This window comes from Poecile atricapillus, chromosome W (assembly GCF_030490865.1).
Source record: "Poecile atricapillus isolate bPoeAtr1 chromosome W, bPoeAtr1.hap1, whole genome shotgun sequence".
Lineage (NCBI taxonomy): Eukaryota > Metazoa > Chordata > Aves > Passeriformes > Paridae > Poecile > Poecile atricapillus.
Genome location: NC_081288.1, coordinates 22,075,354 through 22,219,532, shown reverse-complemented (window position 1 = coordinate 22,219,532; position 144,179 = coordinate 22,075,354). Strand labels below are relative to the sequence as shown.

The following is a 144,179-nucleotide window of genomic DNA, read 5'->3' as shown; positions in this document are numbered from 1 at the left end:
TGGGCTGTTTTTACCTAAAGTGATTTATAAACATATATAGGACACCACTCCTAAGCCAATTCAATAACCAGCAGTTGCATTTTCCAGTCTGAGCACAGCTCCATCACAGTCAAATCTGTGTGTTGAAAGGATATGCCCTCAGACCATCTTGTTCCAGAAGTGCAGTCTCTAATCCACATAAACTTGTGTCATTTTGGACTCTTTCTTAAGTGAAGAAAAATTAATTTGTGCTCCTCTGTGGCTGCCCCCTGACTCTTTCCCCTTGTAATCACTGTTCACTATCATCCCGTAGCAATATGCTCAGTGAAATATTTATAATAAATCAAGGACTAGGTTTGCTTAGAAATAGTGATGAGGCTGTGAATCTCTGGGTGGCCTCTCTCTTTTGAAGTTGTTCCACTTGTCCAGTTACCTTACTGATGTTGAGTCAAATTCCTTTGTCACGACGCACAAATCATGGTAGGTTTCCTAAATAACCACTTACTCATCCCAATTGGATATTAGTTCTCACTCAATTTAAGGCTTCTTTTTTTTGCTTGGCATGCATTGCATAGATTTTTATAACACATAATAATTTCTGTCCCAAATAAGCACATCATCAATCATTATTTCCAGTCAAAGAGATTTTGGTACATCTTATGTGTCAGTGGAATCCTGCAGTGAAAGCACTTCAACTTATCTGCCCAAGGAGAAGATTCTAACTCAACATGCCAAAACCATAGGCTGGAGCAAAAAAAAAAAGTTAAAAAATAAAATAATTTAAAGAAATAATATAGGTTTGGCCTTTCCAGCTTTTCTCACAGACTAAGAGATTACTTGATAGCTTTGCCTCCCTTCTAAACATATACAGTGGCCATACCATTACTCAAGTTCACTGACTTCTGACTTCATTTAGCACATTCTAAGTCTGCTAAGCCCTTTAACTTTATTCCACAAGGCTCTGAAAGGATTATTAGCACTGTTGTATGTATGTTTTGGAAGGATCTAAAATTTTTGTGTTACAACTTTGGTACATTTCTCACCATTAAACGATAATTATAACTTATACAATTATAAGACTATCTATGCCCTATCCAATAGACATGCTAAACACCTTGGTGGTTATCAGAATGGCATTCAACTGTTTTAAAAGCTGAGTTCTGATCATTTACCTTTACTATATTAGTGTGATTCTTGTCACTCAGGTGCCTATTATCTTAGCTGCATAAAAATAATTTTACTGTTCTAATACTAAGTAACCACTAACCTTTCTATTAACTATTAGATATTTCAGTTATATTGTTTTGAAATTGACTCTACAAACACTGCTGGTATCACAAAACTATTTTGAAGGAAATAGATATATCACAAGATCACATCCCACAGCTGTTCCACACCCAAGTTCTCACACTTCCAGGAACAGAATGCACAGAAATAGCCTGCAACTCACCTCTCTCTTGCTCTCTGGGACCTTCTCATACTGGTTCTTGAAAACTTCATCTGGGAAAGCAGTTGTCTCTTTTTCCCTGCTTGCCCCAAGAAAGCACATAAACCAGCTCCTGCTGCCCTACAGAAGTATTCCTTAGTAGGACAGTTGAGTATTGGAGACCTAGGAAGGTTGGAGGTTTTCAAGACCAGACTAAATAAAGCTCTAAGCAACCTGGTCTGATCTCAGAGCTGGCTCTGCTGAAGAAGAAGCAGCAGCAGAAGGAGCAGCAGCAGCAGAACAAACAGCAGCAGCAGAAGTCCCCTCCACCCTAAGTTATCCCATTATTTTACACTTCAAAATGTGATAGTTTTATCTCCCTCATTACTGACTTCAGAGAAAAAAATATAAATCTATTTTTTATTAATTATTTTTTTATTAAATTAATTAAATCTAAAATCTAAAATTAATCATACACTCCTCCTAAAAACACTCCTAGAAGCCTCATATTCCTTAAGGTATTCAGCCTTAATTTTCCTCCAGCCCTAGCACTGCAGTCAGCTGTGGATATCAGCAATCCGGGGTCTGTTAAAGATGTGCCAACTAAGATGTTATTCACAGATGTATCCCCTTTCTACAAGAACCATGGTCCTCTTCCTCTGATTACTGACCCATTATTATGATCATTCAGACAGCAAATGAGATGGCCATTGCTCCACTTAAACTTTTTTGCATCTTGGTTTAGAGTAGAAGTTTGTCAGAAGGCAAGGTCTGAAACGGAACACGAGATTACAGGAAAGTGGTCTGAAAGTCCCTAAAGGACACTTGAAAACATATATGTATTCCTTATGGTTTATATCAAGGATATAAACTCATATATCATGGATACCAATGCAAATCCTGACTCTGCTGATCCCAATTGGAAGTCAATGAGAAAGTCAGGTTTCCCCTACCCAGAGAACCTTAGCCTGATAATATTAACATGCCTTAAAACTTTTTCAGGTATGGTAAAAGTAAACCTGCATTACATATTTTCAAGATTAATCCCTAAGATCTAAAACATGCATTTATTTCTGGCCAGACAAAGTAATAAACTGAACCAGAATCTAAAATAAAATTTAGATCTAATAACTCCCTCCTGCAAACTTATAAATATCTGTCCATATCTAAGCAGTTACACTGAACCTATATGCCAGTAACTTTAATTTTTCTACCCCTTTTGGGGAATTTGACTCCAAATATGCTATTCATTTAGGCTGATGGCTGTCCTAAACAAAATTGACCCAGTTGCATACTGAAGAGTTGCAGAACAGAGGTCTTACACATCAGAATACAGATACTTACATGAGGAAAAACCACTCACAGATATTACGGTGTGAAATCAAGACTGTATTTTTCCTATGTACTGTTCAATATATAAAATTGTAAGCTTTCAACATGAAAAATCCTACAATTATATATCCATAATTTTTTTTTCATTTAAATATGTTTTTTATTACATTTCTGCTTACAGAAAGGCAGAATTTTCCATGTATATTCACTAGTTCAATGTCATCTAAATATGTTTGCTTTTTTTTTTTTTGTTTTGTTTTGTATACGGAATTTAAATACCACAATGACAGGCAGATCATTCAAAAGGAAACTAAGATTAGAAGTGTAGTAGAATATTGTCTCATAAAAATCTCTTTAGTGAAGAACAACTTCCAGACCTTAGCTTCCCAAAAAAAAAAAAAAACCAAGAATAATTCCCTCAAACACAGAATCTTGAGGTTAGAAAAGATAAGTCTAAAAAGTGATTTTCTAATAAGACTCAAGTCTAGCCTACCTTATCAGGCTTAGTATTTCCATGTTCTTGAAGTGTGAAATATTTCCTGAGCATAATTTTTGTAATAGGTCTTCTATAACCTGTATGTTTAAATTCTGATCATTCAGCTCTATCTTCCCTTCTAATTCTTATTTCCACAATCTTAAGATCTTGGTCTGGTGCAGCTCACCATTTTAAAGTACTGTTACAGCCTCATTTTGAGCCACTCTTTTAGTTCTTAGATGAATTTTGTAACCCCTAATATCATTATACGCACTGGTAAAATCAGCAATTTACTGTGACACTCTGCAAAGCAATGGTCTGTGATTCTTAAAAGAATCATGTCTTGATTGCCTGTATCTTCTTTTTCTGAGACGTCTTCCAGAATTAATTTCCCTCCACTCCATGCAAGCCCCTCTCTTCTGAGTAATTACTCCACGTATTTATTTGGCCTTTACCTGACTTCCTCAGATATGAGAAATAATAGCTGGCGCTACAAGCTCTAACCTGTTGTATCAAAGAACCAGTTCCATTGATTCAATTTTACTTTTTCTACTTTTAGAGTAAATGAGAAATTCCACAAGGTGAACCGGTACAAACCATGCTGTAAGACGGGTCTTATAAAAAGGATTTCTTCAGTGCAAATGGAAATTATAATTCCTCACTATTGATTTAGGGCATACTTTTTAGAAGAGCCCACCATACAAACCGACTTTCAGAAGACTTCAATATTTGGATGACTTTTGAATGTCTAAGTCTAGTTTCTAAAAAGAAAAAGTAATCAAGAGTTCCACATTTCCAGGAGAAAGTTTTCCTCTTCAAAAATAAATGCATTGTACCACCTTACCAGATATTATTTACATATAGAAGTGCTTGTCTTTTTATGGATATTTTTTCATATCTTTACACAATTAAAAAAGGCTATGGTTCTTATTTTGGATATACAGTCACTTCACCAGCAGCATTAGTGTCTTTCCCTTAGACGAGCAGGGGGCCAGGACAAGTGAGTGCAGAGAACAGAGACAGTTGGTACTGAAGTAGCAGTAGGAAGGCAGAAGGTTGCTAAAGCCTTACTGGGACAAAATATAAAATTGCAATCATATTCAGGCAACTGTGGCAGCAGGAGGAGGAGAGGTAACCATAACCTCAAGCTTTCTCTTTTCCAGTCCCCAGTGAGAGAGATTCAAGAGTGATTTTTTGGTCCTGTTGCTGCCCAGGACCAAGACCAAAACCATGATAACCTATTTGTCTATTTGTCTATTTGTCTGCAAACATGGTGGATATGTGCATGGTCCAGCTCTCACTTATCTCCAGGGCTTGGTGACATTCAGTCAGCCTTCAGTGTTTCTCTTGAATTCACAGCCATGGATCTTAAATTTTTTCCAGTATACTATCCATCATTAACAGTTCATTGAACATAACAGGCTACCAGTGTCACCCTCCTTCCACTGTGCAGTTCCATAATCAGATAAAGTTACATCTCAATTTTATTTCCCATACTCATTACAATCTTTTTTTTGTCATATGTTGGACACTTTACATTATTTCTTACTTCTCCTATTTTTGTCTCTTATACACGAGCTAAGACAATTGGATAAGGCAGCACAAGTATTTTGTCACAGTAATATGATGTTCCACTCTCGAAATCACTCCTTTGGAAAGCCCTGGGGTTCTGGCAGACACCATGAATTACTGTTTGGTCACATCCACACCTCTAAAACAGCGTTCACAGGCACTGCTCATTATGGTATTTGGCTGAAATGTCCCATCCGTCTTCACAGTCCAGGCTTTTAACACACCTTAAATTGAGCCAAATCTAGTCTGTTTGTTGACAGGTAGTCTTACTTTCAAAATTTTGCCACTCAATAGACAGTGCTTTTTTCAATTTTTTCCTTGTATATTTGCACCTCACAATTCTAAAACGTCCCACTCTGCCCTATATCAAAAGTTTGACTCAACCCAGAAGTACCAGGATTCTTTAATCAAAGAGCTGTCTCTGGTGCATAAGGCAGGTTGGCAGTCATTCCACACTCTCTGAGAAAGAGATGTACATCTGTGAACTCTGAGGGCAACACACAAAACTTTGACAGGCTCCAAATGAAGGCATTTCTTGACCCATCCCTTTGTAATTTCTGACAACAAGCACCCTCCCAACAGAACAGGACGTGGATCAGTGACGCTCTTAGTCTGGTCTTCTACCAGACTGTGAATACATACTGCTGGTGTCACCTAGTCCTACAGAGGTGACACTAAAATTAGTGTTTCCTTGCTTATCCCTGTTCATGGCAGGAAAGCTTCCCCCTGCACCCCTTTATTCTGCCTTCCTTCTTCCCTGTGGCTTGACTACAGCTGATTAACAGCATAGTTATGAACAGTTTCTCCATAACTATGTGTGGTAAGTACCCCAGCTACATGAGACCTTTGAGACATTGGAGCCCTGCTGTCTGCCAACCCCCTACCATGTGTCTGGGTCTCAACCAGCCTTTCCAGACAGGCAACCAAGACATTTGAAGCAACAGAGTTTACCAGCATGAGGAGTAAAGAGCTCAGGATGGAAAAGGGGAAAATGGCACCATGCACTTAATATAAGAAGACTACTTGTCCTCATGTGTCTGAGAATTCTCTGGAACTAGTAAGGAGCATAAAAATCAGGCTTGCTGTGTCCTCAGATAATTGTTCCTGAAAAAAAACCCACAGAAAATAAAGAGAAGCGTCTTCAGCTCTAATCCTTACTTCTGCTGTAACATGAAAAGCAATTAAAAAAACAATCAATAGTTATGTCCAAAGTGGTCTTTCTGTCCTTTGGGCAGGCCCCTTTTGTCTTCTCAGCAGGTACTTCTATCCTGATCCCTTACTCTCAGGGATTCTTCTGGACACTGCCAGAGATAGCACTTGAAGGTGGTTCACAAAGGTCTGGGGACTGTAAAGAATTATCTACAGATTGCCTAAGAGCAAGGAAATTTGATATCTGCCAGCAATTTTTGCCCTGACTCTTCCAGAAACCTGGCAGAAATCACATGGCATCAGTTTCTGCTCTGATCAATGGCATCTCATACAACTTTATGTATTCACCTTCTTCAAGTATTCATTTAATATTTAATCAACCACCCTTTATGTTTCTCCCATGGCTAAACAGGATTTTGGCTCTTCAGTCAACAAATCTCATTCCTCTTATTCTCTTTTTCCCCTCTCTGTGGTTAACTTATCCTCCTGCAAAAGATGCTGCTCCCTGTGCCACACACTTCTCTAAATTTTTGTGATCTTTGCTTTTCCACAATTCTCTGACCTCCAAATCTGTTATTGCTGCATAGTCCTGTGCCAACATCTCCCTAATTTCTCCTTATTTGCACACAAACATACTTACACCTCCTGCAATGCTTCCCCACTACCACTTTGCCCCAAACAGGACTTGTGGTCCATAAAGAGCTGGAAATTTTTGAATTGACCAGAACACAGAGTCTTAGCTTTCATCAAAGTAGTCACTTATGAAAGCATTGCAAGGGTTCTCAAAAGACCATTAATGTCCATTTTCCCCCAAATTACAAGATTTTTATTTAGAAGTGTTCAATCCAGAAACTTCTTCCACAGATGAATCATAAGAGATCAATAGAAACATACTCCAGGAATAGAATAACTGAACTCCTTTGCATTTCAAAAGAATACAGAAAGCCATCTTTTCCTTCCAACTGAAAAACAATATGAAATAATTTTTTAATCCCACAGAATTACTGCCATAATCTTTTTCATTTCATCTTCATTATGATCTTGATGACATGTAAAAGAAAGTTTTTGTGGTCCAAATTTCAAAGTACGCTTTATAATGAGGGACTTGATCAACCTATGAGACAGACTTTGAAACCACAGAATTAAAGTGAAGAAAATGGATTAAACGCAGATCATTAACGCAACTGCAGTCAATCAAATTGATGAATCATGGGCTATAAATTCCTTTTGGTTTTTTTCTAAATCATGCAGGTGCCTGGGAATTGACCTTATTACACTTTATTTTCAGAGATGCAGCAACATAAACATGAACTTAAGTGACTTGTGACTTATGAAATGGTAAACTTTTCTGGACTGTAGCCTTAGACTTTGTTTGCTTGTGAGTTCCTCATCCATGTTCTTCCAAGCAAATAAAAAACCCAAACGAATCAGTTAAACCACACAGCTTCAGGTACAAAGGCTTTAAAGGAAAAACAGGAGTTGCATGGTATCACAAGTAGAACGTACTTTTAAAGAATCAATGTCTTGTGTCATTCACACTGACTTACAGTTGCCTTGGGTAATAAAGACTTCATTTTCCCTCTCTTGGAATGGACACATTTCATTAAATGTTCCTGGCCTTTCATTACCCCTTGAACATTGAAAACTACGAGGCGGAAAACATCATGCATCATTCCTTTGTCTCGGAACAAGAAGAATGGAGGTGTGTGCCCGAGTAAGACTTTCTAGGGATCAGCTAGAACAACTAATCAGGGTGCACAGCAACATCAAGTGGGACTATCCCAGGTACAGAGCAGGGAAGGTGGTATTGCTGCTTCCTTTCTCTCTATGAAAGGAAAACATGACTTTGTCCTTTTATGGGAAAAAAAACCCCTTACTTTCATCTGTGTACACAGGTGCTGATCCAAAACTACTGAAATCAACACAAATATTTACATGGACTTCAGAGGACCATGAATCAGACCTAGAGCCATTTGCTCCAGCTGGCATGTGGAAGGGGAGGCAGAGTCACGTTCCTTGCATTCCTCATGGCTCTTCACGCTCCTGTTCACCCTCCTCAACCAGGTGATGAGTCCCTGAACCACCAGTATCCAGGCTGGGGCCACTACTCCAATAGTAAAAGTGGTCAGGGAACAACAAGGGTGTCAACAGAGAAAGGAGGGGGAGGGGTGATGGGAAGCCTGTTCTCCAGTTATGCTGAGTAAGGATTGTGCTTACTTTTCCCATCTGATCACTACAAAATTATTTATAACTGTCCTTGTGGGAAAATACACAAGATAATAATGAATGCTATACAGCAAACAGCTGAATCACAGTGTCCCAATCTCACATTCTCCAGCCCTTGAGCTCAGCCATCTAGGAAGTGCCAGAAACTAGAATGTATTTTTTTTAAATAAAGTGCTCATATCTTTTAGGCAGCCAATGTTTGCCTGCCATTGGCTGCTGGAGTCATAGCTTTCATCTAAATTAAGAGTGGTCACAAATATTCTCATAAACTCAGTAGTCATCCAACTGTGTGGTGTGAGCTGACAGCTGTGTGACACACAAGAGTCAGAATAGAACTGGCAGGTGAGCCAAGGAAGTTTTGGCTGTCCTTTGGAAAGGAAGACTTCTGCAATGTTATTTAAGCCTTCTCTGAAATCAACTGCACTGCAGTGACAAAAGAAAAAAAAAAAAAAAAAGCCTATTTCATAAGTCTTATGAGCCAGGAGGAAAACATCCTGTGAGATGGACTTTGCAACATCAAATGCTAGGTCTGTTTGTTAGCTAAGAGTTAAATTCAATTGTGCAATCAAAAAATATGGCTTAAAACCTGATTCCCAAATCAAAGAGCCCCCGTTCTCCTGTCTGTAAATTTTCACAGCCTTTCCTAGCTGACTGCTGCATTTGTTACCACCTCAGCTTTAATGCTCTGTGTTGCCACTTGGGTTCCTCCCATTTTGTTACATGCCCACCTCAAAACCTCTTTCCAAACAGAGCTGTTAACCAATAACACGGTTCCCATTTATCATTTAAATAAGCAACATTTGGTTTAATATTAATAGATTGCCACATGTTTGTCCAGGGAGAAGGGACACAGAGGCTTTGGAAGTGAAGCTTCTCATTAAAAATGTTTGCCAGCTGAGGATTACTGAACTATTAACAATTAGCCCCATAGGACAATTGTAAGGTACTGATGGAGAACGATCATCCTGTGGATTAAGATGTCTCTTATCCTTGCCCACTGAACACTTCCTGTGAACCCCATGATGCTTTTTAACCCTATCCTTCTTAGAAGGTAATTTTAGATTGCAGCCTCAAATATCCAGGGGCAAACAGTTCCAGCAAGATTAGCATCCAGATGGTTGGTGGTGATGCATCCAGATACATCCAGAGCTATGTTGGACTGAGGAAAAGAAGAGGGATAGGAGGATTGTCTGAGATGAGTGTGACAAACTGTGGCATCCAGAGGCATGCGGGGAAGAGAGGACATGAATGTTCTTCAGTAACTGTGAAGAAAAGGGAATGTTCAGACCCTGACGGAACAGAAAAAGTTCCCGGAAAATGCTACTTAGTGTCAGTTTATCATGACAATGTTTGGGATGTGTTTTTTTTACTATTACTGCATTTATTTGACATTTAGTTACAATTACAAGCCAAAAGTAAGGGCCCTACTTCTCAGCCATGTAGAGTCAGACCAAACAAACCATTCCGCAGTTCAGGAAAAGATTGCCTAGGGGAACTCAGAAAGATGGAAATCACAAAAGAGAATAGTGATGTTAAATCAGACTTAGTGTGAGTTAGTCCTTCAGGCCTCTGCCAAGTCTGTAAGCCTCAAAGCAGAAGCTGTAGGTATCATAAAATGTGCATATAGAATAAAAAGGCAATTGTAGGGCGAAAGGACAAAAATAAAAATTTCCTCTCTTTTGTCTCTCAGGAACATCATATTCTGAACATCATAGATATCAAAATGCTGATCAGGAAAAAAAAAAAAAAAAAAGTTATTTATTATGGTTCAGAAAGATGTAGTACAGAGATCTCAGTCCAAGAGCACAAACCTGTTACCGTGGAAGAGGAACTGAAATTTATGGAACTACACCTCATCCACAGCCTATAAATTGTGGGACTGGGGTTCAAGGTGCCTGTATATCTTTAGGTGTATCTGGGGTTCAAGGTGCCTATATATCTTTAGGTGTATCTGACACAGGGAGGGAGGCAGATGCACTGATTGTCAAATTTAATGGCAGCCCCCATGGAGGACTCAGTGCACTTTAGGGACTGGAGTTCAAAACTACAAGTTAAGCCAATACTTCCTTTAAATTTTGCTATGAATAGTCTTCCCCTTCTATCTTCTCAGATAAAATAGGACAAGATTTGCTATTTTATTTCAAAGTTCTCTGATTGAGTATAACTGTTTATGAATACACAGAATTAAGTCACTGACAGCAGTCTATCATGAATAATAATGTTTTCTCAAATTTCTTACCTTGTTGGTTTCCCAGGTTATTAAATAATAGATTGTAGAAGAAATAGGATTTTACCCTTGCTAAATCTTTCTTGAAGTGTTCAGATTCAATCATTCAGGATCTATGTTTTCATTTTTGCAACCGAGAGCTGTCACTTCTTTGTCCTGATGTTCATTGGCTGGATGCACTTGGAAAGCCACCTTCTAATGATTTCTTTTGCCTAAGCTCTGTTAGCAATACCTCTAACAGGAAATTTTGGGGTGGTCACATCTGGAAGCAGGGAAATGCAATTTGTCCTCCAAAGGACTCCAAAAGTGAAACGTACAGGAGGATGTTATAAAAAAAAAAATTGACTATGTATAAAAACAAAACTAAAATGACAAAGGGACTCAAGTTAGATTAGGATGGGGTTTTGAGCAAGCAGGTCCAGGTTGCTCTGTGGCAGAGGGGGCTGGAGCTAGATGTCTTTCAGCTCTCTTCCAATGCAAAATATTCTATGATTCTGTGAATAAAGTCATCACAACTGTCAACTCACCCAAATCCCGATAACTGCCAATCACTACAGGCTAGATTGTTATTTTTTCTAAATTATAACAAAAATTTGTAGTAAATCCCTAAGAAGCTTTGCAGGGGCTGGGCAGCTTTTGATTGCTGCTGTTTGTGGCCATTTACTTCTGCAAATGTCCACTGCAGGAGTTGTGGTTCTTCACATTTTTCTGTCCAGCACAGATCAAGAGTGTTTTAAAATCAACTCTTCCTTGGACCATGAAGTAAGGAAGATATTCAGTGTGGGAGCAAATCTTTACCAGAGACATCTGTGATACCATCCTGTGGAAATGTACAGTTTAAGCCCTCTTTAACACTCCTTATTCTTTTGAAGAAGGATAATCAGAAAGGCAACTACAATACCATCCTCACACAGAATATTATCAGGTAGAGATTAGTTTAGGTGACACTGATTTTTTCCACATTTTAAAAATAATAATTCCATATGTTTTACTTTTTAGGTCTGCAAAAAGGCAAAAAAGCAACTAAAATAACCAACCAACCCCCCAGTTTTTCATTTTGACACAATTAATGAAATGCTTAGTTATATAAAAAGGAGAGCAAATATGAGTTACGTTTTCATTTTCATTATTTAATCCAAATGAACAAAATCAAACTAAAGCAAGCCCTGGCTGCTGCTACGGGACTTATGATAACAGGTTACAGCTGAATCAGAGGCTTGAAGGAGCCCAGCTGAAACAGCCTCGATATTCCCACTGTCACCTGTGAGTTTTTGGACAAATCCTGTTGCAGCTGCCTGTACAATGGCAACCATAAATGTCATTCAGACTCAGAAAACTTTATGGGCAGCAATAATAGTTAAACACTGGAATAGGCTGGCAATCCAATGAAATTTCTGCCAATGAAGAATCATAACAAGAAGGCAACATAGTATCTGTTATGAATGACACCTGACTTGCTTGGGTCAGAAGAAATTACCTGGATGGCCAACATGTCTCTGTTTTTGCAGCCTATTTTCAATTATTTCTTTTGTTTGAAAAGAGATTATTGGGGTTTTTTTCTGCAAACTTCGGGTTCGTGCTGGACGATGACAATGTCATCTGCAACACCGACCACACAGAAAGGTCAGGAAACAGGACTGGATTTCCCATAGCATGAGAATCCAGTTTCCTGAGATCACATGCTTTCTGTCATATGATCTTTCTTTCATAAGCCTGCTGAAAATCATTGCTAAACCACTCAATATTCTTCTTCTACCCTTCCACTACCCTTTTAGATGCTAACATTACAGAGGTGGCTCAGCCAGCTTTCTAATACTTCAGTGCAGAACGCAAGAGGAAGGAGTAACCTACCAGCAGTAGTATTGAAAGGCCAGTTTTCTGAGTTTCCACAGAAGGAGGATGCATGGCAGTCTGCCCCCAAATTTGAATGGAAATAGAATCATTTATCTGAAATGTATTATTTGGATTCTAGGTGAATTCATACCCATTGGTCAGTTTTACAGGTATTCTTACTTTGAGAGCAGTGCATCAAAACCACAGCTGTTCTTACAGGCTTAGCTCACAGGTAGGAGTAGTTTAATGGATGGGGAATGCAGCCAAAGCATATATGCCCACACATATATATATATGTATATATGTGTGTGTGTGTGTGTGTGTGTATTTGGTTTTGTATTCATTTATTGCAAAGACACACTGAAATACAATGCCCTAGAACAATCCTATGAGCAAACCTTGAGAAGGGAAGGGTTCACTAGGTTACAATTGTAGTTTAAAAATATAACCTGGGAAGGAGTGTTACTTCATAATTTTAGCTCAGCTGAGTTCTGGAGAAATTACTCTGCAAGTCTATAAATGAACAAGGAGTATTAACATTTCTGGAGGAATCTAGGGCAGACTGGTAATGCAACAGAAAATAATATTCCTGTTAGAGAATCCTTTATATTCCTAGGTGAGGTTATCATTGCCCATTAAATTCTGAAGAACTTTTCCATAAGAAGACAATATAAAATGAGTTAATGGGTACATACAGTGTTGGCCATATTAAAACAAGAATAAAAATGGGCAGGTTTTTTTGAAGACCTATCTAAACTAAATTCTCTCCTGATGTAAATCATCCCAAATCAACTTAACCTGATTAATAGTAAGTTAGAAACTTACTATTGTCATTGACTCAGAAAAAAATAGCAATATTTATTTTTGTCCCTATAGACTGAATTCACGTAAGTTTAAATTTTAAGGGCAACAGAGTTGAAGCTGATATACTACCTATTTAAAGGACAAGATGTGAGCAAATAAAGATTTTGTAATTCTTTTTTTTTAAACGTAAAAGATGACATTCAGTGGGTTAAGTCTAGCTACAGGGTTATAAAACATAGCATACATTTCCCAACCTCTTTGTGTCATGCCTCTCTTACATCTCTAAATTAAGTGGCACTTGGAAAAGGTGCTCCTTTGACATCATGAGAACGTTTGATTCTTGAAAATGTTCCTGGTCCTATAGGAGAAATAAAATGAAAAAGCAGCAGCAACAATAACCAGGTGAATTCACTGGGACAACTGAGAAACTAAGCAATGAATATAAATTCAAAATTAAAAGACCAAAAAGGGAACAGGTTCTGTACTCAAACTCATGGGACTAATCCATCCTAACAGTCCAAGAGTTGCCAAGGGAAGGAAAAAATGAAGATGAGGTGCTGGCAATGGGTAGAGAATGATTCTGGAAGCATGAATACCAGAGTGTTAGATGAAAGAAAATTTAAAGGCAGTGGGAGTAAAGTATTGGATCACAAAGGGAAAAAAATGGGCTGAGGAAGAAAGGCACAGAAAAAACCATCTGCAAGCAGCACTAGTGATGGGGAGAAAAGAAGCAGGAGACACACACCCAGGTGCACTATTGCCAAGCAGCCCAAAACAAAACCCAGCATCATTTGTGTGGGGATTTTTTCTTGCGCTCGCTCTTTAGATCAAAAGGAGAGCAGCAATGCAATCTGCTCTTTGCAAGGAGCACTTTCAGCCAAGAGAAGGAGAGTGCATACACTGGAACATCTGTTCCAAGAAGCCACTTGAAAAATAATCTTATAATAGCATGGGGAAAACATCTGTGCAGCATGCACCAGACCACCAGTAGTGCAGCAGTAGAGAAGTGGAAGGGGGAAGGAAGACAGGAGGGAGTGAGGGAGACAAAGTAGAACAGGATTAGGTCAGGGGCAAGTACCCCAGTGAGGGGCATGACCCACATGTGAAGAAACTGCTCGTTTGGTGTCTTTTCTCTTCTAATCCTCAGCAAGAGGCAGACAGATTTCTCACCCACTGAGCTGTGTTTATTGGCAGATATTACTCAACATGTGCAGCTTTGAAAAATCCCAAACTACAATCAAAGTGTTTGAGAGGCTGCACAAAAAGCTCCCTGCCCTTGGCCTCTCGTGTAACCCCCACCTCTTCTTCAACTTCCTTTATCTCTGCTGATAGTAAAATAAACATGCTTGATAAACAGCCACTGCTAGCTCAGGTGAGGAGAACCAGGAAGCCAAACCACTTTTACACCACTGATGTGTTTGACCTATTGTGACCTCAGTAAAAGAGAGATCCCCTTGTTTTCACCTTCAGTCTCAAAGCAAACAAATTCAGCAAAAAAACACCACAGCCATCACAAAAACATGCACACACATATGCAGTGTGCACTACGTTCTTGGCTTCTTCATTCTTCTGCTTTATTGTCAAGAGAAGTGAACCCTTAGGACTGCCCTGTGCAAAGCTCTGTAGCATGGCAACAGTCAGGATATTTCCCATGAGTACTGACACATTTTGAAGGAGTTTTATAAGGAAAACAGTGTTAAATTGACTGAGCCAGTGTTTAACTCTGGGCTCTCAAAACAAGAAGAGCCCTCCCAAACATGTATCTTCTTGATATGGGGAAAAGAAAGAATCGACAAGTCTTAAGCAGGAAACCTCCATACAAACATTTAGGTGACTGACTAGGTACATAAAATGGAACAGGGAGCTACCAGAAGTTGAAGAACTCCTTGTGTACATGTAGGTAGCTGTAGCCTTTCCTTTTAGCACTGACAGGAGAAAAAGGCCAGTCTCCCTATCCCTCACATAATCAGACTTCACTGTGGGAAAGTGATAGGGAAATGAGGAAGTTTGAGTTATTTTAGAAGCTAGTTGTTAAACTGAATTAACTAGATGCAATTACTAACTAACTAGGAAACGTTTGCCCAGATCAGAAGTCAGCAGGAGAAGGCATAGCAAAGGACATATTAGGACATAACCAAGGATCAGATGTTCGTATCCACACAGGTATGTACAGATGGGATACTGGGTAATTAGATTGCTACATAAGAACATCCATGGTCAAAACTGTACACAGTTACAGCTGGTAAAGTGTAGCATGCAAAGCTCCTCTTTATATCAGTCTTAGTGTTGGTCTAGATGCTCATCACCTCTATGCCATGGCTACAAAAGGCAATAAGCAAAGATACCAAAAAAAGTAGAAAAGACATGCTGGGAAATTAGGAGAGGAGGTGGTAGCATGATGGAAAGGAAGGCACAGCTTCCCTACAGATTATAGACCAATAAAAGCCTTAGTAATTAGGCAAAGTGTGAGAAACCAGGAAACACCAAAGATCAACTTTTTTCTGTTTCATTCAGTTTCATGCCCCACTGTTATGTCAATGGTGCAGGTCCTCCTTATTTCTAACGATGCTCTGAGAGCTTTGTTTCAGTTGGAGGATAAGATATTTATCTATTACTTTCAAATCTTAGAAGTGTAGAATGGAAGAAGATTGTTTTCTTGTCAACACTCATATTGGCTCTCAAAACAGTTTTATCAGTTTAGCTTCTGTATGCCCATGCAAACTAATGCATGTATCATAAGCTTATACAATAATAAGAGGAATACCCCCAAATAAAGCAGTCCTGGTTTGATTGTATTGACCTAAAAATACATTAGGTCAATATAATTCTATTGGGAGTGTATGGCTTGCTACAGAAACCAGCTGATTAAAATCAAGATGATTTTAATCAATCAATTAATATTGATTAAAACCAGTTTCACTTCAGTTTTTTTGTTTGTGGACCACAAATCCTGTGAACTGAGGTAATTTCCAGATCAGAGATTTGAGAGGGGGAGTCAGAGGAAATGAAACTGAATATATAGGCAGGAGCACACAATAGGGGTGTTGTAGGTAAAGATGAGCAGCTTGAATTTGACATGGCAAGTGACAGGAAATCAATGGAGTGCTAATGTGTGGGAGGAAACGAGTATGACTTTAGCAGAAACATTTAGGACAGATGTGAGGGAGAGAGCAGAGGAACCATGGGGCCAGACAGGAGAAGATTACAGTAACCAAAGCAAAAAACATCTGAGACACTGACAGCAACGTATTTTGGAAGTTTCCTCTTTTCTCACTCAGAGACAAGTCAAAAGTTAGGTGAACTGTTAGGTGTTGTGTGAGCTCTAAACCTCTAACAGCTCCAGAACTTTTTTCTTACAATGTATTGTTCCATGAGTTTCAAAGAGAACATCATGCAAGGCTGTATCTCCCCCGTTCCCTAATCTCATTCATCTGCATGGTTATCAACTGAATATCATCCAAGACATCAACATTTTGAACACCTTACCCCTCATTTAATTAGTAGAAGTATCAGAAATCGCATTCTTCAATCCCTTGGCTTGGAAGCATTTGCTCAGGGCGAGTCACACAATAGATTTCACCAGCATTAGCGTTATGAGTGTTTTTCTCTTACCCTGAAAAAGCCTTCCTTTAACCTAACGACCAGTATTCCATGAAGTCTGCATTTAGCAAGCTCCTTGCACAATACCTCTAATGCAGTCTGGGCTCTGGCATGCTTGGCATGATTACCTGCAGGAGGAAACAGACATTTCTCCACCTTCTTTGTATGCTAAAAGTACTCTTAGAAAAATGGGGATCCAGAACTTGATCCTTCAAATCTTGACAGAGATGTCTTATTTTCAGAGTAGTCGCAGGTGAGATGGTTCATTCACTGAAAATCTGCAGAATTTTCACAGAAAATTGCATCTCTTATGTTAAAGGTGAACCTGTTCCTCTTCTGAGGCAGCATCTTTTTCCATAGCCCCCTCAGACTGATGTCCCACAATACCACATGCAAGGGTGCTACCAGTTACTTGTGTAACACATTTAACACATAACAGAGCAAAGAAACATGGAAAGGCAAAGCCATTAGCAGCTTTTTTCCACAGACAGCAGCATGTCTCCCCAATAGCATGGCAAATTTTGATTCTTCAGGGCTGCCTTCCTCAAAATTCATCAGTACCTTGTCCCCACAATCGTGGTGATTTGCCTGCTGGCATATAGTTAGAATTGCCTCACCTAAACATTAAAATTATTGTAATGTACAACAACTAATGCATTTTTTTGCATAACTTAAGAACTCCTTTACTGCTTTTTTTCTCCAACCAGGAAAAATATGAGTTTTATCCCTATAAATAGCATATCAAATAAAATAATGTATTACTGGGTTTTTGTCTCTTGAAATAAAGGACAGAATTTACGTAATATACGTAAGGTTGCCACTGAAAAAATAAAACTTGGTTGATTAACAGAAAGAAAAATTATGCTTTAACTCCAGTAAATCTATCAAACTTTCATTCCATACATACCTTTTACTTTTTGAGATGTTAAGGCAGAGGGGACTGAAAAGTATTCAGTTCTGAAGTATGCAGTAACATACTAAAGAAAATTTTGAATCAATTGACTCAGTTAATTTTTTGAGCCAATCATTCAATTTTTTGAACATCTTCAGCCCACTAAGGTTTTATTCAAGGATTAAAGAGGTGTAAATCTTCACAGACATATAACATTTGATTGTAAAAACCAGACTGAGTCTAAAATGGAATACAACCTTTCACTCCTCCACTATGATCACAAAATCCTGGACCACCTTATGACTTCTTGGAACAACTTTAAATAATTTCCTAAGTATCAGGAGAGACTACAGACTCATCTAGAGGAGATGCAGATAGTAGATTCAGGGCACTGTAGTTCATTAGGTGGCACTTTTATCTTTAAATAAACTCCAGGTTCATTTGAACCATTTGAAGAAAATGGGTAACAGGTTGCAAGGTTGTGTTCACAACCCAGACCCCCGACAGGTACCACTGAGTTTGCCTGATTGTGGAAAAGATTAGGCTAATAAAATCTGTAGGTGTCTGTAAGAGAAGACTCTGACTCCAGGGGACTGATGATGAGTTTCTTTCTTCGGAGACTCTCAAATGAGAAAAGCACCTTTTATCTGTTCTGAGGGGCTGAGGATTCAGATTTAATTATGTGGCTGTGAATCCCATAAGACTTGTTTCTCACTTAAGGAGTGTGTTCAAGGAGAAGTCATAAACCAGGAAGCTAAACGGTAGTAAGGGAGGTCCCAGTGCTAATGAACACAGACAGTGTGTAGGGACAACAGCCTAAAAGTGTCTTTGGTTATGGTGAGAACAGTGAAGAGAGAAATAAAATTTCTTTCTATCAAAAGAAAGAGTTTTTCTGATCCTGTAAAAGGAGCGTGTGTTACTAGAAGTATAATTTCCAGTGGGCAAAACTGTGTAGAAATCTTTCTCTGAATGGCAATAGGTGTCTGTGCTGTCATGGAGTGAGCAAAAGGGTCTATACAGTCAGATCAACAGCTCTCAGAAGATACAATTTTTACTTCTGTAGAGGAACACCAAAAACTTCCTACTTCTTGATGATTTTGTGTCATCACAGAAGCTCAACACTGAGTTATTCTTAGAAACATACATCTGAACCTCTTCAGGACCAAGCAAATAAAACATCCTAGGGTCTATTTTCTGTTCTTTAGAAGGAATGGCATGCTCTTGAGAGCAAACTTGGGCCCTCATAGCCATGCACTACAGCTACCCCAAACCAAGTTGTTTTATCCACATTGTTTTCTACAAACACCCCCTGGCCTTTACTGTAACCTCAGCCATGAGCGAGTGCTACTTTGGAGGATACAGGTTGTCATGCAAACTGTGCCAAGGTGTGTGCTACCAGCTAGACACTCTGCACTGTAAGAGATTGGTAGCCAAATTCTAAATCACGGCCCTTTACAGTATACTTCTACAGTTAGAGCCTGTGGGATCACTAAAGAATGGAAGTTAAAAAGCAAGGAAGAAACAAGAGACATTTATTTGAAGACTTTCGATTAAATTTGCTTCCTTGAACTCCCTATGCACTCTATTGCACCAAAGGAAAACTACTCAGACATTAACGAGAAAAAAAGACCTTCCAAACATGGAGTCCTTGTCCTCTGAATTGCCCTGCTTGTGTCTGAAGAAATCCTCAGAGATTCCCAATTAAGTTCAAGAGATGATATTGAAGATCTTTTCTTTTATCTGAGTAAGTGACAGACCTGGAGTTAGCGGAATCTCCAGAATAAAGAATTCTTTCTGGAAGCAATTATTTTACTGACAATAAAAATTCTTCCTGACACATGCCCTCAACACATGTAATGGGAAGTGCAAGCAAGAAGACCTTGTCACAAAAAAGCCATGTGGGATAGAGGACAAAACTGTTCTGAGGCAGGGAACTAAAAGGCTATCGGAAGCCACATGGCTTAACTCAAACTGAAAATCTCCTCTTTTCCCTGTTTGCCAAGAGGAAAGTTCTTGGCAACAAAAAAAGTCTAGGAAAACAAAGAAAATTGCTAAGTAACCAATGAACAAACTAACAAGCAAAATGACAGAAAAATGATCACAAGGCCAAAAACATTGCAGCCTGTGATGAGAGCAGAGCTACATCTGAAGCCAAAGGCAGTTGAAGCAAACCAAGAAAGAGGAAGCTTGCACCACTCTTCACAATCTCAGTGCAGAGCACAAATAGAAATAGGACATGCATATGCTGTTTAGGGAATCCAAAGGCAGATAGTAACCTGGTTTGAGAGCAGAAGGCTCTTTATCATCCCCCAGTAGATATACACATGGGCCAATGCTGAATGGAGCAAGAGGATGTTTTATATAATATAAAAAGACTGAGTTCTCCCTGTCAACGTAAAACAGAATGCAACCTTAAATATGGCCTCACAGTGGCTCCACCATAATTGCTTGTTCCCTGCTGTGTTCCCCATACAGCAGACCTAGTACTGACATCTGGTACTAATTTAGGGTTCATCTGTTCTACAAAAACAAACATATTGTGGGGCCTCCTTGCAGCATGCTTGCCCCTCAACTTGGTTAAACCACGTTCCATCTTGTAAAGTAGATGTGACATAACTGTTTGCATTTTGGCCCTGAACCATGCTACAGATGTTGCAATGTTCAAGAGCCTGAAGTGGCTTAAACTGCAGCGCTTGGGATCTTCTAGGAAGCAGCAATTCCAGCTCCTTAAAAAGAGTGGCATTAACCCTTTCCCTCCACTCCATACGAATATTTCCATGTTGTTAAATATACCGATCTGCACAAATCTAACACGAGGCAGTTTAATTTTGACCATGTTTTAAGATGTCCTTATTTGATATCACGTCAAAAAATATTGTGGGAAGTTTGTTTGACCTTGCACAAAAACACAATTGCCCTTTATGTGTGAAAGGCTGTACACTGAACTCTCGAGGAGACAAACTAATTCATTTGCACAAATTGCAATTCATTAAACATGAAAGAAATTAGTTTTGGGGCCAAATGAGGGGCTGTGTGAGCTACACAAAACTTCATGGAAAGTACCTGAGGGGCACCCACTTGCCTTAGCAAAAGATTTATCCCAAATGCCTTTCTGAGTACCTGAATATTAATTAAGATTTCATTCTTGAACATTCCAGTGTGTACATCCCCTCTTACTGCTCCAGGGACTGCATGCTGACAAGGCTGCTCCAGTTCCAGTTATTGCAGAAACTTCTCACTCTCTGCATGCTGTTCATTCTCATGTGGCATTCTCTTTCACTTTTTTTGCTCCAGCTACTGTTTCTCTTGCCAACAAAGATTAGCATAACCTTCAAGAAAATCTGGCCGAAGGTCACGGTCATTTCAGGGAGAAGCAGAGTGAGAAAAGCATAGAATGGAATTACTAGAAGAGTGTAAGAACTCTTTGCCCACTATGTAGAGGCTATGCTGTCACGCAAAAATATACTGGCATTCAAATCAGTTAAAACTTATGTAAACTCTGCTAGATAGCTGAGAAGTTGCATGGGTCTGGAATACAGGACTGCATTAGACCTTAAAAACATTCAAAACCTGCAGTCTCTGACTCAATACAGATTGTTTTTCCATTAGTTGGGGTGTAAGCAGCAGAAGAAATAATTTGCAAATATTTGGAATGTTTCTATTTGTCATTTTTAAATCAATACATATATCTTGCTATTCTCCATAGGGTTTTTCTCTGCCTCTTATATAACTGGTAAAGCAGATTTTTATTTTTTCTCTAAGAGAAAGAGAAGTTGATCATATCAGTCCAGGACTTTTTCCAAAAAACCTGGAGGCAGTGAGGTTTCCATACACCAGGGCCAAAATACAGATGTTTGGCCTAAAATTGGTTTTATTATTTTTATTTTGGATTTTGGAAAAACAAGCACACAAGTCTCCGCAAAAGAACACAATTCTCCACAAAATAACACAAGTACATGTGTTCTCTCTATTACTCTGGAAGAAAATGTAGCAACCAAAAAGAACAAAATGAGCAGGCTTGCTTTCTCTAAGCAGTGCTTTCAGACATGGAAAAACCAAGCAGGGAGAAAACAAGTGTAATGAAGGGACTCTGACCCCACAAGAATGCCTGTTTTTTCCAAATGAACCAAACAGTCTAATAAAGGATATTACCTTCCCTATAAATCTTGTTTCTCTGAAAACAAAGGCGTAATGATTTCAAAATGCCTCCACAACAAGGAGTAGAACCAAGCCATAGAGCAGCCAGGGTGACAAACAGGGAGAGACCAAAGGGGGAGTTCAAGCAGTAGATCATTGTGAGAGGAAAGAGCTGGATATATGGCCCAGTAAAACCCTCCTGTTTGGAAGTTTCATTAACAATTACAGGAACGCAATGTTGATTTTCACGCATACTGCCTGAGGTGTGTGCTCTTCCTCTGGTGTTTGAATTTTGCTGACAATTCTTGACACAGGATGGGATTGACTTGAACAATAACAGCTAGCTAATACAGACACTGTGAAATATAAATAGAGGAGTTAGCAGCAGAGGTTCCATCAGAATTTGCAGAGCAATGTTTATAAGTTTTGCTGTATACATGTGGTTTTACTATAGCAACAAAGATGAATAGTCATCATTTTCTGTGACCAACCCCAAATCTAGTATTATCTGTATCCTTCCTTGAGAATAGAAATTATTTCACCTCTATATGAGGTTCACTCTGGTAGCCAAAACGGGGAAGAAATCTGCAATACTGAAGTTCATATACTGTGCATATGTGGGATTCCCCGGTGGATCAGCTCAGTCGGTATGACAGCAGATCTCCCAGTTTCCCAGGTACAAATAACTACCTGATTGTGTGTGAGGCATCAGAAAAGAACAGCCTGTAAGAACAAATCTACTCATTTAGCAGAGGGAAATGAAGAGAGCTGACGTTTGGCTCAAATCAGAGTACGCAAAAGTGCCCCAGAAAGATCTTGGGCATGTGCCTAAGATGTATTCCACAATACACAACAAACAACAGTACAATTTCTCCCATCCGACAGGAAGCACTAAAGGCAATTCAAAAGCTTTGAAGACAGGATTATTTATTTATTTCAGGTGATTTTCAGCCACTAAAAACATTAATCAGCCAGGCAGCTGAGAAAAGGAGAAAAAAAGCTACCCCAGCTGATGCTTTAAAAACCTTAAACTCATTTGTTTCAAGTAAAATTAAAAAGCAGGCAGAAGATAATGGAGTTCAATAGTAGGAGTGGTAGGTGAAGTAAGAGAAGATTTTGGTTCAATAAAACAGCAGGGTAACCTCTATATAAATAAAATATTGCATGGTATTATGGCTTTAATTTCAACAAAATATGTACCAGTGCTCTGGTTGACAGATGAAGTAGTCAGGAAGACTTAATCTACTCAAACTACATGAAAGGAGAGAATCATGATGACAGAACGAGACATACATATCCAAGCACATAGGCCAAATAAAAACATCATTTTTTATGACAAAACTAAAAGCAAGTAAGTATGCTGAGAGGTAATATGAGTACTATCATGTGGAGCCTGGAGAGTCAATAAGGGTAGTTGGAAATGGTCATGTAAGAGAAAAGAAATTATGTGATTAATAATAGAGAAACCTGATGGGGTAAGTCCAATGGGTTTTGGAGGATTGTATTTCAAGTCTAATGTGTTCCATAAAAGCTACAGTGGAAAATCAGATAAGGTGGTAGTGATATTTTGCATCTAATATCCTGCTATATGATTAGAAAGTCATAGATGATTGAGCAGGCTCCACAGCATTTGTGGTTAAAATACTAATTAGCTAAACAAACAAAATCAAACTAGAAGGTCTCTTAAATCGACCAACATATTTCACAAAAGTAGAGGAGCTTCCCCTCAAAAAATCTGGTTGTTAAAAGCAGAAAAGAAAATTCTGTTACCTAAAGTGACTTTCATCCTGGAGATCATTTTCTCAGTCTACATAGCCAGTGTAGACTTCAGAAATTTCTAGAAGTAATGGATTTTTTTTTTTCTTAACACAGAAATCCTGCATGGGATATCAAGTAACTCAGTAATGTCCATTATCAATTACTCACCATAATGGACCTCATTATGATAAATAAGGAACAGTTAATGGCTTTTACAAAAATTGTAAAATTGAAAAATTGCCCAATGAAATGAGGTTTGATTTATTTAATGCAAACAGGATATGTCACCAACCTGAAATATCTCCTGCTGGATCTTTTCAAACCTGCAGGTTTTTGAAACTGAGAGGAAGAGCTGAATTTAGAGTTGGGAAAATCCATTTAAATAAAGAAGTGTTAAAACAACTGGGAATTTTTCAGGAGCACCTTGCTGGATGCCCAAGAAGCCAAGATCCCTCAGAATCAAAAAAATATACTTGAGTGAAGAAGTTCTTCTTGGTGAAAGCAATCACATAAATTTGGTATTTACACCTATATACATAAATAAGCATATAGTACATGTATGTATGTGCATGTATACATGGAGAGGGAATTAAAAAACCAATGAAATTACTATAAAAAAACAAATAGAAGTAAATGGGTAATGACGTTAGTAACTCGAATGAATGAGTTTTACTGAATCAACAAATTTTAAATAATAAGGCAATTAAAATTATTCCAGAAAGAATAAACTCAGTGAATTAATTTTAAGTGAATAGCTAGGTTCAGACAGTGGGATAGTGAAGTAGGATCAAGGAAAAGCAGAAATGTCCAGTAGATATTTCAGTGGAAGTTGGAAGGAAACGAGCTCTGTAGCTACTTCTGAATGCATTACTGATAGATCAAATAATTAGCCATGCATAACACAAAGGAGGACGTGACAGTCTTTGTGACAACTAAACATTTGCAAACTCAGATATCTTAGGTTCAAGAGTCTTACATCAACTAGCTGAAGAAACCTCTAAACCATTAGTATAATTTTCTGGCAAACATTAAAGGGTAGTTAAATAGAAAAATTAAAGAAGATTGGAAAACTGACAGCATTGTCATTGAGAGAATCTGGTAGTTAACCTTCATTATTCTGAACAAAAAAAAAGAAATTCACTAAGGCAAAATACTGACTATTTTAAAGGTTATCTCAGATGAAAATGTGAACTGCAGACATCTGAATAGTGAAAATAAAAGAATTACTGACTTGTCCTTAGAAGACAAAATCAAATGAAAAATAAAATGACCAGAAACAATCTCATTGATTGTTACAGAGATAAGCAAAATAGACATATAGTCCTAACAAAGGTGCTGCTGAAAAATAGCTTCATTAAAATAAATATCTGAAATTCACACCTTAGTATTATATAGTAGTCAAAGACAGCTAGTTTGAATTTTGAAACAATAAACTGAGACTAAGAATGAAGTACCAACTCCAATAATGACATAGTATAAGCATAGATATTTTTCATTAACTAATCCGATAAGATGTTCTGTTCTTTCCACCCTTGCCTCTTAAAAAATGTAAGAGGAAGTTTCAATAATCTAAGCAACATCCACCTGGAAAAGCAGACAAAAACCGGTAGTAAAATAGGTCAACCAACAGGCCTTGTAGACAGAAAGAGGAGTAACATGTATGAATCTATAACAGAGTTCTGTTCTGGCATTTAAAGCAAATACCCCACTTAACTTTGCTTAGCAGGTATCAGTTCAGATTGTGAAGCCAACCTACCACTGCAGCACAACTGTTGATGAGGTGACTGCATTATTGTGAAGTCTTCCAGGCTGTACCAAAGAAACAAACAATAACACAATGTCCTGGTACTGTTGATATCTAAAACCCTGGATCAATTCTCATACAATATAAAATGACAAAATTTGTCCATGCCTTTATGTGGCTATTGTACGCTAGCTCTCAAGACTGTGCAACTGGACTTCATCTATCCAACCTTTCTGCTGCCTCAATATCCTATCTTTTTTCACCTGACCTTGATGTTTTTGTCCCTGTATTCACTCTTTTAATTATTCTCTCTTTTCCTCCATCACGTTTTAAAATACTGTTTTCCCTAGTGTCAAGAGGAAGTTTCTCAGATGAACCTTCAGGAGGTCCCCTAAGCCTCCAAAGACATGACATCTGTCAGCCTGCACTGGGAGAGGTCCAAACATTCCTCCCACAGGAGGATTCCCCAGTAGAATCATTGTGGCTGGTTGTACAACAGCTACTGGGCCTGAGAGAATTGGTGATTCCTTGAGAGCAGGAAGGGCTGGAGTAATTGTGTAAACAGTAGCCTCTATGACACTTTTGGTCTTCCTCCAAAATCCTGCTCCCCTGGCCACTACGTGTTGGCCAGCTGCAGGAGACACCAGAGAAGAAACATCAGCTGAATCCTGAAATGGGATCAGATCATAGAACGTTAAGGGGTTGGAATGGCCCCTAAAGATCCTCTAGTCCCAAACCTCACTGCCATGGGCAGGGATATCTCCCACTAGACCAGGCTGTAAATGCATCATCCAACCTGGCTTGGAACATTGCCAAGGTTGGGGCAGCCATCTCCTTCCCAGGCAACCTGTTCCAGAGGCTAACCATCCTCATAGTAAAGAATTTCTTCCAAATATCTAAGTTAAATTTTCCCTCTTTCAGTTTGTACTCATTACTCTTTGTCTTACCAATACAAAGAGTCTCTCTCTCTGACTTCTCAGTAGTCCCACTTAAGATACCAGAATGTTGCTGTGAGGCCTCCAGGCAATCTTCTCCAATCTGAGCAGGCCCAATTTTCTTAGCTTGTTTTAGGATGAAAAATGCTCCAGTCCCCTTATCAACTTCATGGCCCTCCTCTGGAATTGCCCCAACAGTTCCATGTCCGTCTTTTGTTGGGAAGACCTGAACAGTTCACAGTAGTCCAGGTGGGGGCTCACTTTATCCTCGGTACTCAGAAACAGCCCTTATGCTTCCAACTAGGCCCAGGGAAGTAAGGCATGTCAGCAGAATTTGCACAGCAGGGCATCTGCTGGGGTCTTTCTAGCCTCTCAACAATCCTGGTGTGTAAGAATTGCTACACTGGCATTTTGAGGGTTTTAGTCCTTAGTGGACCAAGCTATCTTACTAAGGAATATCTGAGAGGTGGGCATATTTGCTACCCTGATCCCTTTTCTATCTATTTCCTGTTCACTTACACCCCCCAAATCTCTCTCCCTCTTCATCTTCTGACAACTTACGGGTTATCTTTGCCCTCTCAGGGAATAAAAATTTGTTGTTTGAACACTTTTGCTGACACATTTCTGTTCAGCTGCAGGTGTTCCTCCCACTCAGATATTTGGCTGTCGCTTAAAGCTACATGCCTGGTCCATGGGTTGTTGAATAGTGGTCCCTTTCTGACTTTGCAGGGGAATAGGCATGTGGAGAGCTTGGCTCCTGAATGCACTGAGTGGGAGGATGGAGGCAGTTGCTGGGACTGAGGAGGTCCAGCTGTGAGGACCTTTAAGGCAGGGTATGCAAGCCATGGGGTGTTAATGGCCCATCATTAGGCTGGAAGGGCGTAGCTGCTCTAGGAATAGGTGCTTCAGCCAAAAGAATAAACAGAGAATGTATTAATCATTTCACTATAGTAGAAAAAAAAAAAAATTAAAAAAAATGGGAACAGAAGGAGAGAAGCTCTTGTTCCAGTAGGGGTAAAAGGCTTCCTGTTTGAGGTTTGTTACCTTTCTGACCCACACGGAATAATCAGATGGGTCAGCGCAGTTGTCTTAGACAAAGTCACGGAAAAGCAATACTAGCTTTATCCAGCTTCCCTTCCCTCACACCTCTTTAACCCTTGCTGTCTGCCAGTGAAATGAAGAGAAAGAGATACCCCTCCCCTCTTCTCTTGTTTTCTCACTCGTTGCTTTCTGACATTTTTAATCCATCTTGTCCACAGCCAAAATATCTAGCATTTAATCTACCATTCATTAACAACTTTGCCTCATCAGTGGAGTAAAGAAAAGTGTTTAGCATTCAAAAACACAGTTAAAAGTACCATTGTAATATAGTCATATAGCTCTACTTGAAAAAGAACAAATATCTCCAATTTTGGCACAGTTTTTAAGTATTTGAATTTTCAATTATAACACCCTTGGTGTAACTTCTGTATAATTGCCTGAAATTTATCTTGTATCATAGAAGTCTGACCTGAAGTAGTTTATTGGCCCTCATCTGAATCACAACTTTTAGAACCACAACACAGTAATTTACAGTTTGAGTTAATGCAATAAATGGCAGGAGAAAAAACTGAGAAAGTGAGAGTTGGAAATGACCTTTAAAAATCATCTAGTTCATTCCCCCTGAGGACATCTTTCACTATCAATTTGCTCAAAGCCTCATTCAACCTGACCTTCAACACTTCCATTGATGGGCCACCCACAAACTCCTCTGGGCAACCTGTTCCAGTGTCTCATTGCAATTGTAATGGTAAAAAATTCCTTACGTCCAGGTTAAATCTATCACTTTAAAACCACTGCCCCTTGTACCACCTCTAAGACCTTGGTAAAAAGTCCGATTTGCTAAAGCAAATTGCTTAAAACTACACTAGCTAGGGGGGATCAGCTTTAGCCTCCCCTCTCTTTCTCGAATACCCTTCCTCCACTCTACCTTCTCCATGACATTTTGGGAGCAAGATTATGGTGAGTACAGATAGACAGTGGATGTAATTACAGCAGGTGAGGGAGGAAAATGCAGATACCTAAACTATCTAGCTACACCAGGATCAGAAGCCGTGCAGGTCAGCATTACGTAGAGGCAAGAATAACAGTGCTTGCTCTGTGCAACACAGACACAGCCAGTGTGAGAAACAACTGCTTACTTTAAAATTTTCAAAGGTTTATTAAACCTTAACAAAATACAACAAAAGACTGAATAAGGCAAAATTACAGAGCTGGGAACATGGAATTAGACCCACATGTGCTCACCCACAAAATGGCAGCTCCACCTTTTATAGCTCTGGGGGGGTTGCCTCAGGCAACCTTTGCCCCTCCCGAAGTCTGTCAATCAACTCTTATTCATCGTCCATTGGTGGAAGCTGCTTTCCTGCAACTTGATTGGAGGTCAGGTGTTGCCATGCCACACCCCCTAGCAACAAGCCTTCCCCATTCCCAACTGCCCCATGTAAGGAAGGGCACAGGTTCGCGCCATCCAGCCGCATGTCCCCACCACCAAGGCCATCCCTTGGCAACCATACGGGGGAAAGGGGACTACGGAGAGAACAGGGGACGCCTAAACAACAAATCACAATAACAGAACTATACATCAATGGAACTTCTCTTAACATACACGTAATATTCATCCCTTAATTGCGAGAGCCAGCCATTGTGTCACCCATCTGTGACACCAGTCATTGCAAGCCAGCCTGGAAAACAGTAAACTTTTGCATGGTGTGGATGTTCTTCATGCAGTGTCCTGAAAACAATGAAAACAGGTATTTCCTCAGTGAGACTGAAGATGTTTCAAGCAGTATAAATTGCCCATCTGCTGTCTGAGAAAACTAAATGTGCCTTAGATGTAGGGAATAGTCATAAAATGTGTGTGAAAATTTGTTAACAAAAGTCTACTGGGGATGTATAAGTTAAGACTATTCAAATAATTATGAGTTAGCCAAAACTGAACAAATTTTCAAAGTCAAGTAAATGGTCTGTTCCTGAAACTCAAAACATCCTTCTCTCACATAGCAAGTCCCTGCTCCAAAGACTATACTCATGATCATTATTGTCATGGCAACAAGTGTAAGATGATGTGTAAAACTTATCTTCCGCCAAACTGAAACTTAAAATGAATAAAACCAGCTCTGGTCAGACAAGGAAATTTCAACTCCAGCAGGTTAATTCTAGCAAAGCTAAAAGCACTTTTAAAAAAATCACTTTATAATGGAAAATATCAGAATTTTCTTGCATACAGAACTGCTAACATGTGAAAAGAGCTTCAGCTATCTGTATAAATTTCTGCAGCATGTGACTAAGTGACAATTTCTTTCATGCTGTACAAAACACTAATAATTTTCTTTCACTTTTCAAATCACAGTGTGGAAATGAATATTGTATTATTTGATATTTATTGCATCTTACTGTTTGTAACACCTTGGGTAAAAATTTGGGTCAAAGAGAATCACTGGCTCCAAAACAAGAGATTGTGTTTGCAGATTCTGTGATGGAAAAGAGTAATAGAGGTGAAAGTCAAGGTGAAATTAGAATGAAAAGAAAGAAAGAAAAAAAAAATTAATCAGAATGAATTTGTATGCCTCAAAGACAGCACAGCAGATGAAAATATCAGACATAAGAAGGGAAGATAACAGTCTGGAGTATTTACAATTTCTTTTGCATTTATCAAATGACTTAATTAAAAAAAAAAAAAAAGGTAGATTAGTTTATATCAACACATTTACATCCAGGACTATTTTCATCCATTTGAATCTGTTCAAAGACGTATTTAAAATAGCTGAGAATCTCATCATACACTCTTCAGACCTATATGTGTTCGCATTCTCCTACTGCAAACCTGTGTACTTATCTGAACCAAAAGTGTCTTTCAGCATATAATTCTTGTTCTAAAGCATCTCTTTAAAAAAAAAAAAAAAAAAAAAAGAAACAAAATTTGAACAAATTACACAGAGGTACTTACATCTCAGTCACCTCATTTGAACAAATCTAAATTCACAGTAATTAAAAGGAACTCATAAAATTGTGAAAATAAGGTTAATACTCAGCTGATAAAAAAGTAGATGTGTCCTCTTATTTTTCCATGAAGTACTCTTCATGATCTATGGAGTAAATCTGTGGCCATTATTTTCTATCTGACTGAAGAGCAGTTTTGAGAGTAAGAAGTTACACAGTAATTTTCCCTTGGGGTATGTTAGCTTGAAAATTGATATAATTTCTTTTTTAAATAGAGGAGGAAGGGATGAGAGTTCTTTTTCCATTAATTTCCTTGACAGTTTTGTCTTTGTGAGCTTACAGATCAATTTAATTATGAAGTAGCATTCTATTATTACCAAATTAAACAATTAATAAATAAAAAGGACTCCTTTTTATGGTATCCATCAAGCCTGTCAGCTCAAAAAAATTAAAGAATTAGAATTAGCATCCTAAAGAGTTACAAATAAATCACATAAATCAAAAATACTTCTAATGTTGTTTCAAGAAATGAAGTCCCATCACACTTATAAATACCAGCATGAGATCATTCACAGCCAAAGTCCACCATAGCAAAAATATCTGAGCAAAGAAACCTTGAGTCATTAATTCTGATTACAGAGAGTGTATGACAATTATTTTGAAACCAGAAACAATACAATAATAGATTGCTAACCTGAAATCAGATTTCATACTTTCCCTCTTGCTAGATAAAGATAGGTATTACCTTATATTAAGTGAAGCTCATTTGATCTGCATTATGTATATGTGTGTGTTTAGAGCGCTAGAATGATCAATCATCACAAAAAAGAAAAAAAACCAAAAACCCCAGATATACATTGCAAGGGAAAAAAACCCTAAATTCTATGTCAATGATCAATTAGGATTTTTTGTTTCATTTTAATTTTCAGTATCAGTCACTGCATAATCAATTCAAAGACAGGAATCAATTTATTAATTTTAAAAAATATCTAAACTAAAAATACTCTCATTGAAGTGCAGAACAGGCTCTAATTTGAAGGCATAAAACAGATGTAGAAAGTAGTCAAGACTGGCTTGAACCTCATGTGGTAACAATATTGTCAGGTAAATGGCATTTCAGTTCAGAATTTTCAGTTAATATTCTAGCATTTATTTGAAGGTTTTCAAGTCAAAAAACTTAATAATATCCAGTCTTGGCTGTGTATACAGAAACAGGTAAAAATGGGCACTTTGAAAATAAGCTTGATTAAAACTAAATTTTAGAAATTTAATATGCATGATCTAACATTAGATGTTAGGAAATGGGAAACCAAGGTATGCACCTGTCTCCTAAGCAGTACTTTTCCAGCTATATGATGGTTCTGTAGCAACAGAAAATACTGGCAGAATATTTTTTGAAGAGTCTCTGTAAATTTCACCAGTGTCAAGTGAAATGTATAGATATGAGCACTGGCAGTGAAACTAATCTTTCACACACTTTCTCCTATCAGTGATATGACCAGAACTAATACTACAGCTAAAATAAAATATATTCTCAAGAGGTCTAGGAAATAAAAAATAGCTTCACGTCTGTTGCTTGAGAGAAAGAGTGAAACCCTTTCATTTAGCTTCCCTACTATCAACTGTGTAAGTAATTTTGCAAAAGATGCTACAGAGTTGGGACTGAAAAATCAGTGTAGTGGATTGGTGTGCTGGTTTTGACTGGGGTACAGTTATTTTTCTTCACAGTGGTTGGTATTTTGGATTTGTGCTGAACACAGGGTTGATGGTGTAGAGATGTTTTTGCTATTGCTGAGCAGGGCTAACACAGAGCCAAGGCTTTTGCTGTTTTTCATGAGGCCGGTGAGGAACCTGGGGGTGCACAGGAGGCTGGGAGGAGACACAGCCAGGACAGGTGATCCAAACTGGCCAAAGGAACATTCCAGACCATATGACATCATGCTCAGTGTACAGAGTGCAGGGAGGAAGGGCAGGGGATGTTTGGAGTGATGGCATTTGTCTTCACAAGTCATCCTTGGATGTGATAGGCCCCTGTTCTCCTGGAGAAGGCTCAATTCCTGCCTGCTCATGGGAAGAGATGACTTGATTCTTTACTTTGCTTGTGTGCACAGCTTTTGCTTTCCCTGTTAAACTGTCTATAACTCCACCCATGAGTTTTCCAGCTTTCACCCTTCCAATTCTCTCCCTGATCCCACTGGTGGGGGAGTGAGCACGGGGCTGCATGGGGCTTGGCTGCTGGCTGGGGCTAAACCATGACAATGGGGAATGATTCCAGGTTGATTTTTATGGAAACTAAGGGCAAAATGCTAGTATCCCTGACATCAGCAGTAAAATGTGTATTTAATTCCAAAGAACCTTCACCTTTAGCTGAAGACTTCATCCTCCGCAGCATGACTACAATAATGAGCATGAAAAATGTACATCTCAGCTCTGTCTGTATCAAACAGAAGACACCAAAACAGTGCAGATGAAACTGTACTTCAGGTGAAGGGATAAATTTCTCCTTGATTTCTAGTGAACTTCTCAATTAAGGTTGATTCTAATGGCTCTTGGTATTGCATTCAAGTTCTGGGCAAAGTTCTCACACACTAAATTAAATTCCTGAGTTCTTTAAGTTGCTCTCCAGATAATAAAGCATTTTTGTTGCTAGAGAAAACTCAGGAGCAAGTCAAAGCTGAGAGACTTATTATAGAGTAATAAAACTCATGAGGTGATTATTTAAAACTCCTAATATCCAGACTCTTAGAAATCTAGGAAAGAGTAAACCAAGCGCAAGTCTGACACTTGCTCAAGTATGGCTTTTAGGTCACAGGTTAGATCCAAGCACTCTATAAAGGAATTATGAAATTTCAAATCTAAAATCTATAAGATTTACCTTAAAGTGTAATTTGAAATGTTCAGCTGAAATGAACTACAGTACTATGAGCCTACTGAATAGGAATACATTATGGAACTAATGTACTCAACACGTTTACAGTATTTTCTTTTTCTAAAACAAAAATAAAAACCAAGAAGCCCTAAAAACTAACCAAAAAATCATACTTTCAGGTTTTTGAGGTAGAAGTAATTTCTGAAGAATTTGCCAAGATGTTCTGCAGGTTTTTTTTGCTTGTGCTGCACTTTAGTAACAGAAGCAAAAATGATTCTTCAACAGTTTAGTGGAAAATCAATTATAAATTATGTGAGGTACCTCCAAAATTTTCCACAGGAATGGGAACATAGCCATTCATTTTCTTAAAACAAAATGGAAAAGTTTCTTGCAAATTTCTTCCAATTTTTCACATCAATTTTAAACTAGACTCCATGATATTCTTATTTCGTTTGGGCTTAAGACATCTTTTAACAAGACAGGTATTTTTGGGTTTCATGTGATGTTTTCCCATTTCACTTAGGTGGTAATTTTACTTAAATAATGCCCATGAAATCTTTTACCTTCAGTCTTCCTGAAACCGGGTTATCCTTAGCAGTGAATACCATACAGAGATTTTGGATAACTGGACAACAAAGCTTGTTTGAATAGTCATTCAAAAAAGTAGATTTCATATAGTGTTTGTTAGGCTTTTGATGTGCAATGAAGTCTAGAAAGATGCGGGTGAGAATTATGTGCTTTAAATTGCCAGAAATGTAGAAAAGTCTGGAAATATGAAATAAATTTATGTGCCTTGTCTGCCTGAAAAAATGGTACTCATTCAGGTAATTTAAATATGCATTTTATGAACATTCATAGCCCTCTTCAAATAAATAAAAATCTGTTTCAGTTGCAATTGGAGTCCATATAAGCAAACAAACAAAAAAAAATTACTTCCTGCTTAAAAATAAACTTCCATTTTTATAATTTATCAAAAACCCCAAAAAACAAAAAAAACACCCAACCTAAAAACCAAACCCAACCAAAAAAACCAAAAACCAAAATACAAAAACCCAACAAACTAAAAAAAAAAAATAACAACCAACCCAAAGAAACAAATGAAAAAAAGAAAAACTTATTATTAAAAGCTCTGTTTTTTTCACACAGGAATGTAAGAGAACATTTTAAATACAAAACAGGAGAAAATTAGAGGCCTTCCTCCTTCTCCATTGATCAAACACAGATTTAGACTTGTCATAGACATGAAACAAGAAAAAATCCATACAGTTTGTATACCAAATGACTTCACATTTTAGAAAAAAATTTAGAAAATAATTTTAGAAAATTAAGTATTTTCCTTGACAGGCCATTCACTTCAAGTGTCAAGAAAAGGAAGGGATTGCCCAGGTGCTTAGCAGAGTTGATTCAAAAGCAATTCCCCAAATCATAGGAAAATCAGCCTGCATTCTGGGCCATGAAGACAGCATAATCTTCCCAGGTGGTAGCCTACTCTTACAGCTTCAAGTCTTCGGGGGCTGAAGAGAATATCAGCTGTCACAATCAGCCCACTGCCTCCACCAGCAAAAGTTAACAGAATCCTTTGGCTCAGGTTTAATTTATTGCACCTATTCTTTGTCTGGTGTAAAAACTGTGCTTTTCAATGCTATCTTCAAAGTCCATTGGTTTTTGAATACTTACACTTTGGGTGACTTCATTAAATTCTTCCAACACATGTATCTTAATTCTTGTTTTAAAGAGAACAAAAGTCAGGGATCCACCTTTCTTCAGAAATCAAAAATAAAATAAAATAAAATAGAAAGAAGCAGATTTTATTAACTCTAGAGAGAATAAAAACAACACTTTTGCCTAGATGTCTCAAAATGATGCTATGCCTTAAAGTTCCTTCTCCAGATCATCTTTCATATTCCACCTTTTCTGTTCTTACATGTTTCTAAATCCTTGATCCAGGCCCACATCATTTCATCTAGGGATTCACTTTATCCAACTGTGGCCTGCTAAAAGTTTATCTGATCTAAACTACTTGCTTTTGCTATCTATATATAGTTAGGGTATATTCACTAAAGGAGGCAGATTTATTCCAGCCCAGAACAGAGGTCTCAGATGGCAAAGACACACACAGAGCCTGGATGTGAAGGTCTGGACTCAAGCCCAACCCAAAGGTTGTGCCTGGGTTCTGGGGCTGAGTAAACAGATTAGCATTATTCACAGTGATTAAAAAGAAGGCAAAAGGGATTAGCAGGGAAAAGATTAAGTTTTCATTTATCCATATCAGATTTGAGGTAACATCTGAAAATAGGTAGAGAGGGACAGTAATTAAAGTCAGTAAAGTGAAGCACATTTTAAAATATCCACTTGGAGTGTGACCTTAATGCTATTTAAGTCTGGGACTATTTTGCAAATTCAATGTTTATTTTCATATAAAATTTATATGGAGATATTGTAATAAGTATGATCACTGTCCAAAGGACAACTACTAAAATCCAGCTCTCTCATCCAGTTCTTTTCTATTGATGCCCAATGCCCTTTTTTAACACCTGGAAAACAAATTCATGTGGCTTTCAGGAAAACAATGTTTTTGTTCTCTGCTAGGCAAAAATATACATGGTTTCTCTTAATGGTTTTCTTTTTATTTAGTCACTGTCACTGGCATGTCTCCTGTGTCCTACCACTGCAACTGTGTCATTAAACTGGAAAAGGTCAAACATAAAGTAAAATTTTAAATTGAGTGAAGCACAGTTCAGTTATATTCTATAAAAAAAAGTGAGAGACATTCAGCACACTGAAGACCTATCTAACCTTTCTTTTATCTTTGCTCTTCACAAAATTCTCACAGATTAGCGTGTCCCAGAGGGTCTCTGAGTTTCTGTGTTTATTCCTCCTCTAATCCAATGTGTCTTTTTCAATGGTCCTAGTTAAGTCTTAAAACCTTGAAATGACAAAATATTTTGATAATAAGACATTTATTTTCCCTCTGCCTAGGAGGAGATTGAGCCAGTGGGTCTTTGAGAAGATCTATTCAAGCCTAAACTTCATGGAGGAACGTTTATTCGTGCTGTCCCTGGGAGAACATCAGGACTAGTAAGTGCAGAGTCATCTGTAAGTGCATTAATCATCTACACAGAACAATAAAAGCTTTAGAGACAACAATTCATGAAGCAATGAAGATTATCTGTCCAGATCTAGTTTACCTGGCAGCCAATGATTTTCTGCATGAGGAGTCCAGAAAGAAGTATTGAAGAGCCTTTTTAAATTCAGGCCGTTCCACCCATCCCTTTGTTTAATTCAGAGGCTTGTTCTATATTGGAATATACAATATTGCATCCACAAGTGTTGGTACAGACAGTTGTAAGAACATGATCTGCTGTACCTCTTTTATCAGATCAGAATGAGTTATTTCTCAGAGAAAAAAATACTATGGATCAGCCTTGGCACCTGAGGTTAATCACCCCGAAAACCTCCCCGAGTCCATGAACTTTCCCCAGTAACCTTAGTACCAGTAGAAAATGTTCCTTTACCACCTTTTTTACGCAGGAAGATAGTTCCTGGAAATCTCAGAAATATTTGCTAAGCTTTACAGAATTAGTATGATGCTCTTCAAAAGTCCTGCTTTCAAATAAACACAAAGCAGTATTTTTTGATTCATTCTTCAGTATATAAAGCTCCATGAACTACAACACAAAGCCTAATTTTCGAATAGCTTCACTACTAGAAGAATCTTAGTAAAATTTATCAATATAGTAAATGACAGTAGCATTGCTAATTTATTATAGTATACACTTAAGATTTTTTTTCCCAGAAAATATGAACTTGGAATGCTGTGTAGGGTGTTGGTTCGTGATTGTTCATAGATTCTGTGTCATACTTACCTCAGTCTGAATTTATCTCCATAAAAACAAATGGGAAGGCTGAAGGCTTAAGGTTCATTATCTCTGTTATTCAGAGCATCTCACCTGAAATCAAAAGAGTTCTCTGTAAGCACTAAGTTACTTAGTTATTTCTTAAACTCAAGAATATATTTCTTTTGTTTTCAAGTGGAAGGCATAGTACAGATGACTTTTGACCACTCTCCATCTGGCTAACACTCTTTCAGCTTTTCAGCTTCTTGAAGTGAGGGAAATCTAGCCTTCCATTTATGTGACAGTGATGATTATTTCTTCATTATCCCATTTATCAAACAATAACTGCAGACAACCTTAAAAGAGGCAAATTCTAACCTATCCCCGAATTATATACTCAGCATAATGCCCATCATTGCAAATTATATCCTATCAATTCTCGCATGAAATGGAAACCAAAACCAATGGTATTCTCCTGGCAAAATAGGTAGGCAGAGATGCTTCCAAGTAATTTTGCCCCGCCCAACACTTACATTTTCTTTTAATTCTTTCATCAGTTTGTTACAAGGACCAAACTGAAAATTATTTTGTTCTGAATCAGGTACCAAAATCAGTTCCCAGGCTACATCTACCTCCTGTTCCTACTGCCCCCTGACCCATGTACTGGACTATTGATATTTGGTTTACCAAGCAGCTCCTTTCTCTCTCTCTGATCCTGTCACCTCAGGCTTGTTACCTGAAGACCACTTTTTCCTCCAGTTAAGGAAAGGCCCAGTCTTCTCCCCTACATCCCCGTCTCTTCTGACACAACTCAAAATTGTTTTCATGGCAACTTCGATAAAAATTATTTCATCAATTTCATATCACAAATAATTCAGCTGTTTATATCTGCCATAGTCAAAAAAAAAAAAAAAAAAAAAAAAAGAAAAAAGAATGGTGGGGAAAGAGGGATACTAGATGAATCCTCTAAAAAGACTTGAAATCATCACTGCTCCAAAGCAAGCACTAATTGTCTTTAATTAGCTTCCAAGAAGCAATATAGAACACTTCTAGCCATTAAGCACACATCTATTCCTAGATACAAGAACCACCATCCTAACAGAGCCTGATACCATGTGAAATGGGACTTCTCCATAAAATATTTAATAAACCCTACAAAAGTAGAATAGCTGATAATGGAGTGACTCTGAAAATCTATGAAAGAAGGATTTAGTCATTAGATTTCATTGCTTCCTAACTTCCAAAACAGATTACCCAAACAACATAGCCTATTTTTTTCATTCATTTGTAAAACTAATTATTTCCATGACCATTGTGATGAGCAGGTTTCAATTCTCATTGAAACTGTTGAAAGGTCTATGTGGACAAAGAATTATTGTAATTTTAAGTACCTATTTAGCATTTAAATATTGCCTATGTTACTTATACCTTCACCTTCATGAATGATTACATGTAAAAATCTCTCCCATATAAGATGGATATTGAAAAACATCTTATTCTAGATAGACATACTCCCTAAGGGAACTTAGGCTTACTTTATTCATCCCAAAGAAAGAAATGTAATAAAAATTCCGGCATTCTACATAATGACACTTGCATAAATCAGGTTGGATTTTACCCTAAAGTTAAAATTAAGTAAGTCCCAGTGGAAAAAAAAAATAATATAGAACATGTCCATCAATCAATAGTGAAAAATCTCAGTTTCAAAGGTCTACCTTAGAAGCTGGATATTAATTGTTTTCTCCTTATAAAACAAGATATTTCTTTTTAACTCAACTAGAACTGTGAATTTCCTAAAAATACTTATATAATGTACCAGAAAAGGTTGAGGAAAAAGTAAAATCCCTGTGAGCTGAAATTTAATAGATTGCAGTTGGTTGCTCCAAACTGTTTGTAGCCAAAATCATTTTAAAAGCACATTCTTATTACACAATCATTAAGTCAGGTTTTCTTTCCTTTGTTTGATTTTTGGTTTGTTTTTGTTTGTTTGTTTTAGGGTTTTCTTGGTGGGGGGAAGGGTGGGAGGGGGTTTAAAATCTCTAGTTTAATTTTTTACCAAGAATTGTCACCTTTAATAAGTCTTACATTATCCTGAATGCCAGATGTTAATTTCTCTAAACTGTTTTTGTGTGACTGCCTTTCCAGAAGCACCACGGCAGATATAAGCCCAGTTTCAGGGGCACTGAGCACCCAAAGCTCCAGTTAAATCAGAGGTGGCTGTGGATACTGGGTGGTCTTTAAAAACAAGTTCTAAGGCAATGCTGCTGACATGGAGAGAGAAGCCCTGGAAGCTCCTAGCTCAGAGAACACCCATTGACTCATCTGGTATTTCCATACATGAAAGATTGGAAAACTGCTTTCTAGTCTCAAATCTTACAAGGTTCCTGGACTACATTCAGTCTTATTATGAATTTTCTTAGTTTCCATCTCCCAAATACACTTACACATTTTGAAGTAAATTAAAACTAACCTCTGTGGTTTTGTGCACTTGTGTGCGTCCATACATAGACACACACACTCCTCTGTACTGTACTGTGTTTTGCAGGAGCAAACAAACTCTTTTTGCTACTTAGAGACCAGCCCAAAAGAATAGAAACAAGATGAAAAAAGAGATGACCTGCCCCCTGGGTGCAGCAAGACAATGTCCTTACTACTATTTACCTGCCACAATATCACCACTGTCATTTTGATGAGATTTTTTAATTTTGAAAATCTGGGAAGATGTCCCCTTTACCAGAACATTGCCCTGTTTTTGACAAATTCGCAGTCTTGTGAACTTTTGTTGCTTCTGTAAAACCATACTGATGAAAAACTTAAGTTAATGGCTCTTACACCAATTACTGGAAAAATACTGCTTCAGCCTGGTTTTTCAAGAGCCTTTATGCCCTCAGTTCTGCCAGTCACCAAAATGGAAGGTGAAATAAATAGGCCATGTGGTTCACCATGACAATCTCCAGATGTATTTAAAATGCCCCCATACAAAAAAACCAGAACAGCTCAACTTCTTTGCATTGTGAGAAAAGTACAAGTGATATAAGGGGTAAGTCTGTGGATCTTGTAACAGGTGAGAAAAACTGGGGTCAAATAAGATTACAAAAAATTAACAATAATCTGCCAAATGCCAAAATTTCCCAACTGACTTTCAAGAGTAAAAAGGTGGTTTTTCTCCTCCTTATTAAAATGTTCTTCAAAGTGAAAGCGATGTCAGACAACAGAGGAAGAAAGGGTTTCATTTAATGAAGGAAATGCTTAAGCCAGCTGTAAAAATGAAGGGTTTTTTAAGTGCTCTTTAATGAAATTAGACAGCATTGAACCGATACACAAATCTATGTAAAAGGGATTTCTCCTGCAAGTATAGACCTTACACAATGTTCTGAGCAATCCCTTTTAGGCAGTGGCTGGCAGAGGTAATGTCTTATAGAACTAAATTTTGACCATTTTGCATAAGGCTAACACTGTTTCAGCTTCTCAGCTTCTTGAAATGGGAGACAATCTGGCCTTCCATTTATGTGACAGTGATGATTATTGCTTGATTATTCAATTTATAAAATTAAAAAACAATGGAAGATGGCCTTAAAAGAGAGACATTCTGACACATCCCCTAATTATATACTCATCACAATGCCCACCATCACAAATTATATCCTACCAATTTTTGCACAAACCAGAAAATAAGCGTAATGGTATTGTCCTGGCAAAACAAAGGTACAAAGGCTGGAAAATCACAGGTTCTAAAATTGCTCCTCTCAAACTGAAGTGCTGAATTACACCTTTATGACAAGCTTGTATTTCAGCAATACACTTCAGCTCTGTGACCTGAGAAGTCATTAGGAGGTAGGACTTCACATCAACAACTGCACATTGACTTATTCCGTTATGTGGTATAATGTTACTCAGACAACCAAGGACTATGGCTTGAATATGAAGATATTAGTAGTACTTACTGGTGAGATAGGCAGATTTTGGTCAATGTGAATGCAATCTGTAACATAAAAACATTTGACCATAGAATAATTATGGAACCAACCAAGGAAAATCAAATTAAAAGACAAGAAAAGAATTTCTGGTGAAAAAAAAGAAAAATACCTTTTTTTTTTTTTTTCACCAAACACTGGTCTTTTCACATGAGTAAAAGCAGAAAAGTACAAGGAGATTTTTGTTCATTTGTTCACCTTCAGCATTCAGGAGGACAAATAGTCTACAAGTTGGATGTGGTATTGACATAAGAGGTATCATTCTAATTGAAGTGGAACACTGAACTTTTATTGGAGAACAAGAGCGATGAGTGCCGAATGGTGACTTTCTGTTTAAAATATTTGGAAGACAGGCTCGCACTATGACCTGCTTCCAGTTTCCAGTGGTATTAGGGATGAAGCCAGTATAAATCCAGTTGTCACAAAAGAAAAAGTTATAGTATATATTAAACCACAAAAAAATACTTTCAAATAACATTAAGGGTATGACTTAAGCCCACAAAAGCCAGGAAATTCAGAGTTAGGGCTGCAACTCTGTCCTCAACTCACCCCATTTTGTTTAGGTATTACAGCAGATATGAAGAGAGCTACCTGAAGCATGATGGTATTGGTTTGCAAGGGATGGCCCAAAATTTGGCATTTATCTGTGCAGGGTTTGCTTGTTACTCTTGAGCTGACAAAGCCTTCTCATGGAGTCCAAGACTATAATGACAAATAAACCTCTTCATTAAATGTTAATAATATACATCCCTTTAACTGATGAACTTTACCTGATGATCCATGTTTCTGGACTTCAGACTGGTGACTTCTTTTGGAGATGTCTGCTGGGACTCATAGGAGGGGTGGACTAACCTGTGTCACATACACAGTGCTGGACTGAGTGATCACAGTGACTGATACCTGAATGTGCTGAAGAAAGAAGCCAAAACACCAAAGAAGCAAAGTGGATTGATAATGAGCAATGAATCTCTAGTGTAAAATACGTGATCATCTGATGAAAGTGACGAGATTCAATAAAAAGAACACTTAAGAAAACAAACAGCTGGTTAAGATATGAGCTCAAGAAGCAACTTGAAGTATAAAATTAGCTACAGCAGTGAGTTGAAGGAGACTTTTGTCTGATACCCAGGAAAAATATGACTTATATCAGTTTGAGTTGAAGGTGTAAGGAAAGAGAAACAGAGAAACACATGCATATGTTTTATTTAGCTCTAACGATGTCTTATGCTCGCTAAAGCGGAGTGACTGCTTTCTGGAACACCCAAAGATTTTGTATATTTGCTATCACAAGTTTAAAAATATTCAGTGTTTTTACCAGCTGGATTGTGGCCAACCTTTAAAACATTCTAGTAAATATTATGAGTAATTCTTGCATCCCTGCAAATATGCCATACTTCATTAGTTTGTCTTCAAGATGTGTTATATTCTGAGGTGCAATCACATGGGAAAATGTACCTTTATGCTGACTTAAGGGCATGTATTGAAGCTTTTCCTAAGTATTGTTAACTCAAGTGACTTGTAATTTTTCCACACTCTTAATAATGTAACAAAAAATAAATGTACACAGAACTTTGGTTTCATGTTCTGCACTGTTTTTAAGGAAGTCGATAACAACTGGTTTGGGTCCAGCAGATACCCTGGCACTGCAAATCCCTTCAATCGCTGCACTGCATTGCACAGGAACACATCAGGGACTTCATGACAGCAGAATCATGTGGTGTCTGGTCCCCAGAGTTTACTCAAAATTCATGCTTTCCAAAAATACAGACCTTGAGTTACTTTAAGGTTTCCCAAGTATTTCAAAGAGCTGGAATGGGTCTAGAATTTGCAATGATTTTCAAAACTTGCTGAGTTTTAATTCCGTGTTTCTTCATGTTAAAAATTCAGCAACCTGTGATTCCACGCCTCTTCTGCAACAGTCATGCCAAATAGCTCCATACTTCTTGGGTTGTACTTTGTATTTCAATTTCAAGACATGGCATAAAGATTTAATTAATTAAATACAGTTTTTAAAATCTCTCAGTGCTAATCTGAAATTGTGGTTATTACTACCATCTCAAAGCACATACCTAAGTTTTTATTTCCTCACTCCTTGAACAGACTGAATTCCTGTAAACATCCTGCCATCTATTTATTAAAATAACATAAATGAATAGACAATTTTATTTTAGCTGGTGTTCTCTCACCCATGCTCAGAGTGAAAATGATGGAAGTACAAAGTTGATATAATACTTCCACTTGCATTTAGAGATAAAGTATGAAACCTAGTCTTCCTATCAATCCAGACTAATTCAGCTTTAAGAGCTAGACTGAACAGCTGCTGAAGAATAGGGTTTGGGTTTTTTTTTTCATTTAACCTGTAGTTTGCATCAAATCAAAAGAAAAAAAAGCTGAAATAGGCACACTTTACACAGTTCCACTCCGAAGAAAAGTTTGCTCAGTATTTGCTGGAAATTCAGCCATTTTTACCAAAAATATTTGTAGTCCTTGTTAAAATCTATGAGTTGGAGTCCATTTACCAGAAGTTTTGTAATATTAAACACACAAGAAATATTAAACACACCACAAGAGATATACTTTTTAACAGCAATCTGCATTACTCTCATATAGACAATCAAGTCACCATAGACCAACTGAAATTCTGTGACATTTTATGTTTGTCTTGTTAGCTAGCCCCCTTCACATGCAAGGAAATATAACCTTCCTCCTAATAACCTTCCTCCTACTTTTTCCTTCAGACTTAAGCTAGGTTTCATTAATTTATGACTGACTGTCTGAGAGGACACACAGTCAGCTACCAAGACTTAAAAAAGCTTCTGTGATTCAACTGGTGCCTGAGCATTCTTGTTGGATGACCTTATATTTGCTTTGAGCTGAGGACATCCTCCATGCTGTAACTGTTGCTCTGCTGGTGCGTGATGCCTGGTTGAACTAATGTGACTTTGTTGAGAGCCCTCAGCCCAGCCATGCTGAGCCCAGCTTGTACAAGGCAGTGTTTGCATGAAATCACAGGCACAGGTTTTATTGGAAAACAGACCTGAGTTTAATTCCTTATGGAGAGATTCTCATATGCAGTAAACTTAATTTAAATTCAATGTGACACCTTCTGAACATAAAAATATTTTAACTTCAATCACTAACTAGCTGAAAGAAAATGAACAGGAGTTATCTTACAATAGAATATTTTGAAACATTAAAAGCAAATTAATTTAACTCAGGACAATGTTCTCACCTGCCACCAAAACTGTTGCATTCGGGGTTCCTTACAAGCCCTAAGTACAACCAATGTTCCTTGAAAGGGCTGCAAATATTTTGAACAAGCCATGACCCAGTTTTCAGCACAGTTGAGCCAAACTATTTTTGCTGTTTAAATAAAAATAACAAAAATGCACATTTTTGCATAGTTTCAGCACAAAATTCAGGGGGCAGAAAGGGAAGAACTGTGGGCTGAGATGAGTTTCACTTTACAGTTTTGGAACAACCAAAATTCAGAGCTAAATGGGCATGGTGAGTGCAGAGAACCACAGGAACCAAAACCAAAGAAAAGGTTGGGATGGAATGTTATTACAGCTTTTATATCTATCATGGTAGCTAGGTACTATCTGGCCCCTATGGCAATAGAATTTGAATAATGCATTTTGTAGTTATTTTTACGTGTGATTCTCACCAGTGAGGCCACTACTAGAATAGTGGGTGCAATTCCTGATATCCAGACTTAAAACAAAGATGTTAAAAATTCGTGCAGGGCTCAGGAAAGCAAAGTAAGAATGAATCATAGCATGGAAAATTACTCATAGAATGACAGAACAGAACAGCTCAGTCTAGTCAATTTGTCCAAGGATAACTAGATGACCTGATAATAGCTTATTAGTGATTAAATAAGAATAGTTTTGGTAGTAGTTTTGTTGTTGTCTGGTTTCTTTTTAATTAAAGAAGATAAATATCAAGAACAAACAACTGGAAATTGAAGCTTGACAAATTGAGAACAAAAATAAGGTGCTTGTTTTGGATTATCAAGATAAAAACAAGTAACTCACAAGTATTATGGTGAAGTCATTCACCACTTTAAGTCATTGAATGAAAAACAAATGTCTTAAACTGTTTTTCCTAAATCCGTCAAGAGGGGCTTAACACTAAGGTTATTAAAACAAGATTTAGAATAAGATTGTGATAACCTCAGTCACAAGACATGAAAAACAGAATGGAAATATTCCCATAAATGTCAGTACATGAGACCAACAGATGACAATTCAAGCTGAAATTTTCTATTTCTCTGAAATTTCTAATTATTTTTTTTTCATTCTTCTCTAAACTCCATCAAATGTAATGCTACTTTCCCTTCTGACTTGAAAATGCACAGTGCAAAGTAAATATGAGGACTTCTGATTGTCTTGCCATTGTCACAAAAGCTGACAACTGTCAAGAAGCTGGCTGGTTTTCTCCTTTAAATTCTTTTCCATAATAAATTCTTTAAAGAATAAAAATGTTAATCATAGTTCTCACATAAGGTGCTTTTGCTTTGAGAACCAAGCAACCATGCATGCAGCCAGACTAGAAGCCTTAAAAAACAGTCTTTTATGCCATATTTCTTGCAACACTATTTCTTTCTTCCAGAAATATTACAGAACATATTGCTAACTGACTGTCATAAACAGAAGAGGAGGAGGGAGAGCCTCCTATTTTATCCATCTGTGAAATGCAACCATCCTTGACTGCAACACAACAAAGTTTCCCAGTGGCTTGCTCATATGAAATTACAGTGAATTTGAAGCAGTTGGCTGGATTAGCAAAAGCAATCATCTTGCAAGAACATGCAAGTAATTTCCAAATAGGTATTGTTTTACTGAAAAACAGTCCAAAATTTTACTCTTTCAGTCCCAGGATGCAGCAGGATAACTCAAAACCAAAGCTTTGGCTAGTATAGAAGTACCCTGCATCACCAGCAGCTGAGAATATTAAATCAAAGTGAAGCTAGAACATAGAAACTGTTTTAGAAGATGGTTTTTAGTGAAACATTTTTAAACTCAGCTCCTCAGGATTAAGATGTTTTCCCTGTGTATCTTGCAATGAGACTAGCTAAGCGACCAGAGGTTAACATGGGACAATGATTCAAGTTATGCAGTCAATTGAACAAAAGTTCCTCTCAAATTAGTGGGAGTTCTGCTCAGTTGAGGGACTCAGGATTTGGCCCAGCAATTAAGTTATTCATTTTTAGCCCTGAGCATTCCTCTTCCTCAGTGAAGTGTGCCAAGAAAACTAAAATACTGAACAGCACAGAAGTAGTATTAAACTTTAACAATGCTTTGCACTGACACAGGGGGGAATATCAGAGCTATTTAGAAACAATGGCATGATCTCCAACTAGAGCCAGAAAATTCACAGAATATGAAATGCACATATGTGCTTTTCATGGGGATCATCCCTTGTTCTCATATGCTGAAGCTCTTCTCATGCCTCCTGCTCCCATGCATAGCACTTAACCTGACCACTTAAATCTCTCTGAGGCTGTTAGTTACCTGCCAAAGGCTGTAAATGCCCAGCTGCAAAGTGAGCTGTTTATTTCTTACATATTACTCAATTGAAGTTAACACATATCTACTGCTTATATTTAAGCATAATTTAATTGAACTGTATGATAACTTTACTTTTGTTTTGAGTTTTGGCCTCAATTTGACAAATACTTAAAATCTGTCTAATTTTCATTGTGTAGCTAGATCTCTGATTCAGTTAGTCCAAGTACATAACACCAAAGCATGAAAATACTACTGTATAGAGTGACATTCATCAGATTTAGTTTAATAACAAACAAAAATACTTACAAAGGTTTTAGAAAGTTCTTCATATTTTGCAATGATTATTTAATCCTAAAGTTTGGGGGTTTTTCATCTATTCTAATTTTTAAAATAATTTCAAAGTATTTGCATGCAGCAGTGCAACAGCAGCCTTGACTGACCTACATGTACTTGCCTGTTCATTTTTCCCTCCGCTTGAAATGTGGGAAGAGTCTACTAACTTCATTTTTCCAGGCATATCTGGTTTTTGGTTTTTAGAGAGGCCTGTATAACCTTGAAATTCAGGGAAATATGCTAACCTTGAAGAGGAACAGCGTAAGTTCCCACCTGGGATCTCTCTTTCACAGAAAATGTAGCATGGATGATGATCCTTTAGGGATGATCTTAAAGGTAATTCTCACTTTCAAGTGCTTGACTTTGAATCCGTACTTACATTTTTAAAATAGAAAAGTAGGGAAAAGGCAACATTTATCACAATGCACTATTCTGATACCCATGAGTGACAAATGGGGCTGATACACCCTGCTGCATGGAACAGACTACTGTTGGTACTGATGGTTTAGAAGAGCAAGTGAGTTGGACACTGATTGTTCCTACTGGTTGTTCTTGCCTTCAGCCCCATTTATTCCCAGCTCATCATGAATTTGCCAACCAGTTTCAGTCTCTCTGGCCCAATCTCCCAGAACCACATATTTTTTTTGGTTGGAAAGGGTGTTAAAGATTATCTGGTTCCATGTCCCTGTCATTGGAAAGGACACCTTCCACTAGGTCACTCCAAGCTGACCTTGAACACTTCCAGGGATGGGGCATCCACAGCTCCTCTGGGCAATGCTTTCCACTGTCCCAGTGCACACATAGGGAAGAATTCATTCTTTATATCTAATTACCCTCAACCTGGACACTACAGCTCCAAGTAAGCCAGAAGGTCTGAACTGAAGGGTACAGCAGTGTTGCACTGGTAAGACTCAGATGATGGGCACAAATATTAGCATGGATACTCCCAAAAGTAAACCTTATATCTTTTTTCTCCTTGCCTAACCAATCCTTTGGTTTACCAGGCTAGATGGTTAGGCTTTTTGATTGGCTTCATTGCATATAACAATGTAGATGTTGTCATGTGACTATTCATCTGCAGAGAATTAATTTTATTTATTTTTCGATATATTTGCTCGATACAGCAAGGTGAACATTTCTAGAGCATGATTAATCCTAATGACAGATTACTTAAAGAGGTCCCAACCTAATAGTCCCAATAAAATTACATTGATGATTAAAGGGAGTCTAGGTGGTCAGGTCAGTTTCCAAATTTTACATTACTGACATTTAAAATAAATTTAATTCCATTCTCCACAGCCAAATTAAATGTGTGAATCAGGTGGTCCTTAACAAACTAAAGGAAATACAGGCATACAACAAAAAAACCCTATGAATATCCCTAATAATTTTTGAGTAGCAGATAAATATCTCAAGTAACATGTTCAAAAGTTGTTGACATTTACCAACCATGTCTTATTCATTAGTCTCTATACCAACAGGCTGCTGACTGAATTTAAAGATTATCATCATCAATGGAAACGTGAGGAGGACATAACTGCTAGTACTAATTAGAAATAATTCCAGCTGCTGCCTGTATGAGCTAACATTCTCTGTCCCTGCCATATTACTTACTTACTCCCACTTCTGTGCTACCATCTTCATGGATACAGTGTTAGGAAACTAATTCAGCTGAAAAGTTAGTAGTCCTCATCTGGATGAGTTCTTTCAAAGTCAAGAAGCAGGAATATGCCACCATTGTCTGGGGATAGGTGAGGTCACCACTTTTGGCAGAAGCATCTACTTAGATCATCTTCAAGTGATTGTGAAAGCACAACCTTAGCTGCATGCAGAGTTAATTCTCATTATCTTCTACATTGCCACAGCATGTAACCACTCATTCTCAGATTCCTGCTAAAATGCAATACAAAACTCAATACTGAGTGTCATTTTTTAGTGTCTGAGAAGTCATCTGACAATGGGGGAAGGACCAAAAGAGCACTGAAGAGGCAAAAACCTTGGTGTTCAAGAGTAAACAGAATCAGACCAGTGGAAAACTTCATTTTTAAGTGGGATAAAGTTAAGTGAAGAAAACTTGCTTCCAGAACATCTCAGAATATCCTGAAAAACTTTGTTCAAAACAGAAAGAAAGCAGACATCCAACATAAAGATCCCCTTTTTGACAAATTTTCTATTCCTGTTATAAAACCCAGGGATTCAGATGTCACTAAAATAGTTGCAATTTTTCTTCTAAGTTTCTTAGAAATATTCTCAGAAAACCCTATCTGAGGTGGATACATATAAATGCAAAATTTCCTCAGTTAAAGTTTAGCTACTGAAAACAAGAACTTATAATGAGAGACATCTGAAATCTGTAATAGTAGGCAGTTTCTCCAGTACCAATAATAATACTTCTACTGTAGAAACCTGTGTGTGAAAACTCTGATGTGGAAGTGAAAGTGTGGAAGTGCTGCTGTGCAGCAAATACTGACTTTTTAAGTGTTCTTTCTGTACTATATAAGTAAATACTATGCAAGTATTTATAAAATATATTTACCAAGTGGTATAGAGTAATAATAAAAATATTAAGTACCTCTCAAGTACTATTCATCCTCGAAAATATGTATAGGATGCAAAATAACTGGCATTCACAAATAGCTCTGCAAATTAAGCATGTGGAATTTTCATGGTGCAGTTGAAATCTACCCCTCAGAAATAACTTCTAACTTTAGCTCTCATGTCCAATAAATAATATTATTAATACATATCACAGTACTTTTCAGAGCGTCCAGTAAGGCACCATATAGATATATTGAAAACATAGCCCTTGTCTTCAAGATCTTGGAGGATTAAGTCTGACCTATTTATCATAAAGATGCTGATCCATATATTCATAGGGATTTTCTGGAAGTAGTGTTTTAATTGCATGTTTCTCAAGAATACATATCACTTCAGGATCTTGTAGGTAACATACTGGTAAAAGGAAATTTACCACACACACCCCTCTAAGCCTGATGAGGGCCCAAGAGCTAATCAAAAACACTACAGTCCTTTTAGCAACAAATCTGAATTAATCAAATCATCCCTGCTGTTTTTTGTTAATGTTTGGACAATCTAGCTTTTCTGCAGAATGCTCTCGCCGTCTGAGTAGAGGACAGGGAGCCAGAAACTCCAAGTTTTAATCCTGGCTCTGACACTGATTCTCTCTGCGGCTTTGGGCAAGGAATCATTGTTCTATAGTAAAATGCTTGTATTGGCAAGATGATGAACTACTACTGTAGATGATCTAATAAAATTTTTCCATCTTTAATTTCTATGATTCTGTAATGCTAACAACATAAGTTGCAGCCTCTCATCTGAACAGAAGAGATAAATACTTACCCAGTTTGCCTGTGTGCAAAGAAGAATTAATGTTACAGGATATAAAATTTCATAAAACTGGAGCTACAATGCTTGATTAACATCTTGTTTAGTACCTTGATAATAAGTAACACCGATAGGGATTGTGTAAAACGAAGCAAGATTGAATATCCTTCTTTCCACTCTACTAATCATTGTGTGAGCTGGAGTTTGTTGGAAAATTCTGTTTCTACCTAATTGTGTACCCCTATTTTTTGTTTAGGCATTGCTTCAGTGAAATTCAGAAGAGTAAAGTGGTGAACTTTTTTTTCTGGGAAAGGTAGGGGAGGAGGGTAAGCACAATATGGCAAATTTCCAAGAGTGATGCTTACACAAATGCACACAATGACACAGTTATTGTGGGAATGCCTGCATTTCCCAGCTTCTGCAAACAGCTCAGTTGCAACCACTGGTTGCTGGCTTGAGATGAAGATTCATATGGGGTCCTCTAACTTGACCTAGGGAACGGGCTGAAGAATAATAGATTCAAGGTAACCCTCCAACAATACAATTATAAGAGTATCCTTCTGAAAAATATTATTTAAAATTTCTAGGTTTGGAAAGACAAGAGACATAGAATTACAGAATCACAGAACTATAAAATGGTTTGGGTTGGAAGGCCAGTCAACTAGATAGATGGTCTAGTTCCAAACCACCTTCCATAGGCAGAGACACTTTCCTCTAGGCCAGGTTGCCCGCAGCTCCATCCAGCCCAGCTTTGAACACTGCCAGGGCTGGGACAGTAAATGAATTACCTTGCACCTGTAAATTTGCTTCATTCACTATGCAAAGAACACCAACCACAGTAACCATTGCAGTCCACAGCTATGGACCCTTCCTGCCATTTCAATGTATGTGCAAAAAACTGAAAGGTGGGACTGCTGCTGGTAATACATAATAAATCTTGCTCTTCAACTGTACAACCCTGATGCATCAGATGGAAGGAGCCAGCAGAGAAGAGTATCAGAATATGTTTCAGTGAAGGACAGTTATAAGCAGACCTACCTAAGGACTTTCTTGTTTTCCTAAGACAGTGAAATCTGGCTTGCTCACACCAGACAGTGCACAGAGACAACTTCTTACACAACTGGTTGCTAGTGAGTTATATCAACATTTGGCAGGGATTTCTCTCTCATTCTTTTACTGTTGCTTCCACAACTGAATTTTCTGTATTGACTTATTTCCTTTGAGAAAGAATGACACCTCAGCCCTTGACTCTACATCATAGCAAGGTAGGTAAAGAAGGAAGAGTGATCCTGACTTAACTGTGGCCATCAATTAGCTGGACTTGCTTTATTCCACAGAGAGGAGACAGCAATTTAGGGAATGTAGAGATGCACAGAGATAGACTGCTGTCATTCAAGGAGGATATGGTGATCTGCAAGGTGAAAGTTGCCAGACAGCAATCTATCAGACTGGCGGGGGAAAGTAGGGAGATGAAGATTATTACTGTCTCTCTCCAAGTTACATTGAATTTTGGGTTTCTTTGCAATCTGCCAATAGCCAGAGAGCTACCTGTTGCACTCCAGTATCTATCTTGATATGAAAATACCAGTAATGATAATACATTGTTTTTATAAACTGAAATTCTGCCAAATTAATTGTCAGTCCACAAGACATGTCTTTGCCATACTATTTTATTAGATTAATATGACTTCAAATGTCAGTAGACATTTACTGCCTTAAATTATTCTGTAACAAGACATTATTACAAAAAAATACATAAAATTACTGTTATTTACAGAAAATATTGGTGGAGTTTTAGGTTAAGCAATCATGACAACTACAGAGGAATGGTTGGTTAACCAATTATCACATTTTCTTAGAAATGAGTGCATAAACCTCAAGACATACCACAGTTAAAAGCTATTTCAGCCACTGGAAAACAACTGAAAGACATCTAGAAACCTCTGGAAAAGGATACCCTTCCCCCCAGAAAAAAAATTTATTTCATGCAAGTCACAAGAAAGTTATTATCCGAGCTAGGTCGCTGACAAGAGATGTTATTAATGATCCCATTGAAATTATTAATGCATTTAACAATCACTTTGCAAACTATAATATTATATCCTGGGAGAATACTGAATCATGCTGGTTACTTGGATGAAGATCAAATAAGCTTAGGATGAAAAGATCAGACTCTGAGAAAGTTTAGAGTACTTTGTGATTAATAAAAGTTAAATGCCAGAACTACTTGATTTACATTTAAATCTACAAAGGTGTTGACTGGACTTTATCACGTGATTTGGAATTATAAAGCAAAGCACACCTCTGTACACACAAAATATTAACATGGATACAATACAAGGATAAGTCTACTGCTATATTTATACGCAAATATGCTAGAGGAATATTGTGTGGCGGTGATGCATAACTGAAACTTCTCTCCAATTCACAAAATGGACCTCATTGTAACACTTTAGTAATTGCAAAACCTCTCTCAGCGATTTTTGAGTGGTTTTGGGAATCCAGAGAGGTCCCAGCTCACTGGAAGCTGGCCAACATTGTCCCAGTTTTCAAGGGCAAGAAGGAGCACCTTGTAAACTACAGGCCTGTCAGTGTCACTTCAAAAGATTTTTAAAACCCAAAGAAATATGTTTTCAAGTTGGCCATATCTCTGAAAGTAGCAGTGGGAACAGAGTAGAGTTCAAAGAGAGCCTGTTGCAAGAAAAAGGACTATCCAGCAGTTAGTGAAACATACAGTTAGATGTGCTGTTGAAGACAGTTACTACTTATCTACATACTGATTTTCCATGCTGAAATGAGCACTGAATTAAAAAGGCAAACCCCTCTAAAACTCACACATAAAAGATATAAGGTATAACCTCAGTGCTACAGGTATTTCCCTCCTTTGTGCCTACATTTTCTGTTCTTTATACATCCTTAAACTGAAGGAATAACCAGACGTAATTATCACATTTCTGTAATGACAGAGAACCTGCACATGCTAAGATAGTGGCATAATTTTATATTTATGAAATGTTTCTTTATTTATGAAGCATCTGTCTTGAAATTTAATTACCACCACCACAGTGTTTCATTACAATTCTAACACAGATTAATAATGAACAAGATTCCTACCCAGGCTATTAAAATTTGAAAAACCAATACCCTTTGATGAATTCAAACCACCACCTCATGCAGCTACTGTATGAAAGTCTTAGTACTTTCATTTATTTTTCTGTTTCCTATGTCAGTCAGAGAGGTTAAAATAGGAAAGCCAAAAGCTGGAAAATAAACAAAATGAAAGAGGGACAAGGGAATGGGTGTGTGAAAAGTTAGGGAGGTTTAGAGCAAAGGGTTCGGATTACAATGCACAAAGAGGCCAGAGAAATATTTTAAAAAATTATGAAGTTTATAATATTGGACACAGAATGAAAAAAACCACCACCAAAACCTAGAGAAATAGCATAAGGATAGATGACAGATGTGGGTGGGTGAAGAGAGAAAAAATAGGAAGGCCCAGATCTTGTTTGCATGGAAGTCAGTGGCAAAGCACTTGTTGACTACAGTGGGAACTGGGGAGGCCCACAGTGAATGAAAATCCATTTCCAAAAGGGTGGGAAATGGTGGAGAATGGGCATTAATAAAAGAATGAACACACACAGGGAAATTAAAAGCTGAGAGCAGTAACTGAGGCCCAAGGAGACACATTCAGAAGAGCTTCCATATACAAGGCTGTTGGGAAGGCAGGGGCCCTTGGCACATCACAGGACTGAGGGTCTGACTGAGACCCAAACTCAAAAGCTCTCCCAACATCAGCCACCAAAGATCTAAGAACTGGGACCTTCACATCACTGTTTTTGATTTTGGGAAGATCTCTGACTAAGCATCAGGTCATGTCACCTGTGTTTCACAGTAATTGGAAGCAGAAACAGCTTGGGATGGTTTGCCCCATCAGCTGCTATTGACTGCAGTGACTGGACTGAGGGAGCCTTGAGCCATCGTGTGTAGCACAGAACTGGTGTCTATGGTGCGGGCAGCTCAGGATTTTTGAGCTGCTAACTCAGCTTTCAGTCACCACAAATTATCTATTTTACCTATTCATACACTTTTACTGTGCATCTTGCAATACATGGTGTTCTCCTTAAAGTCTACTTTTTTATCTTTTTCCCCTCCTAGTCACTTTTTTTTTAAAAAAAATAGAAAATTGACGTAAGCATTTCCAAAGCTCACAGAAATACAGACAGATAAAAGGAAACAAGGTATCATTCTTGGGGTCTGTTTCTATTTTCAGGCTATGACTTTCATAATCCTTGCCTTTGGGCCAGTTAACCTACTACCCCCAAGTCTCATAATTTGTTCATGAGCTAGCAAAGATTTGTTAACTCACCAGCAAAGTATGCGTATCCATTCCCCCCTAGTGGAAGATAAAAGCCTTCTGCTACTACAAATTACTTTTGTCAGCTCAAGTGCTAAACAGCTGTGTTCAAGAACCCAGACCCACTGATGACACACAGGAGGATCCACCATATATGGCAGGATTGAACATTCTGGGGTTTTTTGGTCTGATTTTTGTTCCTGTGTTACTGCATTGCAAACTGCTTTAGGAAGCTGTGATGTACCTCCCTCATGCATGGACAAAGTCCATGACACTGTAGTTCCTCCAAGTGAAGCCAGGCCTGATCTAGTGCATGGTGCTCAAGGCTGTCTGTTGAATGGGGAGAGCTACCTGAGTTTTGCCATAAAACGTAACACTGAGACTGAAACCTGCAGGATGCAGAAGGATATCCTCCAGGCTAGAGCAGTTAAAGCTTCCCTTGGGTAAAGTGATTGTCTCAGCTCCTAGGTGCAGCTGGGAATGTCAAAGAATCTGAAATTTTCTGAAGTGGACAACATGGTTGCTCTTTGTTGTGCAGTATGAAACCACGCAGCAAGTGTACTGAGCTCTTACTCCTCTGACTGAGATCACTGAGACCAAAAAGGCCTCAGGATGAGCTCTACTCTTCACTTACACTGTTCTTATACTGTCAACTAGACTGTCAGCCTGGCCACTTCATGTTCTTTTATTGTTTTATCCATAGTCTGTCATAGTTCTGTGATAAAAATAGTCCATATTGGACAGGACTGTCACTAAGATGAAATCATTCTGAGCTTCTATAACACCCCTCTGTTTCAACCCAATCTTGGAATCAACTCATCTCCCTAAGAGTCTCAATAGCCTCACAGTGTAACAAGAGTCTAAGATTCTACTTCTGCTTATTCACTGAGAGGTATGTCACTGTAAATAGGGCCTATTTCAATCTAACATGCTTTCCTCAGCCTGATTTGGTTCTAGAAACTCCCATCTTTACCTATTAAAAATCTTACTCCCATTGATTCTGTTAAAACCTAGCTGACCAAGAAGGTAGTGCCTCCTGTTAAGCAACAGTCTAGTCAGTATGGCATTCCTTGGGGATGTAGGAGGTACAGTCTCAATTTTGCCTTTCTTCTGTGGTGAGTCATACTCAAAGCTTCCACACGATAGACTTTGGGGAATGCAAGGAAAGGAGGGTAGAAACACTGGTTCCTTTTGAACCTCTGCCACAACATGAAAGGATAATGTTCATAAACTTTCTGGACAAGATTTAGGCTCCAGGCAACAGCAGGACTGGGTCAGAAAGCACTGCACTCCACTGTAGGTTTTTCATATTTTTTAAGGACTCCTCATGGAAAAAGCAGCAAAATAGGTATTCCATATTTTGAGTAGCAGCTGCTCACTCATTCCCTTTTTCCCTCTCAACTGCATGCTCTAGCCATTAAATTAAGAAATACTGATTCATCTTGTCTTCTTTCTTGCCTTATTGAGTAGAACTTGCTTAGTGCACAGTGGAATGGCTGTTGAGCACACTTTTCATTCCTCTACCAGAGTGAGACTGAAAATAACAAAACCTGGATTTCTAAAATATCAAGTGAATGCTTAACCAGTAAACTGTTGCACAACTAACATCACAGGAGGAGAACCCTCAAATCCTTTGCTGCCTCCTCCTCTAGTCAAAATTCTGAAATAATAATGTTCCCTGTTTTTAGTAAAAACAAGAACTTAGATACTTCACCAAGGATGAAGGCTAGACAACTGTCCAAAGTGCAGGGATGTGTGATCTCATACTCCTGGGTAAAATTTTTAAGATTTCACAGTGGAAAGACTTTAAGTGCATTTTTTCTTTTCAGTAATCCTCCATGTGTCATCCCTGGACAACAGTCTACTCAACCTGAGAATCAATCAGACCTCTGAAATATCTTTACTCTCTCTTTACATCACATGTGGAATTTGGGCACGTAACTCCAGGGTTCTGAAATTCTGTCCACAGCCACATATTCTCTTTGAACTGATCCATTGGCACTAATGCAAAAGCGCAGTAGAAATATTTCTGTACACAGTAAAATTTCTATATTCAGGACATGGTTTGGATGGCACATAATAAATAATTTATACGGTCATATATATTGAAAAATGAGACTGTGAAGAACTGCCAAATAAAGACCAATCTTCAATGAGAACCATTTATCATAGTCATTAATGAGGCTGGAGTTCTGTAGAAGAAGTGGGCTGCCTAATTAAAAGTGCTATGTAATATAAACTGGTATCACATCACATCCATATACAGAGAGAAAATTTATGTTGGAACAGCATCTTCACTTTTTGCAGTTCCTATTTTCCTCACATCCTTTAGTAAGGTTTTTTAAGATGTCAGTTGAGACAAAGAAAGAAAATTGTTGAAAGTTGATATAAGGTTGACATGCAGACATAGAACATCTCCATATGTCTACTGAGTAAGAAACAGACAACACTGTACTGCCTGCAGGTGTTTAAAAGCTGTCTTGGATTTCTTTTTTCTTTTTCTTCCAATGATTAAAAAAAAAAAAAACGATGGGATGAACCATTCATTATAATTATTATATTGCAATAGGGTGTTGCACTGCGATGATAATCTTACCCACTTTACAGAGCTTTCATGGAGCTTAATGAATTTATTGTCCTGGTCTTGCTTTATTTATATTCTTTTGAGACTGATTTTTATAAAATGTACACAAATAAGACATTAAGCAGGTCACAAAATTTTCTAATAAAAATATTTTGAGAAGTACATACTGCATACACTGTGGTTTTAGCTTAAACTCTATTAAGAGTGCAATACTCTTACTACAACTTCTTATGCATTTTGCCCCAGTCCTGCCACTCCCCAGGCTATCATTTTCAAATTGAGTGTCAATGATTCCCAGTGGTCTTTATTAATTCTTTTTTTTTGAAAGACCAAAGATTAACGCTGAATCCATGAGCTATTATCAGATGGGAAATATTAATTTACTAAAGCATCTGAACATTTGGAGTAAATTTGAAAACAGAACCATCTGTTATATAAACTAATCCAATAGACTCCACACTTTGTATAGCCAGCTGCTGTCAAGTAACAGATTATGAAACCAAGTAATAAATCTTAATTCAAAAAATGTTTCTCCATTTGAAAGGTTTGAAAATTTATTTTTCCTTTCTTGTTTTAATGTAAACTTGATGCAAGTTGGAAGAATTCTCTGACCTGTTGGGGCTCAAGCATTCACTCAGATCCTCATGGGAGGCTGTGGATGCGGTCTCGCAGAGGTCAGCTGTGAGGCAAGCCCTGTGATACCAGCCTTTTTGTGCATCAGTCACTCACACCGCGACAAAAGGTGCTCAGTTTTGAGAAGGGTACCCCAAAGTGACAAAATTCCAAACAAGGATGGCATCCACCTTTTCTGTCCTAGTCAAAATAGGGAAAATAATCTTTCCTGCAGCCAAGATTTAAATGAATAGCTCAGAATTGTATTCATCCTGGGTTGCGATCCCTGCTAAAGACCCTTTGTCCCATTCAAATGGACTCCAGACAAAGTTTCCCTCTTTCTGATATGATGAATATGGGTCCAAGTACCAGCTACCAGCAGATGATTCATACCAGATGCCAGGAACCACTCTGTTCATGGCAGCTGGTTCAACACCCAGCAATTCCTACATCTAACGTCACTAAGTCTGTCCTTCCCTCCCCTCAATGACATGGCAGAGAACCCCTATCCTTCTAGTTTTCAGGAATGGTTTGTCCTCTCTACCCACATCACAACAACCTAAAAGAATTTGTGCAACCCATCTGCCTTCTTTTCAGACTAATTGATGCATGCATGTGTCAGTGTGACACTCAACAAGGGAGAACTTTATGTATACATGTATGTGTATTTTTACTAAATGGAACAGAATTAGACCATCAGGATCCCAAACAAGATGTGTTTCCCAAGTACAAGAAGTCTTTAATATTTGGTTCTTAATATCCTAATCCAAAATTAAACAAATGTCACATCATATTAGAAGAAAAATAGTATTTTTGGTAGTTGCTGTGAAAACATTTTGCATTCCTCATTTTTGCCTTCAGAGTAGATCAGCTATAGATTTGCCAGCAGGTACAAACGCATTCTTATGTACTTAACTAATTATGAAACCTGTGACAAAATGTGAGTATTAGTAGATGGGGCACTACAGATTCATTGGGATTTAGGTTGTTTTGGTTTAGCTCCGTTTGCAGCTCAGCATTGTAAGCCAACAATCAGATTAAACTAGGAAGGAAACTTTTCAAAGCACTGTGCTGATATACAGTGAAAAGAAAGGAAAATACTGAAAGAAGCTTTTAAATTCCTTATCTACTCTTTATGAGAAGAACAGTACATTACTTTTCAAGGCCTTTTGCTGCCTTCAGGTATCCCACCTGAAAAGTGACATACTAATTGTTATGAGCAAAAGAAGCAGACTCCTTTCTTAAGGTGACATATCTGATTGTATAATTGGACAAATTCTATGAAACTTCATATATTAAATGGAAGAACTATATAACAGAACTCCTCTCTATTTTTTCGTAACTTCTTTACTTCTCTGAACACCATAATCAAAGACTGATTAATCTATTCCAGCATTCACCAAATCCATTAATCACCCAGACTGCTTAATTCACTGTCCAAGATAGTCTTTGGAATACAGTGTACAACAGTTTTTCACTTAGGGGAGCACTTTCTGCTGGAATAATATCACTGACAATCTAACCATGTTAGTGATTAAGTGATTCAGGGTTATATCATCTGGCCATTTGTCAGCCCTCTGTATTTCACAATTAAGTACAAAATCCTGAGTTTCTAGCCTGTGTTAATTAGGCACATTCTATGCAAACTTTTCCAAAAGTTTGCATATTCTTAAAAATTCTAACTAGCAATAAAAAATTGCCAATGGAAAACTATGCAAAGACATCTGTTCTCCCATCGATTTATTCAACAATCTCCTGTTAGCATGTACACCAAAGGGAGAATAGGCTCTGCAGAATGCAAGAAAAATGTGCTTCACTAACTAAATAAATTCCTTTATATATTGTGGCAAGACAAATAAATAAACCCAGAGATTTACAGACAGCCACCTTGGCTGACATTTCAGAGAGCTGGAGCCTTTAACAATATTTTTTGCTTAACTCCATCCTAACAAAGCCCTATCTCTTCTCCCAAAACCTCATTTCTCAATTCTCCCCTGCTCTCCTCTTTCAGGCCCACTTCCCAGTTTCTTCCTCTTTTTCCTTCCAAGGTGTGATTGCTCTCTTTGCTCCCCAAAGTCTCCTTCTTGATTGTTTTTCTCTGCTTTAATGAGTCCAAGGCTTCGCTCTACTCCAGAAATTGCATTTACCCTTTTTGTTCCCAAGCACATCTGTCTCCTCCAAGCTTTCTCTCCTGTTCTGACCTTCCTGCACTTCAAGACATTTTTGCCAAGTTTATTTCCCCTCTGTCTCTCTAGCTTCTTTTTACTTCTCTATTTTTTTTTCTACTCTTAGTGCACTAAAACCATGCCACTATTTCTTCTTCTTTTATTTTCCCTTTAGCAGTGACAGACTAAAACTTGGGAATTCAGATTATTAAGAGCAATAAAATAGCAGTCATTGTCTTATTTTTTTTTCAGCCTAATATGTAGAGCAAAAAGGAAGGCTTTTAAAAATTGATCCAATCTGAACATGGCTAAAACAATAGCAACTTTCAAGCCTCATCTGTGACATTTTATGCATAGTCAGAAATTCATATGGAAATGCCATTTGATATTAAACTTACATTTTCTAATCCAATAATTAAATATTCAATGCTGAATGTAGTAGTACCTATTTATATAATTCAGAAGTAATAATGTAATACTATTTAAATGCTAATTCTTAAAAGTCTCTTGTCCTATATGTTTTCCATTTCTTTCATGTGTACTCTGACATATGATAAAAATTTAAAATTCTGCTGACTCTAAAATGAACAGCATTTCTACCTTGTCCTTCACTGATGGATATTACTAAAAAAAAATCTGTAAAGATTTTACTATTTTGATCAAAATTAATATTTTACAGGCTATTTGCAGATTACTTTAAATTTTATTTTCCATCTAAAAAAGAAATTAACTTGTACCAGAGGAGAGGGGGTCCTTCCCTGTTGTCGGTGATGCTAATAAACATTTAGCTTGTTGATTCACTGGAGACGGGATTAGAATGTAGGCCAACACAACAGATATTTCATATTTAAATTCATTATTTTCCTAGTGCTCTGTGCTACATTCCTTAGCCAAGCAAAACTCCTACTGACTTCCTGTATTAGGTCCATCTTTATTATTTAGCAGATTGACAGAACCAGAGTGGTACCATCTATTACTAGTGGCAAATAACATTTGAGTTCATCTTCCTCTTATTCATGGGATGACTCATTCTGTGTCGTACACACTTCATTTTTGATTTATGTAAGATGTACATTTTAACATCCTTTCTGAGACTCAATTATTTAATCTATTTTTGTCATTCTATTCATTTGCTTATTCAAGCCATTTTGCATTAATAATCAGTCTCCATTCTTCTTCATTATTTAGTATTATTTGGTATAATGGAGTGTGTGCCAACTACGACTTTTGGATAAAGCTTCTGGGGGAGTGATACATTTAATACTGAAAGTTAAAACATATAAAACTTCAGACAGCAAAAAAAGCAAGATATTTGTAGAAGTACTGTCTACTTTTGAGCACCATAACTGTGACTTGAGCCAAATGAGTAATAATAGTATGCTTTACCCAGCTATTTGTCTCCATACAAGAAAAAAAAGTCATCCCAAATAAGTTAATACTGAGAACTAGAAATGTAGCTCTATTCAATTTCTGAAATACCCTGTAGGGTATTTCACAGGGAATGGGAGGTGTTACTTTAGTAGAAGTCTTATTTATTAAGAGATGAAATATTCTCCATCTTATTAATAAGTCAAATATGTGTGGTCTATTTTTTCTGTAGGAATGTAGTCTCATGAAAAGTGAAGAATGCTCAACTGTTTCAGACCTTTGCTTTGTGTGTCCTGCATATGATTTCCTGTAAAAAAGTGAATGCCAAGAGAATGGCCAAAACTTTCTCATGGGCTCTATAGAAGTGGAAACAAAATGGGATTTTTCAAAGAACCGCCCTGGCCACACTTCTCTGCTACCAACCAATGTGTACACAACCAATTTGTCACAATCTCAGGAAAAAGGTCAAGGTTAAATTCTTGTGCACAGTGCTCCACAAAACAACACTTTGCTTAATCAGACAGATTTTCTGACTGTTTTGGTCATGTAAGTCATGACAGTGGTACACTGACATCCTAAACTTCATTGTTTGCGAAGACTGCATGGAAAGTGTAGTTCTTGAAAGTAATTTCACAGAATGATAGAAGCATTGGGACTGGAAGCAACCTCTGGATACTGTCCATCCATCCTCTAAAGATATCAGCTGTTCTCCCCTTACATACCACCCTTTTGGTTTGAGTAGGATCAGCTAAAGCTCCTTGTTTGGTACTCTGTCCATGGGGGGTTTGAATGTCTCCAAGAACAGAGACTCTTCCATCTCTTTGGGCAACTTCTTCCATCCAGCCTTTGAACACACACTGAAAACGTTTCTCTTATGTTTTACCTAAGTACATTGTGTTTCAGTTGTTTCCATTGCTTCCTATGATTTAACAGGATATCAGTGAGAAGAATCCAACTTCATTCTCACTTCTTCTCCCCCTTTTCCACTTTGAAAATATCCCTCTAAGGCTTCTCTAGGTTTAACAATTCTAGTTCTCTGTCTGCCATGCACATGTCAGATGCTCCAGTCTCTAAATCATCTTCATGCCCTTTACTGGCATGTACAACAGTATCCCTCTCCTATATAGGGACTGGAGTGGAAACAGGGAAAGGGTCACTTCCCTCCATCCTCTGGAAATTATTTGGCTAATACAGCCCAGAACTTGGTAAGGCCTTCTTTACCACAAGGTCACAATCTTAGCCCATGGTCCACCAGAATCCTCAGGGCACAAAGTTCTTTTCTGGAAAGCTGATTTCCAGCTGTTTGGTCTCCAGCCTGTGTTGGTGAATGGGGTTATTCCTTTTTTCTGGCTCCAGCCAGGACAAGGCTGTATTTTGCAGTAGCCAGGAGCAGGGGAAAGGCCAGGACCCAGTGGTTATTCCAAACCACCCCAAGTGGGGAAGGGAATCTCTTCTGGGTAGAAGGGGCTCCTTCCAGTGGGGAAAAGCATGGCAGAGGGAGCTGTGTGGTAGGACTGTTAGAGCCAGAGGGAGCAGCGGGGGACCGTGGCAGCAGGAGCCATCTGGAACTGTCTATGGTCGGGCGTTGCCACAGTGAGCAATAACATCTTCTTTTCTTCTACCCTCTGTCATTAACATTGTTGCTGTTACTGTTTGTTTACTAATTTGACTGCTGCTTCCAGTAAATTGTTCTTACCCCAGCCTGTGATCTTTACCTTTTGTGCCTTAAATTCTCTACAATTCTCCTTTGCGGCCAGCTGCAAGGAACAACTGAAAGGTGCCTGTCTTGGGATGCTTTCAGTGGGAAGAATTAAGTTGAAGAGCACCATTTCTAAACCATGAAGCTTCACATGTACAGGACTTTACATTTCTCATTGTTAGAAATAATGAGATTTCTGCTGACCTCTTTCTCCAGCCTTTCAAGGTCTCTCTAAAAGGCAGCACAACCATTTAATGTGTAAATCATTCTAATTGTGAGTCATCCACAAACTTGCTATGTGTGCACTCTGCCCCTTTATCCAGATCTCAAGTGAAGATGTTAAACAGTTCTAGCTCTACTATCCCAGTCGTGGAGCACACAAATCATGACTACCCTCCAGTAGAACCTCATGCTGCTTCCCTTTGATGCCAGCAGTTCAGCCAGTCCTCAACCCACCTCACTATGTCATCCAAACTATGTCATCCAAACTATGTCATCCAAACTTCACCAGCCTATCCAGATATTAGAGGAGAGATTATAGGAGTGTTGAAAGCCTTATAAAAATCAAAATAAACAGTATTAGATGGGATTTTTAATCTTTCTTGAAAACAGGAGTGTCTTTGCTGTCTGTCAGTCCTTGAGAATTTTGTCCAACTGCCATGACTTTTCAAAGACCTTTTTTTTAACAGCAACCTTGCAATGACATTGGATGGTTACCTCAGCACTCTTAAATTATTTTTTCCTCAGCTGTGTTACACCGCATTTAGAAAACACCATCAAAGCATTCCTGTAGGTAATTTATATGTATATGTGGAAAACAAACCTTGAATTGTGTGACAGCTCTGTTTTCTGATTTATGTTGCACAGGTAAAGAATTTAAATCTACTTCAGGTGATTCTTGCACTAGTTATTCTGAGCTAAGCCAGTAATTACTTATTCTCCCTATTTTTCCCAAGATGATAAGAGCATCACTTGAGTTTAAATAAACCATGAAACAAAAGCAGAAAAAAAATTATTTCACTAAATATGTGTCATTTATCTTAAACTGGCCACGGTGGGAAAGGATTATCCATGTAAACAGTCAATGAGAAGAGACTGACTTGGCAGCTTCAGGTTTAAGAAGGAAAGGAAATAATTGAATATCATGTTAGCAGGCTCACTTCTCCTACAAAAGGGTATACTTGGAAGGAATAGCTGCTCAAATCTGTGATGCTCATTATAATATTGCTGGCCATTACTGGAGATTTCTGTTTGGCATCAGAAAGATACACTCATACACTCTAAATTGTCTATAACAAGGTGTCAAATTCCAGCTAAGGGAATATAATTTTTTTTTTCACACAAACATATAAGAGTCAGCTATCTAATTTAGTACCTAATCCTTCATCATTAGCCTAATACATACATCTCAGAGGTATATATACTGTGAGCAACCCCAAACCTATTTCTCTAAGATATTAACAGTAATATCTTCAGCACAACTGATTTCCAATTCTTGTATGTTTAGTCCATGTCACCATTTCACATATGCATTCATTTTCTGGCTGCTTCTGCAATTGGAGTTCAAAAACAATTGACCACTCTGGTGACACCAAAGAAACCAACCAATGATGCTCACAGCCTTTTAGGGAAATACATGTTTTTTACCCTGTTTTAACCCTGTTATTCCAGTAATCCAACACATTGTCCCACCACTAAGAAAATGGGCCTACTTTTGTTAATTGCATCTGCATATAAATCAACTTGCTCTGTAAATTTCGCCAGGCATACATTTTTTTAGAATGTCGCGGATAGCTCTCAATAAAGACTCAGACACACCATCAAGTTGCTTGACATATTATTGTACAACACATGATCTTTTTTTGCCAGTTCACTCTGCCAGAAACAACGGGAAATTGCTGTGACTTAGATCAGTCCAAAATGAAAACTAAAACTGAGACTCATTTCTGCTCATGCTAGAGGCTAAGAAGACCCACTTAGATTTTCAATAGTTCAGCTGACAGAAGACAGCATGCTAACACACCATACCTTGATTTTAAATCCAGCTTGATAGCATAGTACTGACTACAGTGGACCTTCAGTTGTACACTGAACATACAGGTCCTACATGTCTGTCTGCTTATTTTCATGTCTTCTGGAATATTTTGTGGGGGAGAATATTTCATTCAAAGTCTTAAGCTAAAAGCCAGTAACTAAACAAGTAACCTGGAGTGTCTTCTGAAGCACAGAAGACTGACAGTATTTATCATATATATATAGACACCCGTATAAGATTAGAAATGTACTGATGCCATTTGGGTTTTGCCTTTTTTTTCTATGCTCTCTGTATTCTTCACACATATATTTGTAACTCTGTCACCCACTGTATTAGTGGCTAGTTCTCCCAGTACTTTTCCATGGTCTTTCCCTAAGCAAAGAAAGACAAAACAAATTCCAGAGCTCCAAGCCCCAGGAGGTACAAGGCCCAGTGCTATCTTGGTTGTTCCTGGGAACCAAGGCTGAGAACAGCTCTTTGAGATACATTTTCATGGACAAGGCACAACTGGTGTTGAAGAGGGGGCTCCTGAGAAGGGGCCTGACCTGGGCGGGAATTGCATCACCACTTGTCCTCCTAACTGGGGCTTTTTATCAGCTATGCTAATTTCCTAAAACCTGTAAATGTGTACTCACCCCTGGCGGGGGAGTGGGCTTTTGTGGACAGCTTTCCTTAACTGCTCCTAAAGGCCTTCAAATAAAAATCATCTTTTATATTACCTCATTACTAAAATTATCTCGAGTTGCATTTCCAGATTAGGCAAAAGGGCAACAGTACAGCAGCTAATTATTCATTGCTAATTATTCATTGGAGCTCCCCAAAACATTTGATGTCTTTCTATAGGTTCCTTTTTCTCCAGATATTCAATGAAACCTTTGTGTCAACAAACTTTGATTTGACAGTGGGTTAATTGGTTGGGCTCAATGATCTTAAAGATCTTTTCCAACCTAAAAGATTCCATGGTTATTGAATTATGTTATCTCTGGGATCTTTCTGCATAATTGTATGTGCAAAGAGTTCCAATGCACAATGAAACATATTCCATGCATGATCATGATGTTACTAGCACAATATAAGTTAACAAATACATAAAAATGTATTGAAATGTTTTAGAGTGAGAAATTGTTTTAAGTTTCAAGATCACTGTTTCCAGTTCAATTAATTTTAAATATGCTTTTATTAATTTGAGGGGATTCTAAAAGTATTAGAGTTCTTAAGTTCTGTTTGGCTAAAATTTCATGCAGTGGTAGGTTAAACCTTTTCAATGATCTCAGGATTAGCCTTAGCTTTCAAAGGTCATACAAAAGAAAGTTCTATAGCCCTTTCATCTGAGATGTTATTTTCTTTAGGATTATGAGATAATGCATCTGGAACAACATTCATTCATCCAGGTTCGTGGTTTAGCTGAAAGTCAGTCCAAATTCCTGTAATTGCAAGTGACATCTGGCTAAACATGCACTTGGGTCAAGTTTAGACCTCAGCCACTATAAAGGGCCATGGTTAAGATAGCATTCTCAACTTGACACCTCCTGAATGGTGGAATACATGCTCAGTCCACACCAACATAACAAGTTAAGGCTACATCTTTTCATTTTTTCTGTTTCTTCTAGCTCAACATTTACTTTCAACAGCCTTCCAGAGTTTTTTGTCAAAAGATTTTCTGGTGTTTGTATGATGCTTCCTACAATAACTTAGGCTAAAAAATGCTCAAAACCTACATGTGGTGTACCAGATGTCTCCGAGCATATGAACCAGAATTTCAGTGTTAACAAGCAGGTCTAAAGGCAAGAAGCAAGTTACAAAATCTGAACAGGCAATTTATGAAATGGAAAAAAAAAATTAATTACTTTGAAGGTAAAACACATAGCAGAAAGTCTATAATTCAAAATCAAACAAAAATTCAGCAGTAATTTAACCAAGTTGTAACAAAATTAGGAAACTACTATTCTGCTTGTACCAGGTGTTTTAGATGAGGCTTAGTGACAGGACTTAGCTTCTTTGATTCTCATTACCTGTTTTCTGTAGGAATGCATACTGACCACTTCTCATAATTATTTTCCTTGGCTCTGAATGAGAGACTGAATTTCATCTCATAGTTCCTCCAGGGCCTGGAACTGGTCAGTCTTGCTTATATTTTTAAGGGTTCAGAGAGAAAAAATATTCTTTCTGGATCAAAAACACTGATAAATATCTTCCTGCATCTTACATCACTACAGAACTGACAATTCCAGTCCTCCCAGCTATTTAGCAATAATGAATTTAACACTGTTCTGCTGAATAAAGGGGATGAGAAATGTAAAGTAGATGACCATATCTGTCCAAAATGCATCTGTGCACAACGTTAGACTTCCAGTGGATACCTATTCATGTTATATGGCAAAAGTTATACCCATGGTATTCAATGACTGGACATGCCACACAGAAAAAAAAAAAAAAAAATTAAAAAAATTGTTTAATTAGAAGCAAGGCTTTTTTAAGAAAAGTCTCTTGTATATGCCATTCCACCTGAAGTTCATTATCCCAAATCCTCAGTATGGTAGAGTTAGTAAATAGCAGTGAAAAGGAGAATTAATGCTAAAGGATGCAGACAATCCAAGAAATTCAATTCTCTTTTTTGTCACTTTTTATTAATAAAAATGAAGAATATCACATAACACAGGGGAATCACAAAACTTGTGGTGCACTGAAAATTACATAGAAGGAGAAAAAAGGAAACTACAGGGCAAGAGAAAAGTTAGTCAAAAACCCACTCTAGGAAGAGTGGAAAAGAAAATTAGATATCTAGCAGGCCTGTAACATCTGATTCTGCTTGACTTTGGACAACTCCTAAGCTATTTCTCCACTTTTCTGCTTCTAAAAATCTGTTTTCTTTTGCAAATATAGATTTTTTTTTGTTTCTCTTGTGAGGAATAAAAGTAGTAGCTCTCTACTGCTACTACTATTTTTTAAGGTAGCCCCTCTTTCTTATTGTGTTTACAGCTCCATCCTACTCCTCCCCAGGGCACTTTTTTAACTTCTTCCTTTTCCCTTTGGCTCCAAACTGAAAGTAACACCTACACTGTTGATGGCTTGGTCACGGTCTCATAATTACCCCCAGCTGTTTGTCAAGGAGCCTTTCTTTCTGGAATTATATCTTGTTTGTACATTTTTCAATTGGTCAGATGTGGAAAAGACTGTAATCTGAAATAACAGCAAAGTAATTCAGGTATTAACTAGATCATCTTCTGTTTGCATGTAATTTCCACTTAGCATTCTCTTACTTTCTCAAAGGTAAGCCTCAAGTTCAACACTTTTTTCATTAAGCATTTCCTAAAGGTTTTTCTGGGAGTTGGTCCAGCACCCATTTATAACAACTTTCAGTATATTAATATTTGGTAATGCTGCAAATAGAGTTTCACATGGAATAAAGGCTGCCCAGGCATTGTCATTGAGAATCACGACTTTTTATTCCCCCCTAAACTTCTGCTGGAGTTCCTTGTATTGCTGGATGCAAACCAAAGAGGTTTGTGATAAAGCATTTCCAGAATTTTATCTAATAGTCTTTGGAGTGATCCAGTCTACCATATGGTATAAATGTATAGAGTGATATGGGGTAGAATACTTTAAACTGAAGTGATACAGAAGTACACAACTTGGGTGAGTTAAAACTCTTCCCAGTAAAAAACAGTAGTTTACACAGAGTTAAATACCAGCCGTCCAACATTAATGCTATGAACACATTCTTCAGCTCAAATTCTCTATCTTTTCTTGTCAGTATGATTAAAGGCTCAGATTCAATATAACTGATGTCTAAAGAACTTTAATTTTCCTTTGATAAACTGACAAAACAGTAATTTCTTTAATCTTAATCCAAAGGGCACAATGTTACAATGGACTCCTTGTGAGTTTCACCAAAACATGTGATAATCTTTTCTTATCTCCAGAGCCCTTTACTAGAAGCCACTACAATGCTCTGCCAGATACAAGGCTACAGGCAGTGCATTAGTCTGGAGCAATTAGCTATCAACACCTGGTAGTTGTTTCTATGGTGGGAGAGAGGTATGTGTATAATTTCCCATAAAGGTGACAGTAAAATAATAATTGGTTCAGAATCAATCTAGGTGGAACAGAGAGAACATGACAGTAAATAGGAGAGCCCAAGGCCCTGCACATTAAGGATGTGTTCTTCTAACTGGTGTTGGGGGAGTGTGGGAGAGTAGAGGAAGTGTTTGGATTTTGGGTTCTACTGATTACACTGTTTTGCCTCAAAGTCCTGTTACAATTGTCTGGACAGACACACAGAGTGTCTCAAAATATTTTGTGCAGAGTAGGGCTACGCTGCTGAAACCATTATAAGGGAATTAGTGGATCTGAAGTCTATAGCAGAAGTGAAAAATAGAGTTTATAATGTGTCAGTGCCATAATGTAGAACCACCTTTTTAGCCCTGTTCTGTTTGTTCTCCATAAATGCATACATACTCCTGAAATGTTCATACCCACATTTTCCATGGATATGTACATAGCACACGCAAAATTTATCCGTGTTTTAATTTGTTGCCTCTTATATTTTGTGCATTGCTCCCTTTAAGAAGAAATATAATGTGACAGAAGTTGGGCTCAAAGGAATTCATCATGTCTGTACCATCACTGGAATGAAATGTCTCTTTCTCCTATCCCTTGTTCCCATTTTCATTCAAATTGGACGGAAGAAACAGTCCTAGCAGATTCAGCTCGTCAGCTATATTACTGGTAAAAATCTGTTTGGAAACCAGATTCCTCCACATGAAAATGTGTGTGTTAATTAGCCCCTTTTGTGTCAGCCTGTTACTGAGCCAAGTCTGAAGAGTCATTTGAGGGCACCGAATGTCTGTTCTGAAGAGAGGCTTACGCGATTGAGAGTGTCATGACCACTTGAAAAACTTTCTTCAAGGATGAGAACTTTTCTGTTGGCAACATGTTATCAGGAACATCTAGTCCAGCACCATCAAGGATTTTTCTGTTTATTTTAAAAATATGCAGACACTACAACTCCCTTTGGTTCTAGTGATACAGGGAATTGAGGGCAGAAGAAAAAATGCTCAGAGAGATTGATCTAATGAACTAAATGCAATTTATCAAGAATAAATGTCTGGACTTAAGTGCCACAAGTTTACCTATCCACTCCTGCTCCATCTGCAATGATTTTAAGCACAGACCAAAGCCAAGAAATACAGCTATGACTTATGAATTTCAGTCCCTATTAAGAAAACTGGTGAGGATAAACTGAGGGGTGTTGGTCAGCTTATTACCAGCAGAAAGAGTAAAGTGCAAGGGTATCTGAATGATGTGTGCACATTTTTATTAAAAGCCTGTATTTATATACATTCTCTTTTTGGCTATTGTGGCAAATAAGGACCAATGTGTTCCAAACCCTCCTGACTTCACTGGCTGATACAGGGTCCCAATCCTCCAGACTGAACTGGAGTGAACAAGGCAAAATAAACCAATTTCCTAACAAACCCAGCAAGTTTCTTCATTCCCTTCCCCCACACTGAGTCCATGCACTCACTTTATCTTTCCCACAACTCTTGTCTCAAAGAAGCACAAGGGTTATTTTTCCTCATAACCACCCTAAGCTGCATTTCTGAGAGGACACTACTTCCTTCCATTCTCAGCAATTTCAGAGGCTGCCAGAGGCTGCCCCTCTTCCCAGAAGTCACTCACAAAGTCAACAAGCAGTTTACCCTCTAACTGTTTTGATGTTGGCCTGCCTTCCAGCAATTCTCAGTTGGCACATAGTCTCCTGCAGACTATAATCAGCTTGGCACATGTTAAAACACCCATGCCAGGGCTATGGCCAGAACGAGTCAAGTCAACTGCTGTGTTGCAGTTACAGTTTGCCTTGTTACAGTTTCAGCAACACACTCAAGACCAGACTCCCTGACTGCCCACATTGTCTAGCACTTCACATCTCCTTTATGTGAAACTGAGAGCATTGCAGTCTTAATGTCAAGAAATAAACCTTTAGAGAATTTTCCTCCAGCATGCTCTGAATTCCTTGCACAGCTTAGATGATCTGCATTCCTGCCAGCCCACCCCGGTATTCCAAAACATCACGCCTAACACAGCACAGCCCACCCTGCCCCCATCTCATATCAGACTGCTTAACCCCCGTAGCTCTACCTAAGGTATGTCCTTTCCAAAACCCTGCTGAACAGAACAAATCCACGGGCAGGCACTTTTTTTCCTTTGGAGAGAAGGTGTGACCATGATATCTGGGACAAGCAAGAGGAAGTGGAGTACCTCATTCCCTGGAAGGGGAAATTCAGTGACTCTGGTATCAGATAAAGGTCGACAGTCATGAGGATGTAGTCAAAGGCAATAGAACATCTCTCTTGTCTACATGACCACTGTTCTCTACACAGGACATTCTGTTCACAGTCATACAGAAAATAGAAGATAAATACCTGTGATAACAGATATTTTTTAATGAACACTCAGTGGAGAGTTCACCATTCTGTGTGACAGAGAAGGCTGGTGGCACTCACTCTCTGCCCATTGTTCTTTCACAAACACATAAGACTGTTAGGGGATGATTTTTGTTATTAAATACTTCGGAAAAGAAACAACCTTGTCACTTCATGAGTGGTATTTCAATTTTCTGGTTTTCCCTAAACTGCAAAGTTTCGTTAACGCTATTAAAAACATCAAAATAAGGCAGCCCATCAAGGGCATAAACATGTTATAGTGCTTCTAAAAAAAGTCAGTACTTGATCTGACTGTGATGAATATGGGTAGCCTTTTTATATAGATTCTGTCTGTACTGGCAAAAATAATTTTATGCCTTTAGGGGAAGAGTGTTTGTATTTAACAATTGAGAGAAAAAAGGCCTGTCTCTCAGATTTTACTATATTTTACAACTCTTTTTCCATGTAAGGCTAATAAAATCATCTTAAATTGTAAAACAGAAGTGAAACTGTGAAACAGAAGTGACTTTTACACTTGGCCAAAGAGAAAATGGCTTTGCTGTTTGCAAAGAGACTATTACTTTGGCCTAGTGCCCAATATATGTTGATACAGATGGTATATTTCCCTTACCTTGCAAGAGCTGTATCCACCAAGGTCAAGGTCTTCCCTGTATTTGTATAAACAGTGATAATCCATACTCTCCCCACAGGCTTTTTGAAGAGCTCTATAGTCCTAAGAGATCCTTATAGCACTCTCCTCACTGCCAGTCCACCTGCTTCAGAGACAAAGCCTCTGTGCTTTGACTAAATTGGAGAAAGTCTCAGCAGATACGTGGCACCTGTTCTGTGTAGTTAAATTCCTTGTAGTCACCTCACTGGGCAGAAGCAGGGATACTGAAAAAGCAGGCCCAGAATGACTAGTGCCAGGGCAGAACAATACTGCTTTCCTTCTGGGCAGCAGGGTCAGCTCCCTCCTTGGAGCCTCCTGCTTCCTTCCTCTCTCCTCTTCAATTCCATGACCAGGAACACACAGTCACAGAAGGGCCAATGGCAATGCTGAAGGGCAGCAATGAGAAGGCTCATTTGTGAAAAGCAGCGTGATGGATCACAGAGGGTTTATGGTACAGAACAAAGAAAGGAGGAAGTATCCCTACGAGAGGTGACTGTATGCCAAGGCCATCCTGTGAACAGGAATGGCACAGCTGAATGTGGTCACCTCATGTGGTCACACATTCAGTGTGGCCTTGTGAATGCCCTCTGCCTGAGATATCTTTATTGGGGGAATCCTCTGGATCAATGCAGAGAACTACACAACTGTAGAAATCTAGAACCCATAATGAACTTCCTTCCTTTCTTTGTCCTAGTGCAGGAGAGTTTCTGGGTGATCAAACTTACCCCTATTTTATGCAGGAATGAAATTCCTAGAAGAACGTATTTCTTGCAGTCTGCTGTAATGACTATAGGTATTTTACAGCTACTACTGCAGCACAGACTTACATGCATAACATCTCCCCATCTTCAAAATTCCAGATTCTTTCCTGAAGATACATTCCTTAAGATGAATATTTATTTAACATTAGTAACAAGCCTGGACATGTCTATTGTAAGTCTAGTAAAATGTACCCTTCTTATTGATGAGACATAGAATGTCAAGTTTATCTTGGATAACCCTTTGAAATGTAAGCAACTAATAAATAAATGCTTCTTTTTTTGTTAATATAGGTCACCTAATATTACAGTTTATCAAATGTCAGTCATTGGTATGCTTGAATCTGTGTGTGGTTTGCTTTCTTTTTTCTCTTTTGATACTTCTGGTATTAGCTCAATTTCAGAGTTCCTACAAATTTACTGTAAAAGATCTGTTTGACAATGAGAGAAGAAGTTGCCAGCCATGCCAATTATAGTGATTTTGTGGTGTGGGACTTTAGGCCACTGGGAACTAAAGATCCATGCCAGAAAAAAAAAAAACCAAAAACCTTTTCTAGGCATTTATGTTTCTTTCACAATTGTATTCACATATCCAATTCAAGCTATGGCTCAGTAGTATGTTATCTAAAGTAGGAGATTAGATTCACATTAGGACTTTTTTGACTGCTTGATATTAAGCAGGGATATAGAAGAAATTTATTTTATTTTGCCTAGAAAAGTAACATCTGGAACAAATAGAGTCTTTAACTGATTATCATTAACACAATTGTGTTGTGCTCTCAAAAAGCTATTAAAAAGTGTTAACATGGTTACATCATGAACTTCAGCTGGTTCTTATAACACACAATCAACTCATGCCAGACGTGTACACATATGCATATTTAAAATACAGTATTGTAAGACAAGATTCTGAGAACATTTTCATTAATATTAGGATTACTTACAAGTTCAAGCAGTTGTTTTGAGGACAGAGTTCATTACCCATATAACACTGAGCAGTATTTAAGCTCACATGTAAACATGTTAATAGTTGCAGTAAGGAAGCCAACAACCACTTTAAATGAAGAGGAAATATTTTTTTTTTCTTTTTGTCAAACTGTTCTGTCTCACCTGTTATTCAAAAAATGCCTTTTAAAAAGAGGCACACATGACAAAAAAATCAAATACAGACTTCATCAGACTTAATTATGTTAAAATATGACCCTGTATAAAGTCCAAGTGGAACATGACAGCTCTTTTTTTTCACTATGCACAGCTTGATGTATCAGTGCAAGACAGGAAGGAAAATAAAAAACAGCCATCTTCAATTACAAGGATGATATGGTGGGCCTAATACCTGTCATTAACACCTGCTTTTGGCATAAGTGTATGCCTTCACACCTTTAAGAAGAATAAAATTTTTGGTTAAGCCATTTGTTTTTAGGAGACAAACCTCTTTGAGAGAACTTCCCAGCTATATCATGAGAACACCCTGATTAATTTGTCACGTACAGTAGCGAGATAGCCAAAGGCCATGTGCTTGCTGAACTATGAAAGCATTCCATGTGTTTGGAATGAAGACTGCTCTTCATTCTCAGCTCACCTGACAGCCTAGAAAACCCAGTAGTGGTTACCAAATATAAGTAATTAGTACAAAATGCATCTGGATCACGTTGGATTTTCTGATGTGCAAGGTCATGAAATGGTTGCCTCCGGGAAAACTGAGACACATAAAAATTATAGGAGGCTGTTTCTCAGGCAATCTTTAGTCAGTGAGTTTCCTGTGACTACATCAGGACAGTGAAACAGAAGGATTTCTGAGGTCCCCAGCTGAGATGTGCATTTTGAGCCTCGAGTCAAGACCTGAGCATGTTGTGAGACCTTCTCTGCTGTGATTTTCTAAAAGGGCTGGTGCCTGGGTTGTCTGGCCAGTGAAGTGTAGGCACAGCCCCCAAACCCAACATTGCTGGTAAGTATGGCACTGAACAAAATACAGGATGTTTTTCCAGTCTCTTGATACTACATGCCACGTGTACCCACAGACAAGCAATAATAATTTTACTAAATAGGAATGAGATACCCTTTTTGTGGCAAGAGGAGTAAACTGTAAAGAAAAAGAGTGAGTTCCATGCTCAAAGCCCAAGAAATTATATGCTTGCTATTCAGAAGGATGTTTGTGCAAGCCTGACAAGCGGTCTTGGAGATGCCAAATATGTGCTCCCTCAGGTAGCCTTGAGTCCATACTTTTTCTCCTATTATCCAGCTACAGAGTAGCTCCCCAAAAAACATTCAATTTTCTTTCAGGAAAGAAGCTGAAGGCACAGTGGAGGCTGATGAAAGGGTTCAGGTGCAACTGTATCTTATTCTTATCATATCCTACACTTGACTTTTCAACCATAAAATCCCATTACTTAGTTTAGAGTGAAAGGGATGTCATTTTTACACAGTAGCAGTGTTACAGATTCTTATGATGGAAGAAATACTGGCAAAATAGACAAATGTTTTTCCAGTAGTGAAGTGAGCAGTAAGTTTACATGTATTGCAATATGACTAGAATCATATATAGCTGCCACAACAAAAAGTAGACAGAAAAGCACCTAGTATATTCTTTGTTTCCCTGTAAATAATGGTTCTGGAATAAGAGCAGAAGAAAATTATAAAAAAATATCAGTAAATATTAGAATAAAAGAAACAAACTTAATGCACTTATCAGAATAATCATCTGTAAAGAGTATCAAAGATATTTCTAGAATTTTAATAAAACAACTGATTCCAAGCCAATATGTTCCAGTCTTGCTAGAGTCCACGGTTCAATTATTGGTACTGAATTTCAGGGCTTCTTATACTAGATAAAAATATTAAAAGCATACATGACACAAAGCTTCAAACAAAACTCAGTGTGCCTGTTAAAATTTGCTGGAGTTTTGACAGGTTAATTCTGTACCTGCAGTCTTTATGCCAGCTCACATAACAATTGCCTTCACCCCTATAATGTGATGAAGAATGAAATACCATGTCTCCTTCTGCAACCAGCACAAAACCACATCAACGCTGGATTCTGCTCTGCTTTATTAGCTGAAATGTGATCTTGTGTTCACAGCTGATCTGGCTTAGACTTGTGATTCTGAATGACCTCGTCCCATGCAGATCCACTACAGTGACTATAGCCACATAAAAAAAGGTCTGTTAAAATATGAATCATTCACCAAAAGGCAGAGAAGTATTAAAAAAAATCCCAAATAAATGCAAGAATTGCAAAATACAGGTAGATACTGTGCTTGCATGTACATTTTCTTTTATGTCCAAAGGAAAAAGAATGGAAATAGAAATTTATAAAGAATGAGAAGCCTTCAAAATCAAATACTAAGTGAAGATTTTTGCTCCACTGATAAAATCTGCTACACAGCCTGCTAGGCTTTTCAAATCTCAGAGTGTTTTGAAACATTGATGATGCGTGATGATCTCAAAACTGCATCGGTATTCAGTCCTTTACCATAATGCTGATGCTTTTGCCCATTAAAAAAAAAGTTTTCAAAAAGTAACATTTTTTTTTAAAGAAGCAATAATAATCTTTAATGTAGCAAATATCCTATGTAACAAAAAAAAAAAAAAAACAAGAAAAATAAAGATTTAGGAAACTGAAACATGAGACTTGTAATATAGACATAGAAACAGGAGAGTCCTGTTTAAACAGATAACACAGAATTTGAAGTAAATGTACTCTCTTTTTCTTAATCTTTTGTGTGAAAAGCTAAAATTCCAAACAATGAAAGAAAATAGCACAAGATTTTTTCTCTTCATCATTTAAACTTCTAGACCATGATACTCCTCACAGGACTTGCCCTTCTTTAACAAAGTTATAATATGTTTTCTTTCTTCTTTCTTTTTTCATACCATACTCATGATTTTTTACTTTGTTTGGGTTTTTTAAAATCTAAAATCCTACATAACACTGAAGGAAAAGAGGTTGAACTATCACAGAAAGCATGCATAGGATCAAAAATGATCTTACCAATCTTAAAGTGTGGTTATCACCTATTAGCACCAAAAGAAGTCCAGTTAGCACTGCAGGTGATTATTACCAGTGAAAAGCACCCCAGGCAGTAACCTTACCAGAAAGGGTTTTTTTTTTCTGCACAGGGGCATGGTTCAACTCATAGGCAGGTTCAGAGACTGGAAAAAAAGTATTGCTCATGAGTCTGTTTCTAGAATCAGGACCATATTCTATAAACCAGTCATGTGTCCATATTTAGATAAAGGATTAGTTAATAAATCCTTCCCTTACATCCTAAGTAATACATAAGTTAGGCACTGGTGTCTGCCACTTCATGGGATGCAGTTCCCTTTCCAGTTACATTTCACTATCTTTAGACATGTCAATCCTCTCTTACTCAAGTTTAAATAACAGCCTTGCTTTTATAACCAGCATAGTAATGAAGCATAAACTTTTACCATATTTTATCATACTGATTGTACTTGTATCATACAACAATCATTCCAGAAAAACTTTTGTGAAGTAGGTCTTTGACAAGAACACTTGTGAATGGTGTAAGAGGAAAAAAAATAGGAATATAAGTAAAAGGAAGCATCTGTTGGGAATTCTTCCAGCTGTGCTTAACACATTTGGAAGATGACAGAGACATAATATGTGCAAGGCTAACACAGTAGCTTGTCACTTCCTATAAACAGACAGAGGTGTTCTTTCAGCCATGATAACGTTTTCCAAAAAATACATAATATGGCTTGCTCTGCTTCCCTTCTGTGATTCTCAAAGAACCTAAAGTAGCTATTATTCCTATCTCACAGACTGGAAAACATGGAACTGGTTGGAGAAATTACTCCAGTGGCTCAAGTCATTCAAAGGTAGAAATTCTAATAAGAGCCAAGTTCAGTGTAATCATATTTAAGATATGTTGGAGGTCAAAGTTGCATTTTTGTTTGTTTTAATTCATTTATACATACAGGATGCCCTGAAACCCAAAACCAAAGGTTTGGAAATCAGTCTCAATGGCCTAAGTTGCCATCACCTTTCAGAAAACCCAATACCACAGGCAAAGACAAAATAACATCAAAGTAAAGCAGATAAAAATAAAGGGTGTAAAATACATCAAGGCTACTAAGCAGATATTGCTCAGAACCATAAAATCCATGCATGGGTTAAGATCATTCTGCTACAGTTCAACATGCTTCATATTTTAAGATGAAAATAGGGAAAGGAAATCAGAATTGGTCATTTGATCAGACAATTCTGTTACAGAGCAACACCATGAATCAGAGTCAATATCGCTTTTATTTGGAGCAACTTTGCCATTCTGTGGGTTCTTTTTAGTACTTAAATTATTCAGCAGTTTCTTGATGAAAGCACAGTTGACCAAAATCTAAGAATCAGAATTATGATGTAGTTTATGGGTTTGGTTATAATTAGTTTATAATGAAGTAGTTTATGGGTTTGGGTTAATTTTTTTCCATTAGCTTTTAATGTTTTGTTCAAAATTAACCTCTGTATCAATAAGCCAAACTAGAGGTGGCTGATTTATCTGTAATTTCTATTTGAAGAAAATATACAGAAAAATATCAGTGACAGACTCGGTATTTGACCATGCAGAACATATTGGCTTCAGTCCACAAAAAACTGAATAAATTTAATGGGATAAGCCCCTCCTGAGTAGTAAATCATGAGAGTGAACAGAAATGAACCCAGAAGAAATAGTCCTTAAACATACAATAAGAACCAGATTAATTGTAAATTAAATAAATTTAAAATGGTCAAAGCAGATGTTCTTTTTTGTTTAAAGACATCTTATTTCCTCTCCAAATAGAGTTTGCTTTTAAGTAAAATAAGGAGTAGTTTCTGAAGTGTCTAACTCATGCAAGTACTCTTCAGGCCAAGATAAAATAGATAGGCAATTTTGCCACTTTCTTAACGCTGTTCGCGTTGTATGGATATACACAACCTGCTCATAGTAAAATTTACAGTATTCAGTTCTTTTGACAGTTTTTCCTAAGTCAGCAAATAAAATTAAAAAAAAAAAAAGATCACACATAGGCATTGGTATTCATGTGTCTAACTTACAGAAAAAGCAAAATACCATTAAACATATGTGCTAGACCCTATTTCATAAAAATCCAGGGGCACAGATTTAGCCTTGATGCTAATGATGACTCAGGAAAAAACTTAATATGTCTCTATGTTTCATCTAAATGTGGAAGAAACAGTCTAGGAAATTAAGGGAGTATCTAAGGTTATTAATTTTTCTTTCTGTGACAGAGGCATTTAAATGTCTCATAGAAATCACCCTCCATACACATATGTTAACAGTTGCCCATCCCAATTCCCACATTTTACCTTCTTTCTGTGCTTGCAAGGATACAGCTTATGCAGTCATATCTCCTACATCTCTTTCTTTCATAATTCTTACTTTTTGCTGCTTTTAGGAATAAGAAAGTAAGCAACTTTTTTGAGCAAAGATGACCTATTCAGGACTTAATATTGGGAAAGTGAGAGCAAGACTGCAAACAGCTAAAACTGGGAATTTCCAGTTTAATGGAAAATGCTGGTATTTTTATTATTTTGAATCAGGACACACTATTTCAAAATTTCCCACAAAGCAGAAATTAAAAAAAAAAACAACCAAAAACTAAAAAAATGCTTTCAAAAATGTTGAAACACATTTTGTTTGAGCTTTTTAGTTCTATTTTTTTAATAATAATTTTAATATTTTGTATTTTTGTTTTACAGTCATAGCTATAGCTCATCTCATGCCACTTAATTAATGTGTAACTTCATAATATATTATAATTTTTAAAAATTTAATTGTTAAATTGTGAATAATTATACCCAATAGTTGATGTATATTTCATTTGAGTAGGGAAACAAGATCAATATTTGGCTTTGTATTACTCTCAGCATATTTGTTTCAAAAACCAAGGAAAACCCCATGTTAATATAGATATTCAAAACAGTAGCTACTTTAATTTGTGCTATACATTAAATTTTTGAAGTAATTTTATCTTATTTATCAGAGTATTTTCACCATATACCATCACAGTTGTTACTACCATCAGTTTTTTCTACCATTGCTACCTATAAACTGTAATTCTGGACTTTCTCACTCGTTCAACCTGCTCTTGAAACACTCATATTTTTCTTGATCAGCAAATACAAAGGATTTCAATTTCTGTGATTCTCTCTCAAACCTAATCATGAAGCTTGCACTCTCCTTGTTTTGCCCAAATGAGAAACTGTTTCTCATGGCACTGCCCTCTCCTTGGTGTCTCTTCAATACTGACAAAGTAAGGACAGCTCAGACTGCATGCCTTCATCCTTCCCATCAAATTTGTTATTCATGTATTAATAATTTATTTACTTGCATTCCATCTAGTGATGATGCTGCTTAGGTCACCATTACAAAAGGTGTTTGAGGCTTTTTATTAAAAAAAAGTTCTTTAGCTCAAATCAACTAGCAAAACGATTTTTTTTCTTGACTTCCCAATTATTAATTTGATGAAAGAAATGTTCCATCTTATACTTGACTAACCACTAACTTCAACACAGAATTCCATATTGATAAAATGCTCCCCTTCATCTCTTCCTCTAAAGAAAAACTTGTCTCTGCTATTTTATATAAATAAGAACAGCCTTTTGCCACTGTGCTCATTGCCTTCTTCCATCCTCTCCTAAACCATGCTCTCTGCCCCATCACCCTCTGAGTGATATCTGTTATAGTGGTGATGTCTATTACAGTGCTTCTATCTCCTCGAGTGGTTCTATCTTGGCTTTCTTTCAGAAAACTTAGTGTAAAATAATAAAATAAAAAACAGTGTAAAAACCCAAACAACAGCTACAAATTGCTTTTTGTTTGAGTGAGCTAACAGAGAAAAATCCAAGACAAAGGCACACCGGTTCAGGTGTTTTCAGGCACTGTGGCAATGTTCCTACCTTTTAGGAAAGGATTTAAGTAGGGACAATATATTAATTAGGATAATTGCATATATTTCTATTTGCTATCTTCTATAAAACAAAGTTGTCCCTGGAAAAGCTGGCACATGAGTTCTATAGCATTAGAGCATGTTGGTGAAACCACTGGAGTAATAAAGTACAAAAGACGAGGATCAGGACACCTAAATTCCTAAATACCTGATTCCATCTCTCACATATTTCATATATCTTTGTGGCCACTATGAAGCCACAGGTTACACTTAAGAAGCCAAACAATGATATATATGCTATTGCATTCTAAAATAGAACAGCTACACACATTCCAATTATTAAACTTTTCTGGTCCTTACAACTTTTGTAAATACTTTGAAAACTCTCATAAACTCTGTAGTTTACAGGTGCATTTTATTTAAAGGAATGTATACAACTGCATAAGTGTGCACTCATACAGTATTTTAAGTGGTTTTAAAAGTTATTATATTGAACAAGGGAGAAATGAACCAATCTCCAATAGTTAACTGACTGCTATACTGACTAGAATATTATCACCAGCATAGAAGCTATATTTTAGGAAAGTAGTGATCCCCAGATCAGTATGACCTAAGGGATTTTTAATTTTCTGTTAAAAAAAAATGGAATAACCTCTTAGTGAAGAAAAGTACTGCACTAAGTCTAAAAATCTCTAATGGAAAACTTTCTTGAATCTCTTCTGTTTTCTTGCCTTTTCATAGTACTACTTTAAAACAAGAACCAAAAGAAAGAAGTGCAACAGAACCTTAGGCTGGTCAGGTGCATTGAGGAAGGGCATTGAGAATGGCCTTGTGGGAAGAACCAGAATTACCAGTTGTTTGGAGACACTGTGATTCTCGGATTACCCTGACAGCCCAAAACTGAATCTTCCACTGCATGCTGCTCTCATGACCAAGAGAGACTGGTGACACTGAGGAGAAAGCAAGCAGTGAGGAGTAAGAAGGGCGTTTGAAGCCCAGGCAGCAGGGAGGTTGTGAAGGAGTGTATCCCTTCTCTTATTTAGGAATAAAAAGGCAGAAGTGTGTGCACCTATCTGTAGTACTGGAAAAGCAAAATATTATCAGAGCTTTCTAATTTGTCTTCCCACATTCTTCTCTAAGGCTAGTGGAATAAGTGATACACGCCCTACGAGTTGCAGCAGGCTTCATCAAAGTATGTGCAGAATGGTGCCACCACTCAGTGACCTCTGAAATGGAGAGGGGAGAATAAAATAGACCAGAACATTAAAATACAGCACCTGTAATTATCACAATACTTGAAACACTAGTTTTATCTGAATTAAGCAAACTTACCTCAAAGCCCTCTGTGCTTCTGCCATTATGGTACATTAGAAGAAATCCCTTCCAAAGATTAATCAGCTTAGCTAACCAAACACTGTTTAAAACAGTACAGAGCAGAGTATTAGCCATTCACAGAGGATACAAATAAGTAAATGTGTCCTTTCTGCCTGGCAAGCACTCTATAGTTCAAGGTGGATCTGAAAATTGAGAGCAGATCTGGGCCAACATGATCTCAATTGTTATTTTCAATAATAAAGTACAGCTAGCACCTCAGCATGCAACCCTCACTTAGTGGAAGCGGACAGGGACAAAATGCAATGTTCTTAAACAGCTTTTATGGAAATCATGCACTGCTTGTGACATGTTTGGTCTCTGGAGCTGCAGCCTTGTTTAATCCTCTACTTTTAAATGCCATCTTCCAAACCCAAAGGGTAACAAGTATAAACTGAGTCTATAAAACAACATCACAACTTTATTCTCAATAGCTAAGTATTGAAATGCAAGCATACATTATAAATAGAAAAACAGCTGGCTTGGAGCACATTGCAAGCCACTAACACAGTTGAGGGATTTGAATGACATCATAACCCGTGAGAGCATGTTGCTGGCCAGCTGGTGTTATTTATAATATACTCATAATTGAGGAAAAATAAAAAGGCAGAAGTTAGGTATTGCAAACTAATAAAGTTGAATTCTCTCGTTCCCAGTGTCATTTAAATTGTTATCAAGAGAAATTTGAAGATTAGTACTAAAAAAGGGGGAGGGGGGGCTATCACTTTATAATTACAACAACAGATTTAAGATAAATGTCATGGAAGTCCCCCAAACCAGGCTACTTGTGTTACTATATTCATAGTACTGTAAGTTCTAGGAAATTACATGATTTCTCCTGTGTGATTGCTGAAAGATCACAAAGCTATTTTTCCCTATTTACAAGTAGTTCTCAACAATTCTGTTATGTTTAGAGAATTACAAACTGCTATCTTAGGGTTAATCACAGAGAGAGTTGGAGGTTTTAATTGGTACTCAGCATTTAGGCGTGCCAAGTTTAATAACGTAAAGACACATTAAGGGAAAAGTAGATAACTGTCTGCCTTTCTGTACTAAATAAATAAAATACCTATGCTGCTATGCATAAATAAAATATATATATATATATGTGTGTGTGTGTGTATATATATAAATTATGCATATATACAAACATGGCCCATATGTATTTAAGTTTTTATATATTTGAAATGCAGACACACACACATAAATATAAATGCACACGCAGCTACCTGAAAGTTAACCAGAATACATTTTCTTATTTTTCATGGCAGCACAAGCTCTTTTTGTCTGCTAACCCCTCAGTCACTAATTCAGATTCTTTTAAAGGGAAAAAAATATGCTTCTGTGCTCTAGTTTTAAAATGCAAAGGTATGATGTTATTTGTCACCATGCCCAAAAAAGTCCTTACTCGGTAACTTTGCCAGAAGAGGGAGAGAGAGAGAGGCAAATGCTCCCCCAGCTGTTTCCTGTCTACAGTGTCTGTGTAATGTAGATAAATGTGAGGATTTTCTCTAAATCCCTCTTCTGTTTGCTAAATCTCACTGTCACTGCTAAAATCAGAGCAGATAGAGCCTGCGCAATGGAATAAAGTCCTCAATATTGAAATGTGACATTGCTCTCAACATCTCACATCTCTCTGGATTTCTTTTTTCTCATCATTACTGCTAACAAATTCATTTCCAGACTTTGCACTTTCAAGAAGCAATGGAAAAAATCAACAGTCTTTCAACACAATTAGTTAAGTGCTGCTTGTGTGATTTCTTGAAGGTAAATCTTTATTACTATTTCAAATAATTTTTTAGTTTTATTTTGCTGTGTATTGTCTGCTGCTGGCTTGAGGAGTATTGTGCACTTTTCAATAACATTATTTTAGAACTGAGAATTATTTATAAATTGCTGAACATGCAATTTCATGTGATCTGGAAAATGGCTGTATGTAATAGTTGCAATTACATAGATAACTGTAAGGGTAAACTATTGCAAATACATGTCTTAAATTTCACTTCTATTCAGAGAACTTTCTAATATTTCAGTTATGTCATTATTAAAAGGTCCACTTACATCATTGTCTGTACTGTTAATGAATGCTTCTGAAAACAAGAACTTTTAGCTATTTTCTGCAGGTGCAGGATTTTATAGGCAAAAAGGTATTATTCACATGTTAAGTTTCTGCAGTTTTATTATACACAATTACAGAGAAAATGTTCATGCTTTCACAAGGAAACTTTTAAGGGATGTTGTCACTGCAGCAATTTTCTGGCAGCATCGTGGCATTTACTTGGTTTTTGCTTTCATAAATTAAAAGTAAATGAGAAGTTCAGTTTGTTTTCTACATTAGAAACCAGCTGCGACTCTTGCTGACCTTGCATATTTGTACAGCTTAAGCAATTGTACATAAAGAAAATGGAAATTCCCTTACATGTTCATCTCCAAGTTTTCCCTTCTAGGGAGGGCTTTTTCAGGAAAGTTTGCATGTGAAGTTTGATGTTATGACCCTATAATTTCTGCACAATAATATAAACTGTCTTAAGGTAAATTTGACTTCAGTAGGTGCATTGACCTCTGTTTCTGTCAATTGGCACCTGTCCAGCTTTCCATTATCTGCAGATTTATATCCTTCAAGAACTTTTTTTCCCCTTAATATTTTGCAAGGACATTTATGTAGTTGAAAGAATTATCTTAATTGTTTAGGGCCTAATTATTTTTTTTAGTTGGTCTTACACTTAAAACACACTTATCTCATTCCTGAATGACCTAATTACAGGTCTGTAATTGCAAGGGATGAAATCATTCCCTTAATGTATAAATGGGCAACCTTTCCAATATTCTTGAAAGATGAAGGGGTTTGTTGTTTTCTTTTTTTCTAAGTATTGAGCAAGGCACTAAGAGACATAAAAGTAATGTGCTAGTTCCTCAGCTGTGCATCCTGCCAAGCTTCCCTGGAATCAATGGAACATATTGATTTAGGTTAGCATGTAGCCCAGATTCTTTGCTCAAAGTTAACAGTATTTAAACCTTGATCCACTCTAGAGTGTATATGCTTTATTTATATAACAATTACTAGTGAATATTGATATTTCATAATAATTGCACATTTCTACTATGGCTTGATGATCAGGCCCAACCCCTCTGGAATAAAATGTAATTTTAAATATAAAACTCTTGATTCCTTGCTGTAGCATATACTCTGCAAAAAAATTGTTACCTCCTTCAAGATACTCCTGATTCTTGCAGATGTTCTTACATGACCAAGCATGTGAAGAATTCTTATGCACAACTTGTGTCAAGTGATAGTTTGTTAAACAAGGGGACTTACATAGAATTAAGAAGTAAATGAGATGTAGAGTGTTCATATATGACATTCCTTGGTGGTGCTACTCTTCTGGACTACTAAAAGAGGAATATAGCAAAAGCTGGCTATTTTACTGAAAAAGAGGAAATTCCAGCTGTGAAAATATGGTCAGTCATTCTATGAAACTAAAAGAAGTGCTTAACCAGGCTCATCTTGAACCTGTATTCAATTTCCTCATGTAATTAGATGCTTTGATAAACCCCACCCACACACCAATGCGTTTTCTTTTAAGCTCTCAACTTTCTAGTCAAATTGGGGATAATGTAAGTACTCTGCTTGATTGTAGAGAACCTGAAGCAATATTGGATTACAACTTTGTATTTTCTTAAGAATATTCCCCTCAGATATAAAGACATACTTTGATTTTATCATGAGCATATTGAATCAATTAATGTTGTGTTTAATTAAAATGATGAAGTAAAGTTAAAGTTTTAAACTGTGTTTTGGAATTTGCTTTGATGAAACAGCACTTAATTTATGAAATAATTGATTGAACCCTAGAAACATGTGAGCCTGTTTTCTTTTCTGTAAAGTTTTTACTTGTTTGAAAGTTCTTGACTGTTGTTAAATTTTTGAGATAAAGTTAGAAATTCTCTGTGGTTTATACTGTGCAGCCTTTTTTGGCTTCCACTAAAGGAAAAACAGTAGATAATCTGTTTTGTCATAGTTCAGTACTGATATTTATCTGAAAATGCAAGCCAGCTGAGAAGTCTTGAAAAATAAAAAATTGTTAAATGTCTAAAATTTATGTTTATTTCTGGACCAAATGTTATACGAGAACAAATTGTTAAATACATAATGTTCTTGTATTTGTAATGTCTTTCAGCTTTCTGAGGCAGTGTGCTAAACAGCTTTCTGCTTTACCTCCTCAGAACTGGGAACCATCTTAAACTGCAGGTGCATCACATTTATCTTATAAATTCAAAATTATGGCAAAGGGAAAAAGAAACTGTTGTTAAAATATGGAATCATTACAGAAAATAGTGCCTCATGTTATCATCATTCATTTATAATCTGATCTTTTTCCATCTGCCATTGAAGTCATGTCCATGAATTTGAGCTTGTTGGGGTTTGCATGGCAAAGTTGGCTAAAGACACTTGTGAATGAGAAAATAATTATTCTTTCTTTTATTTTTCTGATATATCATGGGATTTAAAATTTTTCAGTATTTTCACAGTAATACACAAATAGGGGACTCATCCAGCAAGGCACTAAGGTCTCTTGCCAAGAAAATAAGAATTCTTAAAAATAATTCACTAAAAAATGCTCAATTTTTTGATCTATTTTCTGATCAGATCCCAATTGATCAGAAAATAGATAACTTCATATTTTTTTCAAAAGTTCAGTGAAGAAATATTAAAGATTAAATGGCCCCTGAAACCCTGAAAGAAACTTTAGGGAAGATTAATCATTTTACTTCAACTACTTTACACTAGACTGCTAACACAAAGCAGTTCTAAACTAAGTTTAACTGTATGTGGAAGACAGATTTGTGGCTTCTTACCTGACTGCAATGCTAATGTTAACCTTGAAAGAGAATGAAATTAAATGCAGATTTACACCTTTAAAAACTATCATTTTTGGCAAGTGATCTAAATAAGTTCAGAATATGCATTAAGCATGTTACTCAGTGTCCTGCTACTACACATAAATAGCTTTTCCTAGTATTAAAAGAAAAAACTGTCCTCTTTGCATGTTGGGTAAGAAATTAGGTGGACATAAAGGGATACAAAAGAAGGAGATAAACAGATTGGTGCAATTTTACACCCATTGGAGACTGGCCTCTCTTCAGTCAAAAGCACAGGAAAAAGTGTGTAACCAAATGTAAATGAGAATTTTGTCACCTCCGTGTAAACCTCATGGCTGCAGTTGCCAAAGAGGGTATAATGAAGGTCAATGAAGTATAGCTGCTTGCAACAAGCAAAAATACAAATCTTTCAAGGATTAAAACTCACACTCCTGTTAATTTCTCAAATGTTTCCAAACATTGGCCTGCTAGTACCAGGGGACTGTAAGAGTCACTGAATGCGGTCTTCTGCTACAGAAGATCCCACATCAACTCCTGTAACTTTGGCAAGGTGAACCTTGCAACATTTTTGGTTTGTCCTGGTATTTTCCTTTCTAAGGCAGCTGGAGAACTGTGGAACACTAATAATGAGCTCTTTTTCTACTGGGCCAAATTTTCTTACAGCAAGTTTAGAGCCATTTATTCTTGTGACAAAGTTGGTTTTCGTTTAAATAGCTCTTCTCCATCATATGCCACCCCTGTTTCCCACAGTACATTGGCAGGCACCTGTCATACTTCCTCTTAGTTTATCTGGTCTGAGACAAACAAATTCAAGGTTGTTTTCCTTGTTCCTATTATTCCAGGCTTCCCTTTGTCTATTCCACCCTTCCATATTTTGCTTTCCAAAAGCAAATATAAGTCATAGTTACTACAGGGTTCCATAACTAGATGTGATTGTGAGTATTCACCAGCATAATCTGTTTCCAAAATACATGGACTAGAACAAGTGGGTTCTACAAGTAGTTCCACAAGTAGTTGCAAAATCATGGTGAGACATTTCCTGATTCCATGTTTATTGTCCAAGAAATCACAATACATATTCATTCTCATTCACATGGATGGAGTCATTTTTTTGTAAGACTCTTTGGGGAAATTCTGACACTGCTTCTGCTTTCTTGGCAGGTGAAGATGCACACTGTGTCCTACATCCATTTCTTCTACCTTGGCCTGTGTTTGCTTACCTTAACCAGTTCTGTTGCTGCTGGCCCAGAAACACTCTGTGGTGCTGAGCTGGTTGATGCTCTTCAGTTCGTGTGCGGAGACAGAGGATTTTACTTCAGTAAGTCCACCCTTTCTCTCATTTAACTGCTAAACACCTTCATGTAATCCATTGGAGTATGCAGTTGCTCTAAATGAGCTTACTTATGATCATCCAGGCTGCCAGCTAGGATTGGTATCCTATATCTGGAAGATGCTCAACCCTTCAGTTACCATGAAGCCTCAGTAAAGAATAAAGTTGTGCCTGTGTTCAACCTCTCTGAGTTTCTGACAAATTTTCATTTTCAGACTTGTTATTGTTTTTCACCACTTTCCAGCTGTTGCTATTCCACCTGCTGTGTTCCTGCTTTCCACTGACCTGTCACTGAAATTAAGTGAATGAGACCACATACTAAACCCAAGACACTCATGAGGCAGAACTACATGTACCAGCTATGTCAGACTGGTAGTAAACACTTTAAGTACACACTGTATCATATTAAAAACACACTAAGCTTCAACATCTGGTTTGAAAAAAAGAAGAGCTGGAAGGCAGCAACCAGAAAGTTACCACATCCAAGTATCCACATGCTTCATCATTTAAATACAGGTGGAGGAAAATTCATGCATGGTGAAATAATGAAGACTGACACCAGTACAGGCAACAGATAAAATTAACTCTGCAATAGTGAGGACGAAGAAATACTCAACTTTTAAGTAATATAAATCTATTTCTGATGTTCATCTATTTGCCACTTAAATAACAAAGTTAAAGAAGCTTTTAGCTAGAAATATATTAATTCTGAATACATTCATTAATATATTTTTTTCAAAACATGATATAATTTGTGCTTCTATAGCCTCTGAAGCTAGCATTTACTTTTAATAGCAATAGGTGCTTCTCTGATATTCTTGATATTCCCTCATGGCTGAAGCTTCTTCTTATCTAAGCTACCATTTTTATTTTTCGGATCATACCCACCCTATTCCTATTTATTTCTATTCATTGCTTTCAATGTTTTCTCCTTGCTTGCAATAAAAACAGAAGTTCAGACTTTTGCACTTCTAAATTACAGAAAATCTCAATTTCCTCAACATATAAATTGTAGAGATTTTCACTGTCTTCTTGACACATTTTATTAAATTTCACTTTTGAAACCTTGGTTTAACACATGCAAAGTAATCCACTATTCACAAAAGAACCCTCCTTTTCTGTATTTAACACCTCAACTCTTGTTCATAAGCACCTACTCCAGGGTGCTGTTTAGCTTAGTATTCTGGTGCTAAACACAGTGTTAAAAGTACTGCCATCTCTCATACAGGAATTTACATTTTCCTACAAACTCCTCAGGTGTTCATTTATAAACCAAAGTCTGTTGCATTTATTAGCAGCAGAGTTAGGGATTATATGAGTGTCCTACAAATGTTTTATTGCTGGAGTGCATGTAAAGACTGTCATCTCCCCCTCCTGTTTCTGCACCAGAAAACAATGAGACACTACATCCTTAGAACAGCAGAGCAATTGTTCTTTTACTGTGTATGTATCTCAGGTGCTTCTCTGCCAGCAAAATGTTTGCTGCCGGTTCAGAGACCTCTCATGCTTGCTTTCCACAAGAGTAGCTGTTACTGCCCAGCAATCAGACCTACTGTTAGGTGTACTTTGTGATCCTCAAGGTAAGAGGTCATGTGAAATGCTAATCATTAGCAATAACTCTCTCTGGTTTCAATCTCAGTTATTCTAAAGTTTCACAATGTTTCAAATCTCTACCCTAAGCTAGGTCATCCTTAATTTAAAATGCCAGGATGGGCTTCCAATGTTTCAAAGGAGATCATTACCTTTGCAATCTTTACATTTATCTGCTGCAAGTTTAGACTTTCTCTCTAGTCTTTGCTGTTTTCTGACATTCTGAGTTTTCAATTGAAATATAATGGCACCATAAATGCCAACCTTCTTTTTATATGGAAAAATATGGAATGTTTTGCTTATCAATGACCACCCTGTTTTAGGAAAGTCTTGCACAGTTGTAATCAATAGACTGCAGTTGTATCACTCAACAGGAACATTATGAAGCTGATATGTATGTGGCCCCTTGGATGCCAAGTAATGTGTGTGCTCTACCTGGCTACTTCTTATTTGTAAGGAAGAAATTTCATCTGTTTTAACCTTCTCCCTCTTGTTTGTTAGAGTTCAATCTAAAATACAAAACTAGAGAAAAGTAAGCCCAGTAACACTGGTAAAACAAATAGAGATCCTCATATCAAATGTACTACAGAATGTAGCATACTATTATAAAGTAAAAATGTTGCTTGATTTCTTGGGACTTTTAAAGAATACCACATTATTTATGGAGGTAAAAACCCAATGAAATTTTTGTTTAGTTGTAGAAAGTATGTAGATGAAAGTAGTGTTTTAAGCCTTCTATTCTCATACTCTGGGTTCCTTTAAATAAAGTATAATCAATGGTAGTGTTTGCCTTTAACTTGCACAGGAAATAGCTGTGAGAAAAATTTTTTTCTTCCATCACTCTGTATTTCACTAGAGATTCCAAGTATAAAGAATACCTTTTGGCTGAGGTGGAATTCCTGGTTCAGAGTCAAGGTCAAACTTTGGACTGTTCCTTGGGAGATGTGGGTGGAAGTGAAGATAGAAATAATTGTATTACTTTCTGTCAAAACACTGTACTTCCCAACCACAAGGCTATATCTATGGCTATAACTGGAAGACAAAAATTTCCTTTATATAGTCTACTCTGCCCAACTTTCTAGCTATAAAAGGAAATTCTTTACAGCTTCTGAGGAGATGCCTCAGTTGCTTACCGCACACAAAGAGAAGTACTGACTTCAAGAGAAAGTCAAATGTGGTTTCTACCACTCTCTTTTGTCTTGAGATAGACTGACAAGGAGTGTTTTTCAAAGATTTTTAAGGAAAAACACAGCATTCCCCAAACTTAGCATCTACTTTTTTTCCATGGTCACATTTAACTCCAACCAGCACTGGCTTCTCCTCAGACAGCTTTTTGTCTCCTGTGATTTACCAGAGAAAAGTGGATTGTCCACTTTCTATATAGTGACATCTCTCTAGGAGGACTGCCCCTCATATTCCTGTGTGCTAGGTTTTATTAGGAGAAAGTGACAGAGAACCTGGCCACAGCTGCAAAAGTGGCTACACTTTAACACAGCTTTTCTCAATGTTTCTCCAGTGTTAAAACCTCTGGATCCAACTGTCATGAAACTAAGTGGGATAGCTTCAATGTTCACCTGAATTTTAATGTCCAGAAAGGTCTACCACAGTATGCTTATTGTAAAACAACACTGAGAGCAGAGAATGTTGGAAAAACTTAAAGCAGAAATTACATGAAACTTATAAAAGTGAAAGCCTAATGGAGGGGAAATTTTCCTTGGAATAGTCTAGTCTTATCACAGGAATTTACTTTATAGATCAGTAAAAAAAAAAATAAAATTCTTCATAAATGGTGAATTTGCTGAACAATCATTCATTCTCACTCATGATGTTTTCCGAGGGCTATTACTGCCGTGAGATCCAGTAGCTTGCTCTAAGCAGAAAATGTTATATTCTTTTCTAACTTGTTTCTTGTCCTTTGAAAATATACCTTTTCTTTAACAGCAAATACATAGCAGTCCTGCTAACCATACAAAAGTGCCAATAAAGAAACAGATTTCTTAATTCCTTAGACATTTTCAGTCTTCTAATTTCTATAGCCCATGTTAGATGGCAATACATATTTGAAACCATGACAATCAGCTTCATGAATAAAACTCCACCTTTTTTTCTGCTAAAAACACTGCTTTAGTCTTGTAGTGAATCTTCTGAACCATCCCTTGCTTAAAAAAGAAAAGAAGTCAGTTTAGATACCTGAGACACTAGAGTTCCTCTGATATTCTTCAGAGAATGGAGAATGATCTAGCACATGCTTCCATGTCTAAAGCAATGAATCCCATAAAAGACGGGGGTTTTTTTCTGGCATCCAGCTTAATGTTCCCTGTGTTAACTGCTTTGTGGAGAATTACTGCAAATTTTTACATTTTTTTTTGTCCACTAAGACAATCAAAATTGTGTCTTGTCCTTGGGAAAATCCCCAGCTGTGCACAATGTAAAACTATTTGTTTATAATCATCAGAAAATCAGGATAAGCCCCTGAACATGATTTTGGGTGATGAGAGCTGTCATGAGATCTCATTGCTTTGTAGAACTAAGGTATATCTGGAGGAATTGCTGCCTTAGAAAAGAGGAAACAAGCAGCAGAGCAATAGGCAATTATGTTTTGCTTCTCCCATTTCCCTCTAGTTAAGAGCTTCTTGTTTACTTCAGGAAGTCTGCTTTTAAGATGTTATTAAAGTTTCTAGGCCTGTCAAACCTATCAGCGTAATTACAAGAGATGGCATGGCACTCAGTTCTTTAAGTACTCCATACCTGTAGGAGCTATGAGTCATTAGCTCCTCTCTGCATCCCTGATTGAAAGGAATGTTAATGTTAGAAGCCCAGCAGAGGCAAGCTGAAAAGCTGCCACAGACACACACAGACTCTGGTGTCACTGACAGTCTTACAAATCTTTGCAAACAAACACTGGTCATCTTGGCTGTGTTCACACGGCAAGATCTGAGAGTGTTTTCAAGTTCCTTGGTCTGGCTTCATGCCCCATTCATGTCCAAATACTGTATCTATGGAAGATTTGAGTTCATTCCTCTATCTATCCCTAGGTTCCCTACTTCTTACAAGGAAGATAACCTGGAAAGGAGCTCAGATGTGCTTTAGCCAGGTCTGCAAGGTCAGTGCTTAGGGAGCCAGAACTATAGGTACAGCTACTGATGTAGCTGCATAAGAAAGAAAACAGCTCTGACTTTGGAATGATATCACTGTATAGTCAAACAGCTGACACAAGTTTGATGTGTGCTTTGTTGCCCCTGGTAGTAAACATTGAGAAAGTTCTCTGAAAATAAGCCAGTCTTTGAAAGAATTTTCTCATTTTTTACCACATTAAGAAAGGGTAAGGAGTTGTTCATAAAGGCCAACCTTAGTTTAGTGACGTTAATCTTCTTAAGTTACATCTTTAAAAACAGATAGAAAGGTTCTGTCTTCTTTCTCCATGGATTGCAGAGTAAGTCTAGGAGGATTTAGCCTCTGATATACACTAAATTTAGCCCCTGCCAACAGGTCTCCTCTACAGCTAGTTTCTCAGGTCACCAAGGATTTTATAATTTTTCAACGTTTTCCTTAAGAGGGATTGCAGTAGTGATGATAATTTTAATGAAGTGACTGGAAACAAATCATTGATCAAAATTTCAACAAGAAACATCTGTTCAAAAAGTGCCTACTATCAAAACCAAATAAGTACATTTTCTCCAGAAGTTCAATTTATATACGTCCTTATTAGCTGGTAGATATCGGAGATGTTAATGCTTTTTATGATGTTTACCTTTATTTAATGCACTAGACCAAGCTTCAAATTTGGTCTCAAATAACAGAAAGCTGTTACTTGACATTTGATTCCCTAACTGCTATATGTATATTTAATACATTGTTTAGTCTCATGTTGGATAAAGTCACTCAAAGAAGAGCTTGGCAAGATCAACATTAATTCTTGGCATAGCTGCCCCTCTTACTTTTCCACTGAATCTTAAATACCAAGAAAAACCCTTCCCTGGCTTCAACTCCAGCTCATGCTCTATGCAATCGGCCAAAACCTTTGAGTATGGACCTCTTTGTTCTGGTATCAATAAAGCGTTTGTGATTCTTGATCTACAGCAGCAGGAGTCACAAAGCAAATCACCCAGCTCGGCAGAACCACACGCTCTGTTCATGAAAACCTTGTGCATTTACTACCTGTGCATGAAGGGCATTCTACACACGGTACTCGTTCAAAGGCAGAAATTCACAGAGACATTTCTCTGGGGCTTATTCAGCACTTTAGCTCTTAGCCATTTTTTAAACCCTTTCACCTCAATGAAAATCAAATAGAGACTTAAAGCCATCGCAGACCTTTGCTAAAAAAGGCTGGATCTGGACTTGTTTATTAAACCATATCCTAATGTCAGTGTTTCCCTGTTACACAAGCTTAATTGTTCAAGAATATGACAACAAATGCAAGGGATAACCAACAGTTAAGTAATTTCTCAGTCTAGAAATCAAGACAAAAGAAATACCACAAATGTACACTTATTGAAGAAATTATGCTAAATTTATCTCTGGTAATAACCACAGGAACTTCAAAGTCAAGAGGAAGGAAAAGCCATTATTTCCTACTTTCTATGTGGTGCATTTAGTGCAAAACCATTGTGAAAGATAAAGCCCAAATGCTGAGTCTAACTTTTAAGTAATGACAGGCATACTTCATGTTTGCATCAGTAAATGAGGTTCTGAGAACAAAAATTCTAACACTTCCTTAGTCTTCAGAGGGACATACCATATAATAACTGGTGGGTGAGTCCAGCTTCTGGAAAGTTACCTAAATTCCTATAAAAATCCAGCCCTAGTCCGATATACATGCTGTGTTCTCTGGTTGAATCCCATACACAGAGATATTTTACGTTTTCAATGTCCTTACCCTTACTAGGCAAAGCAGAATGCATTTGCTTATCTCATGTTAAATCCTTTGCTAGTGAAAACTAGAATAGCTTCCTTTTATCAAAGAAATTTTGCTAGGACTCGTGTGTCTCTTACTTTTTGTTTTGTTTTTTTTTTTCTTGAGTCTACAGCATATTTAAATATTTCCCACCTTATTTTGAAATTCAGCTGTGATCCCAGTCTTCCCATTTACGTAACATAACGCTTCCAGAGTAAGAGGATGCTTCCAGACAGCAGGCCCTTCTGCTTCCTTATGTGCCCATAAAAGTGTGGAAGTAGGGAGTGTCCTGTTAAAGCACTTCCTTTGGGAAATTATGACTCACACAAACCTGAAATTATATGATATTTTTTATACATAATTATTTGTTTATATTATTTGTGTCTTTGTGTGTTGGGCAGAAATTTACACAAGGCTGAGTATGCAGAAAAAAAGAAGGGGTTGGCTCAGACCATCCTGATTCAGTCCAGCTCAGTGAACTGTTTTCTTTCTGAAAATAAATATTCTAGGAACACTATTTCTATCTCCAAAAAAGTAAACACTTAATACCTCCAAATCCTATAAACAGCAGGTTCTAAGTAAAACAAATGCCACTGAAAATTGGTTTGACTTCAAAAGAAGGTTCATTAACAGCCATATCCTTCTAAGGCAATGGATAAAATCTTTATGCACAAAACCTCTATATTTCATAACTCTGTATTCCAAAGAAAATTTTTAAATGTACGGTTTATGCAAAGGTATAAAAAGTCTAAGTGTCATGGGGAATATTGTAGGGAGATATCATTCTGATTGTGGATCTGAAAAGATGAGTACATTCCTAATTATGTTTGACGGCTGTTCCAGACCACATAGATAAATCACATTTACAAAAGGAATTTTTTATTTTCAGACTTGCATTAACTATACTGAAAGTTTCTTTTAATTCAACCACACCTAAACAACTGGATATGAGCTCCTACTCTTATAATGAAAGTTTTACAGCTTCTTTTTTGTAAGTCTTCATTGATTACTTCAGATTACATGAAAGCTAATAAGGATATCTATTTTAGCTTAACATAGCAGGTTTAAATTGAATACACTTCTTACCTTAAATCTTCTTTGGACAAATAATAATATTGTTGTAATAATTTGTTTCTACATCCCCCGAATTCCTGAATTACTAGTCAACAGGTCTTCCATGAAAAAAACCTTAATTTTTCCTACGTATTTCAAGTTTTATGTTTCTTTCCATTAAAGTTTCCAGTCTTTCACAGACATATTTAGTTTGGCAGAAAGAATCTGGTGACTCATAGACTGTAGAAATTTGAGAGCAAGCTACTGAAAATGTATCTAATTTCTTCTTGTGTAATTTGGGAGCAAGCTACTGATAGTATGTCTAATTTTCCTAGTTTAATCAAATGTATTATTGGCAAATACATGTCCTGAATAAAAGCCATGTTTATTTCTGAAATATATAGCTAAGATTAAATGCAAAAACACCATATATATTTGCTTCTAAAAAACTTCTGGGTTTTTTTCTAATTGTTTCTGGCATTTTACTCTAAATCAAAGGGCACAGAATGAAAAACAGAGGCACTAGTTGAAACAATTAGCATTAGAACCCTACTTAAATTTTGGAATTCAGTAATAAAAAAAACATTCCTTATAATGTTTTTTGGTGGTGGGCTTTTGGTGTTTTTTCATTTTTTTTCAAGAGGACAGAGGTGTAGGAAGAATAGGTGATGTTATTATACCTGCATGATTTACATAAAGAAGAACAGACATATTCAAAAATATCTCACTTGTGTTTTAGGTTATTGACTATACTGTCCCTTTCATGTCTTTTCAGACAAAAGACTTTCAAATTCAGACCTCTCTAGACATATATTGTTTTGTTTTGTCCACATACAGAATGAACTTGCTGAATGATGAACAGAGTGTGATCTAAAATCAGGAGATTCTGGTTCAGATTCAGTCCATCTACATTTGGCCACTTAAATGAGGATTCTGAGCTGGGAATCTACTCAGACTCATCCTGCAGTCAGCGAGAGGACTAAAAATCTTTCAGGGCTCTCATTAAGTTACGAATTTTCCCTAGGACATGCTTTTCCTTCTCCACTAAATAAAGCAAGGAAGCTGTAGCAATTGTATTCTTATGCCCATTAAGTCAGTTGAGTAAGGACCCTCCATTGGGAGCCTAAATTTTGGTGGAATTAATCTGTTTAAAACCACACAATGAACTTTCATGTAGAGGTAAGGATGCACTCATGCAGATCCCATTTTAGATCAAAGCAAATCCAAGCTTATTTTAGCTGCTATGGTATAATACAGTTGAGCAAAGACCCAGAAAGTGCCTTATCCAGGTAACACCAGTTAGAGCTGCTCCTCTAGCTCTTAAAAACTCCCAGGCTTTAGTCTGACTAAGTGTGAATCCTGTTGGAGAAAGCATTCCAGTTGGATACAGTAAAAGCACAAGGGAAAAGCTTATCTATATTTTCTTTCTTGATATAATAGATAGAATATACTCTTACATGCTACAGCAAGTAAAACTCCTTCATGTTTTATTCCTGCAAAATAAGGTGCACTTTTCCATGCACAAATAAAGAAGCAGTTTTTACACTGTTGTTCACACAAGATCATTTCTATTCCTTTGATTACTCATTTCCCAGCAGTTTTTTAAGAAACCAAGACAATAATAATATTTCTAATCTACAGAGACAGCTAAATATCCATGTTGTTAAAGAAGGATTTTCTCTGTTAGAGGGCTGTGCCTTTTATCATGGTATTGTCATGGAGAAAGGACACAGAATGATGCTCAAGTACAGTTTTGAGATACTCAGGCAATGAAACATTCAAAGTCAGGTTGGATGGGGCTCTGAAAAATCTGATCTAGTTGAAGATGTTCCTGCTAACTGCAGGGGGCTGGATTATGTGATCTTTAAAGGTCTCTTCCAACCCAAGCTGTTTATCAGTTGGAAGATTTAAAATATAGCTACTGCGGACCTAATGAATTCACCTATAAAAGCAGTAATGTGACTGAGCTAAGAAAGAATCCCACCTGAGGCTGTAAACCATTCAGTGAGTTGAAACAACACCACAAAGCATCTCTACTTTCCTCACTCCAGCACCCCTCTTCATCCAAGACAATCAAGAAAAGCAAAGAACCTCTTCAAAGACATACACATTTCATGATCTTCTCTAAAGTGATCCCTTTGTAGGGATCAGTAATCACAGTACTTAAAATTTCCAAACCATCTATGGGAATAGGAACTGTTCTTTAGGTTGTTTTTACTCTGCTTCAAAACAATACACTTACTGAAAAGGATTATCAGAGTAAAAACAAACACTAAAACCAAGAAAGAATTATTTATACCTTCTATGAATAAAAATGTATATGACTTATCTTATTTCAAGGTGCTCTTAGCATTGTGAATTGTACTATTCCCAGCTGGTTTGGCTTGAGGAAAATGGGGTAGAAATCACTTAAAGGGTGCTCTCATATGAAAATTATTTCGTAACTTAAGGAGTTCCACCACTATTTCAGGAATTACATACACTAGATTTAATATAGCTATTCCAAGATACAAGCATTTTAAAACGTGGAATGGTCAAGAAATCTGTTCATTAAAAAAAAAAAAAAAAAGGAAGATATTTTGCAGAATTTCACCCTTATCTTTCTTATTGCAAAAAATGGAATTAAATTCTACAACTGCAGCTACAATGGCATTAAGCATTAAGTCAACTCCTCTAATTTTTCTTTCCTAGTCATTTCATTTCAGTTTTTGAAAGCAGTAGGACTTGATGCAATAAAGTACAACTATTTCCTGTTATCACTAAGATGAAGACTAATAAAATGAGCAGAATTCATAAGTGGTGATATTCTTACTGTCTGCTGTTCTTTTCAAGTAGAAGTTTATAGTCTGATATGAAACAGATGAAATTCAGATCTGTGAAAAAAACAACAGAACTTTTTTAATAAATATGGCTTTCTCTGCCCCATCAAGAATCAAATAACTTGCAACAGATTTTGAATGCAAAATTATTATACTTGAACTATGAAACAGGTGGAAATACCTTGTTTAATTTTTATTTTAGAATGTAATATTTTTAAGGTGTATTTTTACTTTTTCATGTGGCAAAAAGAAAATGCTAAGGAAAATCTGATATGTAGTATAATAAAGAAGGGACAAAGCCGATGCCAGAGATGGAGAAAATAGTAATGTTAATAATCTGGGCTGGTCCTGTCCAGGAATTTTTTCATAATCCAAAATTATGAGTCCATGGATACTCACTCAGGGTTATCTGTTAACTTCAAATGGCTTTAGTTCAGTTCATTGAGGATAGTGGGAGTTAGTCTGAGGAATTCTATTTCATGAGTTCTGTGCTATGCTCACTAAAGAAAACATTGATCATTGATTTTCCTAGGTCTTTTGGCCATAAGTGTCATTATGCCACAAATATTTTCCCTTGACTGGATTCCCATTGCTTTCTTACTAGTCACCTGTTTTTCCTAAGAGCTACCCACTGAACTTCTGATATTTTATTTTCTGTGTATAAATACAGCAAATAAAGGCTCTTTTGAGCAATTGATAGACACTATTTGTTCCTGATTTGAAAAGGGTGCACGCACACCAAAAAACTCCTCATTTTTAACATTATTCAGACCAACCTGAAAGGTTTGTAATTTTAAAGATCATCTACCATTCGGTTCTTCATAGAATCATATAATGTGCTGGGTTGGAACAAACCTATCAGGATCATGGAATCCAACTCCTGGCCCTGCAGAGGACACTCCAAGAGTCACACCATGTGCCTGAGAGAACTGTCAAAATACTTCTTGAGCTCTGTCAGGCTGGTGCTGTGACCCCTGCCCTGGGGAGCCTGTTCGAGTGCCAACCAGCATCTGGGTAAAGAACCTTCCCCTGATATCGAGCCTTAACCTCCCTTTACTTGGCTTCAGGCGCCTTCCTCAGGTCCTGCCACTGGGCACCACAGAGAAGAGATCAGTGCTTGCCCCTCCTCTTCCCCTCACAAGGACATTTGTAGGCTGCAATGAGGTCTGCCCCAGTCTTCTCCCAGGCTGGACGGACCAAGTGACCTCAGCTGCTCCTCACACACATTCACCTAAAGGCCCTTCACCATCCCCATGGCCTCCTCTGGACACTCTTTAACAGCTTCATATCTGGTTTACATTGTGGCACCCAGAACTGCCCCCAGCACTGGAGGTGGGGCTGTCCCAGAGCAGAGGGGACAATCCCCTCCTTTGCCTGGCTGGCCATGCTGGGTCTGATGTCCCCAGGACAGGGCTGGCCCTCCTGGTTGCCAGGGCACTGCTGGCTTGTGTTCAACTTGCCATCAACCCTCAGGTCCCTTTCTGCTCTGCAGCCTCTCGTTCTCTTGTCTATTCACACAACCAGGATTACCCCATCCAAGGAACAGAGCCGAGCATTCACCCTTCTTAAACTTCAGTGGCTGGTGATTGCCCATCTCTCTAATTTGTCAAAGTTTAGCAAAATTGTTTGCTAAAGTGCCCAAATTAGTCTCGATTTTGTGATAGGTATATGGCTACATGTAAAAGATTGAAAACTAACTTTTGAAAAGTGTTACTCTATTTTCAAAAATCAGCATGAGTCTCATGAATAGCCAGTGAGACTTCTGAAGACCCTAAAGGCATATGAGTAATTTTTGGGCAGTGAAGAGGCAGATGGACACTCAAGAGATTTTTCAAAAGCAGCCATGTATCTAATTTCTGCTAAAATCAATGATAGCTGACCCTATGCAGGTTTTTTGTTTGTGCTTGTGTTTTTAGTTGCCTGAGCATCCTTGGAAATACAAGTCAGGGTCCTTAGCTACTTGTTTAATTTTGCTTATGGACCTTATTGACTACTTGTAGAAAAGCTATCACTGTTAAAAGCTCTTCAAAATAAGAATTGGCATAATGACTTGGCTTCCTCTCTGACGTTAAACACACTAATACGCTTAGTATGAAATCTTCTTATTTCTAGCATAAATATGTGAGGCATCAGATGAAAGCTAATAATTTCCCAAGCAAGCTAAAAATAATGATGGCTAAATTTGAATAAATATTCTAAGAGGCATTCTGGAACAGACAGTAGTTAATAAGTACTGTAAATGCTACCTTTCTACTAACCTCATTTGCAAGGTGCCAAAGCCTAAACATGCACCACAAACAACAGTGAATGAAAACCAAGCATGATAAAAAAATATAATCACTGCAGAAAGTTGGAGACAATGCATATTTTAGCATTTTCTTTGTCTTCTAACCAGGAAAATTTAATTTATATTCTCACAATATTCTTTAGGATGTCTTCTTTAGGAGTTTCAGATACTTGTGGCTTAGACCTTGTCTCCCCTTCAATGAGACTATCTGACAGCACCTACAGTTACTGCAATAATTCAAAGTACATTGTAATACAAAGAGTAAGTATTATTAAAAAGTACTACTTTGTGTAACAAATAATATAGGAATATGTAAATTAAACTCACCTTTAAACATGCTGCAATGCAAACGGAAGAGTTTAATGGAAGAACCAGTAACTGAAGATACGTCTAGGAATTCCTTAAAGTCAGGGAATATTAACCTTAATTTTGGTCACAGGCCTATGAATTTTACACCATCACTAAGTGACTAAAGCCTTTAACAAAAAAAATTGTATTCATAGTTATACAGAATACACACTTCTTGGGAGAAGGAAAAGAATCAGTGGCTTCATTAGGTAATGAGTGGTCTCATGCTTTATTGACTTCCAAGATCCAAATGCTGCAGACAATAAGAATTAATATTTTCCTCATAATCTCCTCTGAAGTGCTCATCATAGAAGTATTGCAGCCTTCAGACAAATACATTATCAACTACAATATCCCAGGAAATCATCTATTTCTCTGAACATTTCTGAGGTTTTTCTGCCCTAGTGATTGCATATCCAACTGGAGATGGCAAGAACTTTTATTTCCTAAAATAATTTTTATATTTCTGCTAGAACTTCACATGTTCAAAATAGAATACAAATGTCAATGAATTTAACCTAGTGATAGAGTGAAGTAGTACTTTCCCTTTATACAGGGAACAATGAAGGATAAAAACCAAGCCAAAGCTGCAAATGCACCCCTTCCTCAAAAGCAGCTTCTGCATATACCCTATCCTACCTGAACTAACAAAGCACTTTTGCCAAAAGAGTTGGGAAAAAAAACAATGTAATCCTCCTGTTTTTGTTCAAATCTAAACACCTTTCCGAAGGCTCATTAGCTTCTTTCTACTTTCATTGGAGTGAAAGAAATTGCCTCATTCTTGTGAGCTGCAGAAATTCCAGAGCACCTCCTGTGCAGGACAGGAACAAAGCTCTAACCAAGAACAAGATTTGCTGCCAAGTGGCTGGTGATAAATAGAAGTCAATGAAAAAAATACTTAAAGTTTAAAATTATTGAAATCTCTTGGTCAAGAGATTTGATTTTAGATGAACAGGTTAAAAGCAATGAAGAAAGAACATAAAATAATTAAATTTACTTTTCAACTAATGAAGGACCCCATGAAAGGTGATACAGAAAACTGTATCACTAAATCTGTTCACTAAAAGTTCATCAAGTACTGTAGCTGTGTCAACACTTCTCAGAGTTCACAGAATCACAGAAATGTTAGGGTTGGATGGTACCTCTGGAAATGATGTAGTCCAAACCCCCTGCCAAGGCAAGGTCACCTAGAGCAGGTGACACAGGAACAAGCCCAGATGGGTTTGGAATGTCTCCAGAGAGGGAGATTCCACAGCCTCCCTGGGCAGACTCTTCCAGTGCTCTGCCACCCTCAACGGAAAGAAGTTCTTTCTCATGTTGAGATGAAACTTCTTGTGTTTCAGTTTATGGCATTTGCTCCTCATCCTGTCACTGGGCACCACTGAAAAGAATCTGGCACCATCCCCTTGGCACCCTCCTCTGAGGTATTTTATAAACACTGATGAGATCCCCTCTCAGTCTTGTCTAGAACGACAGACCCAGTTTCCAAAGTGTCTCATAAGAGAGATGCTGCAGACCCTGCAATACCTTTGTCACCCTCCACTGCACCCTCTCCAGTAGCTCCTCGTCTCTCTTGCGCTGAGGAGCCCAGAACGGACACAGCACTCCAGATGTGCCTCTCCAGGGCCAAGCAGAGGGGGAAGATCTGCTCCCTCCATCTGCTGGACACACTCTTCCCAATGTAGCTCAGGATACCACTGGCCCTCCTGGCTGCAAGGGCACACTGCCAGCTCAGTTTCCTTCTAAACTTTCAGCAGTTTCCTGTCTTCCATAGCGACATGAATTAGGCTTATCCACACTGGTAGTCAGTTGAAACTACAATTGGATGAGCATCCATTCAAATGATTTCATTATGTGAATGTTTAGCAGAGACCACCTGAGCATTTCTCAATGGTCACCATAAAAATTCAATGTTTTTCATACACCAAACCTTGATTGCAATGAACAGTAATCTACTAAATAAAAAGCCACTTGGTATGTCAACTAGTTTCCTTCCTCCTTTTTCCATTCTGCATCACTCTATTGTACACAGCACTTGGAAAACTGGTGGTTCTGAACAACCTAAACAGATAAATATGATTTTTTTTGCTCAAGTCTGTCTTAACTGGCCTCAATTTGTCTTTTTTTTTTTTTTCCTAGACAAAGAAATTGATAAGCTATCACTGTCAAAATGCCAGGATAGATTGGTATCTTACTAAAATTTTAATTTTTGCGTTTCCCTATAGTCTCAGGAGCCGGAGAGATGGCTTTGAAAACAAAAACTTAATTTGTATCAAAAGTAGATTGTTTTCTTGCTGGAACAACTACAATCACAGAAAACTGAAGCATGCAGTTGAAACCTGAAAGTCCCATCATTTCTTATTTTGAGCCAGCACTAAAAATCCACCTTTCCTTTGAACCGCCTCTGCCTCTTAAGTTTGTATTATATCCTCATACTAAGTTAAAAGTACAGTCATAACACTGTCTTAAAGGTCTGCTTTGAATTCTTTTTAGACACATTCAAGCTATAGTAATTTAGCTGATGGCTGCTTGATTTCAGAGCAGCCAGTGAGAAAGCAAACAATCCAATGACCCCAAGTTCACTGAGATTGCTGGAAAATGAAAACAAGGGGTTTGGAAGGCCAGTGCTTCAACACATAAAGAAATATATTGAATACTTCAAAAGATATAAAATTCTTAGAACTGTTGGACAGGCTTCTGTGTGTGAACTTTCCTGTCCAAGTGGCATTGCTAAATACCATGGCACCAATCAGAGGGCTGACATCATATTGTTGTGTAACTCATAACCATAGCAATGTCACTTCTTATGCATTATATGTGAATTCAGCTGCTTAACATCTCAGCTGTGTCAGCTGTTAAATAAAATACAGTTCAGGAGATTTATTTTGAAATATGAGCTCTTTGTATTTTTTTTATAAAGGAAACAGAAAATAGAAAGCTTGTTAAACCAGTGTTAACACTGGAAGCTTGGATTCGGACAACAGACACAGTAAGAACAGGTTTCATCACCAATCTAACTCACAATGATATAATGTAGCAAGAGAGCTAATTGTGATCATTTTAATGGACAGCAATACACTGGGGCTTTTATATTAAAAATGGGACAGAATGCACAAAAATATATGCAGTCAATAAAAAACAACCAAATAAAAAAGCCCCAAATAAACAAAAAAAACCAACAAAACCCAAACAAGCAAACAAACAAAAAGCCCAAAACCATAGCACACCCAAATTGTTGAGTAAATGGTACAGGTGTCAGCCTAAGTGAATTTAACATGTTTGGTGCAACAACTACAAGCAATGGAGAACAACATCTAACAGAAATTGGGAACATAATCCTCCTCTCCTTTATTTCGACCCTAAGTGCCCTTCCAGAGAATCATTAGCCTATTCCTGCTCTCACTGGAACAACAGAAATTGCTTCATTCCTGTGAGCTGCAGAAATTACGGAGTAGCTGCTCTGCAGGGCAACAGCAAAGCCCTGACCAAGAACAGTCCTTGTTGCCCAGTGGCTGGTGATGAACAGAGCTCAGCATTGCCAGGCACTAGTAAAGGGAATGACATGTACCCTTTGCCTCTGGTGACACATGGTGTGGAGTAGCTGGTGTTATCTATTATCTGTCCTTTTGGAATATCAGCATGTTGGAGCTATAAGCCAGAGGAACTAATGTCGGTCTGATTGTGCCTTTCTGTGATCACAGTCAGAGGCAGTGGTGTAATGTAGCTTTTGCCCTCCTGATAATCCATCAAGGAGAACAGTAGCACTGTCTTTATGATGCATAAAAAGATTTATTTATTTTTATTAAGTTCACTGTGTCCCTTAGGCTGCCCTGCATTCAGTGAGATTTGAGGCTATGCTTTCAGAAGATAAGGGATGATGTGCTCCATGCAACATCATCATCTGGGGTAGAGAGTATTGCAGCTTCTTTCACAAAGATAAAAATACCTGAATTTTTCTGGTAACCAGACCACCATTTTGCATTTCAACACCAGGCAATTTTAAATGCTGCTTAAAGTACCCAAGACTTCTGGACACAGATTACTTCCAGAATCAAACCCACAGTCACTTGACTAATATGCTCCATAAGATATCTTGTTGCTAGCCAATTTCTCACATGTACAGAAAATTTAATTATAAATTTTGCAACTATAAAAAAGAAATTATGAGATGTTGAAATGTTAGTTTCTAATATGAGAAGCCTAATAGGTGTAAACCATCTCCCATTTTCTATATTTCAGAGAACAGACAAAGTGTTTCTTTAGATAGGAAATAGATAAAGAGTAAGCAGGTGGGAGGGCTAGGACTATTTCTGGCTATGGGACTAACTGGTTTACATAACCTTGAACCAACTAATTTTATCTGTATTTGTCTTACTTTCACCATGTGTGAAAATGAGGCAATGATGTTTATTCACCTTTTAAAGCTGCTTTTGAAATCCCCTGAGTCAGATAACAATTCAGGTCCAAAGAAATACTACTTTTTAGAAGCTCACCCACATATACCCCAAATACTGCAAAGGTTAAAGTTTCAAGCAAAGTGTCACATTGCAGTACTGATGATAAATTATAGGTAATAGTCTATCAAACTTAGGAAGACAGTTCTGTAAATACAAAAAAAAAAAAGCTGTTTACATAAGGGATACAAATTGGCTACTACTTTCAGTCTAGAAGTTAATATATGCCATATTACTGCAGAGAATCCTGCAAACCGTTTTTAAACAATGTTATAACAGTTTACATAAAACTTAATGGCAAGTTAAGTAGATCACTCCAGCAGGCCCTCTGCTTACTGCAGGAATATGGCACAGAGTTCATAGGTTACTTGAGACTCGTTCTCCCAGCCAAACAAGTCAAACAATAACACTTTTAGGCACTGAAACACTTTTCCTCGGTTTTCAGCAGAAGCAGATGTGAGGCTGACTGCACAATGAACAAAAAGAATACTTTGAAAAGAAAATGACAGCGAAAACATAAGCTCAGTTTGCAGTTTATCTGTAATCATCCTTGCCTTTCACCTTGATGCTAACTTTCCAGTACTACCCTCCTCATCTGAAGATCAGTGCAAAGCTTCAATAACTTGAAGGAAGCTCATTTCTTCACATTTACATCAGATTTCTCTTCTAAACAAATTGGTGCAGTGTTTCAATCTTCATTTAAGTTTGGGGTGTAAGTTCTGAGTCATCATCATTTAATTTTCTCCAAGCCTCCAACTTGTGTTTTCTGTTTTTCTTCCTGGATGTGTCATAACAACTAAATTGTACCACCCCAGTAAAATGGTGAAGCCTAGCACACATCTGCCAGCAACAAAATACTGTGCTCTCACTCTAATTCCCCACACATTCCACTTTTCACACTTCCTTCGCATCCTCTCAATAAAGTGGTAGAGCCTAGTAAGCAATTTCTTTTATTTTCCACAACATTCTGCCAATAAATCAAAAGAACTACCTCAGAGAAGAGCACACTTGCCTTGCATGCTCTTTTCCTAGTCCCATTTCTATCGATATTACCATAAGATTAATTTTCTGAAGTCAGTGACTTCCCTGTAGTTAGGATATCTGTCAGTTCTGGGTCAATACTGTGCTGATGAGTTGTGAAGGCATTATTTTTCAGAATTGCTAAGTAATTTTGACTTGGAAAAAATCACTTGAGAAAAGTTTTACTCTTTCAAATTCAATAGAAACTCTGGTCAAAATTTTCCAGTATTCTTAATGTAGAAACAATAGGAAAGAAAAGTCTTAGTCTGAGCTTTGAGATATCCATCATGAATTTAAAGGAGTCAAAACTCTAGTATATTTCTTTTAAAAACATTCATTATACAACAGAATTGCATCAAGGAGAAAAGAAGGTGAGAATTAGCAACAAGAGAAAGGTGTTACAAAAAAGGCAGAAAAACCTCATCTAGAAAGAGGTGAAAATGATGAATCAGAAGAAAATATAATTTAAAACAGAGGAGCCTTTAAAAGTTGCTAAAAAAGTTCTGTGTTTGGCAGCTACCTTACCTGAACTAGGACTTTGACTCCTTTGAGGGTGAATCATGTTTGAACCAGGTTTCAAGGACAGTTCTCTCACAAATGCACAGCACATGCAACCTTGTCACATTTTTCTTACTAGATCTGGGTTGGGCAGTGACTGCCCTGTGTAGCAGTCATTGCACATCAGTGGACAGATACATAAATACCGATTTTGCACTCCTGGTTAGTGCAGACTGTGAAGCATTTCTACAGAAATACCCACACCAACCCACCTCACTACAAAGCAGCCACACCTTGTTTAACTTCAATACCAGTAGATTCCAAGAAAAAATGTTTTTAAGAGAAACCTCATGTCAATGTTCAGATGGGGAAATGTCAATATCAGATAGCAGGTTCACCTATGGCAGTAGTAACAAATGATAGCAGCCACTCTAAACAGCCTGAAAGTTGCTAGATGACAATTCCTTGAAATTTTCATGAGTGGAGTATAACATGAAAAATACCTGAACCAAAATAATCTCCAGGGGGGTTGAAACTAGATGATCTTCAAGGTCCCTTCCAACCCAAACCATGATTCTTTTTTGCATCTTCCTCAAATTCCACCTTCACATGGTGGAAGCACAAAGATTTTTCAGTAAAACAGGCCTACACTTCAGGGAAGAGGGGGGTACATTTTAACAGGGGCAAAATTGTATGGCTTCAAATCTTACTGTCAGAAGTGATTCAATGGTTTTAGCTGCATCTTTTTCTTTCCAGCTCCTCTACAAGAAGAAAACAAATCACCTCATGAATCTATAGAACATGCACAATTCACAAAACCTGAAACCCAGACAGCTAAGGTTTGGTTAAATTAAAACAGCGTTAAGGCAGAGATTAAAATTGGAAAATGCCAGGCAATCTGAAGATTAGGTGTCCTTACCTGCTCCAACAATAAGTGGCAAGATTACCCTTCCAAACAATGAGCATTTACATGTATGATTACCAAATTTTGTGTTCTGTTGCTCAGTTGATGATAGTGGGTATTTAGTTTGCTTTTGCAGAAGTATTTAATTCTCAAGCACTTATATGCACTTTGTGCAATAAGTCAGGATGGATTGTTCTTTAGGGACTGGGCTGCCCCCCACTTACTCCAGTTTGAGCTATAGCAGATGCCATATAGCCCATCCAGAAGAGCTCTCTTCATCTTTATTTTTCTATATCCACTTATACAACTTATATACAATATATACAATATATTGTATATAAGTTGTATATACAATATATTGTATATATACAATATATACAACTTAATATAATTGTGCCAGAGCAATGAGACAATAATGAATGAATTGTCCATGAAGAACTCTGGAGAGTTTTCAGCAATTTCTGTAAGGAAATGAGTCAAAATGAATCTGAGCAAGATGGTACAATAATATCTGTTTTCTTCTGATTAAAATGGAAGAACAAGTGTTCTGTCACTGTTACTTTCTCTTGATCCAGGATGGTGTGTAATGTGAAGGTTTAAAATGTGAAATAATAAATTAAAAATGTCTGTTCTATTAGGAAACAAGTATTCAATAACCACGACCAACTTCAACACAAAAAAATTAGAAGTATTCTGAGTTTTTAAAGACTGCATTTTTAGCAATTTTACAGCATATCACTTTGAAAGACCTTGTGGATACTTGCCAGATGTGATACAGTGGTAGAGGAACTCTACAGCATAGAGCTTATTTATCCTTAGATCACCCCACTCTTTTCCTCTCCAACCAGAGGAATGATTCCTGAGTTTCCTAATGATCTTGCAAGATAAACATTGAAAATTAGTAGAGCTAGAAATTACTATATTAAAAGGAGCATTATATTCTTTAAATCTAGTGCTAAGAACATAAACCTTTTCTAAGTCCTACTTATCGGTGCAGTGACGTCATCCTGGAGTAGGAGAAAGATAATCTTCCTTGTTGCTGCATTATTGAAGAATGTCAAGGAGTCCTGACAAACATGCTGCTCTTTGTGCATGGATGTTTAAATGCAACCAGCACTGAACAGCCTTTTACATAGGATACAACACATTGTGCATATTAAAACCCATGTGCTGTTTTCTTTATTTCTGCATTCTTTCTCCCTACAACACGGAACATGTTCCAAGCATTTTTTCAGTGATTTGCCTCTGCTCTTTGCCTTTTTCAGTGCTTCTTCTCTGCTCTTTGCCTTCACTCCACCAGCTGTCACTCCAGTGACATTTCCCAAGCATGAAGCTGACAAAGAGCAGGGCAGAGCTTAAGTGCAGAAGCTGTGGAAAACAGTAGCAATGTTTTAAAACATCAACACAACTCAGTGTTTTGGGAACAATTTCCAATACTGTTACTTGAATAGATGCTGTTTACTACACAGCTTCTCACACTGAAGAGAATTCAGTTATTTTAGAAAATTAAAAGGTTACTGGATTATAGCACACAGCTATTTTGTCAGTAAATTTCAGGTTTTTCTGCCATAACACTTCATTTAAATTAGATATTAAGAAAGCCCAGTATGATTAATACTAAGAAATTTCTATATAGAAAATTAAGAAAACTATTAGCATTGTGAAAAAGAAGACAGATAGAGAACAGGACAGATATTTGAGAAGTATTTTGCTTCCTGATTTACATATCTTCTCTACCAATTTAGTTTTCATATTTCAGAGCTGTATTTACAGTCTAAAATGATCTGAAATTCTAGTCTAAAATAAGTCAAGTGTAGTTATCACATGGGGGTGCCTTCTTCCAACAGTTAAGCTTTCTTCTAATTGTCCAGATATTTTCTCTTTTCTGACCTACTGTAGTCCAAGATACAAATACTGACAGGAAAGACTACTGCAACATGCAGAGTTAGCACAAGCATTTTACGCATCGTGTAAAAGCACTGGTTCCCAGTACTGAAATCAAATCAACTCTTCCAATCCAAAGGCAGAAAGACAAGACCACATGATTTTCAATAGTCTCCAACAATCTTACCTAATTTTAGGGAACATTCAAGGTAAGAATTCCAGTTTATCAGCTGGCTTGATTATGACATTTATTATTCTCATGAGTACCTTTAGGCTGAACAGGGAGCAAATCCTAACTTCTCTGTTCAGAAATAGTTCTGAAGTGCTTCTGCTCTTCCTGCCTTATGTGGCAAGGAGGAGAGAAAATTATCACAGGCCATTCTGACACTGCTCATGAGGTGACAGTGTTACAATTTGCAGAAGAAATTTCTGTGAGGGGAAGACACAGGAGCCTGTTATGTCCTGAAATGCAGGTAAACCCTTGCACTGCAGTGTTTTTTCCACTGCTCTGACTTGTAGGTGCTGCCACACTGCTACACAAGTGTGAAGGAGCCCTCTAGTGTGGACAAGAAATGGACCTACAGCCCATAATTTGCACTCAAATAACACAGGAGAACAATAACTGCTAACAATGCCACTCTCCAAGCACTTTAACAGCACACACTGCCCAGGAGATTCAACAGTTACAAAGCCTCCTGGATCTCAACCCTGAAGTCAAACAAACAAACAAAAAACCATATACATGATATGTCATAATGTGACTTCAGGGCTAATGTATGACTGACCATAAAGACAGTCTTAACTGAAAAAAGGATCCAAAAACTTGAGAATAATGTAGAAATAAACTGAAGTCCTTGTCAGATAAATATTTTGTTTAAATTTTTTGATCGACCATTACCTTAAAAACAATTGATGTGAACCATTTAAAGGACAGAAATCCTTTTTTAAATCCTTATGTACTAGGATAAAATTTATGAGTTATCACAGAATCATTCAAATCTTCCAGAGACATAGCCAGTTTGCACTATAATAGAACCATATCCAGGAGATTCCAGTGCTCAGATCTATTTCTAAGTGGTAGTATGGCAAAAGGTCACAGCCATGCAAGTAGAGAGGGACAGACACAAAGAAAGAAAGATATTCAGTCCCACAGAGGTCCATAATATGCAGCTATTTCTGCATAAAAACCTTTTCGTTTATGCTTGGTATCACTAAAATTAGAAAAAAAACAAAACAGCAAGGATGTTGTTTATTTTATTGTCACCAATTCTAAATGAGACATACATTAAATTTATCTGGTTTAAAGTAATACTGTTCTGAAGCTGCATAGAGCAAACCATATGCAACAATTTATTTTTTGGGGGTTTTATCTTTAGAGTGATCATGGTTGATTGCATAGCAGTTTTATGATGCTGAATGGAAAGTCAAAACAACTGTGAAGTTTAAATTGATAGCAATGTATTTAATGCCCTGCTGTCTAACTGCTAGAGGGATAAACAAAGTACACCTAGAATGCTGGAATGAGTTTAGGAAATTCATTAGAAAAGTTATGAAGTGGTATCAGAAGAAGTCAAGAAGGAACAGATGAAAGACATAAGCGACTAACAGATGATAAGAAATTGCAAATAATTAAGCCAAATCACAAGAGATTCGGTTTAGGTAATCATTTAGAAACAAAGAAGGGAAAACTCAGACCCATTTTAGACAAGAAGAATTATGAAAGTGAGTTCATTGTACTTCCATTTAGGATTTTATCCTGGATGCAGACATGAAGCTTTTCTAAATTTCACAAATGGGGAAAATGAGTGAACAGCCACTCTCACTAAACTTGCTGTACTTCTCACTTCTGGAAAGGCTGCACAGCCTCCTTGGGTTATTTTGGCACCTCCTTTTCTGGCAAGCAATGAGGAGTTTAGAGGAATTTAAAAGAAAAGAACAAGGGAAAAAATTAATCCAACTTTCCCAAACCACAAAAAATTCAATTTAATTTGGGATACATTTTGCCCAAAGTTTCAGTGACAGCAATGGTCATATTTTATCCAAAAAAATCACTCTTGATGGAAAGAACTCTAAAAGGTTTTGCTACAGAAGACCTAAAAGAAAGAAACATTGTACTGCTAGCATCTGTATCCTCACTAAAATGGTATAAATACTAATAGTGCAGGAGGTTGCAGGTATTATTTTTTCAATGATATTTGAGTGGATAATGAAAAAGTTGATTTGGATATGTTATTAAATGAAAATCTCTTCAATTGCACATCTAAAATATCTGAAAAATTATTTAACCTCACCTGGACATTCTCCAACTCCTTCAGTTGTACCAAATCAGAAAGAAGAAAAGATGAAAAATTACAAGGTGTTTAGGTGGCTTTCTTGTGTGGAAGCTTTGTTTTCTATGCTATTTGAGTCAGTTTATGTATATCAGTACCAGATTTAATTGTAGGACTAGCTACAATTAACTACTTAAGGCTAGTTATTTGAAAATATTTATGATCATATTAAGTCAAATTCTGGGTACCAACAAGGTATGCCTAAACATAATTTTCCTTTGTGCACCTTAACTCTTAATTGGAATACTGGGCTCTTACTCTCAAATACAGCTAAGTAACTTGTAACCACAGAACTAAATATCTAAAGAGTCACATCAAAGATATTCATACTGATGCCTATGTCCAGGACAAAACCCAGAGTCTCTGCTTTCAGATGATCAAAAGATTTCTTCAAAGTCTTCCAAGCTTTGAGATTTATTAGCATGTAAAAGAATAAAAAATGAGTGATAGGTGTTGAAGACCTGAGAATTAGAAAGGGCTGTGATTTTTAATAACCAACGTGGGAATAAAAGAGATTCTTTAGAAATGCGTTTTACAGGAATTACTTGGTTCTGCTTTCTCATTTGCTGTGACACCATGTAAGCCCTCCACTGGCCAATGATGTCTTAGACAAGGATTTTTTCCACAATACTTTTTTTTTCTTTTTTTTTTTTTTTTTTAAATAACCACCATAGATCCTGAGCAGGGCTAAGCTCAGACTGACGAAGTGGATGACATGATGTGAAAAACATTGGTTCAAGAATGATTTTGCAGACAAAGTGCATCTAACAGGATTTACAGAGCCACCATTAAGCTTATACATTATGGCACCTGTAAGAAAAATGAAAAACTCTACAAAATTGTAAGAATACTTATTCATCCTACAGTTTTTCTGCTGAACTGGATTCACTTGCTTAAAAAATTGTGGATGTTGCAGCTCAAAAAAAGTCAGTGAGTAACTAAAATTTAAAGGCCAGATCAACATTGCCACAGCCCTTTTAATGTTTATAGTGTTCCCACATTACCCAGACAAAAAGCCTAGTGAAGCAAAAGGACAGCAGGATTGCAGAATAAGAAAAAACATTCAAAAACATCTTTAACTGATGCAAAAGTTTCAATCATTATCCAAACTTCAAGAAGTTGGAAAGGAAATAATAACAGAAAGGAATAATTCTGATTACTTAGAAAAACTTTCCTTTTAATAGAAATGAACTTTTAAAGCCTTTGAACTTCCCTGAAAAGACCATTAAAACTTAGCAAGTGAGAGCTGAAAAAAAATTTACTCAGAAACTACATTCCCTTTTAAAAATCGTGACAACAGAGAGCATTGTCAGCCCCATAAAAGAAGGATTGCATCCTCTTTGTTTGATGAAACAGCTTTACTGCTTACTAGCACTTCCATTTTCAAGCATCCTACAGAAACAATAGTTTTGGTGTTTAGGGTGTTATACTGGAACTAATTTCTCCGTGCACTATACCGGTGCTCCTTTATAATCCCCCTGCATGTCTTCAGCAATAACAAGGTGAGCTGGAAGGACAAGGAGAGCAAGTGTAGTTTCATCTGTTATTCAGTACTGACTACTTTTCTTTATGTTCCTTTCACTAAAATTGATTCTCCTAGCACCTACTTGCAAAACTAAATCACTAAAGGATGGAGCTACAACTGGTAAAAAACCAATGTGAGTGAAAGATTAATCACCATGGTACCATGTTTTAGCTAGTTTTAGTTCTGGTTTTGTTTCTAGCTACAACACACTGTCCCTTTCTCATCCCAATGACCTCACCCTAACTCCCTAATGACTATGTACTCCTCTGGAAAGTTTCACTTTTCTTTTGTCTCCTTTGACAAATTTAACAGGAGCATCATGACCTCAAATGAATGTTTCATTTCAAAGAGTATATTTTTACATGTTCTACTAACTCAAAACTACCATTAAAGAAAGACAGGTATATAGTTAAAACCCGATGCCTATGTTCATGTAGTTCCTGGCACTGACACAGCCTTCTCCTGTGCAAATAATTGATAGTTAGATTCCCTAAATATTACTCAAATTAAGTTCTTATCTTTCTCTGCAAAGAGCTCTTGTAATTTAGGATACAGTACTGTTTAGCATCAGAGAAGATAAAAAAATTTGTCTCTTAATCTTTCTGTCTTAATTTCCCTTCTGAATGTAGTGGTTAATTGGTACTTTCTAATCAGGAATCCTCAAGTCAATTTTCACAAGTAAAAGCATCCCAATATGGCAAAAGTAGCAGACAATAAAAAACAATTTTTCTGGGAAATGATTCACATCTAAATGTTGGCTGTAAGAAAACTACATGCTGGACTTTTACCAAAAGCATTAAGTCATCTGACCATGCTTAAAGTAACTTTTGGAGTAATTAATGTCATGGTACAGAAAGGTTAAATAACTGAAAGTCTAAAGAAGATGCAGGACTTCATAAGTACAAAACTGAATCTTGTTTATTCCTTAGGCTGTGTTGCTGCATCATTGTACAAGGTTTTCACCTTGGCAAAGCCCTTGGCAATGATGTGAGATCTTACTAGACAGAACTTAGAGCATACTAGAGCAAACCCACTAAAGTTTATGGTGTCAGCGAGGAGTGAGCCAGGTCCTTACTGGCCTTACTTTCTTTTCCCCTCCAACTTTCTCTTCTATTGCCACACTTACAGAACCATTAATGTTGGAAAAGACCTTCAAGATTGAGTCCAGCCTTTGCCTGAATATACCCTTGCCCACTAAACCATATCACAAAGTGCCTACAGGTTTTTGAGCACTTCCAGGGCTAGTGACTCCACCAGTCCCCTGATCAACCTGTTCCAATATTTGACCACCCTTTTAGTGAAGAATTTTTCCTTGATATCCCACCTGAACCTCCCTCAGCACTACTTGAGGCCATTTCCCCTTTTACTATCACTTCTTATTTGGAAGAAGTAAAAATCAACCAACCCTCATCTCGCTACAATCTCCCTTCAGGTGGTTGTAGGGAGTGATAGGGTTTCCTCTGAGCCTCGTTTTCTGCAGGCTAAACATTCCCAGCTCTCCCAGCTGCTCCTCATCAGACTGGTGCTCCAGACCCTTCCCCAGCTCCACTGCCCTTCTCTGGACACCATTCAATGTCTTGGTTGTACTGATGGCCCCCAAATTGAGCACAGCACTCAAAGTGTGACCTCACCAGAGCCAAGAAGAGAGGGACCATCACTGCCCTGGTCCTGCTGGCCACCCTGTTTCTGGTACAAGTCAGGATGCCACTGGCCTTCTTGGCCAGCTGGGCCCACAGCTGCCACATGTCCACCTGCTGTCAACTGGTACTTGTTTCTTATAAGGAAATGAAAATTCCCTTATATAATTATGTCACCTCTCTGGTAGGTGACACTGGCCTGTGCCCACCTACTTATCCTCCTGTAATGACTATTCTGGAGAAATAAAAAATAAAATTGTAATTAATGTGTGTCAATCTGTGTACTCCTGGGCAATGGGAAATGTATTAGATGGGACGTGGAACAGCCATTCCTACCTTCTGCCTCTAATCAAAATGCAAGGGCACTCACTATGTTTTTCATTTGGTACTTGTTTTCATTTCTCAGTGTGCAGCTGAGAAAGAGTAAGTATAGAGCTAAAATTTCTGATTACATAGTGCAAAGCAATGTACTACCTCTTATGTGGTCAGTGGCATTAGCCACATATCAGTCATTCTGCTTCACACTGTCCATCAATATCCTCTTCTTACCTCCTTCAAGGAATCTCATCACATCCGTTCCCTGCAATTTATTAAATTAAAAATAAATTCTCTTTAGATGCCACTAACAAAATATTTATTTATTGAACTGTAAGGTTAGAAGAAAAGGCAATTGTTCAATACCAGCATGTTGAAAAGCCTACTAAGGATGATGGAAATCTTTCCACTGATTTTAGTAGACTTTAGATCAGGTTATATACAAGCAATTTCTGATATGTGATTCATCAAGACATAATCCTGACTGCACTAAAATATATGCCAGTGACTTCAGCAATGCTACAGTTTCACTCACTTATAGATTTTCATTGTTATTAGTTTGGTAATCCAAATAAAATGCAGTTTTACGTTGGCTTGGGATAAGAAGGATATGAAAGGTTCTATCTGCTCCTACTACCACCACACACAAGGATAAGCAGTAATTATTTCCTGTGAGAGAATGTATAAGAAGGGGAGAGGATGACTTTTTATTATGGATGGAGGTCTGTATTATCATTGCACTCCTCAATGCACTTTAAGGGGCAATATTCAGATGTAACACTGACCTACAGACTTCTAATTATCTTGTCCTAAACCCTGATCAACCTGGCTATTCTTGCAATAGTGAGTTTCTCTTCAGCAAAGCATTTTCCTTGCCAAAGTATGTATTTTTTGGCAGCATCTGGCACTTTCCAGCCCTGGAATCTGATGTAAGCTTGTAAATTGTGCTAGATCGGCAAGGTTTTCACCTTCCAGAGCACTGAATTGGTGTAAAATAAGACATTATATTGATTCCCATTCTTCTTCCAGATTTTTTTTTACTCAAAAGTATCTAAACACTGAAATTCCTGCTTCATATCCCAGCACAACACTCAAAACTATAACGCCTTCTCTTCACACATTGCAAATAGCTTGGAAATTACTGTATGAAAAATAATGGCTCTATCACATGCTTAATACATTTGATGGCCTCCAAAACAGCTATTCCATAGCAAGGGCAGAGTACAGCAGTGTATGTGAGAGGAAATTGTTACAAGTCCTATACTTTGGAAACAAGATTAGGGGAAGAGAAGAATTCCTTCCCAATTCCACAATGAGGGAAAAAAAATGTTTCTGAAAGTATATATACAGAAGAAAAAAAAAATTATTTAACTATGTGACAGACTAAATAAGCACAGTCACACAAATTACAAATTGAGATTTTCTGGAAAAAAGCTACACTTGTCCCACTGACTTTAAAGAAGTGAAATAGTTATTTTACTTCGCATTTGAAATATCAAAGAGTTGGATTTCTTTTTTTTTTTTTCAAAAGGTGAAGCTTATAAATCTCTCTTATTCAGGCAAAACACTCTGTGAAGTCTTGATAGATTTCTCTTACAGATCAATACTAAACGAGTGTCCATGTTTTCCCAGTCTTACTTGCCTAGGATTTCAGAGCAAAGAGCAAACATCTTCTTGCATTGGACTCAGTAGTTAATACAATCTAGCATTCCACAAAGCTGTAGCTCTAGTGCAATATCTCAATATTAACAAATGCAGATGCTTTCATAAAGATTTTATTTGTGCATACTGATAAAGCTTATCCTCTATTCTCATGCATATTAAATTAGATTTCAGAGCTAGGGCATCCATTCATTGAGCATTTATAAATGCTAATATATGCTCATTTTGATGAATACAAACAAAAATCAGTCTAAGCATAATAATTTTTTTTTGCATTAACAAAACATTGAAGGAAAATGGAAACTAAATATTAAATATTGTCACTTCAAAATGCATGCAACTTATTTACATGAAAATCAGATTGCCTACTTTGCACATTTAAACTTTGAGGTATTTCTGGTAAGGGACTTTACAACAATCTCCAAGATCTGTTATATGCTTGTTTGTTTATTTGCTTGTTTGTTTGTTTGTTTTAACACTTCATAGAAGAATCAAAACCCAGGCATTTCCTGCTGATTGAACATTGACTCCTAATTTTTCAAATACAGACGGGAAATTCCAGAGTACCCTCAAGAAGTATTACCAATATAACACTAATCCATTTGTTCAAGCTTACAGGCAGATGAAAAGTGATATCAACAGTCTCTTATTTTGCATATGCAGGCATTTATAATGCAAAAATAGAAAGTACTAGACCTAACATACAGAAGGTAGTCAGAGCGGTACAGAGATTCATAATTAAACAGCACACTGGCTGGCATTTTCTTTAGAACAATTTGGCATAATATTTAATTGCTAAATTCGAAATCAAAGTGAATAGCTATGTACTACACCAAGTGCATACATTCTGTGATTCAGGACAAATAATTTTTAATTTCATTCATTTTCCTTGAGTTCAGTTTCCTAGAAGTTGTACATGTATGCTAAGACTAGATCAATTAGCTTTATCTATAGTTGATAAAAGAACACTGTTTCCTTCATACCAGCTCCAAGTCTGGATCTAGAACACAGGATGTGCTTCTTCAATTACTGTGCTGTAATATAGCACCACAAACTCTCAGCCTGTTGTTCAGGCCACAGGAAAATCCTGTCTGACTGACTTGCTGCCTTACAGGATGCTCCCATACATCCTGATACTGTAAACTGCTGTCAATGCCTCCAAATTGTACCTTACCCTTATGTTTTGACAGAAACATTTTGAGTTTCTTGCTAAAAGACTACAGCACTCTAGTAGGTCAATGGCCTTTCACCATACTGTAAAAGCTGCAGTTGCAGCTGAAGATTGACTCTCATACTAGATTAGGATTAAGTCCACTGTTTTTCAGATTAATGGCATATTTCTGAATTACAGTCTACATGGCACTCTTGAGTTCTACTGCTTGGCTAAAAAAGATAAAACAGCAAATAGAGTCACATAAAAGTTCCAGGACACATAACCCCAGGTCTTTCCTACAGTACTAGAGTAGATTAGTTTTGCTTTTATCCTGGGCTCTTTCTCATGTAATTTCTAATTTTAATATACAACAGTAGATCATGATTCTACAAAGAATGCCTAGATAACCTGGCATTTGAAACTTCTGTAGTTTTACATCAGTGCTTTTCACATTGAAACCATTGGTAGAGCAGAACCAGTGGCAACGGTAGGATATTTTGGAGGGATGAGGAAGAACAGAAGGAAACCAAGTGTAAATAAGTCCTGCTGAATTACTCCACTGACTGCATCATTTAAAGGGAAGTACTGTTAGGGCAGAAGCCAGCTGTTTAACTACTGGGATCCTACACCTTGGACTGCTTTCAGGAGACATCACTGTCACTAGACTTTGTATCTGCTTGTCACAAACTGAGACATCCATAGGTCTGATAAAGTAGATTAAATAAGAGCCAAATAGTCTATTAAGTAAACTTTTACCTATATGATATAAAATTATTCTGAGCTACCAATTGACAGAAAATGAAAGAAACTTCCAAGGAAATCAGTGTACATCAGCAAAAAGGAATGCCTAGGACTGTTGTATGTCCACAGGCAGAACTTCGAAGGTTGAATAAATATAAGAAACTTTTGATAACAGCTGGAAGGCAGAACTCAAACTACGTCAGAAAGATGAGAAATAACTATATGGGTTCCCAGTATAGTGACACAGAAGGTGCAGTCCATACTGAAAGCAATACTATTAAAACAAAAATCAGAAGGAGAAATTATATTAGAAATGTAGAACCACCAGCCATTTATTTACCAATATGGATTATTGTCTAGAAAGTAACTGAAGTGCTTAGCTGCATCAGTCCCTATGCAGGAGAGCACTCAGGCATGTGCTCACTGTTTGATATGTGATTTAATCCAACACACCATGTAGGACCTTGAACATTTGCCTAGATCTAAGTGAATACTTTGGTAACTTGATGAACTGGGACCATCTGATCCCGCAGTCCTGCCAGAACAGATGGGCCAAACAGTGATAACATCTGTAGAAGTGGTGGTATCTCTTTGTAATTCTTTATCTCATCTTTCTCTGTGATAGCATCTTTGTATAGTGCAGCACTTAAGAGGTCAGCAGCAATTTAAAATCTATTGCTTTAAAATTACTTTAGTCATCAGATACTTCTTAATCATGATTGTGCATCATGATTACTGAAAACAGCGTATTTTTTCCTGTTAATTTTCTGTCTCCGTTGTACAGCACTTTAGGCAATATCACTTTCTACATCAAACAAATTTCAAGTATACTTGATTGCTTAGGTCTTTTGAAAGACTTGGGAAAACATTTCTTGAAAGAAAAATTATGACTTCTCAATACTAATGTTACCTTTATATAGAGATATATATAGGATTTATACAAATATTTATATAAAAGATGAGCATTTATTGTGCCATGTGATGCACAAATATTTAGGCCTACAAATAAGCTAATGTCATGTTTCACAGCTCACACCATCACTGATGTGATAGATTCCATTCCCATCTTGTTACATGTACCACACAGGCTTTTTAAAGAGCTATTAGGCATTTATATAATACTTATAAAATTATTATTCTGTAAGAAAGAAAAATAGCACCTAGGTATCTGTGGTCTGGCAATATTAAAAATTATTTTGAAGTACTCTGAGATTTTCACCAGAAAGATTCCAGGATTCAGGATTTGTATTAATTATTTATGCATATGTATGATAGAGTGGAAAAATTTTGCTTCTGATTACTAAATAAAAGCAGGCAGCTGACACAGGTTAGTAAAGGTGATTTATTAACTTTATAAATGATTAAATTTAGACACTGAAGGGTAAAATGAACAGAAGCTTTTAGGGTATGCTTGCTTATGAAAAATTGACAAACTGATAAAAGAAACAGAAGGTTAACTAATCTTTCAGCTGGATCTTTTAAGAAGGGTTACACCTGCATAACCAGGAACAGAATTTTCCCTTCCATGCTTTAAATGGGAGCAAGAAAAAATGTGGCACAGCTGTGGGTATACTGCAAAGTAATGACACTCCACACTTTATTAGAGCTACTAAATTTTAAAAGTATTAGGCTAAAAAAAAACAGATTAACAAATTTTAGGAAAAATCTCCAAGGAAAAACATTTCATATTATAACTCAGTGAGGGAAAATAGTCTGGGGGAAAAAAACCCAAACAAACCAAACTCTACATTTTAGTATTTGTAATACTTTTCAGTGATACACATGAAACAACACACACAGACAAACCAAAATATTACTGTAATCTACTCCTGGCTTGCTGTACTGTTTAGTCTAATGAAACAATTTAGCAGGCAATGTACAATATAGAGGCCCCAAGTGGATTGCAGTATACTAAGTAAGCATGTTTTTCTTTTTGTACAATTTATAGTCCCTGGGGGGGGAAAAAAAAAGACATATAAGAAAACCTGTTTTTGGCATTTACAAAGTTCATAGGGGTAGACTAGAGGTCTTTTCATTTACCAATGTTCTAAGGCCTCAAGGGTTCTTCATCAGTAGATACATGTTTTAATCACAGGGATTATGTAGTGCTGTCTCTTCAAATTGACAACTGCAAGACAAACACATGCATATCAGCCTAAACTTTGCTATATAAGCATTGGGAGCAATAATTTCCCAAAGAGAAACTGAGTATTCATCCTTTTTGATATCCATATCCCTTATTTAACTTGAGTAATTCTTAAAATGTAAACTCCTGCCAAATTCTGTGAATAACAGATTTTTGGTCTCAGTGATATAACTGAGAAGGAGAAAAGAAAAAAAAAAAAAAAGGCAAGAAAAGAAATTGGTAGAGCTGACTGAATTGAGTTACTTCATTTTTTGGCTCTTGGCACGCTTGTCTTTTTTTTCCATATTTTTCAGTTCTTAACCAATGTGGATCATTCTGTAAATGGAAACATTTAATGCTGAAAATGTCAAAACAAAACACTTAATCTTTTCAGAATTTTACTGTCTAAAATCAAATTCTACTAGAATTTTAAGATTTAGTGAGTAAGCAAGTACTTACTTTTTGGGAGTTTACTGTTCCTTCATTTCTAGTTAGTCATAACAGGGCAACTGCACATCTGACTTGGTCGTGTACAAACAATCCCAGGAAATAATGGGCCTTTAATCCCTGTGTGGGACAGCAGAGAATTCCGCAGTTAATAAGGAAATCATAAACCACAAGGGGGAAAAAAGACAAAAATATAAGTGTGTAAGAGTTGCATGAATGAGAATGTTGGTCTTTACTGGAGCTGAGTGAAAAATGCAAAATATTTGCCGGCTAAGTATTTTCCATAGATGGCTGGTGCATATGCAAAGCACAGGAAAGCCACACTATATCAGTCCCATTTCTTATCTTGTGCAAATCTACAGAATATAAAAATCTTCCACTTTTATCTGTTCCACCAATTTTCCTATTTCATTGGTTACTTTGTTACTTTGATTCCTGCTTCCCACTTTTGAGCTTGCAGATCTTACAGCCTTTGCAGTGGTACACAGTGTTTATTTCCCTTTTGGAACACACTCTGAGTTCACACAGTGCCTCGGTCTAGCCCTTTTTATTAGGAAATACTTGTCTACAACACAGTAGTGGTCTACGGGTTTTACACATCAGCTACCTCAGTCGTCTCAACCATCAGTTTTCATACAAAAGCTAAAAGGCAAATTTCCTTTGTAGGGTTTCTAAATGTCAAATTTCAGCTTCCTCTCTCTTCATTTCAGGCTAATGCAGTTCAAGAAAATATTTTAATAATACTTTTCTAAGAAGGCATAGATATGCTCAAATGCTTAAATAGCGACCACACATAGACAGAGATCAAAGCTGTCCATTTCCAGGAATATCTGGAAAGGAATATTCAAAGGTGTATCTGAGAACAGGGTCAGAATAGATACACACAGGCAGCCTCTACAATGGTCATTGGTGATTCAACTAGCATAATACATGTTAATAATACGACTGCTCCTGAGATCTTTGCATTTCCTTTCTAACATAAAAACTTTCCCTTTGTGTTTTGAATAGGTAAGCCCACAGGGTATGGATCCAGCAGTAGACGTTTACACCACAAGGGAATAGTGGATGAATGCTGCTTCCAGAGTTGTGACCTGAGAAGGCTGGAGATGTATTGTGCTCCAATAAAGCCGCCTAAATCCGCACGGTCCGTACGTGCCCAGCGCCACACCGACATGCCAAAAGCACAAAAGGTAGGCCAGGCTGGGAAAAATTCAGGAGCAACAAACAACCAAATAAGATTAATAAAAAAAGAACCAACAACAAAAAAAGAAACAACAACAACAAAAAAAAAAAAACAAAAAAAACAAACAAACAAAACCTCCTACGTATTTTAGGGAAGGAAAATTCTATCAAGGCTGGTAACATAGAAAATAACTGGTGCCTTCTGCCTACTAGATTCAGTGGAACTTTGGAAAATAGTTGCCAAGGTGGGAAATAAGTGGGAAGTGGTGTATTCCATCTTATCTCTTAGAACACTGAATAAAACATGGAATTGCTAAACTAGTAGCTGTGAGGTCTTATCCTGCCATTGGACAGTAAGTGACAAGTACCCACATCATCCAATCATAAATACCACCTAAGTCTTCTTTCAAAAGAGAAACTGAACACTGAATGTTTAACAACTCATCTATCCAGATGAGTTGTTAAACTCATCCTCCCCTTTTAGGCAGAGATAGAGTGAGTGCTCAAGAAGGAAATCAGACATTCTGCTATTCATTCTACATTTAAATGAATTTTTTTTTTCCTTCACTATTTTTTGCCTTCTTTTTTTTCTCATTTTTCAGAACTAAACTAAACGGATAGTCACTGCAATCATTGCATACTTCATTTTAACTATTTAAAGTTCAATATGTATATTCTCCAAGCCTCTTCCAATATTGATTGGTATTATTTATATAGTTGTGGAGTTCTGAGTATCTAGATTTTGTTCCTCTGACACAAGATATACAGTACATATTTGTATCTACAGAGCCTATAGTTCAGAAAACCCATCTCAGAATAGGCTATAATTAAGCTAATGTTTAACCGTCTCTCCTGTTTGAGGTCTGAACATCTGTTTTACATATCATCTGTCTTCTGCTGGAAGTCTCCCATGATTTATTTTATTGCTGTTGACCCTGTCTGTCCTACACACATGTTGGCACCACTCCTGCAGTTATCTGAAAATTTTTGCTTACAAGACCTGGAACCTGAGATTTCATAGGAAGTCAGAAAACCAATGCTGTATATTAAAATCCTTAATATCAACTTTATGAAAAGAACTATCATAATCATTCCAGAATCCATTCTTTTCCATAAATCAATCCATAGAATGGAATCCTTTCCCCCTTCTTCCTCAGGAGTTTTCCAAAAATCAGTGTCTGTATGATAATTCCTGGGAAGTATCACCATGAGACCTCAAATGGCACATAGGGCGACAAGTGAAGACTTCTTCAGATGGAGCTCAACTGCAGACAAGAAACCGCAGGTTTAGGTTTATTCTTATCTGGGCACACATAAACTTAAGGAAAGCTGAAGAAAACTTAGGGAAAAGAAGAGAACAGGCTTGGCCAGGAATCCGTGTGCTCCTTCCCATGCTTGTTGCTAAGGCAATGGATAAAACATTGGAGTAAAGGAGACAAGATACCTGCCAGCTCTTTGATGGATCTCCACACCACTTTCCTTGGAGGACTAAAGCATGATGTCATCTTTAGGCAGCTGTCCTCTTCCCATTTCAAAACCCAGGCAAGAGAGCACTGTTTTTTACAGACAGGAAAGACCTTGTATCTTTCTGCAGCATCAGGGGACGCAGCACTCAGGAGGGGTACTGGAAGAAGAAAAAAATAGAGGGAGTATGCAACTGAGTAATTGAAAGAGCATAGCTGCTGAAGAAATCATCCTGGAAATTAAAAAGGGAAAAAATCAAGAGGTGAAAAGGGCAGTAAAAGGACAATGGGGAGTACCAAAAAAAAAAAAGAAAAGGGTGAGGGAATTAGACCAAAGAGGTCAAGAAGACATAAAATATTGTAAACTGAGTGAACCAACATGCATCACTAATAAAAGATGGAATTTTTAGAAAATAAGAGAGAAAATTAAATTAGAGGCCAATTAATATTGAAGAAAACACCTTTAAAGAAACTGTACATGAAAAGGAGTGTTGAACAGAATAAAACGAATCACAAATGTTTCTCAATAGAAACTTGGCAACAGAATAACAAATATGATGGGAAATACAAACAATTTTCATTTTTACCTGTGGATGGAGAAAATTAGATTGAGGAAATGAAAATACAGAGCAGTTAGGAAAAACTATTATTCAGATTTGTGATAGATAAAATGAAAGTACACTGGAGGGAAGAGAAGCAGAATTCAGTAGGAAAATCTGGTATATATTCTCATTTAGTTTTTTTCTTTCTCTTTCCGCAGTCAGTTGTACATGCCACCATTAAGGAATGCAACAATGTTCAAACTTATTTGGACACACTCTCCCAAGACAAATGTATTTAGCTAGTTCATAGTGTTGATATGTCACTGGTTTTAACTATAATAATAGATATACTTAGAGTATTTTTCTGTTAAACAATTTGTTTCTCTCAATATGATGTTACATATGACATCTATATCTTATTTATATAAAGTGAATATATATACCTATGATTATATATATACACAACCTCATCAGAATTTTCGTATTTAGATGCAAGACGTAAAGTAGGACTAGGTGAAATATATGCATACAGTTCCTCTCAGATTTCATAGAGAATCAGTTTCTTATGCATTTCATACATCTGACAGTCTTCATTCAGCATCTCCTTGTAATCTTTTTAAACGACAAATCCAGGAATTGGGGTTTTGTTTTAGTGTTTCTAGTGCTTAAGTAAATGGTCTACTTTCCCACTTGGGCAGATGGTTCCTGCTAGGCACAATATGGTGGATGATCTTAGTTCAGTGGACTAGGGGTCTTATTTACAGTTTCAGTATTTCTCCTGGAAGTCAAAGTAATGGTTTCTTCTAGTTTTACATTAGATTTAGAGTTTTAAAGTGCAAAACAAGTGCAAGAAGGGGAGTTTTAAGTCCTGTCTTTGGAGTCATGGTACCATCTAGCTTTTCTTTCATTTGTTTCTTTCTCTTCTGAAAAATGCTAAAAGTTTAGTCAATTACCCTTAAGTGAATTAATTTTTTACAGCAATTTGGAAAACTAGCTCCTTGTAAAACAACTAACCTACTAAAGGAAACAACTGAGAAATTTCCACAACTCTACACATGAGGGAAGATTGTGACCTTTTCAAATGAAGCAGTGTCACAGAAACAATGTCACAGACTGCTTGTAAGTTCAGTATTACAGGGTAACTTGAATATTACTCCTGATGGTGAAGGCTAGTAAGGCTGATTTTAAAATCCAGTAAAAAAAAGAATCATACAATCATTTAGGTTGGGGAAGAACTCTAAGAACATAGGGTTCAGCCATTAACTCAGCACTGCCAAGTTCACCAATAAACCCTGTCCGTAAGTGCCACATGTACATATATTTTAAATAACTCCAGGGCTAATGATTGCACGACTTCCTCAGGTAGCCTTTTTCAGCACTTGACAATGTTTTTTGTGAAGAAAGTTTTCCTGCCATCAAATCTAAATCAACCCTGGCACATCTTGAACTTGTTCATGAACACAGTGCCATGTCATCCCCTTGCAACCTGAGCAAAAGGGAAAAAGAGGTACATATCTAGATAAAATTTTGCTCTTCCTCAGATTTTCAGTCCTTACTCATCTTTAGGCCTCAAAAGTGAAAAAAAAACCAAACATATATACCAAAATAGTATGAATAGGAAGTGGATTCACTCAAAAATGCTTTTCTGATTTTATCTAACCTTCAAAATGTAAATAAATACTGAGGGGGACTAAGAGAGAAAGGGAAAAGTTATTAGTATTTTTAGTTTAGGAGAAGGCCATTAAGAAAACAGAAAAAGTATTGCATTATTTCTCATTAATTTTTTTCTAAGACTAGCAGATTCTTTTGTAATTGGCTCAATTTCAACTCACAGATACATTTATAGGCCAAAATATGCACCACGGCACCAATCCCAATTTCTCTTGAAGCTATGCCACATTGCCAAGCCAATGAGTGAACTTTCAGGTGAAACAGATAGAAGAACTTGGCCTTTTCAGAGAATTATTTTCTCCCATTGCTTCCTTTGCAGCCCTGTTTTTATGTCAGTGATCACACTGCCCACAGAACTAGAAAGCTTTCAAAGAGACCCCAGAGAATTCATAGCCAAGGTATCATGCCTGTTACTACAAACATTAGAATTTCCATTTATTACCAGTAGAGCAAGAGAACTTTCAATGCCAGTATGAGATTTGAATGTCTGCTCTAATAGGATAAGAATGCTGCTTCATGCTACCCAATACCCTTCCAGCTCAGTCAAATGACCATTACCATCACCGAGGTAGTTGTTATCCTACTGTTGATGATGCCTTAACCACAAAGATCCACGCTGAAGGTGATGGGCTAGAAGTCTGCTTCCCTGTTCTTTAGCTGACTTTTACATTGCTGACATTTTGCATCTCTCATCTTGAAGATTGTCCTTGCCTGGGTCTGAATATCAGCTCGGAGCAGTTTTATTTCTAATTACCTTCTTCTTAAAGACTTGAGAAACAAACCAAACTTTTCTATACCAGTACAAATGCAGGTCTGAGAACCTAATTCAGCCAGTCACACCTGGTTTGGGGGTCTGTGCTTTCCCCCCGCAAGTGGTCTCAGCATTTCATACTTGAAAAAAATATGTTATGTGGGTCAAAGCATTTTCTGGCATGCATGCTACTACCAGTACACTATTAGTAGCTATTTCTCAAAATGCTGATTCTGGAGAAGGAAGTGTTTTAAAAGCAACATGCCATCTTCCTTCAATTTCAAAGCTAGTCTGTATCATGACAATTCTTTTTCCACCTAATTGTCAGTATTAAAATCTGTAAGTGAAACACTCCTGCATCTTAGTACCTGCTTTATTTGAATGATAAAGCCATTTTAAAGTCAGACAACAGCAGCAGAGAGAATTTACATTTTCATTTGGGAAACATACAGTTAATTTTCAATCTAAATATACTTTGAAAATCACTGCAATGCAAAATGGCTGTTGTTTCATTTTAAGGATCGCACTGTCCATTTTGTAGATCAAGAGTTCATAACTTTTAAGAATATATGACTTTTGGCAGACAAAATGAAGCATATAGCTTTTCCTATATGCTGTTAAACTCTCTTCAAGGCACTTAGGGTCAGCACTGAGAAGAATATTTTCTTTCGTTGCTGTGTAGAAAAAAAAAACCAAACTGGGCAGATGAGTAAAGAAATTCCTGTTTTCTTAGCTCATTGTAACCAATATAAGCACTTGTAGAATAACGCAGAATCCTTAGTGCTGGCAAACTCCTGTGAAATTCTGCAATGATGATTTTAATGAAAATCAGTGAAAATTTAGGGGTTCACACAGACTGAGCTCTTCAGGGTAAAAACTAAGGTATAACTTCGGAAAAAGGTGAAGATAGCAAAGGTCATTTTGGAAAAGCTAGTAGAGAAACAGGCAATGAAAATCAAAATGTATTTTAATTTAAGGATAAGCAGGAATTGTGTTGACATTTCTGATTCTGTATTTGATTGATGCTATTCTACAGCAATATTAGCAAAACTGGATGAGGACAAGCCAGTATCCTTCTGAACTGTTCACAGGAATAGTGACTAGATGATTAATCTAGTCTATAATGGCATATTCATAACAAAACATTTATTCAGCACTATTTTGCTGTTAACAACTTTGACTTGTCAGTGATGATAAATCCTAGTTTGGCTCAATGTTTTATACTTGGTGGTGGTACAATAAATTTAACAATTAATAGTACTGCCTAATTTTTGTTTTACATTTTTTAAATAATAATTCCTCTCATATCCATCAGAAGCCAATACAAATCCAGTGAAAATTAATAAGCTCTCTATGAGTTCAAGTTTTATGATCCTTTGAAAGTTTCTGATTTTTTTTAAATTGAATTTCTGATTTTATTTTGAATAGATACTGAAGGGAAATGTAAAGGTTAAATGTAGAATAGTATTTTCTATTAAAAAAATGCCCACAAAACCAATATAACATATTAGCTTCCATTTTATTTCTGTCCATTGAATAGCAAGAAAACGTGATTACTTTTTAAATTTCAGAGACTCCTTATTTTTAGGGCTTAAATAACAGCTAATGCAGTTGCAGAGCTATATACACATGGCTTCACCTTTCACAGAGTTTGTTTTTATTATTTTTGGCTTTCCTTGGGAAAAAACCGATCATTTCATATAACTAAGAATTTGACTTCTTATGATTATTATAAATATGGAGAGTCACTTAAAACTTCTGGCTTTAGTCTGATACATAATATGGAGTCTTGGGCCTGCTAATATTTACTAGAGTGGCAAACATGGAAATCAAATTGAAATGTATATACCACCCCCATCACTGCTGCTGAAGACTGGCCTCTGTGTGGAATGACAGGGAACTGAGGGTGTTATTCATTCCAAGGCTCTCTTGATTTGCCTGGCACATCACCTTGTCTTTTTTGAAAATACAAATTATATGGCTGCAGCTCCTCCAGTGAATCCATAATTTTTTTCCTCCTCAAGGTCTTATCCAACAAAATCCAAAACATCTAATATGCCATCTGTGCAATATGTAGTTAGCAGAGCAATTTTGAAAATACCTGGTACCATAGCCCAAGAGATTCCATAAATCCTGCTGTTAAAACTAGAAAGTTCCCTGGCCCCTATACATCCTGCTTTTGTAAATGTCTTTGGGAAAGAAAGGAAATCTTTGGTACCTACCATATCCCTAAGCCCATCCAAGTTCCAGCAGCAGATGTCTCCTCTACCAGATCAAAAATGACAACAGTCGAAGTGTTTATGTCTAGGAGAGAATAGGGAATTTCAGATACAGGAGTTTGGTGTAGTTAAGTTCTTTGCAGGTGACTGAATTAATTGATTAAACACAATTATCTAGCAGTTCCAGATCTCTAGACAACTGTTTTCCCACTATCATAAGTTTTGTGAGCATACAATGTATTTAAACCTACCTGTAATAATTTTTTCTTTCTAAACTTTCAGGAAGTGCATTTGAAGAACACAAGTAGAGGGAACACAGGAAACAGAAACTACAGAATGTAAGAACATGCCATCCACAAGAATGAAGAATGAATGTGCCATCTGCAGGATACTTTGCTGTAAATAAATTATTTGTTAAACATTGGAAGACTTAAAAAAAACCCCTTTGTTTTAAAAAGCTTGATGCAATTTCAACCAATGGGCATTCTCCCAGTGAACAATGCAACTAAACATTCCAATATTAAGTCTTTAGAGAATGGAATATTTTAACCAGCCCAGAGCTAAAAAATTCTGTGGTTGATATATTGCTGTTTGTTAACCTGTTTTAAATGTCCTGCACGAAAACTCTTAAAGTCCTGTGCCCCTCAAAAGCCTACAAATTTATGGGCCTTTGATGGATCCAATTGCACTAAATTAACCTATGAACACTGGCTGCTGGAGTCATTCATCAGCCTTGTCTAAGTGGTGGTTTTTTTATTTGCACTTCTTTACAAGCAACAGGCTGTTTGTTTTACAGTGTCTGCAAACATTGTTTGTCTATCCCTTCATATTTGCACAGTTTGACATTCCCAGTAACAGCAGCAGTAAGGTAACATATACAGTTTTAAACATCCATTAATTCCATCTGTGGCATTTTGACAAAATATGGGTTATAGATGCATTTGTTTTAAGACAGTTTTATTCTTCCTTCTCTTGCAAACATGCAATTTTTTTGCAATTTGTGAGACAAAAGATTTTTAAAAGCAGTTAAAGCATACATAGGCTCTCAAACCAGTAATGATTCTTCCAGGTAATTATTTTGCAACAATATAGGTAACTTCTTTCTTCCTCCATATAATGCAGTATGTAAAATTTAGCATATCAACAATACACATATATCAAACAGTATGTAAAAAAAATCTCTGTTTTATAGTACAACGGTGCTATTTTATAGTTTGTTACATGAAAGGGTCTGGCCAAAACAGTAATAGGTAAAAGCAAATACGGAAAGACCAAGCCAAAGATTAAACAAGAAAATACATTCAAAAATATTCAGCTTCAATCAATGAAAATGGCTTCAGATTTCAACTAGAAAATAACTATCATCTTCAAAAGAAAATTCAGACACTTGTTTCCTTTTAGATATTTGAAGGGTGGTGTTTTGACATCTGATTATGTGGAATGCAAACTCATAGTTGTCTAGGCCCAGAGAAGACAATTTGAAAAACAGCCCTCATGTGACTTCAAAGGGTAGTCCACCAGGGCCTAAATGTTCCTGAAATACCAGCATTCTGTTCAATCATAAAGGGGTGCTCAAGTTTCCTTCCATTTTAGTTCTTCACATGATCAGGTATGGCTTACCTGACTGTGAGCTGGGCTGCTACATCTCTCTGTAAACCAGAAAGGCTAACCTAATCACCAAATTACTAGGGTAGAATGAGTCTTCAAGGAGAGATTAACAAAACATCCTTACACCCTTACTTACAACTGCCATTCACATGCTCTTGTGGGAGACAGAGATCCCCGGATAATCCCTGCCATGTAACTTTGATGGGCCCTGCAGTGGTTCTACCTTGAATAACACTGTGTCCTCTGCTGCATTTTTGTAAACCAGCCCAGTGTAGATTGGCCAAGCAGTGAAGGGTCATAAGCAGCCAAGAGTGTCTCAAGGTGAGCATTAAACATACCTGTGGGAGAAGGGAAGGCACAGAGGAGAACGCACTGTTCCACCCTGTTCAAGAACTCCAATATGGTCCCATTCAACTTTTTTTGTGTTAGGCTCGGGCAAGGGATGAAGTATCTCTTGGTCAGGTTCCAAAGGGGGCCTGGAAAACAGTGTATGAAGGGAGCAGTTAGGGAGGTGGTAGATTAGATCTATAAAGGACGTGTCTCCTTTTGAAGGCTGCTCAAATCTGCCTTACTTTCCACTGCAACCAAGGGAGTCAGTAACTATCGACTTAAACACAAGAGAAAATTCTCTCCAGACTACATATGTACAGCTCCTCAATAGTCCCTTGTAAACAAGTAGGAAAGGTCATAGAAGTCTAACAAATTATTGTAGTTCCTTTTATATTCCCATAGCAAATTTGCGGTTTGTATTTTTAACAAGTGCAATGTATTCTATACAACTCTTTAAACTCTCTGCTTTCTGTGAGATGGATGTCTATATGCACAATAAGCTGCCATAGCAATGTAAAAGTAGAACAGTAAATGAATAAAAAGAATATGTCACAGCTCTCACTGACTGAGATAGTTATGTTGAAAAAGGAAGAAAGAAAAGAGAAACAGATGTGGAAACTAATCTAAATTATTTACCACCAATTCAATAAACAGAGTTAGCAATTCTGATACCTGTCACAGCTCCTACAGGCTTTTTTTCACAGGGGGGATGGAGAGGGAAGGACTTTTATTTTAATGGCTCTAAGAATTCTGCAATGTAATCTAAGAACAAACTATTATTTTGATGCAATAGACAAAATACAAGTTTCTGTTTCATGCCCCATGAACCTTTCTGTCCCCTGTCTCTTCTGAAGTTCTAAGGGGAAGAGGGAAGAAAGCTGTGAGCATAGAAAGCAATTTGCAGATATCTGTGGCAGCAAGTTTCTTTGTAGATAACTTTTTTACTGATGCGCTTTTAACTCAATAACTATCCATCATTTTGCATTAATTCCTGTAAATTAATTCAAATTTTTGGTCTTATCTTGGGATTCACACACTCACATTTATGCCACTGTATTTCTCCTGCTGAAAAACCATAATTAGAAAATGTCACTCTGAGACAGCAAATTATCACAATTTGACAACTATCTAAACAAATTAGAACAATTTTTGAAAGCAACTAAAATAAATACTGAATAGCTGCAAACTTCAAAAGCAACACTTTGCTTTACTAGAGAATAAATGATTTCACAAAATGGAAAGTAGCTCCAGCCGCACAGAGGTGAGAAATCCACGGATGGGGAATGCATTTTGTATAAGAAGTCTCCAGTCATATGGCAGTGAGCCTATTTCAAACCAGTTAGTGTGAAAGATAAAGGGCTGCATGAGCTTAATAATCACAATAAAATCTGCTACTTAAAGAAGTTGAAGTGTGAGCCAAAGCACCTTCCTCCAAAAAGCACAAAGCATCCTGTCTTGAAAAACTTCTAATTAAATAAATTGAAAGGTTCAACTGGACTTTTAAAAGCACTCCAGATATTTAGGAACAGGGCTCCCAACAGATGCTGTATATTCTCATGTCACTGAAATGGTAAAGAAAAGCCCATTTCTCACCCTTCCCTATTCTATAAGTTACATGACAGATCACAGATCTTTGCTTTCTAGAATAGACTTAGAACTCCAACTATTACACAGAATATCACTGAAATTCATAAGTAAAACATGAATTAAGCCTTCTTTTCAGTCAGTCCAAAACGCACTGCAGATCTAAATGCACTGAAGTTACTATCTCTCTTTCATCAAGGTAGCAAAATTTAAGTCTCATCTCCATAGTAAACGTAGTTAGTCATTAAGAGTTTAAATGGAAAATCAATAAATTCTTTATTCTTCTCAAAATGTAGTTATAAACCCACACCTCCATTTCCACTAAGGACTTCTACGAGCTCATTTGCACCATTCAGCCAAGAGAGACAAGAAAATCAAAGCATCCAGTCCTGGTAGATACATGAAAATAGGTCCCCTTTTTTCCCAAGGCAGCTCACCATGTCAATTACTTTGGTAAGACTGAAGGGTGAATTAGTGGTAAGCTTTCTTTACAGAAGATAATTCTACACACAGCTAGGAGCCATGCTCAGTTTCCCCCTGAGCTCCTTGTTCTCTCAGTACCAATGGTTAAAGCTGATTAATGAAGACTTTAGGCCAAGCACTGTGTCTTCTTGCTCTCCATTCAACAAGCAAGTGTGTGATATGACAAGATCAGAAAAGCGTATTTGCATATTTGCTTTACCTGTTACTGATTTGGCCAACAATGCCAAAGTGGTGCTATTGTTTTGTTTAAGAAAGTACTTGACTAAAATATAAAAGAAAGCATAAATATTTTTTTAATGTATGAAAATGACAATTACATAGGTATGGTTATTAAAATAGAAATAAAATTAGCCATAACTTCAACTTTTTGTCACTCAAAAAACAGTAATCTTATATCAATGCAGGTGCAGCAGGAATAAGAATCAAAATGCCACAAAAAATCATAAGACTTTAAATTCTGAATCTTTACTCCAAGTCAGAAATTCAGATGAATAAAAGTATTACAAGTCAGGGAACTAAAAACCTTGATATGACTGAAAGCCTTTCAGATTATGCAAGTCCTATAGCATACCAGAGATTTTTAAGCCACACTCTAGTCTGAAATCAGTGTAGAGTTTGGCTTGGTCAGTGGCAAGATATGATCAAGATTTTCACTGAGCACACATTTTTAGTTTTACCTGATTCCTTTCTCAGTCATGGTACATAATCCAAAACTAAATGTTTTAAAACCTGCAAAAGATGCAAGCACATCTGAATTTAACAAGAAATGAAAAATATTATTCCTAACAGGAAATTGTTTTTTTCAATTCTCACCAGTTCCAAATTGTGAGAAAAAGTTGAAATATATGGCTAACAGTCTGTGAATTATTTTTTTTTATTACTTTATGTGGTCTCTATGAACATCCTTATGTGCAAAATTTCACATTTCATTTTTTTATTTTGAAATTATGCTAAATTAAGCCCAAAAAGAGATTACTGGAACCTATCAGCCAGATAGAATACTTATGTTGTTCTGATGAAGGTATAATCAATATATTTAAAATGTTTTATTTTTAGTCTGAAAAGGAATAGTAATAATTTATTTTTGGGGGAGGAGGTCTACTTATACTGGTCCCTCTTTTTAGGATACTAGTCAGTGGAAATTAGTCTTCCAAACACCCAACTTCTAATCAAAACCAACGTTTATTCCTCCCTCTTGCTCCATCCAGAAAACTTACTTAAAACACTAATGCAACATAATTCTATTGTTTGTCTGTTTGTTTGGGAGGGTTGTTTGGCTTTGATTAATTTTGTTTTGATTCTGGGGACAAGGGGTAAAGGAGGAGGAGATGAGGCTTTCGAATGATATTTTTTCTCTTGGGTACAATCCGCATAAAATAAAGACTTTTTCTTAATGAGATTACTAATTATCCAATTCATGTGTGGAAGTGGCATTCAGTAAAGCAACTAGATTAAATTTGTCTTGAAAGAAAGATTTCAACACAAAGTTGTTACCCATTCTACTCCTACACTAAACATTTTGCCTCTGACAGCACCAGAATATTCTACTGGACTATAAATGCCCAAACACACAGCATCTGATATATAGAAATCTTCTTTGACTTTACTTACACAAAGGGTGTTAGAGGAACGTCTGAAATTTGATTACACATCAGGAAGTATAGAGATGCCATTCTGGCAGAGACCAAAATAGGAAGGACCTCCCTGATGGTTACATTAGGAAATCTTACACTAGGTTGCATAAAGGGTGTAGTTGTGTATACATACACATATATAGACACATTTACATATATATGTGTATATATAAACAACGCTACAGTGTGTGCATGTCTATGTGCATGTGTGTGTGCACGTGTATATTATGCTTTTCTTTTTCCTGTCAAGTAAAATTTGAAATGCTTGCTTTTTTCTCTTCAAATCTTATGGATTATATTCAATAATCCAACTGGAATCTAATTTTAGAAGAACATTGTGTAATATGGATGTCACAATTTAGATCCTTTCTTTGTTTTCCATACTTAAAGAAATGACCAGATATTTAAACCATAAGACACCTCTTCATTGTCATCAGGCAAATATATTTATCTTTTTAGATACAGATATGAAATACTAATTCAGAGGGCCGTATTATAAAAACTTTAATTAAAACTTTATCTTTTATTTCATTTTTCTCCATAAAACTTCTATTAATTCTGTTTTTTTTCAAGTGTAAGCAAGTATAATGGGTAATATAAACAGAGCAGAATGATTATTTCATCATCACCTGAACTATTAATTTGTCATTTATATGTTTCTGTAAGAATAATTCATCCCTCTCTACAGCACCCTTAACTATATCAGAAGTGGAAAAAGCTTAGCAAATTCCTATATCCCAAATTATTTATAATAATTCTTGATTTCTCTGTGTTCTTCAGTAACTTTTTGTTTTGACAACTTGACTCACAAAAGTCATAAAAAGCACCAATGTGATACTTCTGCTGCTAAACATTCTTTCCCACAAGTATTTAACATACACCCACCTAAAATAGCTACATATTATGACTTTATTGAAGTTCTTAATAAACAAAATCAAAACAGTTGAGATGTAATTTTTCCCACCTTTTTTTTACCAAATCAAAGGCATTTGATAAAAATACATTTTATTGTATTTTCCATTCATTAGTATAATTTAATTCCTCTAAAGCAGCAACTAAATACCTGCAGAACAAAAAGGATTCTATCCTGACAAATAGGATCGAACTTCATGTACTCATGTTATAGAAAAAGGTTTAGCCAGATAACTATATAAACAATTGATTAAATGAAACTCATATTTTGTAGTGAAATATTTAAGTTCATAGATTTAAAAATCAAACGAATGTTCCACTCTTCCTGGTTTACTGGCATTAACCTGACTTAAGGTGTGAAAAAACCCTACTTTAACAATGATCAAAGACAAAAGAACCAGAAACAACAGACTAAAGTGTTATCAATAAAGAAGTAAAATGTCCTTATTTTGTGCACAGCAATGAAGTCTATCCTATTTTTTTTACTCTAGAATTTCAAATGTAATTTATATAAATACTGCATAAGAATAATGTTTCTTTTCATTATTTCCACTTAGAGACAAGCTTGAATATAAGACAGCACATGCAAGTGACAGTGCATGATACAGTGCATAAATAATATCTTTTCATTTATTTCTGTCTCTAAGGAATTAGTCCAACAGAATTCTATAGAAATCCTGAACAAGGTGAAAAAATAATTCTCAAAAGTGCATAATGACAATAGTTGCCTGATTAAACTAAGTCTCATCAGACATGAGTCATAAAATGCTCCACTGAAAGCACACTGGTACTTCATAATGTTCTGAACAGCTTCACCTGTAGTCTGACACCTCTTGTTGCTTTCATCAGAATGTGATGGTTCTGTTTCAGTTTCTTAATCCTTGGAGTCTTAGGGTTGAATATTAAACATGTTTATCAAGACTAAGGATTTCAGAAAACAAAATGAAAGTAGAAGAAGCAGCACCACCTGCTGCTGATAATCAAATAATGTATAAGCTTTCTTTTCTCCCAAATTACTGCAAAGACACCCAGAATGCTAAAAAAAGATATTAAGAGCACTTGGTTTTCAGGACAGCCTTTCCGTAAGGAGTAACTGTCCTCTCTTTCTTCAGTGTTGGACCTCAATTGGTATCCTGACTAAAACTGGGGTTTCCATGATGCAAAGCATGAATGTGGATAAATGAGTTTCTGATTTCACTACTGAATAATCCTACTATTAACATTTCAAGTCATTATATCCAAACAGTGAAAAGTGTTAAGTGTTAATTTACTAGAAACCATTTAAATATCTATTAAAGTTCTAACTGGATTTATTCTTTCTTTTTTATTTTCTTGTGCTTACTCATAATACAATGTCACTACTTGATGACAAATAATATTTCATACTGTGTATGTAACATCATTGTGTTGCAGAATCCCCCAAATACCTCAACAATGTCTTTGTTGCGCTATTCTCCCCATTTAGCACCTATAAGCTTTTCTAGTAACAACCAATAAATCAAAAAAAAAAATGGAGCTCTTGATATGTACAAATATAAGGAAAATTCAAGAAGTTTTGCTAGTTTGCAGTTCATGTAATGCCATCTTGACCATTCTCTTCCCCTCTCTCTATGAGCTGTCTAGAACAGTAAACTTTGCTCCATAAATAATAGTGTATTCATGCTTTTAAAGGCTTTTATATGCATTTATGGTAGGTAAAGGTTGGAAGAGGTAGTTGACTGATTTTCACTTTTATCTACTTTGATTTCAGTAAAGGGCTTTGTCACTCTGTATACATAAAGGCTAATGCACCCTTTGGTTTGTAGAATGTACTGAAATGTTTGCAACCCTCTTGGTATCAGGTCCAAAATGTGAAGCATTACTGTTAAGAGGGTATCTTTCTAATGTATTTGTATGTATAGTTTACACCTCTGTGAGGTCTAATAAAGGATTATGGTTAATAAAAAATGTGTTGAAAATTCATCATCCATACAGATTTTGCAGCGATTTGCATTCTTCCTTTCTCTTCCTGGCATATACATTTAAATTTTCTCAGAATACACCAAAATCAGGACATACCTTAGCAGGGTGATCAGGCTCCATTCATCCTAAAATAGAACTGGCATGGAAAGTGGTTCAAGAGCCTTGATGAAAGGAAGTGTCAGCAGATGAAATTATGCAACCTACAGATAAAATTGATAGAAGTGTATGACCACAAACTGACCATGTTCACACACAGAGGAACATGACTGAACTCTGGTATACAGAGATCTCCCAAAAGCTCCTCACTACAACAAAACTAAGTGGCAGCCAGTATCTGGCTTGTATCTCTATCACTTCTGCTCTCAGGAACAGAATCTGTGGGTAAGTGAATAAATATTATATTATAAATATAGTATTTTGCAGGAAAAGGAGGATGGTGGCTGTGAAGGTAAGCTTCAGAAATCTATTGGGAGTCCTTTTTTTAAAAAAAAGGACAATAACCTAGTCAAGGAAGAACAGGGTGATATGTTATTTCCTAAGTCTTTGTAAATCAGGTCCCACATCCAAAGTTCTTTAAAACACTAAACTGTCATGCAAATAGAGACAAGTTCTTCATACCTGCACACTGCTGATTAAAAAGCAGAAGAGGGACATTAGGAAGAATGGCCAATTGATTTCACAATGGCACCATATGTGAAATCTTGCTGCAATCTGTTCCAGCAACCCAAGTGTTCACACTTTCCCTAAATGAGCTGGAGAATGGGTGGACAGTAACAACACAAAATTTATAGGTGCTATATTTATATATATTTATACTAAGGCGATCAGACGGATCAGGGATGATAATGGTAAATCTATGCAGACTGTTCCCAGTTGTCAACTTGTCCTTCATGTGCATCTCCATAGATCATGGACCTCTCAGGTGGGTGCAGTATTCGCCTTTTTCAGTCACAAAACTCATATACTTTCCTTAATCTTTCTAATATGATGAGAACAGCCTCAAAACACCACTGTGCAGCTCCCTTACCACTCTCCTATGTATCCCATGTTGTCCCGAACACTTGTGTATCTCCATTTGGCTGAAGTGCTTCATAATTCCATCTACTTCAGTTCTGGGAAATTCTCTGCCAGTGAACTCTGGTGCTGGAAGGCCTGAGGATAGCCTTACCAGGAAAAAAAAATGACAAAAAAATGCCTCTGGCCCAGGAAGTCCCAAAATTGAATCTGTGGAGGGTAGGAGTTTAACTGCATGTTTCCTTCTAGTATTTTTCCCTAGATACTGATTTTGGCCAAAGGGCAAAACAGTTTCCTGGATTAATTACCCCATCTTTACTCTGATTCCTTGTGTTGTTATCTCGCTGCTACAATAGACATTCTAGACTAAATGCACAGTCTCTAAGTGCACAATCCTTGAAGTAATATCCTTCACAGAAAATTCAATGTATTTAAATACTTACAAGCAATAAAACTTAAACCCACACTGACTTGTCCTAATACCTGAGCAATTTAGGGAGATTTTGGTTTAAAAATAATCACTCAGCAATACTCAACATATTTTCATTCTTACAGTCTCATGGCGAGATACAATCGACAGAGATCAAAAATGCAGCCAAGAAAAAGTTTAAAAATCTGTTATTCATTATCTTAACCACAGTTTTTTAAAGTTGTTAATCATAGGTATTGCATTACCACAAGTTTGTTAACTTGTTAATAAATACAACTGAATAGTAAGCTATGCTAACACAAGCAAAATAAAAACATAGATATTGAAGAAATGTACAAGAAATTACTAACAGTTCAGAAAATTTTTTTCAATTATGTGCTTCCTCAGATACAGAGAAGTTAATTTATAGGAATTTTGATCTAAGAGCTGTTGCATATTGACTTGCCTGGAAATCATCTCACTTATTGCTCTAGCTTGAAACAGTTTTTAGATCACAACTAAAGAAAAAAATCAGTCTAGAAGTCCATTGCTACATGAAGGTCAGGAGGGCTTGTGGAAGCTTAGTGAAAATTAGGACTATTAACAACCGCAGTTAATAATGTCATGGAAGACATTCTTATTAGTGAAAAGTTTACACCGAATGTGGAGAACTAAACTGGGTTTTTTTTTTATACATGGGCAACTTCATTAAGGTATGTGTGGCTTTGTCCACATTTGCATTGCAATTTCTACATTTGTATTTTCATCCTGCTTTACACTTGGTTTAATTCTCACGTTATTGCCTAAATGTTGTCTCTTATAACTTTCATCTAGAAAGTATGTACAGGAAATATAACAAGTAAAAATATGAAGTCGATTAGTGGTGGTTTTAAGCCAACATCTCATCTCTCTGAAAAGGAGTTACCTCTGAGAAGTGTTTTCCCAACTGAGAGGGTGACAGAGCTATTACCATTCCCCACGGTTCGCACATGTTGCTCGCTGCATCAGCCGTACACATATTCTCTGCCGACTTTCTGAAAAGAACTCATTTGTCATCTCTGTATTTTGACAACCAAAACGCTGAGAAGAAATTGAACAGATCAGGAAGAGATGTGTTAGTCAAACTGAGATAAAACAAAGATTAAAGCAGGATTTTCAGATTACCACTGGGCTGGTTTTGTTTGTTTGGGGAGTGCTTGGACTTAATCTTTAATAAAACAACCATTTCAATTAAAATGCACTGTCTTTGTATCAGGCTCCAAGCTCTCCAGGACTTGCTTCTCAGCATGTGCTCTCTCCACTAAGTAATGTTTTCACTCTTTTTGTTTGCTTTATCCTTCTGTTCCATATGCCACCTATTCTTGCTACATGGTGATGCGATGCAAGAGGAAAAGTGGCACATGTCTTCCCAGTCCTTGAAACAAAAAAAGATGGTAAATCTATTGATTTGGCCATGCTGAGAGATTAAGGTTAGAATGCCATCAGGCTGAACATAGAATGAAACGAGATCTCCCACTGATTCTGCACATACTGCAATTAGCTTAAAATCTGGGCGGGGGGGGGGGGGAGGGGGGTGGAGGAGGCAAAGCCACAATGCCAGATTTTGTGGGGTGCCCAGTGCTACACCTTTAAGCATTCCCTCATCCACCCATGGCACACAACACAATTGCAATCACTTGAAGATATTTTGGGTTCAAAAGCAGACAGAGCAGGGAAAACCAGTTATTTTCACCATTAACACACCACAGAGAAGCTGCCAATTTTTTTCTCAGTATTTGTCTAGGCTTTAGTATTTAATATATAATTTCCCTTAATTATTTAAGTTTCTGTCATATCTATCATTTTTATTCTAATTTAAGTTACAGAGAATCAGTCTCTTACCTATGTTTGAATTCGTATGTTTTTTATTAAAACTACCTGCCTGCAGAATCCCAACCAGAATTGGTACTCATACTGTGCAAGTGGGAGACTTTTCCTCATTGCACATTCTTCAAACCCTTACTTTCAAAATAATGCTTTATATCATTGCCTTTCCTGCAGATCTTCATCTGGATATTGTTATCACTGTTGGTACTTCCCAGCTTCAAATATAGTTTTGTACACATACCTCCTAGAGCCAAATCAGTCAGTAAATTTCTTGGTAATTTAATATGCTGAAAACAATCCTGTACTGCTTTAAGCACATTAAGTTTTTGCTTTAGTAATCAATAAATAAGCAATTGACTTCAGACAAAGCACTTCAAGTAGCCTTTTATGCAAATAAATCTTAGTATTAAACACATTTTCTGCTGGTTTTGTTTAAATAACATTTATCTTTTTTTACCCATCTTTTAATCTCCATTCAAATATTATATAGTCTCTGCCATGCCAGCCAGAACCACTGCACCAGCTAATATTAAAATATGTCTTCCTATACTTAATCTCACTTTTTGCTCTACCTATCTCACCATCCATACTGTTTAGAATCTCAAAATCCAAATAATTTAATGGCTGAATTTGCTAATCCTATCCAAGGCCTCCAGTGAGTCAAGGAATTTCACCAGCATCATACACACTTAGATCTCACATTCAAATATGGACACTTCTACTGCCCTCAGAGGTAACCACTGACATCTAGGGTTTTCCTTCATATCAGTTAACATCTTGTGGTTTTTTACCCTGTAGAATGCCAGTGGCCAGCAAGTCTGGCTCTGAATAGTTCTGTAATTTTGAGGATAAATTCAACCCTCTTTCTAACCATTCTATTCTGAGACAGACTGGAACTTTCCTGGGCACTAAATAAAGAAAATCTCTGGGTTGAACCATTTCTCTTTCAGTCTTTCTGCATTTATATTTTCTTTCTAAAAGGAAACAGACTGGTTCTTTAAACTTACTTATTCTAAGCTGCAGTGCAGTAGCAGAATTACCAGGATGAAATGCCATCCAAGTCTTTGGCCAAGGCTCAGTAAGGTATTTTAATCAGTACATAACTATATACCATAAGTAGGTCCATTTAAAAAAAAAAAAAAAGAAACCTCTCAATAATGAAAGTGATATTGATACAATTATTAAAATTTGTATTCCAGAAATATTTTCCCTGTAATGTAAGTTTATTAATATAGACATATTTTTTCTTTATGAACTCATGATATGCCTCTTGCTACTTCAACAGAAGGCTTTGAAATGAGTTTTATTATTTTTAAATTTCTCCTTTTTTTTCCTTCACTGACATTCTTCAACAATATTTAATATGTGATACCTTTAAACTCTATTTCATTTAAGGATTTTAAATTACTATATGTCTTCCAGATAAATTACAAATTATAAACTTCAGGTTTCCTATATTTCATATAGCTCAAAGTTTTTCCCCTGCCAGAATAAAACTCCCTTGACTAGATTCAGTTTCACTATTTTCCATTTATGCTGTCATTTCTCTGTTTCTTTATTTTCTTCTATTCCATTGTCCAATGCAAAAAAAAAACCCAAACAAACAACTGCCAAAAAACCCCAAAAAAACCCACAAAACCCAAAAATCCACCCAAACCGAAATCAACATATTTTTTCTTTGATTTTTGAAAGAGCATTCTCAAAGAGTAAGGTTATTCACTGACTCCTACAACACACAGATTTTTAATTTCCTTACACCTTCTGTTTTCTTTATGCAAGTCAATCTTTACTTTTCAGGTAACATTGTTGACTGAGAGCTGCCACCACCATTTGTTGAAGTCAGATTCCTAGAAAGTGTATATATAATCACATTAAGCTAATACAATATAGAATCATACAATATTCTGAATTGGAAGGGTCATCAAAGTCCAACTCCTGGCGTTGCACAGGACAACACCAAGAATCACATCATGTGCCTGACAGCATTGACCAAATGCTTTTTGAACTCCAGTGACCACTCCCCTGGGGAGCCTGTTCCAGTGCCCACCACCCTCTGGGTGATAAACCTTTTCCCGATACCCAGCCTAAACCTCCTCTGGCACAACTTCATGGAGTTCCCTCAGGCCCTGTCACTGGAGAGAAGAGACCAGTGCCTGCCCCTCCTCATCCTCTCATGAGGAAGCTGTAGACTGTAAGAAGAGAACATTGTGTAAATGTGTCTGAATTTTGATCTGAAAGTAATTTTCCAGTACCTTGACAAACTATTTCTTTAAAAAATGACAATTATTATATCTCTTGTTCTAAAACTATCCTTGCTGGCATTATCTCTAGCATTCATCAGTACTGGAAGCGCGTTCTTTTTTACTCTGCTTTTTTTACAACTGTTGTGTTCTGTGTGAACAAGTTTCTTTGTACAAAAAAATAGCAGAGCTAAACATTCTTTCCCATCCCTCATAGTATAATAATTATCCATCCAGAGAAACTATCAGAAAATATTTTTCACACTATATGCCTTCTTGTGTGACAGTAAATCTAGGCCATGAGCAAACTTGGTCTTTCTCCTTGCAGCACTTTCTATTTCTTCAAGCTTCCCAGCAGCAAATAAACGCAGTGATGTATTTACTTAAAGCTGAAAATTTCCAAAGAGTATTTTAAAAACCTCCTTTATTATGCTTCTTACATTCCCAAGTGTGAGAAATGAATTACATTGTTTTTATTTTATTATGGATTGGACAGAATAACTTCCCAATATCACTCAGC

The 144,179-nt window shown here is 37.0% G+C and overlaps 1 protein-coding gene across 3 annotated transcripts; it reads left to right on the top strand.

Moving 5' to 3' along the window:
• Window positions 1-83,394: 83,394 nt before the first annotated feature.
• Window positions 83,395-130,177, top strand: LOC131592223 (insulin-like growth factor I). Of its 3 annotated transcripts, XM_058863607.1 has the most exons (5): window positions 83,395-83,656; window positions 86,068-86,138; window positions 87,932-88,088; window positions 122,798-122,979; window positions 129,900-130,136. In XM_058863607.1, the coding sequence occupies exons 3-5, from the start codon at window positions 87,938-87,940 to the stop codon at window positions 129,957-129,959; spliced, it is 393 nt and encodes a 130-aa protein (XP_058719590.1). In that variant the 5' UTR covers window positions 83,395-83,656; window positions 86,068-86,138; window positions 87,932-87,937; the 3' UTR covers window positions 129,960-130,136. The 3 variants fall into 3 exon arrangements, with proteins under 3 accessions (XP_058719590.1, XP_058719588.1, XP_058719589.1); XM_058863605.1 differs by lacking the exon at window positions 86,068-86,138 and having other exon boundaries at window positions 83,401-83,656; window positions 129,900-130,177; XM_058863606.1 differs by lacking the exons at window positions 83,395-83,656; window positions 86,068-86,138 and adding an exon at window positions 85,375-85,504.
• The last annotated feature ends 14,002 nt before the right edge of the window (window positions 130,178-144,179 follow it).

What these genes read in the sequence shown, in the direction of transcription:
- LOC131592223 (XM_058863605.1), top strand. Translation starts at nt 83,594, where the DNA reads ATGGAAAAAATCAACAGTCTTTCAACACAATTAGTTAAGTGCTGCTTG. An exon ending in GCTTGTGTGATTTCTTGAAG is followed by an intron (nt 83,657 to 87,931) that starts GTAAATCTTTAT and finishes CTTTCTTGGCAG; the next exon opens with GTGAAGATGCACACTGTGTC. An exon ending in ACATGCCAAAAGCACAAAAG is followed by an intron (nt 122,980 to 129,899) that starts GTAGGCCAGGCT and finishes CTAAACTTTCAG; the next exon opens with GAAGTGCATTTGAAGAACAC.